Source organism: Ptychodera flava, chromosome 12 (genome assembly GCF_041260155.1).
Source record: "Ptychodera flava strain L36383 chromosome 12, AS_Pfla_20210202, whole genome shotgun sequence".
NCBI lineage: Eukaryota > Metazoa > Hemichordata > Enteropneusta > Ptychoderidae > Ptychodera > Ptychodera flava.
This window is the reverse complement of record NC_091939.1, coordinates 42,155,586-42,299,764: the sequence shown is the minus strand read 5'-3', so window position 1 is coordinate 42,299,764 and position 144,179 is coordinate 42,155,586. Positions and strand designations below refer to the sequence as shown.

The 144,179-nt window shown below is 36.6% G+C and overlaps 7 protein-coding genes and 2 long non-coding RNA genes across 16 annotated transcripts in view; 3 read left to right on the top strand and 6 right to left on the bottom strand.

Moving 5' to 3' along the window:
* The window catches only part of LOC139145932 (ATP-dependent 6-phosphofructokinase, muscle type-like), a 46,694-nt gene extending 19,749 nt beyond the window's left edge, over positions 1-26,945 (bottom strand). For 6 of the 7 annotated variants that reach the window (XM_070717381.1, XM_070717382.1, XM_070717377.1 and 3 more), the window contains exons 1-13: positions 26,673-26,945; positions 17,112-17,185; positions 15,700-15,777; positions 15,025-15,214; positions 8,034-8,089; positions 7,726-7,835; positions 7,060-7,213; positions 6,366-6,461; positions 5,601-5,693; positions 3,488-3,613; positions 2,989-3,053; positions 2,634-2,724; positions 2,052-2,198 (exon numbers count right to left, since the gene is read on the bottom strand). In XM_070717381.1, coding sequence (XP_070573482.1) covers positions 2,052-2,198; positions 2,634-2,724; positions 2,989-3,053; positions 3,488-3,613; positions 5,601-5,693; positions 6,366-6,461; positions 7,060-7,213; positions 7,726-7,835; positions 8,034-8,089; positions 15,025-15,214; positions 15,700-15,777; positions 17,112-17,185; positions 26,673-26,883 — 1,491 coding nt within the window. In that variant the 5' untranslated portion in view covers positions 26,884-26,945. The remainder of the gene's footprint in view (positions 1-2,051; positions 2,199-2,633; positions 2,725-2,988; positions 3,054-3,487; positions 3,614-5,600; positions 5,694-6,365; positions 6,462-7,059; positions 7,214-7,725; positions 7,836-8,033; positions 8,090-15,024; positions 15,215-15,699; positions 15,778-17,111; positions 17,186-26,672) is intronic. The other variant, XM_070717375.1, reaches the window with a different exon arrangement.
* Positions 26,946-37,934: 10,989 nt separating this feature from the next.
* On the bottom strand, positions 37,935-39,528 carry LOC139146382 (retinol dehydrogenase 10-B-like). Its single transcript, XM_070717765.1, has 3 exons — positions 39,297-39,528; positions 38,651-38,776; positions 37,935-38,206 (listed from the first exon to the last, which is right to left on the bottom strand). Exons 1-3 carry the CDS (start codon positions 39,515-39,517, stop codon positions 38,110-38,112), a joined length of 444 nt encoding a protein of 147 aa, XP_070573866.1. The 5' UTR covers positions 39,518-39,528; the 3' UTR covers positions 37,935-38,109.
* Positions 39,529-45,211: 5,683 nt separating this feature from the next.
* LOC139145931 (epidermal retinol dehydrogenase 2-like) lies at positions 45,212-49,443 on the bottom strand. Its single transcript, XM_070717374.1, has 4 exons — positions 48,650-49,443; positions 47,550-47,767; positions 46,603-46,728; positions 45,212-46,045 (listed from the first exon to the last, which is right to left on the bottom strand). Exons 1-4 carry the CDS (start codon positions 48,662-48,664, stop codon positions 45,973-45,975), a joined length of 432 nt encoding a protein of 143 aa, XP_070573475.1. The 5' UTR covers positions 48,665-49,443; the 3' UTR covers positions 45,212-45,972.
* A 266-nt stretch (positions 49,444-49,709) lies between these two features.
* LOC139145929 (large ribosomal subunit protein uL30-like) lies at positions 49,710-54,810 on the top strand. Its single transcript, XM_070717373.1, is given in 7 exon segments — positions 49,710-49,760; positions 50,081-50,183; positions 51,196-51,362; positions 52,510-52,647; positions 53,463-53,548; positions 53,551-53,571; positions 54,512-54,810. Coding segments are annotated over 7 exon segments (762 nt in total). The 5' UTR covers positions 49,710-49,722; the 3' UTR covers positions 54,721-54,810.
* Positions 54,811-58,188: 3,378 nt separating this feature from the next.
* On the top strand, positions 58,189-67,029 carry LOC139145928 (epidermal retinol dehydrogenase 2-like). Its single transcript, XM_070717372.1, has 4 exons — positions 58,189-58,807; positions 64,710-64,954; positions 66,351-66,476; positions 66,915-67,029. Exons 1-4 carry the CDS (start codon positions 58,259-58,261, stop codon positions 67,003-67,005), a joined length of 1,011 nt encoding a protein of 336 aa, XP_070573473.1. The 5' UTR covers positions 58,189-58,258; the 3' UTR covers positions 67,006-67,029.
* A 7,282-nt stretch (positions 67,030-74,311) lies between these two features.
* LOC139145925 (uncharacterized) lies at positions 74,312-83,274 on the bottom strand. The gene is made up of 4 exons (XM_070717371.1): positions 83,070-83,274; positions 81,284-81,419; positions 79,468-79,615; positions 74,312-76,872 (listed from the first exon to the last, which is right to left on the bottom strand). Exons 1-4 carry the CDS (start codon positions 83,210-83,212, stop codon positions 76,805-76,807), a joined length of 495 nt encoding a protein of 164 aa, XP_070573472.1. The 5' UTR covers positions 83,213-83,274; the 3' UTR covers positions 74,312-76,804.
* A 521-nt stretch (positions 83,275-83,795) lies between these two features.
* On the bottom strand, positions 83,796-94,025 carry LOC139145927 (uncharacterized). Its single transcript, XR_011555053.1, has 3 exons — positions 93,988-94,025; positions 84,541-84,747; positions 83,796-83,960 (listed from the first exon to the last, which is right to left on the bottom strand). It is a non-coding gene; the product is annotated as an uncharacterized lncRNA (long non-coding RNA).
* A 5,127-nt stretch (positions 94,026-99,152) lies between these two features.
* Positions 99,153-102,928, top strand: LOC139145923 (uncharacterized). 2 transcript variants are annotated; one of them, XM_070717370.1, is made up of 7 exons: positions 99,153-99,409; positions 99,840-100,080; positions 100,282-100,378; positions 100,823-100,990; positions 101,124-101,267; positions 101,842-102,096; positions 102,795-102,928. In XM_070717370.1, exons 1-4 carry the CDS (start codon positions 99,153-99,155, stop codon positions 100,879-100,881), a joined length of 654 nt encoding a protein of 217 aa, XP_070573471.1. In that variant the 3' UTR covers positions 100,882-100,990; positions 101,124-101,267; positions 101,842-102,096; positions 102,795-102,928. The 2 variants fall into 2 exon arrangements, with proteins under 2 accessions (XP_070573471.1, XP_070573470.1); XM_070717369.1 differs by lacking the exon at positions 100,823-100,990.
* Positions 99,404-107,348, bottom strand: LOC139145924 (uncharacterized). The gene is made up of 5 exons (XR_011555052.1): positions 107,284-107,348; positions 102,772-102,917; positions 101,314-101,379; positions 100,186-100,240; positions 99,404-99,553 (listed from the first exon to the last, which is right to left on the bottom strand). It is a non-coding gene; the product is annotated as an uncharacterized lncRNA (long non-coding RNA).
* Between the last annotated feature and the right edge of the window lie 36,831 nt (positions 107,349-144,179).

Here is a 144,179-nt window from a genome sequence, read left to right as displayed (position 1 = left end):
TGACAAAGGCTGTGAAAGGCTGAAGGTGAGTTGAGTGAATGTCAGTTAGATCTGGTTGTGATGGTTATGTGAGAAATACATTTCTGTAATCCCTAGATCCATGTCAGTATGTGAGTATGGCGTGAAAGGTTTTACAATGGTAGATGGAACCTTTGATGTCACCTTCAAATAGCACATTACAGAGTAATGAAATGATAATATTTATAATAGTTGAATTCACCTTACATGTATGGATAAGAGCCATCTTCATTTAATCATATTTCTTTAAAATCAATTCTGGATATCATTCTCCGAATGGCATTGTAAATTCTCTTGGAATAAATGTTGGTCCTACATTTAATCTTTCAAAGGACTTGTCAGCTTGTGAAGGTATACTTCATACCTTGTTTTGTGTACTATGTATATATAACATCTCAATGAAATGTCAGCTTGAGGCATTTATAGTCATCTACTTTCAACGATCAGTACATATACCGTACCAGCTTTAAATATACCGTACCAGCTTGTAACTAGAAATAATAACAAATTTACTTTTAGAAATCTATCAATTTTAATAATCATTATGGTATTTTTAGTAACACTTCTTTTTACAGCCAGACTCATGCTTCAAAGGAAGCATACAAATAGCTTTGAAACAATGAATACAAAATAAAAATGTCAAAAAGAGACGAGAAATATGACCCGAACATGGCTCTTATTCCTTCAGATAAATTACCTTAGACACCCAATAACTCCTGTTTGATCAGTGAAAACATGCTTACTTTAAGAATAGCGTGCATGAATATCATGGCATGTCATTTACTTCCACTGCAAGTACACTACATTATGTGTACCTGGTATGTGCTTTCATCAAGAAAGTCATTTCAAGAGAATTGGGAATGACTGGCAGCAGCTAGCTTTCACTGATGGATCACTCACATACACACAGAGACACATGGTTGATATCAATGACATTAGTGTAATGAACCACACCAGTATGGCACTCTACCAAAGTGTGATGAACCACACCAGTATGGCACTCTACCATAGTGTAATGAACCACACCAGTATGGCACTCTACCATAGTGTAATGAACCACACCAGTATGGCACTCTACCATAGTGTAATGAACCACACCAGTATGGCACTCTACCATAGTGTAATGAACCACACCAGTATGGCACTCTACCATAGTGTAATGAACCACACCAGTATGGCACTCTACCATAGTGTAATGAACCACACCAGTATGGCACTCTACCATAGTGTAATGAACCACACCAGTATGGCACTCTACCATAGTGTAATGAACCACACCAGTATGGCACTCTACCATAGTGTAATGAACCACACCAGTATGGCACTCTACCATAGTGTAATGAACCACACCAGTATGGCACTCTACCATAGTGTAATGAACCACACCAGTATGGCACTCTACCATAGTGTAATGAACCACACCAGTATGGCACTCTACCATAGTGTAATGAACCACACCAGTATGGCACTCTACCATTTAACAAGATAATGTAATCATGAAACTCCACACCATGAAGAATACTGATGATAGATTATGATAGGGAAATCTCAATATGGACCAGCTTTAAAAACTGAATATCGCATGGACATAAGATTGTTTTGAGTGGATAGGGCATAACCCATTCAAGTCATTTCTGTACAGAGGCCCAGCCTCATCTGTTGAGTGATGACAATCAGGTAAGTAACTGACATAAATTTCAACTGGAATTGGTTATTGATTTTTGTAATGAACTATCTTGATGTCACATGCCCGGTCTTACAAAACTCCTTGGGTCTGTCATGATAATAGGCATGATTCATAATGTGATGTTTCCTGTCCACAAGCAAGCACTGTCACGAATAATTCAACATGAGATTTTTGTACGTAGAAGCATCATGCTGAAATACAACAATGCAATTCCTCTTGACCATTTCCCTCTTGACCATTTCCCCCATACCCAATAACACGACCCTTTACCTTTTTACAATGTATCTCCATTGTACAAAACAAAAAAAACATTTACAAGAAGACATATCAGTGATTGTTGTCTTACATGATCCTCCAGGAGTCCTTCAAAACCATCATAAATACCAAGGACACCATATCCTTTGAAGAGTGAAGCACGTACACATGATCTGACTGCTGCATTCATACCAGCTGCTGGTGCTCCAATATTCATCACTGCCAACTGAAAGCTACTCTGTATTAACAAATACAAATGCCATTAGTCAAAATATTTGCATATGGATGTAATGATGGACATTTTGGGGGGAGGGGGGTTTAATTTCTCACTTTTTTATGACAAATATGATTTCTAGAAAATTTTTGAACCATCTGTGAGAAAGAAAGTAACAGTATATTTAACTATGCAATAAATCATTGTGGCTAAAGAGTAATCAATAATTTTAAAGAGTACAGGACTATCTATTTGGTAATGTATCCTTCTGCTATTTCAAACTGCACAAGACAGAGCTTTAACACTGCACTAACATTGCTGCTGAACAGCTACACACAAGGATGGTATTAAAAAATCATGACGCAAACAATTGTGATGTCGACACTGTCTGGAAAACTGTTGATACAAAGCATCATAAAGCTGCACATAAAATGTGGAAAACGCATGATAGATATATACCTGACAATGTGTACCATCAGCTGAACATATGTTATCAGGTGGTTTACGATGACTCAGTGTTTGGTAGGTGTACAAATTATTCATAAATGACCTGAAATGAAATTGATAGAAATGTGATATATATTCGGTACATGGCCTGTTGTCAAGGGTCACTCATGGTAACTCTATTCAACACTTGCTTTCTTCAGAAACTTTCTTCATTTGTATTTTCTGCCTATCACTCAATGCTACAGCATGTGGTACAAGTTCAACACTATACACCACTATCTCTGTTCTATCTCTGTTACTGCCCTCAGCCTACGAGTACAAACAAAGTAGATTTCGACATTTATTTCTGAGCAAACAGCGACATTACCTTCCTCTAAGTTTTGATGCCAGTTCAAAGTTCTTTTCCTTCAGTGCCTTTGCCACAGCCTGCGTCTGTTATCAAAATAAAATCAGACAATAAGAACTCTTTAGAGTTTAATGAGAATTATGATAGTGATGGTACATGATGTATACATTAATATCAGGGTCTCAATAGCACTGTGATATTTTCCACAGAGTATTAACCATGCACTTCCAAGAGATGAAGAGTACACACTGTAACATTGGCTTGAAAATGAACCATCAACAGTCTGTATATGCAAATACTTCTTATAGACAAATGTATGAACAAAATCAATGTTCAGTGTGGTAACCAAGATTAAGGTGAGAGTCCATCTTTCATAAAAAAGATGTGTATAAATTTTACATTGTTGAGTTAAATCTTTGTTACACTTGATAATGACCATCTTGAAATTGAGAGCTGAGATAACATATCACATATTCCAAATGTCAGTCTTACAATAATGTTCAATGAAAACAAAACTCACCCTTTCAACACACTCCATAAGTGGTACTCTTACAGCTTGGTTTCCATCCAATGACACCACACATGCTTTAGTGTCTTCTTTAGCATCCAGTAATGTAAGGACTGCCTCAGCTCCCATACGTGATGCCTATGAACCGGTACATCACAACATAAAATATGACAAAATTTTAGAATTTTCATGATACAGCAAAAGGGAATTGAACAAACTTGCCACTGTGGATGTCATTGATAAAGTATATATTTTTGTGAATAGTCACGTTAGTTGAGAAATCTAAATGCAAGGTATAGAAACTCCAACCCAATGTTTGAATGATGACATAAAATGTAAGCTTCAATTTACAACATCAGACTCTGGCTAGCATACGGCGATTGGTTCAGCCTATCACAGAGATTGATCTTCATCCAAGCAATCAATCATCCTAAACTTCACTACACTCTGCTGATATTGCCATGTAAACTAGCAGGCAAGTTTGACACACAGAGTACCGTAACAATCCATGAATGACTTTCAAAGATCAGAGCACGCAGTAATGAAAATTTATGAAGTCAAGTGGAGTCATACCATACATGCTCTGACTTCAGTTTTGCTTGATTATGTGTATATAAATCACTTTCCTACAGCCACATATAATGAAAGGAAAAGCGAAGCTACACAAAGTCTAAATCACTAAGTAGAACTGTCTCTCCAATGTACACTGCTGGAAACACAGTAATAAATTTTTCCATTTTTTATTTCAATTTAGAAGAATCCAAATACAAACAAATGTCATTTTATTGTGAATTGACACGATTATGTGCAAAGCAGATAACATTTTTAGTTCCTCAAAATTTCAAATTTAAAAAAAATGTATACTCGGTAATTATTAAATTAACTTTGAACTTATGAAACTTAATCAAATTTAATTGATGGAAACAATTTTAAGCATAAAATTGGAAAATATCTAAACATAGAGATAACTACATGTAAAATGAGAGAACAAACAAACAAACAAACAAACAAACAACAAAATGGAGGAGAGACATGGATATTGATAGACAGACAGAGGTTTGAAGGTACATGTACAGTACTGAAGTACAGATAACATCATACACCAAGCAGAGTTGCTTATAAGTTCCGAAAGACGTCATTCCTTATTTTACTCTTTCGTAATTTACATTCTCAGTTGAGCTGATATCATGGCCTTTGGGTCTAAATGTTGCAGAACGTGGACTCCATTTACACGCATCAAATCATATGTGATATGTATTGTACAAATCTCTGGAATTCACTAGAGTTTAGAAACTGAAGACTGCAAATAAGTACTGTGCTGTTACATTTTCACACTATCCGTCAAGACTTGTATGCAGTGTTAACACACTGATATTTTCCCCTAAAACACTGCTTTTATCTTACAATGAAATGAAATTTGCAGTAAATTAATTTAGATGGCAAAAACGTTTTTCCTTTGAGTTACGATCTTACAGAGTGGGTTTGAGCTATGATCTTACAGAGTAGGCTTGAGCTATGATCTTACAGAGTAGGCTTGAGCTATGATCTTACAGAGTGGGTTTGAGCTATGATCTTACAGAGTGGGTTTGAGCTATGATCTTACAGAGTGGGTTTGAGCTATGATCTTACAGAGTGGGTTTGAGCTATGATCTTACAGAGTGGGTTTGAGCTATGATCTTACAGAGTGGGTTTGAGCTATGATCTTACAGAGTGGGTTGGTGAATTCACAGTGAAATGGATAAATGAAATAAAAGTCCCAACAGAAAAGACATGCTTTCTCCAGGCATTGATTTTCTTGAGATACTGCGTTGTTTTCTTAAATGTATTTTACAGTCAATACGAATTACAATGTGAAGTGAGACGACATCCAATGTGAAATAAGACAAGATACAATGTTTGCAGACACCAATCATCAAGGCATTGGAAGCTATGTTAAATGACTTGCTTGGTAACTGAATGGAATCATATGGATATGAAAAATTCTTCTCTAAAATATGATTTCCAGTCAAAATGTTAATATAAAGGTCAGGGTGTACACTGTGAATAATTCACACTGAAATATTGAATTCATTGTAGTAAGCAATTTACATTCACGATCACAAGAGCATTGATTACTTTCACGTACCAAGATCCGATCAAATGCTGAAGGGCTTCCACCTCTCTGTACATGTCCCAACACTGTGATCCGAGTGTCATGACTGATTCTGGTGACAAGCAGCTGTAGAAGTAGATATTGACATCAATGGTACATATGTAAATTTGGTTTTTTTTCTTCCATGGCAGCAATTTCAATGACATGCCACTTGTTTTAGAATGGTTGTGAAAAATATAAAACAGTCTGATCAGAACAATTTTGTTGAACTTTGCATTTGATACTGATAAAGAAATAAATTACGTATTCTTAAAAAACTCTCAAAATTAGATGAACTAAAACTATACAAAGTACATCATATCTTTCTTCTGTGCAAATGATGTGTAAAATATGGCCAGCTTGTGACCAGCATGGAGGAAAATGTGATGTACACTGTAGGTAGGTTTATTGAACAAATTTGTCAAGACAGAAACATATTGCCAGGCCATCACCAGATGACACTTTTATTTTACTCTGATCCTAAATGTTCTTACATCCAGGGCAGCAAGAACATGTATAATATTTGTACAGCCACACTTGTCCTAGTCAACATCTGTGTTACCATCATCCCTTTGGGCAAAGCTCAACACATTGTTTGTATTGAGCAGAATCAATTTTTACTATGACTTTATCTATTATAACATTGTTACTTGGAAGACTTTGATTGCTCAGATGATTGCGTCCAATATTTTTGTATCTTACAATTCAGCAAATGTGACGGCAAATACCTGTTAAGAAAATGATACTGAGCTTGCTTACCTTTTTCACATATTCCGTTGTAATAGCATTTCCATGTTTGTCAATTGCACCTTCTGCTACAATCACAATATTCAGACGACTCCCAATGGTACGAGTCTACAAAAACACATATATTATTCTAGTCACATTCACTTATACAACCACACATAGGTACAGTCTGCAAATTTTAATTTTAACACAGTACAGTATTAGTTAAGACTGAGAGAAGACTTTCCCGACTGATATTGAGAAATCTGGCTATTTTTTGTGTAGCATGATTCAAAGTCATAGACATTCAGTATAACTTCACATATAACTCCCTGGTTTATCACCATTTTACCAGTCAATATGTATGTCAGTAAAATTAATACAGATAATACAACATTCTATGGTGAGACTTTAACTCTTTGAGTGCTGTAATTTTTTCTCACCAAAATTTCAGCACAACATTTTACAACTTTTTATGAATTTTTTTGTATTTATTTTTGTAATTTTGGACCAAATGGACATCACATTTCATTGGCTACAGTTTTCTACCAAATTCTGACAAAAATCTGAGAAAAATTGACTGGTGTATATTTTATAAGGGCAACGAAAATTGACTCTGGTGCTGAAAACTTTAACATTCTACTTGGAATGCTTTCTAACAAACCATGCAATTTACTAATCAATGTCTGATAAAATTCCTGTTATCTAGGTTTGGTTTATTTCTAACCTGGCTGAGTTTATCACACAGATGGTCTTCCCAACCATCTTCCGGTGGCCATTCCGGGATCAAGATCCAATCAGCACCACAAGCTAATCCAGCAACCAATGCAAGATAGCCACAGTGTCGACCCATCACTTCTAAAACAAAGGTCCTCTGATGACTGTAGACAAATAATACTTCAAAAGTTAAATATAAAGTATAACCTTTACACATGTATTTTTTTTCAGCTGAAATCTAAAGAATTTCTGCAGCACTACCATACCCTAACCTGGTTTCAAGGATTACCATAAATGCTAATGCTGAACAAAGTATACACATTAAGGTAAAAATAGCTGTACACTATTGAAATGCAGCCTAAAGCTTTTACATTTATTTGACAGCTAAGTAGTCATACCAAGAACCAGTAACATAGTAAATGAGTCAGAGAGAATGCTGTGAACACTATGAGATAATAACAAACTCTTTAGGGAAATGCTTGAAGCAGATATTCACACATGAAGTGACTTCAGAATGAGCAAACTTGTCCCATTAATGTCTGAACCAATGTCTGCATTCCAAACACTCTGTACTTGGTCTATACAACTGCACAGAAAGAATTAGCTTACATCAAAGGAAATTGATGGTAGAGACAAGGAAATCGTCCATGAAAAGAGAAATCTGATAAAAGCTCACCTCTGTGCTGTTGTACTGATTGCATCAACAGCTTCAATGATGCGATGTAAAGCAGAATCTGTACCAATTGTCATGTCTGTACCACAGAAATCATTATCAATGGAGCCAACCTATGACACCATGGAAATATATAAAATTAACAACTCATACTGAAGATGCAATCTTTAAACATTAGGCAACTACAGCAATACACTTGAAACTTGAGTCATCTGGAGTATTTGAAGTTTTTGCTCAATTAGTATACTTGCTATTCAAGAATATATATTTTTCCAACAATAAACAAAATTTAAGAGACTACCGGTACTTACCATACCAACGATATTTAAATGGCTATTCTTCCTCATTTCTTGTTCATTTATTTTACCTTGTGATAATGAAAACAAATGGAAAGTGTACCATCGTTACATAATGTAGAAATAAATATGCAAAAGTTTTTATCAGACTGGTAATTTGTGAATAAATATTATACATATTTTGACACAACTATCAGTGATCATAAATCAACTGTAATTAGGGAAGACAAAATATTTTAGAAGAGATATGCCAGTAGAAGAAGGAAGTTACATGTTCATACACTGCATAATTCTCATTACTTCTTCTTTGCTGTTAATACACAGTTACAGAAAAAGTTTAATTATTACTCAAGTTTGGAATGCAATGATTTAATGGCATTTGTATTCAAATAGAAAATTGTGATTTCAGCATAACAAACGGATTAGGGTCAGACACGGTAGTTGATATACAGAAGCAGAATACTGGAAAACTTGCCACAAGTTACAGCTTATGTCTCTTTAAATATGGCTGTGATTGTTGTTATTGCAAATGACATGACCCGCCTACCAGGGTTCATACACTTCAAGTAAATCAAAATTCCAGGACTTTCCAGGAGTTTTTTTGCCATTTTCCAGGAGTATTTGTGGTTGAAAAATGCCATTTTCCAGGAGTGTTTGCACAATAAAGCTTGCAATTTAATAAGAATCATATACTAATTGTTTCTAATGTTTTCCTTGTCCACAAAACTTCAGCCCATAAGACATCATTTTGCTGACAAATGCAGTCAATGACGAGTTGACAGGTTTTGACGGTGATGACATCTTGAATAACATCGCTGACGATTGAGACAGTAAGTGAGGCTACCCACAATTCTCCATGATCTGTACACACGTAGATCACTCACTGAACTGAAGCAAATTTCTTCTGTACACAGAACAATATTTAAAAATTCTGGCAACATAGTTCTGATCATCATAATTTTCTGATTTCTCACTTTGAATAATGAGATGATAAACCCCATTTCCTCGGAGGAGATAGCAATTTTGTAATTTTGTCGACATAGATTTTTGACAGCCATACACAATATTTTCAAGGAAACTGAGAGAATAAGTTGCATCTGTGTTGGCAAAAGAAAGAGTATTGATTTTTTTAATGTTCGTAACAAAGGAAATTTGCATGTCTGACAGGTGGTATGATGAGACCATCTTAGTTGCTGATAACTTTATCTTGACAAGTGTGCAATTTTTAACACCTCCAAACATCGACTTCTCATTCAATTTACTCTTGAATTTTAAACATAATCAATAATTTAGGAACACAATGTCAACAAATAATCCTGAATTTAAATTGTAAGTAAAAATTGTTAAGAAAGTGATAAATTGAAAAAAGCCTTGAGTAAAAAATGTCTGAGTGAACAAATCAAGGGAATTGTGGGTAGCCTCACTTACTGTGCAGTTGCGAGTGTGGTGTCAGGAAAGATAAACTCAGGGAAGGCTTAGAATTAGTCGACGACTTTACATTTGATGAAGATCGGGCAAAGAAATCATTAATTTTTTATTTACTTGCTCCTGTTTTTCTCCTACCAGAGCTCGATGTTTTGCTCCTGTAGCTATAGCATGGCTTTTCATAGCTCCGCGTATGATGCTATGTGTTCCCTGCATTATATTATAAAGCGTCCCACTACAGCCCTGCTGAGGTCCATAGACACGCGGTCCCACTTTGGACCGCACACAAAAAAACTTCTTTTCTAACTACTTTCGGCCGAAATCAACTCGATTCCAATCTATGCCTACCCGAATCACTCAACCGCTCACAGACTGCAAAAAAGAACTGTTCGCATGACGTCAAAAACCATAAGTTTGCTGGTAATGCACGGTGAAGGGCACAAAGGCCGGCAATATCTCGCATGAATGTGCCGAATGGCAAGCCACGGGAACACGGAGCATCATACGTAGTGCTAGGCTTTCCGATACATCGAAAGTCTTTTCACAAAGTTTGCATCTTGCCGCGAATTTATCTTGCGCCCGCTCAAGCCATCCTACGTACTCGGGCTGTTTCAACCAATGATCGCTGAATAAACACTTTGCAGGAGGCATTGCTGTGACTGGTGACCCGAACAAGCTTTAAATTTCAACACGGTCCCTCCACAATCTACTCATGCAAACTTCGATGTCACTGTACGTGCGTGCAAAACCATGGATAATGGAATACACAACATGGTCTCGCCCACGCTAGTACAAGGGTACCCCTTTACGACATTTTAAGAAACACTACTACGCTTTCCAAATTTTGTCTCGGGAGGGCTCCCCACCTGTCGCAAAACATCTTTTCGCATTTTTGCAATTTTGACGCTCGACAATTATACTGTTTGACGTTCACCCTTACGATCAGGCCGTTCTCGACCGTGTGCGATCGTAACTAGCGATTTTCCAGGTAGTCGGCTGAAAATATGGTTTGACCCTAAAAAAAATTGCTACAAAAGGTTTCTCAACGGTTTTTGATAGAGTCAAATGTGCTTAATAACATATTAAAAGTCTACCAAAATCTGACCACCGGAAATGCGTCATTTTCAAGATGGCGTCCAAGATGGCCGCCATATACTTAAAATGGCCATAACTATACCCCCAAAAAATTGCTACAAAGGTTTCTCAATGGATTTTGATAGAGTCAAATGTGCTTAATAACATATTAAAAGTCTACCAAAATCTGACCACCGGAAACGCGTCATTTTCAAGATGGCGTCCAAGATGGCCGCCATATACTTAAAATGGCCATAACTACTTAAATGTTAAACCTAGACTAGTGATGTCTGTGTCTACCACCATGTTTTAGTGGTTTAGGAATCCAACTATCATATCTAGATTATAGGCAAGTGGTCATAAGTCCCATAATTTGCATATTTGTACATGTATTAAAAATAATCACTGTCACATTCTTCGTCCAGAACATGTTGCTCATGTGGATTTTCACAATTTCCGAGGTTAGGTAGTAAAGGGAAAGCAACTCCACACATCGTTCATATTTTGGGTGTTTGCGTTTTGTGTATGAAATTGTGTATAATATAAGTGTATGTCATGTTTGGCTGTTTTAAGTAAAGTGTTGCTTAGCCATGGTGAGACGTACCCGTAATCTACGTGTCTTGATGTTACTCCACACTGGAGCGGAGAGACAAGTGTGACACTGCGATCCGTTGGCACTGTGTTTCGAAAACCGAGTTTTTTTAATCAGTCGCTTAAAATTCATTCTTGATTGGTGAGCCGTGTTGAATGGTTGATTGTTTTTATTTGGTAGTATATATGTTGTTCCACTTACGTTTATTGTTCAAGTAGGGAAGCTAGAATGTCTACTGGTTGGTCTTGATGTGTTTGTGTAGGTTCGTGTGAACCTGAGTTCGAGCTGTTGTCGCTTTTTGAAGTCTGGCACTTATAAGTGTATTGCCTATATTTCTGTTCCTTCTATATGCAATTATTGGTTGATTTTGGAAGTTTTTTAGTGTTTCATCTTTTACTAGTTCACTCCAGTTTTCTGTCAGGGATTGCTTGATTTTTGTCATTTCGATGTACGGGTTATTTGTTGTTATGAAGACTACTGTATTGTTGGTGGCGTTCTTTCTTTCTTTTATTGTTCAAGCTGTCTTTTTCGGCTTTTATGATCTGTTTCGCTGATAATGCGTTCTATTTCATCTTTTCATATTGTCTGTCTTGTAATTTTTCACTAAATTGAATGTGTGACTTTCTCTGTAAAATCGGTTTCGTTGTTGCATGTTCTGATGTATCATAATGTTTCACCTTTGATCAGACCTTTGAATGTTGCTGCCGGATGGCATGAGTTTCTTTGTAAGAACTGGAATGTATCTGTTGGTTTGTGTGTCTCGGTGTTGAGAATGTTCTTTTTGTTGTATCGACGACCTTATAGATAGTCAGGTCTAAATATGTGATTTCTTGAGAGGAGCTTTCATTCGAAAATTTGAAAGTAGGATGCATTTTGTTGATGTTTGATATGAATTCATTGAGTTGGTGTTGTGTTCCGATGAAAATCAGAAATCATCATCCCTGAACCTCAGCCAGGTCGGCATTTGTTGTTTGTGTTTCTGTATTATTCTCATTTCTGTCTCGTGAAATGTAATATCTGCTATTTTCGGAGACGAGAGAGACCCCCATAGAGCACCCCCATATTTGCCAGTAGCATTCATCGTTTAATTCAAATGTGTTGTTTTTTAGATTATTTTTAGCAGAGCTATCATATATTTCGTTGGTGGCTGCTTGATTATGTAATTGTTTGATGATCTTTTCTGATTTCATGCTCTGCCGACTGATTCAACTGCCTACTTGAACACCAAACGTAAGTGGAACAATATACTACCAAATAAAAACAATCAACCATTCAACACGTCTCACCAATCAAGAATGAATTTAAACGACTGATGAAGAAAACTCTGTTTTCGAAATGCAGCGCCAACGGATTGCAGTGTCACACTTGTCTCTCCGCTCCAGTGTGGAGTAACATCAAGACACGTAGATTACGGATACGTCTCACCATGGCTAAGCAACACTTTTCTTAAAACAGCCAAACATGACGTACACTTATATTATACACAATTTCATACACAAAACGCAAACACCCAAAATATGAACGATGTGTGGAGTTGCTTTCCCTTTACTACCTAACCTCGGAAATTGTGAAAATCCACATGAGCAACATGTTCTGGACGAAGAATGTGACAGTGATTATTTTTAATACATGTACAAATATGCAAATTATGGGACTTATGACCACTTGCCTATAATCTAGATATGATAGTTGGATTCCTAAACCACTAAAACATGGTGGTAGACACAGACATCACTAGTCTACGTTTAATATTTAAGTACCGGTAGTTATGGCCATTTTAAGTATATGGCGGCCATCTTGGACGCCATCTTGAAATGACGCATTTCCGGTGGTCAGATTTTGGTAGACTTTTAATATGTTATTAAGCACATTTGACTCTATCAAAAACCGTTGAGAAACCTTTTGTAGCAATTTTTGGGGGTATAGTTATGGCCATTTTAAGTATATGGCGGCCATCTTGGACGCCATCTTGAAAATGACGCATTTCCGGTGGTCAGATTTTGGTAGACTTTTAATATGTTATTAAGCACATTTGACTCTATCAAAAACCGTTGAGAAACCTTTTGTAGCAATTTTTGGGGTATAGTTATGGCCATTTTAAGTATATGGCGGCCATCTTGGACGCCATCTTGAAAATGACGCATTTCCGGTGGTCAGATTTTGGTAGACTTTTAATATGTTATTAAGCACATTTGACTCTATCAAAATCCGTTGAGAAACCTTTTGTAGCAATTTTTTTGGGGTAAGGTCTTTTTTTTTCATAAATGCAGCCGACTAAGGAGTTTTCCAGGAGTAAATTTTGATTTTCCAGGAGTTTCCAGGAGTTTCCAGGAGTGGTTTTAAATTCCAGGACTTTCCAGGACTTTCCAGGAGCGTACGAACCCTGGCCTACTCATAATTTGCTCTGTGTCATACGCACATTATTATACCATATATGTATGCATAGGGAAGCAACATAGAAAGCCAAGATGAAAATAAATTTTTAAATTTGCTGAGAGCTAATGTTGCTTATGTCAAAATGTTGATATCTATATTTGAAATAACAATGCAATACTTTTGTCATGTTATTTGTATCGATCAATGGACAGATATCATTTGATGATGTCTCTAATGTAAATAATTTGTATTGTCATGGTATTCTGAAAACAAAGAGACAGAATTGGTGAGGAGTACCATGCAGCAATGTTGGCAAAATTTACTGAACAACATCACCAGAGCTGACATGACTGATTAAGCTGAGATCAAAATAAAACATGCCTTGAACAGTTTTCCTGAACTACTTTTATCTTTTTGTTTTAAAAATGCAACTAATTTAACACCAATTGGTGAGGCCAAAATGCTATCTTGTGACACTGGACGATGCTAGATTACAACGCTATTTCAAGTAATAAAAATATTTTCAACAAGGAAATATTTATCAAAGACTGAAGTGCAAGCAAATTAATAAAAATTTAAAATGAACAAAAATGGATCATCACTTGGACATTTGAACTTGAAATTTGACGAAATAGTTTGTTTTTATTTGTGACTGTTGAAAATGAAATACTCCAGTGAATTTCATGGGATTTCAATTCCTGCAGCTATCAAAGCAATTGAATACACCTACACAAGGAAGCCATATTGGATTTTTCTGCCTGACGTGTGCATATCTTTATGACATTTGCCAGTTCAAATCATGAATAATTAATGAGTCACATTTGTAATTCATGGATACAGTTCGCTTCATTTTGAAGCATGATATAGCTTAAGGCTAAGAAATTTCATACTGTGATATCAAGTGTTTCATCACACAATTATACTGATATACCACTGCATGAATGTTGGCAGACTACAGATATACAGCAGTTAAACCATAGACCGTGAGCAAGAGGGTCTTATGGAAATGTACAACTACACAGTATTTTACAAAATCTTCACAGTGTCTTTCTGTTCAGCAAACTATAATGTAATTATATTTCCAAAGCAAAATTCCCGAAGAGATTTCACATGGTGAGACATGATTTTGCAATTTTACTGGCAAAGACTTAGATCTGAGTAATAGAGCTGTTAGATCTGTATGTGCATAACAAGCATATTTCAAACAATACTTTCTATGAAAATGTGTCATGTATCCTTTGAAAAAGGTAACCTGCTTTATTTTTTGAAGATAACAGAACTTTGGTAATATTTCTAGTCTGTCCTGGTGTTTAACAACGGTATAAAATGCAATATATTGTATCAAATTTATGACAAGCTGTTGTCAGATAATGCATGGATGATACTTCTAGACTTTGATATCTTAATGAAAGATGAACACTATCAAATCTCTCTACTTTCACAAATCACCTTCCTTCATTTACATACATTGTACCAACACAGCATTAGCATGATACAGATAGACACATACATGATACTGGGTTCAGGTTCAGTACATACCTTCATTTTTCAGTTCTGTAATCAACTGTGACCACTCTTGTTTGAATAAGTTAGCACCAGTTAAACTACCATCACCGCCAATAACCACTAAGTTGCTAATACCACGACGTACAAGATTGAAACAGGCTGTCTTTCTACCTTCCCTTTCACGAAAATCTTTACATCTGGCACTACCGATCACAGTTCCTCCCTACAAACAAACAATATGTTTTATCATTCTCTGAATATACATCAACTCACAGTTCCTCTAGGACTGTGATCAATTGAAGGATTTCAGTCTCTATCGCAGAGACATGTACATGTGTGATAAAAATCATGATATTTTATAAATAACCCGTATGCATGTACTGTACTTAGTAAAATCAAAATTTTTTATCAGTGACAGTTGCATGGCCTGTATTGTGAAAAACAAAATAAATGAAGATATGCAATTATCTTGGAAAAACGACATTGCACCCAAAGTTGTGAAATACCTGCTACAATCAAGCACTGCAGTGACATAGATCAACTCTGTGATGACTTGCTATAATTCATGACATTTGAAATAAAATACATGAAGTAAAAGCATGGTGCTAGTGTACTAAGGAGTACATGATGAAAGAAACTATTGACAATTGTGTTGTCATGGCATTATGTTGCCTTGATAGTTGCCATGGTATTTGAAATGATACTTACAAGTTGTATAATGCCAGATACATCAGCCCATCCCATCTCACAAATGTGGTCACCTCCATCTATCATGCCTTGGTAACCCTGGCAACAAGATAAATTGGATCAAAGTTAGAATTTTATAAATATTTCCATTGCAAATAATCATCAACCTAAGTTTGGTGGATGTGTAAATTTATGAAGCCTACTCTGGAATAAATGTTACATTTTGACTTCTACAGTATTCTATGCAAAAGAGATACTGAAGAAACCATGTTGCATCGTTACAAATACATACATATACCATTGAACATGCACATAGCAATGCATGCAATGAAAGATGTGAGGTAGACATAAAGCATACATTTTGATACTGAAACAATGCTTGAAATAAAACATAATATTTTGATACTGAAACAACACTTCAAATAAAACATAATATTTTGATACTGAAACAATGTTTAAAATAAAGCATCAAATTCTGATACCGAAACATTGCTCATTAATGTAAATTATTGTATAATTTGAATGCTAATCTCCATGTACCTCACATCATTCACTAACTGCAGCAATACACTTTTATATATGCACACTGTATCTAACATGCTCAATTAAAATTCAAGCTTGCCCTTTTCACTTTTTTTCTGCTGAGGTGTTTTGGTTCACAACTATAACAGACTACACTGAGTTTTTTTCACAAAGATGGAAAGGTCAGGAAATAAGAAATTTAACACTCTAGTTGAGAAACCTGAACACAAACCAAATTGTAAAATGTACCGTACTGTAACTGTCCTGCAGGACTACTGGTACTTACAGGTACACTGTAAAGTTCATACAAGACAGTGGTTTCATGTTTCATGTACACTAATATTCCCCAAAAAGAAATTGCGTTTCATTTATTTGGGTTTTAATAGATATGGTACTGCACTGGACCATTAACCTTACAATACATTTCAGACATTAGTGTCACACTTTAGAGCAATCATATTCTGGATACGGTGTTTACATGATGGTGAATTTGTAATCATACTTCTTGCCTTCAAAGCAGGGATAAGAAAATCAAGTGATTTTTAGAGTCTGAAAATGTCTTGTTTTGGCACAGGTAAATTTACTATCTCACTGGCTAGCAGAGTGGTGTATGTACTGTATTGGGTATACATGACTTAATTTAATATCACACTGGTCCTTTGGGTTATCAATTGCTCATCTCCAAATCTTAACCATGAAATAATTGTTTGGATTTTTGTTCAAATCTTATAAAACATTTCAATATAACAAGTACCAGAGTACAGTATTCCCTCTGTGAAACAGAAAAATGCCAGAAACAAGAATCAATATTTTTTCCTTTATAAAATGTTTTATCAGTTGTGAGTACCATACTTCCCTATGAGATGACATGTACACATGATATGTACACTGATTAAAGGTTAATAACATACCTCATGTATGCAGTAGACACGAAAACCAACGTAAATGCCCATTCTGACAACAGCACGTACAGCAGCATTCATACCTACAGAGAAACAACAACATTCTTAAAGATTTAAAATACAATAGCATTCAAATAAATAGATTCTATGGATATGCCAGTTGGTTTTTATAATGCACAGCCATAGAGTTTGAAACAGAGTTCAGCTGCCGGACAGTCACCTCAAAATTTTTGTACATTAGTCCAACTTTGCTATAGAAATGTCAGAAAGTGTTATTACAAGCAAATCATGTGATGTCACTGAAACTGGTACACCAGTACAGAATACCAAATCGACTACAGTTCCAACTTCTCTTCATCTTCTGTTGTTGGCAAGAAACTAATATATGAACCGTTACCATTACAGTACACATTGGATGTTTGAAATTTTTTTAAGTTCTAGCTAGTTCACAATCTCACATAACCACTGACTTTAATTGTTATCTGTCACATTTAATATTCTTTTAAGGACATGGGTATTATTTTTAGGGCTCTTCAAAGAAGAATACATGTATGTAGAATAGAAAAGTAATGGCAGCCATCTTGATTGTTGCAAGCCTATTACTACAGTTGTACTACACTGCAGTTTGAACCTTACATGTTAAATATACCTGCAAGCGTAGATTGCTAATGTACACTCTATGAATTCATGTTGTGTTTCTATAAATCCTCTAACAGTAGAGGGGAAAACATAGCATACAGTAACTTTCAATTTATAATAATAAAATATAATAATTTTATAAAAATTTTAATAAAAATAATTCAGAAAAAAACAGGTAAATATATATTATGAATATCACTTATAGCCATAATAAGCTACATGTAACATACATGATAGTAAAGAAATGAAACAAAACTAAAAGAAATACCATACTGTAGACAGTCATTGTGTTCAGTTTTCATTCCATTTGTTGATAAATTATTTCAAAAATCAAGAAAAAGTTAGTTGAACAGACTGTGTGTTGACACTATCGTATTTATAATGGCAAGACAGAAAAAGACAAAGACATAACAGTGCATCATTCTTTTACAATCAGTATGTCTGGTTGTAATACTCAAAGACATCATCATTTGTACTGTAGGAAATATGTAGTCAGTTGCTAGGAAACTATTACAAATACCCTGGGCATTCACAATGGGTCAGTCTGCATGTTGGAAACAGTCATGTCAACATAAGCAGAAACTGTGCAGTGTTACACAAAAGTGTAATGGTATGTGCTGTTTCTGTTTACTAATGCCAAATTATTTTGGACTGCATTACCCCTGCAATATAGTTTACACTTCTAGATATTACTTTCCCCATAGTATCAAATTTAGATGCTCGGTAAATGCTGTCATATTGTATAAATATTTTTGTGAAATTTGTCCTACTATTGTTCACAGATTTTGGTTGATGAATCAAGAATAACATCGGTATTTAAAAACTCAAGAAAATTCACCTGTAACATTATCCTCCCAATGTAGGGCATCTATATAAAGGTCTTTTCATGGTAAATTTGACAGCCCAAGAAACATCATGTTCACCTGTACATTTTATGAGAAGGGTTGTTAAATTCTTTCTGTGTTATTAATTAAGAAACATGACTCCTCTGTCTTTGTGCTAGGTATTATCACACCGGTAAGGTACAGTAGTACTTTATAATTTACAATTTACCTTCAAGGTCAGACTTCTCTACTGCCTGCTGGTAAGTGATTTAAAACCCAGTCTCTGTGTCAACTATAATGACATCCTGCTGTTAGATAAATTACAGCCCAGAGCGTTTAGAACATTTGTCAAAACTCAGTGCAAGCCACGATGGTCGGACTGCATGTTCTCATGACAGAACATTGGAGAATATGTTGTACTGCAAATTGTCAATTGGTACATGTACATATGCTTTTAAATTTGGCCACAATTTGAGAAAATTTCTATACAGGTAATGAGATACCAGAGAAAGGATTTTCATATGGAACAATCAAATGTGACATTTCCATTTCAATTCCAGGTAGGATACACCGAGCACAGATGACTTTCCCATGCAGTGACCTTTGACCTGGATGCCATTGTAGAATTTCTCATAATTTTCATTGAGTACTTTATAGGTATACATGTACCTTAAAAATACTGAGACACCCATCCAGTGCCCTGTCCTATCACCCTTTTTTGTTTGAGAAAGGGAGAGTACCTTGCAATTTTTGAGAGACAGTACTGTGTAATAGGTCATGCACATTTACGGTACTCTGGAAGATTTAGAAAGGGATTGTAATCAATTTTAATAAAAAATAATTTTTAAATTTTATAAAATTTACTGCACTATTTTGAATAAGCCAGGTATTAGGATTATATCTGAATGTAAGTACAGTACAATTCCTGTCTTGAAAAGCATTATATGTCAGCCATTAACGGTTGATTACATACATGTACAGAAACACTACATCTTGCCTGGAGACCACACATGCAATTACGGCAGGTATAAGTATTTAAAGATGTACACATTACACAAACTCACAAACTGGCAGTCATATCAGGGTCATATACATAAGGCTATAGGTCAGAGAAACTGATGTAGAGGCTAGGTTTAGGTTCCAATGATAAAAGAACCAAGATTACCTGATTGAAATGCTACGTACATGTGCATGTAGGTCATAGGTCAAGAAATGTTGCCAAGGATGGCCAAGGATGCCTTTCAAACATACATATTACTTCTAGTTCAACATTCTAACTTCCCTCTATCTGTATATGTTAACTAATAAATCACAAATTAAAATTCCAAATAATACATAAATGCTGCTTATTTCATCAATTGAGCAGTCTTTCCTCATCATATCTACATTGAAAATTCTTTGCTTTGATAAATTGTTTTCACATGAAATGCAAGATATTACATGTATATTTAATATTCACTTGTTCATCATTGTGTCCATCAATTTAAACTGTCTAAATATATACATATGTATTTGCCAATGCACTATTTACCATCATTTGTTTAACACAAATTACAAGAGGTCAATTTGATGAGATACATGTACAGGTATTGCTAGCAAGGTCATTTCAAGGTTGTCTGTAGATCTGCTAGTCATGGTTGCTATCCAATAAAAGAACCACAATTGAAGATAAAACTCATGGAATGTTTGCTGTGATGATGTATTGTGCTTGACATCATGGAACAAGCGGTAAAATATTTGTTTTGGAGCTCTGATAAAAATATTTCAATACCAATATTATTTATCTACCGCTTTTTTGTATAGTTCAATCTGCCACCAACTTAGCATTTGCTGTCCAGAGCATATCAAATTGTTGATGGTTCACATTTTATGAGTGATTTTACCATGGCCCTGGATTGAAGATTAACCCATTGATGGCCTACACTCAGAGTGGATCTGTCTAGTCACATAAAATTTAATACCTACCGGTACTGTATAGAAGCACTTAGATTCACAGATACATTTACAATCTGTGTCCCTACATGGACAGTTGCCAAATCTCCAACAACACTGATGATAAGACTGATCTCTGCAATTATGGAAGGCACATAGTCAATTGATTTTGTAGGCTAATGAAAGTGCCACCATTTAAATGAATCGAAATGCAACGAACTAAGAAAACCAAATGAACAATGTCCTAGCAACTTATGTAAACATACAAACTCTGTTACTGGTAACTGTTTTGTATGTAAAGGAATATGAGTGAAAATCACATTTCACATTAAATTAAAACACCATCAAAACCAAACATATTCATTTACTAACAATTTACACACGTGTAGAAACCCTCTTATTTGTAATTATTTTATGGATAGTATTACAGAATATCGGACTTCCTTTTTTAGAACACATTTGACCTTTTATAGAAGAAAACAAAAAATGCAACAACTTTACAGGAAATTGTGGTATAATTTTCATTCTGTTCCTTTTTTACTATCATATTTACATTTACCATTTAAATAGGAATGACAACCAAATACCATTTCTCAAATTACTTGCGTTTTGACAATACACATAATCAAGAATACAGCATGCTCTACATAGAACACAGTATATGTTTTTGTTTGTTTCAACTAACCTGACCTGATAGTGACTGGTGATCCTGGTTGGAAGTTTGATTTGTATCACTTTGATATTCTGGGTACAGTGATTTCTCTGCTAATATCGCCTGACTACATGTACAGACATAACCAAATCATGTGATGTTGATGAGATCTCTGAGTATGTACACCTTTATTGAACTAATTCAATAAAGTTGTCATCTGTGAATCACCATTGATTCAGTATATTGGTATCTAGGGATTACAGCTACGTGTACCTGGACCACAGCCCCTTTGTGGAGGGTCCGTGCCTGGACACTAGACTTGCAGTGTCATAAATGTATCAGACTTCCAAGGTACCCTACAGTACTTACAGCAGCTGCTGTACAATATCAATAACCATCAACAATGGATGAAAGATCACATGTCATTTGGACAATGCTGAATCTGTATAGATTTGTAATGGATTTCAACAACCTTTTCAAAAAATATTTCAGAAACACAGTCTATTTTTTTAAGATTCATTATCATAATGAAGTGATATTTGCTATATGATTCAAGGAATGGCCTAAAAACAATCCACAAGCTGGCAATACTTTATGTGATTTACAATCTGTGCAGTATACAGTTAGAAAAGAATAAAGCATTTTTACCATATGCTATCACATTAACAGTGGATTGCAAACTTTTAAAGTTAGACTGTAAGATCTGCTAATACACTACATATGGTACCTACAGTGACAAGAGTATCAAAGTCAGAACAAGTTGTGTTAATGCCTTACACAACTTTTCATAGTGTAACTCACATGTTTATCATTATAAGACACAATACAATGTTTAGCATTTAAACAAAAAACAATCTGCAGTTGCCTCTTATAAAAGCAATGCTTTTACAGCAGTTACAATGATGAATTATACTGATAACTTATACATCCAATCATTATATAATCTGTGATGATTTAGTTATTGGTGATTCATAACAGATAAAATAGGTTGCAGTTTCATGTAATGTTGGTATTTAAAAACCAACTGATGTAACATACTGTACCATTAAAACTTTCCAATCGTTGGGAAAATTGGAAAACCATGCATCCACATGATCAAATTGTCTTTTCATAATTTATACAGATTTGTACAGTATGTATCAATTTACGAAATGGACCTATTATAATGCATGGCTAGGGGAAATATCATTTGTTACTAACCATATCTATGTAAATGATAACCTAAATGCCCTTGACAAGCTAAGGACATGCATATCACTTCATGCATTATGTAACAATAGTCTGACCTTAGTTAACTGATAATATATACCATATGACTATTTCAAGTAACAGTGTTTATACAAAAATCCATGTCTTTGACTCCAAATGTAGCTTTTTTGCTGTTACAACAAAAAATGTTTGTCGACAACAATCAACTTAAATTTGGGCAATTCTCTTCTGTACAGTACATAACAAACATACAAACATCAATATAAAGTGTATGTATCTTTTCAAATTACTGTTTTGATTTTAGAATCTGGTTTTTCACCCACCTTCTCTTTCTACATTAATTGGGAAAATAAATATATGATTTGAGGTCTCTTTATTTTTTAATTTTTAGATTTTTACAAATTAGTGTGGCTGGCAAGAAATTATAAATCATGATTAATTAGTTTCCTTTATAATTTAATTTGTACAAAATAGCTACAAAATTTGATAAGATTGAACTGCTGGTAAATACAGTTCACAATGAATATTCCCTCTACCGGTATAAACCCATCGTTTTTTAAAACTTCAGTGGAATTTCAAAGACAACCTCAACGGCATATTTGATCTATACATGAATGTATCAACAGAATGCAATCATAAACAATATTGTTAAATACATCTATAATTCAACCATAGCTGGGTACAGGTGTAGATATACTAGCTGCTAGAAGCTCTGTTAATGTAAATGTGTCTCCATGACAACCATCTCAATCACTCTCTTTTAACGGTTGGTTAACCACAAATGCACCAGCCATCAAGGGATAGTAAATACAAGATGCTAGTTGCTTGGAAAACTGAAAAATACACTAAACAGTCTGGTAAATATTCTACAGTGTAGTTATACAACTGTCTGGTAATTTGGATTGTAAAGAGTTTGGAAATCATACATTATAACAACTGAATGCTCTTTCAATGAACAAACACCTGATTATACATACATGTACATGTTACATGGTACATCCATAGATCACAAACAGGTGAAATTTGATGTGTGTGTTTTTTGTAATTGGTTAGCTACACTATAAACAGCAATGTAACCGACCTTGTCATGATTTTACTCTAAGCTATATTAAAATGTACATTTCTAATATGTATACATTTTCTTTGCAGCATCACTGATAATGTACAATTTTAGCTACTATCTAACCCAGTGGTATGACTTCGACAGAAATGGTGGGTACAGTATAATAAAGTATTCTACAGACAATATTTGCCTTCCAGGTTCAGTTATTATTAGAGTTTCTGAGGCAAATTTGAATCCTACGTGATAAATAATGTAAAGTGCACTGTACTTATATTTGTAATATTGTTCACAAATCCAGTAGTTCTTGTTTGCTTTTTACAATGCATTGTTACATCATAAAAGTCAAGAAAAATTTGACAACATTTACGAGACAGGGCTTCAGTTTGACACCATTGTACTTAGGTATGCATACCAGTACTTGTAGGGAATGAATATTCATGACCTCTGTATTTAAAATGTCTGACATGTCGTACAAGAAATACGTGCACAGTCCTGGACAACTATGAACTTTTAACCCTGAATGGCTAGACACTCCACTATACACTTTATAGCGGTATACTGGATAACATGAACAGTGTATTTACCTGGCAAAGCATTCACAAAATCAAGCATTAACAAGATACTTGTTAACAATAGATTCATGAATTATTATAAAATTTCAAACCTTTAAGAAAAGAATCTGCTGCTCTACATATTTGTAGCAAAAGATTCCATTTGATCAAAGAATCAATCAAACTTAATCATATATAATCCTATAAATAAGTCTAGTCTGAGAATGTGTAACTTTGTAACAATCAATAACTGTCAGTTCACAATAGTGCAATGATCTTATTGTTGGCCTCTGACAGCAATATATCTAAATTACAGTTTACTATGATCTGATATTTTGCAAATTTCAGAATTTTTAATAATGGCATGGGATTGGAAAATATACATTTTCACAGAAATTATCACTGTTGACGTCAAAGTGTACATGAAATTTATTCGCATACAGTAGATCACATTCATCAGCATGAATATACTAGTTTCTATAATAAATTTGTTTAAATCGATTGACAGAAATATTTTACATTTGTAGCTGTGAAATGTGGACAAAGTACAGTTAATGTGGACTCTGTTTGTGGTGAGATGAAATACTGTCAGATACAGATGTTGTAACAAATCAATATTTAAATTATGATTGTGTCAATGGGTCAAATACACCTTGCCCTTTTACAGTGATAAAAATACATCTTGCCCTTTTACATTGATAAAATAACTGTAAGGTGACATAAGGTGACATGGTACCTTTCAAATCAATCTCAACCATACTTCCTCTGAGATTTATATTGTTAGTGTAATTCTTACATGATGCTTATGTTGTGTATACCCACTGTTGCTAAGTTTTCCGTAGCAACCATTGATGTAGAGTTATTCAGCATTCACTGTTAGAAAGACTGTAGTTATTTATCGCGATATATTGGTTGTGTTCCCATCCTTTTTATTGGAATGTTTTTACACAAGTGATGCTTAACAACATAGCACCAGTGAAAATTGCTGATGGATACTTGGCGCTATATAAATTATTTATCATTTATCGTATCATATAGTTCCTTTGCAGAGAAGTTACACCATCCAGATTTGATCTGATTCTCACAATGGTTCATGACAGACACATTTCATTCTACATACATTCATTTCTTTATTGAACTGCCAGAGGTAATCTGTCCATCTCATTTAAGCACTTTACACACCCACCCTAAATTACAGACCATTATCCTACTAAATGTCAAATTATTCCAATTTAATATAGGTGAAGGTATAGCTATCAGAAGTCCTATAATCACTGAAATTGTAAGAATATAAACTTCCTTATAACTCTGCAAACTGCACCTCAGCCACAATTGTATTTTTTCAAGAAGAGTAATTGTACAATGTCAGTTGGTAAAGTACATATTCAGCAGAACATACCATAACTGCTGCAGTTCAGAATTATAAACAGCAATGATTAAACAAATTTCATTTCTTGAGAAAACAATTTTGCAGCATCATTTCATCTCAATATTTTTCTAGTTTTTTGCTTCATCATCAAAATGTCTTGGTGTCCTGAACAGACACATCATTCAAATGAAATGATAGATCATATCAATTTTATAAAAATCAAGACAAGTATGACTTTAGCAATTTGCTAGACTATGTAGAAGATTTCACAAAAGAATTTGCCTTCTTACAGTTAACTTTGAAGATGGGTAATGTTGCTTTGTCCTTCTTATTACTAGCATTAGTTTTAATATAAAAGATTATCATAGTGCAGACAATAGTGCAGCTCTTAATGTGAACAACTAACCCTGCCTTTGATTAGCATAAACACAATAGTGCCAATACTGTTAGCAATAATAAATAGAGAAATACATGTAGTTATTGTGAGGTAAAGCAGCAACATCACTGAAATCAGTGGATTTCAATAACGTCTAGATCATCTGGGCTAGATTTTTCATTAAAGGTTCACAATGATAAATACTGAATGAATTATTAGCCTGGTTTTAAAATTTTACATGCCAAATTATCTTTCAGCAATGGAAACAGCTGGAGACTTTTTATTGCAGCAACTTTCATAAAGCTACATAATCAATGGCCATGCACACACATACATGAACCATGGAATGTAAATTAACAATTGTGGAATTTTGACTCTGTTCTGTTTTGGTTTACAGAATATATGATCAAATCTCAACCATTATAGACTAATCAGGTACAGTGTAGCACCACGGAGCTAGTTTCTAGCTCCATGGTAGCACATAGCGTGACCGTGGAGGTAGTACACCTCCATGGTATCACATACAACAAGGCAGCGCGTGCGGAGGGCCTGCAGACATTCCTATGAACATGAAATTGACAACGACCGCCCTGTGTCAGGCAAATCACGTTGTTTACATAATGAACATATGATTGTAATGGGGGCCTGAACTGCTGGACAACAGCCAATACTGAGTAGCGATTGACATGGAAACGGCGATTGTTATAAAAGCGTCTGCTATTGCATTTTGATTTCATGGAGACGAATCCAGAACTTGCAGAAGTGAGTTGTCAGTGGTGCACGCGATCGGATCGTGCAACTTCAGCATGGCCGAAGCAGAAGCTACATTAGTACAGTGTTACTGTGTCGGTACATGTCTGCATTGCAATGATCGCCAAAGAGAAAGCTTGGTTTGACCTTGTATGACTTTGAAACCTCATCTCAGACTTGAATTTGGTTAACTTCGTTACTGTACCTTGAGAATCACCACCGCTTGTGAAAACGGCGATGCTCCGACCTGTACTACGAACATCTGCGCAAATTTGCTCGGCCACACTTGGTCGATGAAAACGATGGACAGAATCGCACACATCGTTCGGAAGATTGTCTTGGGATTCACTCCTGGCCATCTTCGATGTACCGGTCTGCTCTCCGTTCAGGCTCCGTTTGACACCGGGACTAGACATGAAATCCCTTTGATAGGCCCACAAAAGCAGAATGCCGACTACAATTATGCAGATCGTCCGTCGTCAAATGACCTGTGCACCTGGGGTAAAGGTGAAGGGTGAAATCTGACTGATGACGTAGTGCGCAAGTGATGTTCGTTTGAATTAGAGCGCCACCGCTTTCTTGCGCTAGGCGCTGTTGTACTATAGTCTTGTCCCTGCACACAGGGTACCCTGCCTGCAGGCCTGTACGAGCACAAGGCACGCAGAGATCTGGTTGTCGTTGTTTGTATTGTTGTTAAAGTTTATTAGTCGTGTTGTTGTTGACCAATAAAATTTAATGAACATGTAAACTGTTGTGTTGTTGTTGGTTCACAGGCAATGTAGATGTCATAAGAAACACCATGGACACTATAATTAAGGTCATTTAACCCGATGCAACTCTGTGCCAACGTACACGAAGAGAATGTATAATAATGTATAATAGGCCTAATGCACCAAAATATCATTCTATAGTAAAAAACTTTTCATTTGTAGCGCCTCCTCTTTAATTTATTGTTTGCCTCTGACAGCAACATACCTTTGGAGTTTACTATGATCTGAATCTTCATAAGCTTATTGTTCAAATTTTGTTAGGTGCCCTATAGCTGAATGTTGCAATATTACAAATTACTAAAGAAACAAGTGGGTAACTTAAAATGAAAAGCAGATGACCTTACATTTGCAGATTAAACCGACATTTATAGCAATATCTAATGATCCAAAATTATTTCCAATCGTGTTTGTTTTACACATACCTATCTAGTGAGTGTTTTTCAATTTGACATTTTTCTAGAATTGTTTTCACGAGGTGCTCCTACTTCAGTTTCTCTCCCCTTACAACTTAAAACATGCCGGAATTAACTATGACAATATTATAAACAAACGATAGAAAAGAAATGCACATTCGTGTACAGAGCATGAGCGATACCACCAAACATAGAGCCTATAACATTTTGAACATCATTTTTTTGATTCTGTATATTGCTTGATTGTACTAAATTATCTTGCTACTACGGATGCCACTGCCTTCGGATTATTATTGTGTTTACAGCTCTCAGGATGAGATCACGAAATAAAGTGCATATGTAAGGCGTTCGGTGAAGGCATGTGTAAGGTAGAAATATCCGAGGGATAATTGTTTCAGAACAGTTTACGCTATCTCGATGCTTTTTTGATGCTGTGTTAAAATTTATTGACCCATCTTGAAGGGTCATTACGATTTAGGGGCGACATAGCTCTGCGTGACAGGGCTGTGTGTTACCGACTATGGGGGAGGCCTATAGCCGGTAACTCACAGCTCTAGTAGGGTAGAACCATTGCGATAGATCAGTGATTTTTCCGCCGAATATGAACATGTTAGCTACGCAAGGTACCAAAAAGCATCTACAGGTCAATCAGATACAATAGCAGATGCGATACAAAAATATCAAACTACTTAAAAATAAGAACAGAGGGTTTGGCCTTTAGGGCCGTTCACTGTATTAATGTTTCAATCATAGAACTGAACTATTTTGACAGAACACAGCAGCATCACAGACATTGACACGTCATTGTTACATTCATTAGTTGTACTTCACATAGCTGTTTTCATAGAAGCAGGCAGTAAAGGGTAAAAATAATAGGTTTCGATGAACATTACAAAGTTGAATAATATTTGTATTGTCTTTTCGATACGACACTTGACAAACAATCACGGTGACCCACCAAATATTTTCCTTTCGCAAAGTGTGGCCTTTTATTATTCATAAAATTTCTATAATAAACTTCTTTATTTCAGTATTGTATGCAACCAGTAAGATTGTCACGGAATAACAAGAAATCGCTCATACATCAATGAACATTTAATAGCCAGGAAAACAAGATTACAATGGAAGAGGAATTACAAGGAAGAGGGTGAACATGCCTTGCAGGTTGCATAAAAGATGTTGTTGGATGTGTTTAAACCTTACATAATTATCTGACAGAATCTGTGACTTGATCCAAGTCCATGGATATATCTAGTTTGTAACGTTATATTGGTCAAACGCTCGTCTCAATGTTACGCAGATGAGATCTAAAATTACTAGAGTCGCGATCGAAGTTTGTTACTATGAATTCAAAGTATAGAGACATGTTCCCCTCGATTATCACGTCATCGATTACCCCCCCCCCCCCCCGATATGTAGCCTATAAGCATCTTGTCTTCTAAATTTATTTAAACCTCTACTTATTATTGCTTATCGACGGGCTTTGTAAAAATAAAACTTCATTACCCACTATTTGATATTCTCAGTCATTCTAAAGACCCCCTTACATTCCATATCATTGGGCGAGAATATCCTACTTGTTTACAGAAGTTTTTTTCTCTTTTAAAATTCATACCATATCCAACGCGATGTTTAACAATTTTACAGTATCCTAAACCCTCCAATGCAATCCCTGATTATCCCCTCATGGCTTGAGTTGTCAGGTTTTTTGTTTTGTTTTGTTTTGTTTTTGTTTTGTTTTTTATTTGGTTTATATTCATATTTCAAAACTCAACGCAGACTTTTATTGTGTCTCTAGTAGAAGGCATGGCAATCGGCAGAAATTTCTGCAAAAACGCCACTGGTGGCGCTATTTCCAAAAATTCCATGAACTTGCCACACTAAAAATTCATCAGTAGTCAAGTTGACATTGACCCTAACACCTGTTAAGAGGATCGTGCCATTGAATGTTTTATACGAATAGGGAAATTTAGCTCGCAACGCTACTGTGGTGGCCATTGGGAAATAAATTAGTGGTCTTGTACCAGATCAATGTTTTGGAACAAGATTGTTCACACAAAATATTTAGTGAAATCTAATTTGGTAGAAGTTGATTTTTAACATTTAATATGATACGTTGCAAAGATGTTCCCTACACTGGTGCCTTCGGTCATCGCATCTTTCCGAAATTATCAAATTAGAAAGCTGAATACAAGAAGACTAAGGAAGCTTGAGCAACAAATGAAATGTAAAAAGCGAACCCCCCTCTAAATCAAATTTATAAAATTTTACCCCCCATTCATCGATCGTAAAATGTGACCCCCCCCCCAAAAAAAAAATGATCATCAGATTTGATTCATTAACCCTTCGCACCTTATGGCCCTGGGCTGAAAAATTAGGCCCTTTAAAAGTGTTTGCAAGAAAAAGAGTTACCCACCCCAATTTTCATACTCAAAAAACAGCGACCCTCCACCAGATGTCACAGTCCGTATCAATAATATCTTAATTGACTTATAATTTCCCATTTGACCTTTGAACTTTCAAAGAATCCTTTTTGAACTTTACAAATAATCACTGGGTGAAATTCCAATATCATATTGGTTTTTCAGATCTGCTCTTTCAAATATAATATTCTCATCACGTACATTTATATCAATTGTCAAACTTTTTTAAAGCACAGATTTTAATAGCTAGTTTTGTATTGTAAAAATATATTCAAAGTTTCCTCACATACCACAATGTATAGAGAATCAACATCTTTGGTGAAATTCCAAAATCAAATTTCTTGCACACACATGAACTTGTAATCGCCCTAGTCTAATCAAGTACACTAATATCCATAATCAAGAGTACATAAATACACAGATTTACCTAGTTTTGTATTGGAAAAAAATATTCATAGTTTCTTCATAGACCAACATGTATAGTGAATCAACATCTCGGTGAAATTCCAAAATCAAATTTCTTGCTCACACATGCACCGGTAACTACCCTAGTCTGATCAAGTACATTAATATCAATAATCAAGAGTCTATAAATACACAGATTTAGCTAGTTCTGTATTTAAAAGAAATTATTCATAGCTTCTTATAGACTACTCATAGATTATATATGGAGGACCAAGCAACATTTCGGTGAAATTCCAAAGTCAAATTTTTTTCCATAACTCCATACAAACCTTCGTAAAATTTGACCCCCCCCCCCTTCCAATCATTGATTGTAAAATTTGACCCTCCCTAAAAAAGGTTTCGTAAAAGTCAACCCCCCTGATTTCCACTGACCCCCCCCCCCGTAAACACGAATGCCCCTAAGTACAGTGACACTGTATATGTTCATTTGCAATGACTCTGTCTTTCTACGAAAAAATTTCATTTTCGTACCCATGAAATTGCCAGATACCGGTAGATACAATTGTCATTCTGATGAAGTGATTTGAAAATATTCAATAACTACAATAGCAGAAACAGTTCTTTCGGGAAATCAGACGAAAACAACTTGGCCAAATGGCGGTACAATCCCGAAGCCGAACAGATCAAATCAAGCATCGTTGACTATGTCTGTTTCTTGTCTCTGCCAATAAACGTATCCATGGCGGTGTACGTGCCACCAAAACGACCAACGATACCTGCTGCCGATGTCGGCATGATTCTGTGTGTGGAAGGTCAAATAAATCGGTCAGATTATTTCATCCAAATCCTATATCAGGTTACAAATGATGAAAAGGACAACATTTCAACGTGATCTTTTCGAGATTGTTAAATATGATTATGCAGTTTTCGAATTCAGAATAAAATCTAAAATATGCAAACAAGAGCGTCACATACCGTTAGGTGATGCAAAAGTATGCATAGTAATCGGACGAGTGCGCTCTCTCTCTCTCTCTCTCTCTCTCTCTCTCTCTCTCTCTCTCTCTCTCTCTCTCTCTCTCTCTCTCCATTTGATAAAAGTTAAACAGTTATTCTAGAGCGATATACTTCTGTGGAGCTATAATTTCAAAATTATGAAGAAATAACGAATTGTAGTAACTTAATCTGGCCAAACAACAGTATGAAGAATCACGATGCAAGAAACAACTTTCCTACACACTAGGCGAAAGTGCTGCTTACATGTGACTTTGGCATCGACATATGTAAATTAGACATTTATTTTATACTTACGCCTTTAGGAATTGAATAATGTGGCCATCACGTGGTAACACTATTACTTCCTGGTTAATCTGTACAGCATGCAACACCTTATCAGCGACATACTGAGGGTGAAGGGGTGAAATGACTTCCCTGGTGTCAAGACAAGAAGAGTTTTTTACCATGGTAAAGGACACCAGAAACAAATTAATATCGAGAAGTACATCATTATTTGTCAGGATGACAAGATGTATGATACTAAATGCCATTTATCACAACATTCTGAATATCACAGAAGTACTCACTGAACAGTATTTTTTTTTGTTTTTAGACAGAACGTTCGATTTTTGTGACAGTATCTATCAATCAATTTACAACAACTTTTTATCTTACATAGAACGAAGAAATTTGGAAAATATCGGCATCTTGTACGTCGAATCGCTTTTTCAAATGTACAACATGTACAACTATGTTTATTTCTTAATAAACACAGGTAACATTTTTCAGATATTGGAGTATGCTGTGGCACTGGGAAAAAACTAAATTGCTACTATGACGTGTCGATACTATTTTCTACATAATCTTAAACAGCAACATAGTTCAGGTATAAATTCATCTCAAACCATCTGTAATCTGTACCTGTACGGACGTGACCTTAAATTGTTTTCACTTTTAGCTTATATACCTTGGTTTAAAGTCGTCAAACATGCCAGTATCAATCCACCATGGTTGAACAAGTGTCATCTTAACACCTTCAATGCCGAGCTTGTCTAACTCAAAGTACAACGATTCCGATTTGGACACCAACTGCTGCGAACCAACCATACCAGGTGTGCCAATGGATCCTGCCAGACTGGCAATAGTCACAATATGACCATGATTGTTGGCAACCATGGACGGAGCAAATGCTTTGACAGTCTGCAAACGAGGGAAAGTTGATGATGCAGGTGTTAAGAAGGGATGACATTGTGCTGTTTGTGTTAGATAAATAAAAATAGGAAAAGTTCGCTAATTAATGAAAATCTAATAACCGGTGATATTAAAAGTTTGATCGCGCTAAAATTATGGGTAATACCCATAGTATTTCGAAAAGTTAAGAACCGAAAATGTTCTAACTTAAAGTTATCCCCTTAATTTTAATATACCCGATTTCTGCAAGTCAGCTATACCGTGGAACGTTAATCTTGTACTTTTCACAGACAAGAATAAAGCATCATGAAAACCCGCTTATACTAAATATAATAAACAGAATTTGCAATGAGACAGGTGTCGATGCATGCAGAAAGCTGACCTATGGTAAGTTTAAACAGAAAACACAACGAAAAAACTTCAGTTTTCCCTCGTCTGCAAATTGAAACTTTGAGCCGGGTAAGCCATCACCAATTCGTAAACGTCATCGCCAGAATCTTTATCCATATTCAAACATCTCCTTGGTATTTTACTCTGAACTGAAACCACTACATGTACTTTTAATCTGTTAGTGTATACGGTTTATGAGAGGGGGAAGCTTACACTCAGAGCTCTGTAATTTACAGCGCACATAATTATTCTCATGTATTTCAATTGTTTTACTTTTCATTGTGAGGGTTTTAGGGTTAGCTTATGCTGCTTTCATTTTAAATTAGCACTCTTTACCTTGACTTTTTAGTCGGAGATTAATTTCCCACTTGCTCGCAAATTTCATTACACTTGAACCAAACGATGTTTCGATTTCCTTTCTTTTTACAAAAGGGTTAATACTATTTTGTGAAAGGTTACTGAGATATGCCGTGACTTTTGTGGAGTTAAATCTTTTTCTTTAGTGGAACATTTCTTTCTTTGAGTATGCAGGAAATTTGTAACAAGGCCTACTCCGATGTCATATTACCGCTTTGATCAACACTGGTAATAGTGCGATCATCAGGACATGTAATCAGATGTTGAGTATGAAATAAGATCTTCTGTCTGTGCAAAAATAGAGCCTGTCTCCAAGTAATTATCTATATGATAAAATCCTATCGTAGTATCCAATATGGCATAAAGTTTATAACTTTTGACATGAATCAAAATTGTTGTTATATCTTTCATAGAGTAACCGTGCTTCCATGCATCCGTCCTTTCATGTATATGATTAGGACTGGCAATGCATGCAAAGCAAGTGACAAGTATTACGCTTGCGTGACGTGATTCCATCAATCATAGACCGTCTCACTTCTACCTTCTATCCATCTATGTACGCCTATACAATGAAGTCAAGTTGATCGTGCATGTCCGCACTGAAATAAATATTTTAGAATGAGGTAAGCTGGTTCGAGCATACGGGACTCAGGCTCCTTAGCTTGTTTGTTTGTTTGTTTGTCTATTACGTATTATTATTTCCATATACAATAGAGAACCCATAAAGAGTTGTATTTGTGTTCGTATTTGTCAATAAAGAACGATGTGCTTTTGTTTCTTTGTTTGTTTGTTTACAAATATACAATGATGCTTTAAAAAGTTTCAAATACAATCCCACATATGAAATAAACCATACCCGGCCTTTGCCATGAGGAGTAAGCACTCATGTGTGTCCACCACTCTCTCGGAATACTCACCATTTCTAAGCGTGAGTATTCAGTACAGTACTTTGATTTTGACCTTTCATATCTCACACCAAGAACTGAGCAAATAGCTATTCAAAGGCTGCAGTATTCAAAGTTCCAAGCTGTTTTGTTAGAATCAAGTAACATATGCAGAATCAACAATACTTGTCTGTAGACGAAATGTGTCTCAAGCCGATAGGGGTAGACCATTTGATATGGGGGGAGAGGGTTGAGGCGCTTAAGAAGATTTGGAGCAGAAAAAGATCCCATGAAATTTCCTTTGAAAAAAATAAGTCACGGATGACAGGAAAAATATAAACGATTGCAAGCAGATATGGATAAAAAAGTAATGCACAATAATGCCCTTTTATCATCAAAGTTTTCATTTATAGCGCCTCATTTTTAATAGCAGCTAATTTAATTGAATTTTTCAGCGGACATTTACACCCAATTATGATTAATATTAGAATTTCCTTACCTTTTCTGTTGTTTAATATATACCTAATTTTTTTTGGCATTTTTCTAGTATTATTTTGACGTTGTAAGGAGAGCATATATATATATATATATATATATATATATATATATATATATATATATATATATATATATATATATATATATATATATATATATACTTGTTTAGTTCAAGATCAGCTGGAGAAGAGTGCTCAATACTAGAGTAGAGCTAAATACTCAACTGAGTTGATCAGGATAATCTAAATTACATTTCCACTAAAATTTGTTTTGTATAGGCGGCAGAGCCGCCTACACTCATCGGGTGGCTGTGTTCGACTAAAACGTTTTGGCTGCTGTTTGCATATGTTGTTAGGCCTATATATATATATATATATATATATATATATATATATATATATATATATATATTATATATATATATATATATATATATATATATATATATATATATATATATATATATATATATATATATATATATATATATATATATATAGGCCTAACAACATATGCAAACAGCAGCCAAAACGTTTTAGTATGTTTAGGATGTTTGTATATTAGAAGTTTGTTTCGTAAAGCATCATACCAGCCACAAATTGCATCATTCAGTCACAGTTTTCGACGTGCCCTTTAGGCATATAACTTTAATATATCAGAGATATATATCAGGGATATCTGGATGTTTGCAAATTATAAGTCTCTTATGCAAAGCATCATACCAGCCACAAATTGAATTCAGTTACAGTTTTCGACGCATCCTTCGGGCGCATAACTTTTATATATCAGAGATATATATCAGAGATATCTTGATGTTTGCAAATTGAAAGTCTGTTTTGCAACTTGAAAGTGTACTAATCATTATGAAATCTGCAGTTCATATGGAAAACATGACAAATCCCTGACTCTTTTCTGTTTTCTCTATGAGAATTCAGTATAAGAAAGCAACATGCACTAATATTTCACTGTAAATTTGATACAGTGACATATTTTAGTAAGAGAAAAATGACAAGATATTTTTCGTCCTCTCTGATGCAGCTATTTTCCTTTTTGTCACAGGTTTTCAGTAATAGTTTTTTTTATTACTAAATTGATAGTTACAGTTATTTTCATTATAATTTAGCTGTGCTTTTATGGTTTAAATGTTAAAGGAAAATGTCTCCTCAGGCACTGCGCACATCAGATTTGGCTGCAACTCATAAAAATATCTCTTTATTGATTCTCAGGAGATGTAATTGGATGGTTGACAAATCTAAACTGGCAAGTCTAAGTCTGATTTACTGCTGTTATCTCTTTGATATCAATGATTGACATCAATTAATGTACAACAGTTTTGGACATCTGGTTATGCATAGAAAGTGTGAAATACATTCACAGCTTATTCAAAATTTTGTATTCAAACTTTAAGATTGAAACTTTGAAATTTCTATCTTACAACTGACATGTCAACAATTTCATTAAAACAGAATGACTGAATGTTTAAAATATGCCAAAAGCTTTGCTTTCAGCAAGAACGTGGAAATTAATATAGGCAAGAAATTTCTTCAACTTGTTGACAAACACTTTCCAAAGGGGTCTAAACTTAACAAAATCTTCAAAAGGAACACCATTAATTTTTGAGTTATAGCTGTATGAAGAATATTGCAAGTATAATCAAATCGCATAATAGGAGGGTAATCACCGAAGATCAGCGTGAGGATCAACCAGCTGATTGTAATTGCCGAGTCAAGTCTGAGTGTCCCTTAAAGGGTAACTGTCAAGTCAAAGGCGTGGTTTACAAGGCCAAAGTATCAACGGAGGACAACACGGAGAAAGTTTAGGGCCTACATCGGCCTCACTGATAACACCTTCAAGACGTGCTTCACAAACCACATGCAATCGTTCCGTAACGAGAAATACAAAAACAGTAAAAGTTGTCAAAGTTTCTATGGAACTTAAAAAGTCAAGACCAAATTTTTAACATTTCGTGGTCAATTATTGACAAAGCATCGAGCTACTCTAACATAAGCAAGCGATGTAATCTTTGTGTGTCAGAAAAGCTGCATATTATCAATGCTGACAAATCCACGCTCTTACACAAACGCTCTGAGTTCGTTTCAAAATGTCGCTACCAAAACAAATATTATTTATCATTTTTAACACCACCTACAAATAGAAAGGTACGTCCCATACATATAAATGAGAGCGTTGCTAAGAATCCTTTCACTTCTGTCTAATGATAGCAGGATGCATGAAACTTAAATAAAGGATATTATTACTTTGTACTTGAAGTAATTTATGTTATTATTTATAACGCTTTGCTTTCCGCATCGAGCATTGAAATTTCCCACGAGGACATCTGTATACATCGATATTATATATGCTTTTATATATAATATAAATATATATATATATATATATATATATATATATATATATATATATATATATATATATTATATAGATGTGTGTCTGTCTGTCTATCTGTCTGTCTGTCTTTCGTTTGTCTGTCTGTCTGTCTGTCTGTGCCTGTGTGTACACACAGACACACAGACACACAGACGCACAGACACACACACACACACACACACACACACACACACACACACACACACACACACACACATATATATATATATATATATATATATATATATATATATATTATATATATATATATATATATATATATATATATATATAATTTCACCTTTTGTGTTACCTTTGTCGCGGGGGATCACTCTGTTCTCGAAAGTTGGAATGGGGGAGTCAGCCATTTTTTGACGTCGGCAAAAAAGTAATCCACTCCAGGCCGAAGAAAATTTAGATCAACGCTACTGTGGTGGTGGGTGGTGGCCTATGGGAAATTAATTTGTGGTCTTGCGCCAGCTCAATGTTTTGGAAAGTGATCGTGCATACAAAATGTTTAGTTAAATCTAATTTTTCGTACAAGTTAATTTCTACAAGTTATTATGATAGATTGCAAAGATGTTCAAGACAATTAAAAATGACACCTTTCAATTATTTGTATCTTTCAGAAGTTATCAAATTAGAAAAGTGTATGTAAAAGTCGAATGAGTGAAGACGAAGTACCGTGATACCGTATATGTCATTTTGCAATGACTGCTGTCATTCTATGAAAATATTTCATTTTCTTACCCATGAAACTGCCAGTTAGTTTAATATACAATTGTCATTTTGATGAAGTGACTTGAAAATATTCAACAACTACAATAGCAAAAACAGTTCTCTCGGGAATCCAGACACAAAATACAAATTAGATATGCATCATTTATCACCATACAGCGGTATAAGCCCGATCAAATCCAGCATCGTTGACTATGTATGTTTCTTGTCTCTGCCAATAAATGTATCCATGGCGGTGTACGTGCCCCCAAAACGACCAACAATACCAGTTGCGGATGTTGGCATGATTCTGTGTGTGAAAGTTCAAACAGATCGGTCAGAACATTTCATCTCAAATGATGTTTGACGATCATTTCAACATGATCCTTTCGAGATGGATAATATGAATTCAGTCTAAAATCTACCATATGCAAAAAGAGTGTCACACAAGGTGGTGATACTAGAGTACACATATGCATAGTTCTCTCTCTCTCTCTCTCTCTCTCTCTCTCTCCTCCTCTCTCTCTCCTCTCTCTCTCTCTCTCAAATACTGATAAAAGTTTAACAGTTATTGTCGTGCGATATACTAATGTGTAGCTAGTTTCACAATAAATAAACAATTGTGGTCACTTAATCTGACCAAACAACAGTATGAAGAATTCTGATGCAAGAAACATTATTCCTACACACGAGGTACATCATGACTACTGTGTAGCCTCGAAAGATGTAAATTAGACATTTATTGTATACTTACGTCTTTAGGAATTGTATAATGTAGCCATCACGTGGTAACGCAATTACTTCCTGGTTAATCTGTACAGCATGCAATACCTTATCAGCGACATATTGAGGGTGCAGAGCAGGGGGTGAGATGCCTTTCCTGGTGTCAAGACATGGAGATTTTGTTAGCGTGGTGACAGGCACCAGAAACAAATAAATTTGGAGTTGTACGTCATTATTTGTCAGGATGACAAGACTATCATCGTAAACGTAAACGTTGTTTTTCCTGTTTGTCTTAGCATCGTGAATATCACAGAACTCACAGTGTTTCATATTGTTTTAAGACATAACGTTCGATTTTTGTGACAGCGTCTATATCAATTTATGACAACATTATCTTACATTGAATAAAAAAATGTAAAATGTTGACAGTCTTTGTAGAATCGCTTTCTCAAAAGCACAGCTTATTTCTTAAAATAAACACAAGTTACAATTTTCAGATATCGGAGTATGCTGTGGCACTGAGAAAAAACTAAATTACTACTATGACGTGTCGACGCTATTTTCTACATACTCTTGAATAGCAACATATAGTTCAGATATAAATTCATCTCAAACCATCTGTCATCTGTACCTATTTCGACGTGACCTTAAATTGTTTTCTTTTCTAGCTTATATACCTTGGTGCAAAGCCGTCAAACATGCCAGTATCAATCCACCATGGTTGAACAAGTGTCATCTTGACACCTTCAATGCCGAGCTTGTCTAACTCAAAGTACAACGATTCATGGAGACCAACTGCTGCGAACTTGCTGGCACAGTATTCAACCATACCGGGTGTGCCAATGGATCCTGCCAGACTGGCAATAGTCACAATATGACCATGATTGTTGGCAACCATGGACGGAGCAAATGCTTTGACAGTCTGCAAACGAGGGAAAGTTGATGATGCAGGTGTTAAGAAGGGATGACATTGTGCTGCTTGTGTTAGATAAATAAAAAAGGGAAAGTTCGCTGATTAATGAAAATCTAATAACTGATGATATTAAAAGTTTGATCGCGCTAAAATTATGGGTAATACCCATAGTCTATTTCGAAAAGTCAAGAACCGAAAATGTTCTAACTTAAAGTTATCCCCTTAATTTTAATATACCCAATTTCTGCAAGTCAGCTATACCGTGGAACGTTAATCTTGTACTTTTCACAGACAAGAACGGAGCATCGTGAAAACCTGCTTATACTAAAAGTGTAACTTCAGAATGAAGTGACTCGCTTGACAGCAAATGTGTTGAAAAAGTCCAAAATTTAACTTATGACAAGACCAAATGTGTGAGCTGTTATGCTGGCATCCTAAAATGATAGTCTTTTGGTTGTAACAGTGACATTGACAATCATGATGCGTAGGAGTACTCAAGTACCAAAACTCAATGGAAGACACAAGTATGGTCTATCACTATGGCAAAACCCATCTTCTCCTTACCAACGACAAAGGGCATCATTCCCGCCATTTAAAACCGCCATGAGACAGGTTGTGTGCCGAAGTATATATGTACTGACAAAGCTGACGAGTCACGTACTCTGTATTAAACTATATGTCAGACATCCATGTCGTTTCAACTGTGCCATATAGTATCAAGTATCATCGTGTAGATCATAAGTCAACAGTTAGCTAGTATATTGCAGTCCAGGACTTTGCCCCTGTCTTCCGCCATGCATTTGATCATGTTCACAGGATTACTTACTATATTTCACTTAATTTATTCAAACGTTGCCTCTCAAGAAACACATGATAACGAACGTCATTAAACCTACCCAAAATATGGCCATGGCGTTCACATTCATGCTCCTTTCGATGAGTTCATCAGGACAATCCAATAAGTTCTTACCAGCCACCACCCCAGCATTATTGACCAATATGGTAACATCACCAACTTCTTGAGTGACTTGTTTAGCAACACGATAAACGTCTTCTTTCTTGGTCACATCTACCACGTAGCTGTGGCTTTACCTCCAAGTTGTTTAATCTGTTCAGCTGTCTCGTCGTTACCTTCTTTGTTAATATCCCAAAGTACCAACGTAGAACCCTGCTTAGCAAAGTTGATTGACATCAGACGACCAATACCACTACCAGCACCTGTAACCAGCACGATTTCTCCGGCAACCGATTTCTTCTTCGGCGGTATGATATATCCGAACATTGCATTAACACAACAGCATACCAATTTGAACCACACGACGAGTATTTCAACAATGATGGCCATCGTTACCCTGAATTTCTTGGCCCTTGCTAAGTAAAGCAAAACGCTAATAGAAAGAGCAATGCACTTTACTTCAAACTGACATAATCAGCATTGCTGCAGCTGGGTATGCGAAATCTCCACCAATCATGTTCCCCAGTCTATAGGTCCAACGTCCGCACGACGAAACCGGGTACCATGGTCTGATGAATGGTGACCTACTTCTAAGGTGATTGTATTATTTCTTCTTCGGAAAATTATCTGGTATAGAATAAAACTAATTTAATCAGCTTAATTTGTTAATTGCTGATCGGTTTCTCTTGATTAGCGCCAATAGTATGATTTCTACGAGTGAGAATGAATCACGACTTTTGAATATGCGTAATGCTCGTATCAACAGAATTTGCTATGAGACAAGTGGCGATGCATGCAGAAACTGACCAATTGTGTTTGCATGGAAACACTACGAAAACGTTAGTTTTCCCTCGTCTTCAAAGTGAAACGTTAATAATAATCATCTCGGGTAAGCTACCACAAATACGTCGTGATACGTCATCGCCAGAATCTTTATCCATATTCAAACATCTCCTTTGCATTTTACTCTGAACTGAAACCACTACATGTACTTTTAATCTGTTAGTGTATACGGTTTATGAGAGAGAGAGAGAGAGAGAGAGAGAGAGAGAGAGAGAGAGAGAGAGAGAGAGAGAGAGAGAGAGAGAGAGAGAGAGAGAGAGAGAGAGGGGGGAGAGGGAGGACGGAGACAGACAGACAGACAGACACAGAACAGAGAGACAGACACAGAGGAGGGGGCTTATACTTTTTAGAGCGAACATGATTAGTTCAGTCATGATCAGCCGTATATTATTACTATTGATTATTCACATGTATTTCATTTGTTTTACCATAGACCCTCGAGAAAAACGGGACAGGCAACTGCTGTTGTTTCTTTGTACGATCTATCTTGGAATATATTAAGCTTATTTATTGATTATTCACATGTATTTCATTTGTTTTACCATAGACCCTCGAGAACACCTACGAGAAAAACGGGATGTTTTTCTCGGGGGTCTTTCATTAAGATGGTTTTCGGATTAACTTATGCTGCTTTCATTTAAGCACTCTTTACCTTGTCTTTTGAGAAGGAGATTATTTCCCACTTGGTCGCAAATTTCATTAGATTTGAATTTTTGCAAACCGATGTTTCTTTTTCCTTTCTTTTACAAAAGGATAAATACTATTTTATATACTATTTCTGAAAGGTTACCACGATGTGCCGTGACTTTTGTGGGGTTAAATCTTTCTTTCTTTAGTTAAAAATTTCTTTCTTTGAGTATGCAGGAAAGTTTGAACTTCTTCGATGTCATAGCGCTTTGACCAACACTGGTAATAGTGCCATCAAGCAGCACAATCAGATTTTATGTATGAAATAAGATGTTTGTCCATTCAAAATAGAGCCTGTCTCAAAGTCATTATCTATAAAACTATATAGGATAAAATCCTATCTAAGTATCCAACATTGCATAAAGTTTGTAATTTTTGACAAAAACTGTAGCATATTTATCGGATGTGTCTGTATCCCAACATGGGCTGACAAATACACATGGGTGCAGTTTGAATTTGAATTATCCCTGGAGTTGGTTTACGGTTGTATAAACAATGACAGAGATTGCATATTTCTCTGCAGTGATTTCAATCGCTGTGACATCGAATGGTCCATTGTTCAAAATGACGCAGTGCTGCCAATATCCTGGAATGAACACCTGTCGGAACGTTGTATTCATATAATGAATGAGTACAGTTTGACCCAGTTCAACGCTCAAAGAACTTGCAACAATCACTTTTTGGATTTAGTGATTTCCTTTGGTGGATCATGTACAATAATTTTAAGAGAGAATGCTGTCGTCTAATCATGACGCTCTTCATTGTAAACTCAAAATTGTTGGTAAGCGCCATACACTAAAATCCGAAAGATCCGTGTACAATTTCAGCAAGGCTAACTTTACATCACTTTTTTCATGCATACCATGGTCAGCTATGCTTGGCATTGAAGACCTTGACCAATGTGTTAGATGTTTTACGACATTTTGTATAGTGCAATAGATGAATGTGTTCCTAAAATAAAGCTCAGAGGGCGCAGATATCCTCTATGGTTTGATGCGGATCTTATTGCTGAAGTCAGATATCCATCGTAGATTTAAAGAGTTTGGAAATCCAGTAGACTATGAAATACTTTCCAAACTGCGCGGTCAGAATTTTAGAAACTCAAAAAAATCAGATATTGCGAGTACATAGGTGAGATTGAATCGTCCGCACGGCACAATCCCAAACGCTTCTGGGGGTTTGTCGCTACTAAATCAAAGTCAAGCTCTATTCCGAAGTTAATGAAACACTCTGATACTGTGTACGACTCGCCAGTTTGAATTGCTGAAGGTTTTAATGCATTTTTAAATCAGTTTTTAGCAAATGTGATGATCCACATTTACCTGATATAATTCCAGTTAAAAATGACGTCCTCAGTAATATTTATGCATGTTATGATGACGTATTGACATTGTTACTTTCTACTGATGTCAACAAAGCATGTGGATTTGATAACATATCAGGTGTTATTCTAAAACAATGTGCAGAGGAACTGGTATTTCCTATGACTTATATTTTTAATAAATCTCTTAGATCTGGATTTTTTCAAACGTTTTTTAAACGTAGTAATGTGGTACCAATTTTTTAAAAAGGGAAACAAGCAGGATCTAAAAAGTTACAGGCCTGTTTCACTTTGACCTTTATTCAGTAAGGTTTTTGAGAAGATAGTTTTTAAAAATTTGTATAGTCACGTCGTAAATGTAATTTCCGATGATCAACATGGTTTGTCCTTGGGAGGAGCGTTGAGACTAATTTTGTCACTTATACAGATTTTATTTCAACTGCATTCAACAATAAATTACAATCTGATTCAATTTATCTTGACTTCAGCAAAGCCTTTGATTCAATATCACATAAATTCATAAACTCTCTTCCTTCGGTTTTACCAGACATTGTATTCAGTGGCTTGAGTCATATTTGTCTGATCGCTCTCTGAGAACTGTTGTTGAGGGAGGTTATTCGAAATGGTTTCCAGTTTTATCCGGTGAACCTCAGGGGTCCATAATTGGCCCCCTGATATATTTATCTTGTACATAAATGAGTTGTCACAATGTGCTTAGTCATCGAATGTTATTGTATATGCTGATGATTGAAAGCTTTATAAAACGATCAAGTCAATTTCTGACTGGGCACTGTTGCAGGATGATTTGGACAGGATTACTTGTTGGTGCTCACCATGGAAACTCAAACTAAATGTTGAGAAATGTTGCTGCATTACTTTTTCGAATAAAATCAAGAAGTTTTCTTTTAATTATTCTATTGATACTGTACCGATTGAATGATGTACATCTGTAAAGGACTTGGGCGTCATGATCATCCTTTGTAGTTCCATGGGCTTGTCTGAGCATATCGATAATGCAGTTAAGCAATGCGTAACCTTGGCTTTTTAAATCGTTATTGTAAAGATTTCAGTGATGTTAATCTTTAAAGACTCTGTACATCGCCCGTGTACGCAGCAGCCTCTAATACTGTTCTGTTATCTGGAATCCCAGGTAGAAGAATCTTGTTGATAAAGCTGAACGTGTTCAAAAGATGTTTACTTTGACAACACTCAAGTACCCAATTATGTAATTATGCACTGGACACGTACTTTAGTTCAAAGTCTAGAAATTTGGGATATTTTGGAACTGAGAGATAATTTTGTTACAAGTTGAGTATGATTTTGTTAGTGACATGAAATGGTGCACTGTATCATCAATTAACTTTGATATCTTATTCAAACAAATATTGAAAAAATGTGTTCACTTGAGATATGAGCTTTCATAGGTGTTTTTTTTCATCAAAATTTGAAAATCCAATTGCAATTGATAGCTGTCTACAAAAAGGTGCACCTCTGTTTAAGTAAATGAAGTATAGGAAAGTACAAAACAACTATCAAGCGAAGTTAATATGTGACCATCAGGTCAAGTTGGTAAAAACCAGTGACACATAACAAGTTACATGTCATGTGTTGCATTTGAACAAAGATTTGAACATCTGAAGGCAATTGAAAACAAAGATACTGTAAACATCATTTTTACAGACTAACATATTATAATAAACTATGTGAAATAGAGGTTTTGATTAACACTGCCTTTTCTGACTCAGCAGATGAGGAAATGATGGGACCGGCAGGATCAGGGTTTGACACAGGATACTTTCTGTGAATAACATATAGGTAGAATAATCGAATGATATAAACATTGTGAATGAATTATGTAAATAACACACATTCATTTCAATAGAAAAACTTGTCACAATTTAATTCGTTTCGTATTGTAAAGTGCAGCGCAGACACATATCTACGGAGGATAATATTATGTGTAATCTACATCAATGTTACATGTATTTTGCTGCTATAACTGAAAAAATAAAAACATGACATTACTAAGATTTTAACAGCTACAAGCCTACATTAACATCCTTGAGATTAAAATCCTTTAAATTATGATGTACTCTGTAGAGAAAGGTATCTACATCTAAAGACACTAAAATTTTCTAAGGTTAAGCTTTAGTTCATTCTATTCTTTTTAGGAACTAAAATCCCTTTTCTCTTTAGCACCATTTTAGTTTAAAACTACAAGATGTCATAGCCTACTTTCTGATAAAATACAATCAATGCTGTTCATTATAGTTTTTTTCCAATGCCAATGTCAGCTAATCAGCTGTTGGTTGATGTGACAATTTATTCTGCATTCCATAGAAAATTTGATATCCACCTCATACTCAGTGTTTCCTCTAACACCTGGCACTGTGAGCTCTTTAAATCACTTGAAGAATTTCTTGGATGTCAGTCCTTCACTTATTCATAACACTAGATGCACTGTCTCAATACTAAGAGCACAAGTAGTACATTATATCGGCTTTCAAATGTACACTGCTTCCTATTGATAAGTAGTTATTTTTCTCTTCAAGGAATTGAATCATACATTATAAAGTACCGGTATAATTTTTGTCTGATTTTCTGGATCAGTGACATTTGTCATGGTAACACTGGTCATGCAGTTCTGGTGACAGGAACAATACCCATGTGGCTTTGCAGCAATGATGAGGCAGCTGGAGGCATCCATCTGTATACACAGAGAGACAAGAAAAATGTAATTTGATGAGTGGGCTCTTTGTAGGATGACTTACTGCTGAAAATGACCTTGTAAACTCTCTCTTGAATTGTGTCCCGACTAAATAAATCAAAATGAGGGAATTCCTGAGATTTTACAAACCAACATTGAAAGATATCGCACACGCAGATTCCAAATTATTTTGTACAAAAACATAAAGAAAATTCTTAAAAATACAAACACAGAGTTTTCATCTTAATCGATTTGTCAATTGTTACTCAAGAACTAGCTGAATAAGGAAACTTAATCATGAGCATTAAAACATTTGATCCTTTAGTTTGAGAGAATGAGACAAAGTGACAGATAATTGTAGGTGATGGACAAATATCCTTATAGCCACTGTCCCTCTATAGGGAATGTGCTATAGCTCTGTAACTTTAAGTAGTAGTAATAACGACATACTTACACCGTGTTTACAAGTAAGACATGTACAGTCTTTGTTGATACAATTCATAAATGAGACATAACTGTTACTGAACATGACTTCTAAAATCACTGATAAAACTTACGATTTGCAAAACAATATCCAATTCATGTAGCTGGGAATAGTAAGATTTTCTTGATTTGTTTGAATAGCATTGATAATCTTATCTGAGACGTATTGTACATCCATTCCTTCAGATAGTTTCACATTCCTGTAAATATGGCAAGAAAATGTACAAATTCTGATGCTACAGTATCAATCTGTCAGTTTCACCATCTTCAATACAAGGAAGCTGTATGTTAAGGTAGTATGTGCCTTGAAAGTGAAAGCTTTAAACTTGTGCTCAAACTTTCCTTCAGGAATCTTTCATCCATTCTCGTTCAAAATCAAGAATAAAAATTTGGGGTCACCAAGCAAATTTAGGTACTAGGGAAACAAATAACCCAAGATTTGCCAATATTAAAATTCAAAATGGCTGCCATCCCTGTGTTAACTCTATGGAGAGAAATAAAATTTTTGAATTTTGGAAAACTAAGCTGATGAAAAGTTCTTACACCAAGAGCTTTAAAATGAACCCCCACAAGTAGTATATCAGAAAATAATTGTAACAGGTTGACCGTCCGAATATCTGTCCCTGATGCATATTCTACCTTAAAGCAATATCAAATATTAGAGACAAACACACAACTTGCATTTTAATATGTAAACAAGTTTTGAGTTCAAACACAAATATGGCCAACACAAATATGCACGTAAGCACTTGAATCTACCAAATTTATCACCAAGGATTGAAATAGTGACATTTTCCAAGAATATGGCTTAATATCAAGAATCTAAAACATCTCTCCAAAGATTGCAAAAATATAGAGTTAATGGGGCTTAATTGGTTGCACTCACAGTCATTTCCACCAACCACACTGTCCACAATTGTGTTGAGATTCTATTCTTTGTAATGTGTACCTGGTTAATAGAATTTCACATCTTTTTCTCTTACATAATTCTTAAATATTTTAAAATGAAAATAAAGTGTACCTTCTGTTCGTATTGGTTGCTCCGAGTTGAACCAGTGTTGAATGAACACCATGTGCATTTTGAATGATCAGCTCACAGCTAACAGCATCATGGATAGACAAGGCCGCTGCATTACTTGTGCAATAATCTACACTACCTTCAACACCAAGTATGCTTCCAATGGTGACAATATGACCATGGTTGTTCAAAATCATTGATGGTAGAAAGGCCTTTAATGTCTACATGACAGAATACAACCATAAAGTATTGCTGTTAATTTTTGGCAACATTTTTTAACAAGTCATGTTTTATACTGTACTGAAAGTTTGAGAACAAAGTTGATTATGGTACATGACATTTTTAACAGACATTTTGTACTTATTCACAAGTTTGAATGTTACCAAATGATTTATAACTTACTTTACCTTAGTGCTCAACACTCAGGGAGTGTGGTAAGACAAAGCTCCAAGTTACACAGAAAAAGGTGTATGTGTTGCTGCTGGGGGAGAAACTAATTTATCAGAAAAATATTTCACAAGAGGTAGATTATTTTTCTAAGTTTATGTATATTTGTGTCAGTGGAACCGTGATTATCATTGTCAATATCAGAACAGAATTTATTTTCTGAGAAATAGTCTGAGGTAGGACTATTTAGTTCAAAAACCTGAAATTTTTTGTTGAAGGGGCACTAAAGCAGTAAATTTTAAAAAGTTTCTCATCTATAATAATTCTATGATTCCCCCATGTTATCAACGGAATAACATTTTCATTTTGAACTTTATTTTCATTTATCTCTGCCAAATAATAGTAAAGTCTGCTATAATATATGGAATTGTAGAATTTGAGATGTGTGAACAACTGTTCCGATTATGTAACAGTGTATACGGTAACTTCCTTATCTTTGTATTTATCATGGACGTCTAGTTTTATGTTTGCTGCGGATCATGTCAGGGAGTGACAGGATCCGCAGCAAACATAAAACTAGTTTGTATTGGGAGTGGCAGGGCTAGATCCGCAGCAATTTTATTATGACCATGAACTCGGGGGAGGGGGCTAATGGCTGATTTCATTTTGCAATAGTGAACAGAGTTTGCTTATACTGCCCCTTCACCTACACTCACCCACACTACAGCCATTGTGTTGACATCTACTGTCCTTCGCAATGCATGATCTGTTGTGTCAAGGAAACTTTGACCACTGGTCAACTCAACATTATTGATCAATATGGAGACGTCGCCAACTTCTTCAGTGACTTGTTTAGCAACGCGATAAACGTCTTCTTTCTTGGTCACATCCACTGCGTAGCTGTGGACTTACCTCCAAGTTGTTTTATCTGTTTCAGCTGTATCATCTTCATCTGTTTTGGTAGCATCCAAAAGAACCACGGTAGACCCAAGCTTAGCAAAATCCAATGACATAAAACGACAAATGTCGCTACTACAACCTGCAATCGCCACCACTTCACCCTCCAGGCACTTCCTCTCAGTACGGCGGTAGAAGATTTTTGACCATGCTGATAGTAAAGTCACTGACATGTGGAAAACCGAGATGATCAGTTCTACGAAGATGTTCATGGTTTTGTCGAACAATTAATTCATCAAAACGATCAGTTGTTCAACTCTTTGAAAAACTTGTGCGAGTTTGTTGGAAAAATTAGGAAATCAGGGAAATGCGTGATACTACGAGTAGTACGGCTACGAAAGAGAAGTGATGTTCGAATCATTTGGTCGTGAGTGTTCCTCAAAGTCAAAAGCTTTGCACAGTCTGTGCGCAGAGTTGATACGATGTCTTCAAAAAGCAGAACTAGAATGGGGAATTTTTTCGACCTTGGACGTCACGTTCCGTCTGCACCCCGGAGAGATTATTTGAGCTCAATATCCCTATCGGTCTAACAGCATACACTGCTGCAGCAGACGTCGTAACCTTTAACCCTGTAAGACCAGCTGATTGTGACAGTTCACCATCGCCCCAAACTATGTCTTACCCATAGTACAGTTGCAAAACTAATAGATGGTAAGGTATATTTGATAAAATGTCTCAGCACCTGCATATTGAACCTTTACAGAGTATTGACATGGTCGAAGCAGGGAGCACTTCTGAATGATTTCATGTCGCGAATGCAATCATTTCATTTATGTGTTGAGTGGTTAGCACAACATATGTGTGAACAAGGTAAGATACTGAAAGTACCCGTATGATCACCCTCTTTTGGCCTAACAAAATGGCGGATAGGTACGTGCCGGAATAACCAGCTGTACAAATCAGATGCCATCCAAGTGTTTCAGAGGGAAACTCTCGGCTGGTAGACATTCTGAATGATAAAAATAAAGCAGATCGTCGTTCGATGATATTATTTTTCTTCCACTTGACAACGTATTTTATTAAATGATGCCTAAACACATGAACCCTTCTCTCCTGTTTGTGTATAGCATAGAGCGTATGGATAAATTCAAATTCGATGATGGCTAGATGATCGTTCCTGTTGTAAGCCGAACGAGAAAGGAAAAGGTTTAACTTAAGTTTTGTCTTTCTCTCAATTCACGCATAAACAGCGAAAAGAAGCTTCCCAAGGTACCGGAGACTATCCTGAAAAAGAGGAAACAGTACGCAGAATTGAAAGCCAGGCGGGCCAAGTCACGTTTGTTACGCAAAAAGGTATATATATTTTTTTTAATTTAGCTAGTTTCATATTGTAATACAACGACACCACCTCCACGTCGAATTGCATGTAGAAGTGCATTACTGTCAAATTTAATTTCCAAATTTCTATGCGTTGTCACTGTGTTTACTGTGTGATCGTCTTGCAAACTTTGGAAAACTTCAGTTCACAGCCAATTTCACTGGACAAACCAGGAGGTACTGGACGAATGGACGTCGTTTATATTGCTAGCGATTGCAATGAGCTTTAAATTTAATGGAGTCTTTGTCACTTTGTGTGAAAGAACAGTTTTTGTTTCATATCACAAATGGAACTGTCAATGGAATTGTCATCAATCCTTTACACTGCATTGTTGTGAACGAAAATATGATTATGACATATCTCAAGGCTCAGAGTAATAAGTTTGTTTTGATGTTAGAAGCCTCTCAACTGCATCAGTCGTGTAAGCTCTGTTGTAAAAATTGTTGACTGTATTCTGTATGCTTTGTTTCATCCAGGATGGCATCAGCAAGGGGGGCTTTCCCCCTTTACCCGAAATTTAAGGGGGATCGGTCGTGGTGGTTTCCACCAGTTCATGTGTTCTGAGTCGTACTTGTATCTCTAAGGTGCTCCTGGCACCATTTCATGGGGAGGGGACCTTGACAAATTACTAAGGGGTGCCAACATGTCATCAGAGGGGGAATACCCCCTCCCCTGTCTGGATGATACACTGAATATGTTTGTATGGCCAACCATCAATGAAAAGTACAACTGATCAGTCTGTTCAATACTATATTTCAGATTTTTCATCATCGAACATTATGTTTTTCATAGAGCAGGCACCCGGCATTCCTGTTCATTTGTAAACTAATTGTGAAATGTATGTCTGCTAAAGAAATAAACACTCTTGTTCTTCTTTTTATAGAAAATGTCAATAATAGATCTGCCCCCTTTCATTTAGTGGCTTGCATGGTTTACAAATAATGTCAGATGTTGGTGGTAAGAACTATCTTCATTCTCTTGTGGCAGGCTTATAAAGACAAGAGAAAGCTAATCTACAAACGTGCTGAAGAATACGTCAAGGAATATAGGAGGAAAGAACGCGACATCATCCGTCTCAAGAGAGTAGCAAGGAAAAATGATAATTACTACGTTGAAGATGAGCCCAAACTAGCTTTTGTTGTCAGAATCAGAGGGTAGGTATATTACAAAAGTACTTAGAAAATTCATCAAATTGCTCCAATATACCTGCATATCAAATAGACTGAACTATCTCAAGGTACCGTTTCACTGTCATGTCAAACTTACACGTACCAAAAGTTTTTGATGACAGACTGAGTTGTGAATTCGAGTTTCACACAGCAGCTTTCAGAATGTTTCGTTTTGGCATATTTATCATAAAATCAAAGCCCTAAATGATACTTACTACTTACTAATCTGTATTTCCCACTCATGAAGGCTTGGGTGAACCTGGATCTGAAGGTATTTCGCTGCTTGGTCTATCTATACTATAGCCGATTGATCCGCAGGTTGGGGAAATACCTTGCACCTCGCTGGCTCAAACCTATATGGCCTTGGCCCTGAATTTCCAGAACAATAGTCATGTACCGTAGAGCCCAAGACTCCCCATCATTATCATCTGAATCATATACTCCGAGTCCAAAAACTATCTCTTCATTCGCGCTCGCCAAGTTTAAATTTGACGCCATTGATTCTGTATGTACAGGAGGCATAGATCGATCTGCACAATGGCCTCACGTGACGTCACAGATGAGGGCGTGATTCAAACAGAGATTTTTTTCTCAAGCCGTGAATTTTTAGCAAGATTGCATTTATTTATCAACAGAAATGAATAAAATGACACCAGCATTTGACACATGACTCCAATAAGAGTTTGTAGTAAAAATATAAAAAATATGTTTTCACAGGTAATAGATGGACTTTAAGAGTTCTGATGCTTACCTATCAGATGTTGCACTAGTGAAGCAAAATTAATAACCATACAAATTAGGGTCGCACCTGTGCATTGCCATTTGTCATGATATGACATAAATTTCATTTGTTATATCATGAGTTGTCTTGTTCCTTCCCAAAATTTGAACTCCAGGTAACTAATTAATGGCAACCTTTATTTATAACCTGTCACAAGTAATATGGTGAATTCTTCCCAGTTCCTAAACATATCATTATATTTAGATGCATTATATCTTTGCCCAGGCCTATTGTAGAAGAATAAAGGACTTGTGTAGTCAGATTTTTAAAAAGTTCTTGAATATAAACGGGTCAGAAGTATGTTGCGTTAAGATTTTAATTAGATTAATCAATTATACTTTTCCTTTACAGTATCAATGGAGTAAGCCCCCGTGTTCGTAAAATCTTGCAGCTTCTTCGCCTCCGTCAGATCTTCAATGGTGTATTCATAAGACTGAACAAAGCCAGTCTCAATATGTTGCGACTTGTTGAGCCATACATTGCATGGGGGTAAGTACAGTGATGTATTTGTATGTTCTTTTACCAAGGTTAGATGTAGGGCTAGACTTATGTACACTGGTTTTGTGTACACTGTATAATTTGCCACAATTACAGTGTGGTATTAAGGAATGCAAGTTGGTATTGCTTTGGATATGGATGCACTAAAACACTCATCCTGTTTCTCCTATCATCTACAATCCTGCCAAGTCAGTAACAAGGATAGTGAGGCTCTTTTGCCTGTCAGATACACAAGAATGCATTGAATTTGCACTTAGCTTGATAATCGTTTTAGCCAAAACATTCACCAAAACATGGTATCTCTGAGTAGCTGGCTATCAACAGATATTACTTAATTTCACTGGCTAAGCAGGATATAGCCTATGAAATGCCATCTTGTTTGAGCGCCCAAAAGTCAATGTTACTTTTCCATACTTTGCAGGATTAAGATAGGTTATGTGTGTGTTAACAGTTTATAGATGCATACAACCTCTATACGTGTATCCAGTGTTTTTAGTAAGGTTTGGGAATATTGGTAAATGATTTTGGAACCCTGGTAACATTTCTGCTGTCCCCTAATCTGATTGCATTGATATACTAAGGGGAACTCTGGTAAAATGACTGGGGAAGCCAGGTAACATTTTCTGGGGTACTGACCTTAACAAAAACACTGGTATCTCATATATATTTTTCAGAGGCATCCTAAATGGGTTACCTGTTAGCTGAATGGTTGACGGTGTTCAGATATGCTTAAATCCCACAACAGCAAAAAGAACATAGACACTTCAGAGATTAATTGATAGTACGTCTATTTTAATAACCCACAGATATCCCAACTTGAAAACTGTACGTGAGTTGATCTACAAACGTGGCTATGGCAAGATTGACAGCAGACGAATTCCACTGACAGATAATTCTTCATTGAAAAGGTCCTTGGTAAGTGATCACAACCAAAACATGCACAGACACAATCATATGAATTACGTTTTCATTTTAAATGATCATACTTCAGTTGAGAAAGTAATGGTATGTATACTGTTACACTAATGAAGTTATTTTTGTATCCATTGTACGTCACCGTGTCCTTTGTACCAGACTTAACCAAAGTGAAAACTTCCACTACGACATTGACCAAAATGTTATGATATGGACAGAACAGAGATTGTGGTTTTGTATTCCTTGTAGCTACAGTACCTGCAGGGATCTAGGAAATTTTGGTAGAAAGTTTGTGCAAAATGTCTTGAATTTTACTTAAACAAAATTTTCACAGCCGGCAAATTTAGCCAACAGCCGGTTGTTTTTGCCGGCTGCCGGATATTTTCTACATCCCTGACATGCTATTCACCTTGCATAGAGGTCTGTGATCAAAAGCACTCTGCTACATCCCCACCCCTGGTTGCTGCAGTTCGGTTTTCAAATGTCAGTAAATTTAAGGCATGTTATGTTTCTCAGAATAATTCGTAAATTATTCCTAATCCCAAAGAAAGCTTTGGATGTATAGCATTTGCGAAAGTGTAAAATTTTTGTTACAAGGTTCGTGTTACCCTTCTGGAGATGATCACAAAGAATGCAAAACAAATATTGTAAGTGATTGCAAAAATCTTGAAATGTTTATAAGGTACTTTATGTTTGTCTTGCTCTAATAACATCTGCAACTTATCTTGGTACATGTAACTATAATGTCCATTTGTATTGCATCAAGGATTATTCACAACTAAGTGAAAGCATTATGTGATAATATTTATTGATTATCCTTGACAAATAATGTTGTGATAGTACGTGTAGTTGTGATATATTGGCATCTATCAAATGCTTCAACTCTCATGCAAGAAAAGTTCATGAAGTTGTAACCGTTGCGTCCTTGTTTTAATTTCAGGTAAATTCAACATCATCTGCATGGAGGATTTGATCCATGAAATCTTCACAGTTGGGCCTAGATTCAAGCAAGCTAACAACTTCCTGTGGCCATTCAAACTCAGTGCTCCCAAAGGCGGACTACGTAAGAAGGGAAACCATTTTGTTGAAGGTGGTGACTTCGGTAACAGAGAAAAGTTCATCAACAGATTGGTCCGTAAAATGAATTAGATAACATCATGCAAATGGAGACTTTACTGACATAAAGTAAAACTGTATCAAAATAAAGCAGTTTGTACCCCTTTAGTGGGGAAAGTAAAATCTGTCTTATTTGCTTTTTTATGTGTGTTAGTAATGTTTTTCCTAGTAATGTGTACTTTGCATTACTTAGGAAGTGTTTTCCCCTGTATGTAGTGTTGTTTATTGTTCAAAATTGATTGCCTTTGTGTAGGTAATGCCTGTTTGTAATGTTCTGGCACATCTTACTAAATAAACAGAACATCTGTAGGCATTCAAACCAAACTTTTACAGCAATGACAAAATAACAGTACAGCATTTTCAATTGTTTTACCCTGTAATGGAAGCTACAGTTTTTTTTCATTCAACAACGCAACATCCACTCGTCATGTGGCATATGTGGTTAAAAAGAGATGAAATTTTACATGTCAATTGTGCAAAATGTTACAAAATTCAAAGAGTAGGCATAAGTTTCATCAACTTGTTAACTGAACTTGCATTTTGAGCACAAGGGTTGCACATGCAGAAATCCTTTTATGAAGGCATATAAAACATTCGTAAGACAATTAGCCACTGGCATTTTGGCAGTTTTGGATCCCCAAAAAGTGCATGTTCAGACAGCACAGCTGTATATTTTATGTGATATCAAAAATTGTGATGACGCATCCGTATAATTAAGGTAGACTGCACTTCTTGGTCAGATACCAGGACTCCTCTTTCTCTCTCTCTCTCTCCCCCCCCCCCCCCCCCCCCCCCCGACCTTATGGAGTACACTTTTGGTCTACTACTTTGGTTCATTTTTCAAGCTCATTGAGTACATAGTTTTAACTGGCTTATCTCGGGGGAGGGGGGAAGACGTCGGTTTTGTGTGAAAGGTTATGAAATTTGCACAATACTTTCGTACTTTTGTGGCAAAGTTCTTTCCATATTTGACTTTTGATGCGCCATGGACTGGTTAAGTTCTTGTGTGGTGTAAAGTTTCCTTGAAAGTTACGGCCAAAGGTGTAGGTCTTTCAATTTTGCGGCATGAACTACCCTAACTTTGAAAAACAAAGGTGAAGGGCGGATTCAAGTGTGAATTCTATTATCTGCAAGGGATATAAATGTCAGACATGTTACGGCCTTCAACGGAAATGCATGGTACCTCTGAAAGGCGTGAAAATTTCGTTTTAATGTGTGACGAGGACACTTCGTGATGTCGACCAGATTTGTAATACATACATTTGCAACAAACAAAGCATTACGTATAATGGGCGAAGAGGGCGTACGATTTCGCCATACTGCCTTGCTTCTGGTGTTGGCATGTTGCAAACTCTATGAGGGTAAACAAGACTGTTTCAGTGGAAAACATATTACTTTAAAACTCATCACAAGTACAAAACTGTGTACTGAAGGGCCCTCATATTTGGAAGAAAAATACAATTGAAATGGTTGACATGCAAACTTCCAGCGGCAATATGCAAACCCCCACTACTATTTTGTACACCCACCCCACGAACTTTCAAAAGTGGTTCATCCCAATCAGTCGCTTGTTAAATGTTCAGCCACAGGGTCCTCGAGCTCCGGTGATGATGGTGATCAAACATTTAAAAATGAAGGAAAATGTATTTGGACTCAGTAAAGTTGTTGTTGTTGTTGTTGTTATTGTTGTTGTTTTTGTAGTTGATAGTATTTCAGAAAAGGACAAATTATGCGCTGCAAATTCAATACAGCCTCACTGTACACTGGAGGTAAGCTGCCTCCATGCTATACACATGCGCTGCAAAATTCAATACAGCGATATTGATGATGATGATGATTAAATATTTAAAAATGGAGAAAAATAAAAATATATTGGACTCTGTAAATTTGTTGCTGTTGATGTTTTTATTATTGTTGTTGTTGTTGTTGATAGTATTTGCAGAAAAGAACAAAGTATGCGCTGCGAAATTCGATACAGCCTTACTATACTATGCGCTGCAAAATTCATTACAGCCTGTGCGTTGCCGCCCAACTATACTATGGCCTATGCGTTGCAAATTCAATACAGCCTAACTATACATGTGCCTTGCCGCCTAACTATACTATGCGTTGCAAATTCAATACAGCCTAACTATACATGTGCGTTGCCGCCTAACTATACTATGCGTTGCAAATTCAATACAGCCTAACATTACCCAAGGGTTGTCACTTCATTGCCACACACTTTTTTTTCAATCGCCAAAAATGCACCTAGCAAGCATCGAAATCGGTAAAATTCGACGTAGGGTCAAAGCACATTGGTCCTTCTCAATCATACTCAAACATGTTTACCTCTTACCGATGAAAAGTCGAGAAATCAGCAGGTTTTTCGGCGCATCTGGTCGTCTCTTACATTCCAGATTTAAAAGACCGCGCGGTACATTAAGTCACATGGGCGCATTTCAAATCGAACCAATAGCAGAGCTGGATGGGCCCAGCGTGAAAACTGGCAGTAACGTAAGTTTCTTACGTCTTTTGAAGACTATGGGTGACACTGTCTGCGTATGAAATTCTGGTAACTTTAACAGTTGCAGTTCACCCATAGGAAGAGAAAGTTCTTTCCAAAGACGTGAGAAACTTACGTTACTGCCGGGTTTCACGTCGGGCCCATTCATTCAGTACGGGCTCAGCTATTGGTTCGATTTGAAATGCGCCCACTTGACTTAATGTACCGCGCGGTCTTTTAAATCTGGAATGTGAGAGACGACAAGATGCGTTGAAAAACCTGCTGATTTCTCGACTTTTCATCGGTAAGAGGTAAAATGTTGAGTATGATTGAGAAGCACCAATGTGCTTTGACCCTACGTCGAATTTTACCGATTTCGATGCTTGCTAGGTGCATTTTTGGCGATTGAAAAAAGTGTGTGGCAATGAAGTGACAACCCTTGGGTAATGTTAGGCTGTATTGAATTTGCAACGCATAGTATAGTTAGGCGGCAACGCACATGTATAGTTAGGCTGTATTGAATTTGCAACGCATAGTATAGTTAGGCGGCAACGCACATGTATAGTTAGGCTGTATTGAATTTTGCAGCGCATAGTATAGTAAGGCTGTATTGAATTTCGCAGCGCATACTTTGTTCTTTTCTGCAAATACTATCAACAACAACAACAACAATAATAAAACAACAACAACAACAACAAATTTACAGAGTCCAATAATTTTTTATTTTTCTCCCTTTTTAAATATTTAATCATCATCATCATCAATATCGCTGTATTGAATTTTGCAGCGCTTGTGTATAGCATGGAGGTAGCTTACCTCCATGTGTACAGTGAGGCTGTATTGAATTTTGCAGCGCATAATTTGTCATTTTCTGCAAATACTATCAACTACAACATCAATAACAACAACAACAACAACAACAACTTTACTGAGTCCAAATATATTTTTATTTTTCTTCATTTTTAAATGTTTAATCACCATCATCATAGCAGCTCGAGGACCCTGTGGTTCAGCCAGACCTGATGATCAGCTGACGAACAGTCGTGCGAACAGTCGTGTTGTCGCTTTGAGTGTTCATTCATTAGTATGTGTACAGCGGATGGATTTAAACTGAAAAACTATCCCAACTCGAGCTCAGTGAGAATACTAAAACATTGTTTGAACATGGGTACTTTCCGTGACTGCTTTAACCTTGCGCTAGAAATACTAGTTGTATGTTGTAAAATAGTCGCATCATGTGCCTGTGCTGGCTTCAGGTGGCTCGTCCCACTGGATCCAAAAATTGTGAGAGGCGAGATAGTTTTAGTGACCGGTGCCGCTGGATGGCTCGGGCGACGACTTGCCCTTGAATTCGCACGACGTGGCGCTGTTTTGGTTCTCTGGGATATTAACGAAGATGGTAACGAAGAAACTGCGTCGGAAATCCGAGAAGTCGGCGCCGAAGCATTTACGTACGTGTGTGACTGCAGCAAAAGAATGGACATTTACAAAGTTGCTACACAGGTTAAGAAAGAAGTGGGCAATATCAGTATATTGATCAATAATGCCGGAACAGTGGCTGGGAAGAAGTTTCTTGAAATGTCAGACGATATGTTAAAAGACAGTATTAATGTCAACATGATGGCACATATTTGGGTAAGTTTGAAGTGTGAATGTGAAATGTGAAGTCAAGTGTCCTCAGCCAACCACTGAACAATGCAGTGGTTGCAGTATCAGGCATCTTGTCAAAGACTTGCATGTGTAGATGGGATCAACTAGACCAGTCATGCAATTGTCTTTGCCAAGTTGGCGGAGACCTTTCTCTGCGTGGCAGGGCTGTACCGAACAGTAACACAGCCCTGCCTCGCAGAGCTAGCGGAGATCCATGGCCATATACACTACTGAACATTTCAGTCTATTTTTTACATCCATGGATCAACTAACAACTTCCTGCTAGATGTTTGAGCTCAGTTGACAGTGAGCAATATCATGATAAAATTTGGGTTGTAGGTTCAATACAATTCCTGCTTGTACCCCGTATTCTCCTTATTTAGCATATACTGTAATACACTCAGATAATCCAGGTCTTCCCAAAAATCTATGGGTGTTGTGTTTTCATCAAAATCAACAATGATATGAATGGTTCAGAAGTAGATGCCTTGGCATAAAATAGATGTACGTACTATAACAAATTTATGCCCTGCCATATGTCATGTCTAATCATGGACATAAAAAAATGAGTTTCACGTCCATGGTCAATCAGGTGGTTTTCTTAAACCACATTATACTTGTTGTCATCAAATTTATGATGAAATTGTTGAATTTGTACTTGTTAGGGTACCTTGTAATTGTTGGTGAAAATATTGGAATCAACAGTTTTTCAGATTACTCTCACAGTTTTTTGGCTGCCAGTGTATAGACTGTATAATGACAATTGTATAGGTCTCGCAGTGACTTTTTGATTGTCATGCATTCTTATCAAAAGTTATGAGTTCTAGCAAATTAATTTGCAGTTAAAAATCCCCATCCACGGTGAAGTCCATTTAAATACCGTAATATCAGTGTTCTCCACGAGGGGTTTTTGACGGGCGGTGCGCCCGGCTTCTTTTTGTCGCCGCCCACCTTTAATCTCGCCCGCCCACCTTTTATCTCGCCCGCCCACCTTTGTTTTCTTCAGCCTAAACTGTTTTCACTGTCAGTTGTCCGAACAATATCTAAAAGCCTATCGTATAAAAATGACAGCAACTGACAACGTCGTGTAATAAAGAGGGGCCGTTCACACATCTGTCGGTTTGTTTTGCGACTGCATGCAATCCTCAATGTACCCAGGCCGTTTAACAGGATCGGCCCCGATCCTTTATTTTTTTCGCCCGATCCTCTTTCATATCCGCCGATACTCTTTAGTATTAAAATGTGGTTGAAGACCTATTGTTTCTCAGCGGCGATTTTGTCACGCTTTTATTTCAGCGAGCTTTTAGTGTGAAACGGCCGTAGTGCCGATGAACATTGGCTAAGACTTCAATTCAAAAAGCTTGTGTTAAGCTGCCGACCGTACCGTACAGACACCGTCCATTTCATACAACGGACACGGTACAAGGCTCGGTGTTGCATTTTTGCCAGCGGGCACTCAGTCAAAGCATCTATACTATAGGCAACTACCCATGTCTCGTACTTGTAAGAATCCGAAGGTCAGGAAAAGTGATTTCGATCAGATGTGGCTAAAATCGTACGATTGGTTGACACAAATATCAGATGCAAAAAAGTATGGTACTTCGCGTGTTCAGGTCGTTGCGTATTCGAGCCGAGTTAGCCATTTTGAGATCCGTGTACGTCCACATGACGTTGAAGCCATGTGTGTCACTTCCTGTCACGCATTCGTAACTTGCATGCGATTCACTCGATTGACTTTGAGAAGCAGTTGCGTTTGATCAAGTTTCAAAATCCGTGACCGTTTTAAATATGAAAGGCACAATGAAATGAAGTAAAAAGAACTGCACGAGCTAAAATCATCATTCGTGTGATCATCCGAAAACAGCAGCTATGTACATACGGTTCTGTACTGTATAGTTCAAAGGTCGCGTGTGATCGAGCTCAAGAGCGCCAGCGCGTGCTCCACACAAACATGCGTTGCAGCTACGCCGCGCAGTTGTCAAAGTTTTGTACGTTTGCCGAACTATGAGTCGATGAAATTTCAAATCTTTCTCTTGGAAATACCTGGTATCATTTTTTTTCGGGCCTCTCTTTATTATGAATAGAGTTTTAAAGTCAACGTATGTTTCTCTGCAGGCATGCTCCGCTGACTCCGCATTGTAACTTAGTGCAAATATTCAGTCCCGTATCAACTTGTCATGGACGCCGCACGTAAAAAAAGACGTTCATGGCTTTACCAATCGGGCTACAGACAAACATATAGTAACAGAGGATCATATGAAAACGTGCCAATATTTGCCACCGATTATTTCGAACACTGATTACTTCTCATGTAGGCCTACTTTTGAATTTTCATGTTGGTATTGTGCAATGTATTTACTAAATTGTGTATTGTTTGTATTAGTTCAATTTTTTTTTCACTTTTGATGTTTTATTATTTATTTAATGTAAATAAAAAGAATTTAAATTTAAAAATAAATTGTACAGCTTGCCATTTATCACTGCTGAATGGAGAAAAATATTAAAAATGTCACAAGTATATCTCATCACTGGAATGCCTTGTGAATAGCCCTGGTGATATGTAAATTATATGCAAATATTATGCAAATAAATATGCTAATTAGCCGCCCGCCTTTAATTTTCATTTGTGGAGAACACTGATACCCATCTCCTACCTATAACATGCGCCTTCACAAAATTATAAAAAAAAAACAGTTTCAAAATAAGAAGACAAAGTTGGTCACTTTCTACATTGTTTAATAATTATATATCTACTAGAAGTTAGAAATTAACCCTTGCATGTAAATGAGCTAGACTGCTCTTTTAAGTTATTAAAGCAATAAACACCCTGCAATGGGTATACTACAAGATTTTGATCAGTTATTTTGTTCATAACATATGTATATGAGAGTTAGCCAGTGCATATATGGAGTGAACTGGTCAAAATGGAGTGGTATACCCTTTGCTTAGGTGATTTATTTTCATATTTCTGTTCACAGTGGAATAAAAACAGAGTCCCTGAATTCAAGGTTTTTAACCCTTTTTCTGCCAGACAGTAATAACTGTATCACTTCCCCATCAGCCAAGTCAGTAAAAAGCGGTATTGAGTCAAAACATGACGTATTTTCACTCACTTGGCTTGGTATGTTATAGCATCTTTTGTCCAAAAAAAAATCAACTTTACCGGTACAGTATTATGTTTTCAACAGCCTTCAAATGTACAGTATTATGTTAAAATACATCATATGGAATACGTTGTGTTTCATTAATTTTAAGCATCCTGACCTGGTGGTGAAATATGGACTTGGCAGGAAAAGGGTTAAATTACAATTACATGAATGTAGCGATACTACTGTAGTTCATTAAACAATCAATGTATACAATTTTGTGCCCAGTGCCTCCACTAATTTGTCACAGTACAGTTACCGTTGGCCTTTTTAAAAGTTTCTTTTAAGGTTTATCATAATGTTTGCCACAATATGCCCCAGGCTTTTCAGGCTATCAGGAGTGTTGGAGCCAGCCAAAGACTCATGAAATATACAGGTAGGGCTGTAGCCCTAGGTAGAGTCACAATCATGAAAGTCTTTGATGAAATTATCCATACAGGATTTTTACGTAACACTCATGATGAGAGAGAAAACTCTTGAAAGCCAAATCTTATCCATCCATCCATTCATTTCTAGATAGGAAATAATATATGCACTATACTGGGTACCTTATAATTAATATTTTCAATTATTTTTGTTTTGCTGGCATACTGAATACTGAATAAGTGCATATTTTACTTTTTGCTGGCAGGCTAGTTTTGTTTTTCTTCTTGCAAAACATCCCCATTAAGCAGCAGTCAAGGCTGGTCGGCATCAAGATACCAAACAATGAATTGAGTTTAAAACATGACAAATCACTTAACAATCTATTCATATTTAACGAGATGCTATGATATTGCTGAGAATATTACACTTATATATGCAGACTTTTCAATCAATGCTGAATTTTTCACACTATGTTTATAAGAATCTACTATTCAGAAGTTTTGGTTTGACCAATTAATATTTGATTTAGTTTATATCAGTAGTTTTTATGTCTGCATATATGTTAGACTGTTTAAAGATTCAGCTTCGTGTGGGTGCTCCACGATTTCTGACCCAATATATTTTTAAAATTGTGGGAATATACAAATCCAAGCAGTATGTCTCTATTTTTAAGCAAAAATATTGCACTAACCTTGTTCAGTGGCATAATGTAAAACAGATCACGCCATATCTGTGGTAAATGGAAAATGTATCACATAGCGACAGGTATAAGGACATTACATTACAGCACTATGGAATAACGTAGGTCACACTCCATTCCAAATATTTACCATAGCTGGTAACTATTTGCAGTGTACAGACTATTCATACGTATGTACATTAATAAGTCAGAATCCAGTATTAAACAATAATAATTCTCATCTGACAGCATCTCTAGTTGAAGTCACTGATGCGTTGACTTTTCAGTTTAATCTAGAACTTATCCGTTTATTTCTAGTTTTCATAGATTCCGTTCATACATCTGCACACCAGTATGCCTGTACTTCAGTTACGTGGAAGTGGCTGACATTATGCAAATTTGCTTCTTATAAAGTGCAATGTAGATATGACCACAAGGTGGCCATTTCCATAATTGGTTGCTATTTTAATTTTTTACCTGTCCACTAGTCATACTATTTTTGGATTGATAATCATAGTGTGCTAGCTACATAATTTTAAAATTCTTTGAAATACAGATGTCTTTTCTATAAAAACAAAATGACTCAACTGTTTGAAACCACAACACAAGTCTTACAAGTAAACAGAAATGACCACCCTAAACAGTGAAGTTATATCAATTTGAAAATTATTTATAAATATTGTTCTACATAAAAATATCAATCAAAATGCACAGAAAGAAGACAAGTTTGAATTATGTTATGTATCAGTACTATCACTGTATTCAGTGACATCTTTGTGCGTGTTTATAGTAACTCAATCCTCATAAAGGCTCTATTTATTTTATAATGACATAAAATGTCCCTCTTCAAAAATTTTAGATTAATCTGCAATTGCAGTCATCTTTCTTGAAATTTCAACGGTACAAAGGTATGTGTCTCTAGGCAACGACTGCTACATGACTTAGGTTGTCATGGGCAACACTTTCTTTCATCAGTGTGATGACTGAATTAGTGTCTCTTGTTGTCTCTTTTGAAAAGATTATCAAGTGTAGATTTGACAGAGTTAATTGAATGGCATAGAAACCTAAATCTGTTAATATCCTGGTATTAACACCACTGTCAGTGTCTGTTTGAAAGCCAGCGTGAGTAGAGCAATTACTGTACCATTGTTTGACAGAGTACTGTATTAATCTCAAGGAAGTCCTTCGTAAAGGATATGGATTTTATTAACAAATACACTGTACATGAGCTTCCTCTGCCTTCAAGTTAAGAAGTGCTCTCAATATATTCATCCGAAGGTCATAAATCCTAACTTCCTTGAGTATACCTGTAGCATACACGTACCCCATGAAACTCAAAAACATTGCAGTACAATACATTATGAGAAATTTATTGGTTTCAGTAGCACCCAGTATAATGACCTGAAAAAATAGTAATTATATTATTTTGTATAGAGATAGTATAAGTGGTTCTGTATTGAATAATGGCCATCGTGTTTTTTTTCATGTAGCAATTTTAATTGCCTGTTAGCTAGCAGAGGATGTATGGATTTTAGGGCATGAAGCCATTCTGTATGTGTAACCAGATTAGATATTGCAACTGTTTTATTCAAGGTATCAATTCATGCTGCTTATAATTTTAATTGTAAGGCATTGTACGTGATATCTTCTGTGAGTGTATAAATAAATCTTACATGTATTTTATGTTGTTTTACAGACAACCAAAGCATTTCTGCCGGCAATGTTAGAGAAGAACCATGGTCATATTGTAAATGTCACGAGTTCAGCTGGATATGTAGCAATCAATGGATTAACAGACTACTGTGCTAGCAAATATGGTGCCGTGGGATTGTCAGAATGTCTTCTATATGAACTGGACACCTTGAAAAAAGATGGTATTCATCTTACAAACATTGTTCCATATTACTTTGAGAATGGCTTGTTTGCCGGATGTAACACAAGGTAAGATACAATCAAGAGTTTTTCAAAAGAAAGGTTTCTAGCAAAATAGTGCCTTTGTTAAGACTTGCAAGCCGGGAAATAATGATGCAGTTATCAAATTATTTTACTGAGGTTGTCTTTGATATGTTAATGCAGAGTAAAAACAGCAATTTTACCTTTATTCAAATCATTTTGTCATGTGCTCCAACTCTGGCATAAAAACACTGACCAAAGTAAAATCACTGCTAAGTGTTATGATTCATTTTCCGAAATGGTAAGAATGAGACAATTTGAAGTTTTTACAGATTTATTATCCCATTCTGCATCAAGCTCTGTATAGATGTAACAAATAGATGCTACATGTATATCAGATATTATATTACCATGCCCTGTCAGTTGCATTTTAATTGGTCGACCTGAACCATGTGACCGACCACAAATATGCAATAATGGTTCGTTTATGTGCCCTTGAACATGAATAATATCGTAAACATCGTAACTTTTCAGCTAAAACGTATATTGTAATAAGTATAAAGATCATGATCAAACACAAAATAAAATGGAACGCTTGTGGGCCAAGTTTAGACACTTTTTTTTTGAAAAAATCTCCAGATTTGCAAAATTTGTATAGCACACTACTCACTGACAAGTTCTGGGGCCCCGTTGTTGTTCGTGTGGGAAATTTTCGTAAATTTTGACGGTTTTCTTGGGTTCGTTGATAATATAATGGAAATAACAGACTTCGCGCTGACCATTAACATTTATTTATGGGCAAGGGCTTGAGGAAAACCAAATTAACGGGCTCGGCAAGCCCGCCCATAAATAAACGTTAATGGTCAGTGCGTCGCCCGTTATTTCTATAGTCATCAGAATGGTATTAGTTGTACTCCAATACAAACTACAAGACCAAAATAGAGGAATAAAGTGTTCCCAAATCTGGTGATTTTCAAGAACACTCAATAAAGCTCCATGTATGTATTATCAAAATGCAGTTATACATGTTTGTTACATCAACCTCAAAAAATTTCAAGACAATCTGGCTAATAATGTTCACTTTTGTCAGCCACTTTTGTTCAAATACCATGATACCAATATTCCATAATCACTGTGCACCCTCCAACTTTTCCAATCTGTTGGAATCAATCAGCTCTATACTACTATATATGATATATGCAAAATTGTCTCGGGTCAGAGAAAAACTCTTGGGTCAGTGGTGCATATTGGTTGAGAAAGCAGCCTGTGTAGTCACCACTGATTTATACCATACACTCTCCAGATATTCCCAACCAAGGAATGATACACTTGCAACTATTAATAGTGGGTACAGATGTAAAATATTGACCATTTGAAATTATTATCTCCGAAGATTGCAACACCATAGTATTTTATTAAAGAATGACATTGTTTTATTTTACAGATTTAGCAGACTGTTTCCACCGCTGTCCAGTGAGAGATTGTTGAAAAGTGTCATGCAAGGCGTTCTAACCAATCAACCTATGGTTTTCATACCATGGCACATCAAACCATTCATCATTGTAAAAACGTATGTATGGTTAAACACTTTTCATTATTTTCTTGTTGCACTCCCAAAATTCTGTTCCTATTCCTTGTGTTGAACTTGTCCATGCAGCTGTCTGTTTGTGTTGATGACTGAATTCAGTAGGAACCAGAATATTCATTTATCAACAAGAAATTATACGCCATTGATTGTTTTGGTAAGACGTGATACAGGATAAAGAAGTGTATGATGTTTTCCAAAACAACAGTTATGAATATATCATCAAAAGTGAAAGCATTCATTCTATTATTAAGACATAGCACCTGGAATACAGTGCAGGATGGAATTGCAAGTACTAAGCTTAGTATTAACATGAATTATTAATTAAAATGGCCGATGAAATCTGCGATAACTTTTGTAAATTTGGTACAAAACCTAATTTAATATTTTCTGATATTTTTTTGTGTTCTCATCATTTTTCAGATTGTTACCTGTGGATGCCTTCATAACTTTGATGAATTTTCTTGGAGTAACTAATTTCATGGAAAACTTTGACGGAAAGAAATCAAGATAAGATAAAACAGATGACATATAATCAGAAATATCATTTTGTTTGCTTTTAAAGAGTGATATCAACTCTACCTCTGAAAGAATGTGATTACACGTGTTCTTCAAGACATCATGGCAAAGTCATTTTTGTACAAATCATACAAAAAAAAGGCTTAAGCCCGTAACTTTATCATCATTTTGTGGTACGCGTTGATAAAGAGAGTAGCTTTAAAAGGTTAGAGAACAAAATTTTACTATGTGTTGTATTTTTCAATTTTTTTTCTGTGTGAATCCAGAAAACTGGATCATTTTTTAATGATTTAGATTTACAAGGAACACAGAAAAATGCTAGCAATCAGCTTTGTTGGTCAACATGTCCACATAGTCTGTACATGTGCTGTAGTTGTCAAGATAGTTAGAAAACTATTTTCCCACATTCTCAGGAATGTCAAATACGAAAGTGGTTTTGCTTTGAGAGAGCAGTTATTTTGTAAGTTAAACACAGAATCATTAACTTCAAGTATTTTGTGCAATATTTGTTTTGATATCATGTTTCAAAGCCTATTTATAAAAAGTCAAAGAACGAAAAAAAAGACAGAGTTACTGACCTTATCCATCATCAGTCACTGTTTGTAAAATGAGTAATCTAGGATTTTGTACTGTTCAATTATATGATTATGAGATTGATAATCACTTACTGTAACAACTACAAGTGTATTTGAAATCCATGTGTGTGCTAGAAACCAGTTCATACCAGTGTTGTAAGAGTAATCTAGTTGGAAAACCACTCAACCTCATTGAGGGCAGACTAGCCTTGACTGTTTGCCCATATGTATCTACGGTAATATACCTCAATTGTGACTAAATACAGCACAACATAAATTTCCATGACTGAATTAATTTCGTCATTGTTTTGAAGATGCATGTATTTCTTTCCTACCATAAAATGATGGTGGTTCAGGTTTTAAGGTAGTATGCACCTCGAAAGTGAAAGACTTAAACTTTTTCTCTAACTTTCCTCAAGGGATCTTTCAATCACTCTTTCAAAATCAAGAATAAAAATAGGGGGTCACAGTGCAAATTTTTGTACTAGAGAAACAAATTACCCAAGATTTACCGATATTAGAAATTCAAAATGGCCGCCGTCCCTGTGTTAACTCTATGGAGAAAAGTAAAAATTTTCGAATTTCGAAAAACTAAGCCGGTGAAAAGTTTTCTTTCACCAAGAGCTTTAAAATGAACCCTCACATGTGGTATATCAGAAAAGAATTGTAAAAGTTTGAGAGTACAAATGTCTGTCCCTGAGGTGCGTTCTACCTTAAAAGTTGTCATGTCGTGACCATAAATAGTGGTGCATTGATGTAAAGAGACTTCCATGGTGATGATAAAGAGTGTAGTCACTGATAGAACTCCATCACTATCCATGAAATTATTGTACAAGCAATGATCTGAGTTCTGTAACTGTGTAGGCATTTGTTATCTATCCACCTAGTGCAGTGTAGTGAAGTGAGCAGTGTATTTACCACTACCGGTATATAGTACTATTAGGGAATTGTCAATTTAGGTCACTCAACTTTTGAAGATTTTTTCACAATTTTAATTTTTAATTTCTAATACAGTTTCTTGTTCTACTCCCAAAAGCATGTTGATATACACAGTATTCAGCTTGTCAACTCAGCCTGTACATGTGAAGACTGTATTGTTATTGTTAACAAATGACTTTTAGTCTGGATCACAATTTAAAGGTAAACAATAATCGCTGTAAACGCCGTCTTGACAAGCTAAATAATGGATGTTTTAACATGCTTGTGAAAACAAGAACTTGCAATTGACATCCAATACAAAACTAGTGAAAAAAACATTGGAAATTACATCTACTGTCCATAGAGGTTTCCTATGTAGATATTAGTAATTTACATACTGTTTTTTTCCACAATGTAACGCAACATCCTTCAAGGTTGCGTTCATTTTCATTTATTGCAATAGTGCACACTCGGTACACAGAAATACTTAGACACACACACTAATACAGACAGACACCAATACACTAGGTACACAGATACTTAGACACACACACACACTTAGACACACACACACCAATACACATGGTACACAGAGAAACTTAGACACACACACACTAATACACACAGACACCAATAGTTCAGTTCAATAGGGATTGAATATCTTGCCATAACTACATACCGTATATATGCATATATATGCTAATAAACAGTCGCCTTGGCTTTGATTCCTAAAATTGATTTTCATTCCCTTTACATATTTCAATGCTATAATTATAAAACCCAACAATCAAGTAAGACTTTTGTGTCTACTTTGAAAATTGACACAGCAGGTGAATTGACATCCATGTCAACATGTATCTCTCAACTTGATTTCCTTCATTGTAACGTGTGTACTGATTTTCCAAGACTTTCCAAGTGAAAGATTTTCTTTGATGTAACTCTGAACAAAGATCATATGACCTGTTCCAGCTAGTGTATTAATTTTGTGACAATTGTTTCATCAGGTAAAATATTCATACATATTTCAAGAGAATTTGTGTCAGATGCTTTAGCTAATGCTGCTTGCCACAAATGGAATGTATTGCCAAGTATTGTATTGAGAATCTTGATAGATGTGTAATCATTAAACTCAGATCATACATTTAGCCACTGATGGTACCTATTGTACTTTGTAATCATTGTCTGGTTTTTACAGGCATACATATAGAATTGTGATTACATCTAAGTCCTTTAAAATGTTTAATGAAGTCGTTTTGATTAATGTGTAACAGTTGCTGTTTTACTAAATGGTATTCCAATGCTACACACAGTTTTGATTCAGATATATATTATAAATGAAGTATATTATACAACAAATATTTCAATGTCAGTTAATTAAAGAAACGATTTAGTATTGTTTGATGGGAAAATTCCGCACACATTTCCAGCTGATATTATTTATTGGAAACACTAATGATAGAAAGACAATTAATATTCTTTGTCTCAACAAAGTAGACCTGTGAAGGCAAAGTTACAAAGTTCAGAGATTTACTTTCAGTAGAGTGCAATCAATTTCACAAAAGAATACTTCAATTCATTATATTACTGTATACTATTGTGAACAAAGAATTAATTCACCGAATGAATTTATGTACTTGGAAGTGTATATTTAGATCTCAATGGATCATGCAAACACCAACTCATTATGTCAGTAATATGATGACACTATATGCTGCTATCTCCATAGCTTGTAAGATTGTAAGACATGAATTGTGTGCATGAGCTTAGGACATCTATGGAAAGACTTTGTTTCATGTAAAACTGGAATACTTTTGAATCATTTGGAAAATAAAAATGAAAAGAAAATGACGTCAAAGAAGCAATTGTTTGACTTTCTGCTGAATGGATTTCAAGAAACTTCAAAATATTGGTTGTACTTTCACAGAGTAATTTTTTTCAAGAAAGCAGTATTATTTGCATGCAGAATAAAATACATGTTTATAGATGCTGCTACTCAGAGTAATTTGCCTCTTCTGTATTTTTGTCATTTTTGAATATTTTATCACAAGTGTACATATCTCTCTCTCTCTCTCTCTCTCTCTCTCTCTCTCTCTCTCTCTCTCTCTCACATACACACACACACACACACACACACACACACACACAATGCCAGTCTGGCTAGACTGTGATGACTTTGTTCAGGGATTCCTTGCCATCTGTAGCTGAAAAGCTGATAGCATGCATGTTCTGGTCTCTTGTTGAAGGTAAGGTCTTCTAGGAACAGAGATAATCTATCTTGATTGAAACCTTAGTGGACATTAAAAGCCCGTCAATAGCTGTTGCCATGGATTCAGCACAGGATTATGTGGATTTCGATTTATGCAGGCAGCGGAACGACAAAAAACAACACTAGGCAATATGCATGCCAGTACTTCATTCCTTTCTGTTTATATCATGTACTTGGCTTTTTCAGATCGTGATAATCTTATCTTGAGCAGAAAAATTGAGTGAATTGTTTACAAAGTTATTAAATATGTAATAAATTTGATAAAAAATAGATAAGTGCTGCTCTGTTATACTGTATTGAAGCAGTGTTCTTCCGGAACAGATGTTTGATGTAAAATATGCAATATTAATTGTTCCAAAATTTTCATTGTTTCATTGAGAAGTAATGACTGACAATGACCTTTCTCTTGACCAATGGTGATCACAACCCTGATGGTCCTTCATTATCATTGTAGTAAACTTCAAAATTTTCAATGGTGCATTGGTAATGCTTTCATAATTTAGAGTTGTGTGGTATTTTTGTCTTTCCTTGCCAAAGATATGTGAAATGCTAGTATTATTGTCTTTTTTAGTTACTATGACAACAGTTTCCATTCTATCAATATGAATGCAATGGCTTTTATTGTCAATTTGGTCACAGGTGTGTCTTGGTTTCTTTCATGTGAAGCCATTCAGTACCTAACCGGTAGGGTGTGAGTGTACTAAAGTGTATGAACAATGCGTACATATTGAAGGCCCCTTACTAACAAACTCTGTGTCAATTTAGGAATGTCATTTTAATCAGCTATTTGATTTAGTAGCATTAATATTCATTTTTTTTTTATTTTACCATTGCAATTTCTTTCGTTGCCAATGCCAAGTCAAGACTATGAGGCTTAATGAAAGGCTCAAAGAGATGTTAATATCTACTTCAGATAATGGTCCTCTCATCATGAGGCTATGTGTTCTTGGACAAAACAGCTAGCTTAGTTTGAAATGGAAGCCCACTGTAAAACATGAAACCACGCAGTTCTTACTTGGACTATCCATTTTTAAAATGTAAATATTTGACAAGATTGCAGAAGTTATGAAACCAACTAAACTAAAATTGTGTGTTTCAAAACTTGGGTCATGTCTGTTCAATTTCTGTCATGTTCTAATTTTGTTCATATGAATTATATTGTGTTTGCAGTGCAGTAATCTGTTTTAATCTTCCTTTACCGGTAAAATTTGTAAAAACAACTCTGTAACAGAATTTATGAAAGTGTACCGGTATGTACATGTACTCGTGTCAGTGTATAATGAGTGGCCATTCCTGATATGACAAAACCATGGATATTTGTCATGCCCTTGCAAATTGAACTCCACAGAGCAGGTTTTATTTAAAAGCGTTGTTCTAAAAGGAGGGTTAGTTTCTGATGGCATATGTTGTGTTTCTATTCTGACTGACTGCTATATCTCATCTTTATAAATGTATGCATTTCATGAATTAAACTACTAATACAACTATTGGTATTACCATCTCAAATGACCTCTGCTTTTGGAATTCATCTGTGTTCAGGGAAATACTATAAATACAGACCAAGTCTGATATTTCAACCTTCAAAAATGAGTTCTGGAAGCATTCACTTTGGCATTTATAATAAGGTAGTATGCACCTTGCAAGTGAAAGACTTCAACTTTATTTAAACTTTCCTCAGTGAAACTTTCACCATTCATTTACCAAATCGACAATAAAAATCTGGGGTCACTGTGCAAAGTTTGGTGCTAGAGAAATAAATTTCCTAACATTTACTGATATTTGATATTCAAAATGGCCACCATCCCTGGGTTAACTAAATGCAGAAAAATAAAATTTTTGAAAAACTGTGATGGTGAAATTTTTTCTTACTCCAAGAGTTTGAAAATTAGCCTATACAAATGCTATACTGGAAAATAATTTAGTGAAAATTTGAATAGAATATCTATCACTGAGGCACATTCTACCTTAATTGAAGTCCATGATTTTCGATTATTATTAATGACTATTGGATGACTGCATTATGTAACCATGACTTCATACTGTCAGACAATTCTTATTTAGGCATTGCTGAGTTGTGCCCCTTTTTAAAATGTCAACTGATGTGTTGGTGCTTTCAATACTAGATAAATGATAGAAAGTGAGAGATTACAGGGAAAGATATAATTTAGGCAAACATGAACTTAGTCTTTGGATTTTCAGCTTGTTCTTTGTTCTATCCTGGTATAAAATAAGAGTAAGATAAGGGGTCTATTCCAGAATGACACAACAAACTGTGTTCAATGATGACAAATTTGTCTTGTTCAATAGGCACCATCAGTTCAAATGAGGAACACTGAATTATGAATGACGTTCAGATGGCAAGACAATTGCAATGACAGTATCTGAAAATTGAAAAGTTGAAATATGAAAGAGATTTTGTTCGTCATCTCAATAGACCCTCTGGGTACAGTGTATTAAATCTCTGTTCTCATTAGGTTTATGTGAAGTCTCATTGTCTACTGTGATTTCACATGAATACAAGCAAAAGTGCAATATCTTGCTAAAAAAAATCAAATAGACATCCTAGAGTTCTGTCATCTAAACCCAAATTATGATGGCCTTAAAAGGAACTAGTCTGGTACATCGTTGGTTTTTTGTGTGCATTAATTCATTTGAAATGTTAAAGTCACATGATCAGCTCTATTGGTGATTGTTTAGACTTGTCAGGTGATTGTCAGGTGATTACTTACAGAATGTTATCCCAGAAAGAAATGAACATACTACATGCTACATGCCATGACAACCTTCGAATACTAGGGAGTCATCAAAGGTCAGGGACAGAGTAGAGGACCCAATGAAACTATTTCACTTAATTAGATTTATGTAAACTTACATTCAATTACACCCACAATCCAATAAAATGGAAAGATTATTAATACCAACTTTTATTCTTTGATGATCTAAGTAATTTCCTTTACTTCCTATGATTTTAATGCACTTCATCGCCTATTAACTGTACCTGCATTTCATAGTGTCAGTCAGCAGAGTAGTTCAACATTTTAATCAATATATTTTGGAGTTGACTTTCATAGAGTTTGAAGTCATTACATCTACAGGCAGAGTTTCTCCTGTAGAAGTAGTGCATGTGTGACAGTATTAACCAATAATAAAAATCTGATACATTAATTTAGTTATCTAGTTTCTCTGTCGTAGGTCCACCTTCAACACTAACAGCACAAGGCTTATATTGAAGCCGTGGTTGTATCAGCAATAAATATTAAAAAACTCGCTGCAAGGATATTAATTCCTAGAGTACAAGTAAGAAACAAGACAAATTTTACTTTCCTGGCACATTAAACAAGGTCTATCTAATCAGTAGATTGAATATACACATCATGGGCTAAATGACATGAATATCAATCATATGATTTTTTTCTCATTTTTTGACAAAATGTTCAACAACAGTGTGTACATCTTTCAAACAAGCATCTAACAAAATTAAAGGAAACAACGCACATACCACTACTATATAATTTAGTATTTTATTTGTCATAAAATCTTGACGTACAAAAATGTTCTCTGTTTAGGTAAGAAAATACAGATATTCTATAAGTAACATGATCATATGATTTCATAGCTTCAAATTTATCACATGAAAGATAAATTGTTATAGGAAACATGTGATTTTAAATTATTTTCTAACAATAAATGCAAAGATCTGGCAAAAATAATTAAAATACACTTTTCTCACATTCTGAAGTGAAAACTTATAAATAATGAAAAATATGTATACAAGATATACACAGTGTATAATTACACTAAACTCAATGACATTTTAAACTACTGTACATATAATGTTGTCAGAATGGAATTATCTAATTGTTATATCTCTATGATCAACACAATTATCATACATTGTACATATTCACTTTGTAACAGAAAAAGTATCAGTGCTAATCATTACCGAACTAATAATTTCAAGATCTTTTTTTCATGTGAATTCCTAGAAATTTTCAAGAATACAACACTGGTGTATCAGTTACATAGCCATTATCTCTGCTGTCTTTCTATGCACCGCTACAAATTCATCATATATTCATTCAACAATTTCTCAACAGAAAATGAAGTTTTTTTACATTATTGGTACACATCTCAGAGCAACATACAAAATGTATTGTACAAAGTTCATTAACTTTATACAGGTTTGACAGAAAAATGTTGGACAATGATTCTCATCACAGGTAGTTACATGAGAAAGATCACATTTAGAAATGAAAGTGACTGACATACACTTCTATCTTCTATGGATACCAAACAAAGGATCAAAACTAGACTAAGCAATGACAATCTGTGCAATGTAAATATTATTATCTGAGAATTCACTTGCACTACATACCAAGGAATCATGAAACTTTACAGACTGAAATGTATTATTACTACGGTAGTTCTTTTTATCACATATAAAGTACAACTTTTGGAGCAAAACATCTGAGCACAAGAAATAGAAGTATAGATGTTAGAACTAGAGGTACAACATGAAATGTTTGATATAATTTGCCTATTTATGAAGTCTATACATTTCCAAGAAAGTTGCATAAGAGTAAACTCCTACTGCTTGATTCAACAATGTAACTGTCAATCATTTTTCAAGATTTCACTTTCCGTCTTATGACCTTGTTGTTCAGTAAATCAATTGAATTCATTGCAGTATACTGACATTGCTGCCACCAAGCACTTGAGCTCTGAAATATGTGAAATGTACAATAACATCTGGCTAACATTGACAAGTTTCACACATTTCAATCAGCTATAATTACCAACTTTAAAAATAGAATTTGCATACTGCTATCCCTTTGTAGATTCAAACATGGTCATTACCTCCCAGCAAGACATCTGAGACCAATTATGCAACTAATTCATAAACAATTTTACAGGACAGATCACACTATGCTACATCACAGTCCCTCCACACACGGGGCTATGTTAACCTCTATCATAATCTATCTACTGGACACCCTTATTGCAGTGCAACTAAAAATGTTCTTTGTAGTAACTAGTTAAATATTCTGCATGGCCAATGTAGGAGGTTCCATAAATAGATACATTGATCTTGCTCTCATGGAGATATATTCACAACGCATTCATTATTTCATTAATGTTTAATATCTGAAAATTCAAACTGCTGAAATCATGCAGCAAAGACAACAATCAAGCTCTGACACAAAAGGTACACAGAATAGAACATTTTAACTGTTTTTTAGAGACTGATGATATCCACTCATAATTTATGAGATGTCATACCACTGAATGACAAAATGCCATTCCATATGTGAGTATACCTCTTGAAAAATAAAATGTTGCAAATAAGACTCTCTCATTGATATGAAGTCTAGTAAGTCAAAAAGCAAACCTTTTCTGAGCAGTGTTGGAAATGAGTAATACTCCTAGAAGATCATGGAAAATCAAATTTGTAAATAAGATTCCAGATTTTAATACATAAGCTTCACAAAGACTCCCGTACCAAGAAAATCATCATGTCTACCTCCAAAATAACTCAACTTCTCATTAACTGCTGAACGCAATACTTGGAAATTTCAAGACTTAAAAGTGACTTTGAGCATGGGCTTTCTACACATCCATGCTTGCTCAATGACAAGATTTAAAGTACATAGAACTTACAATTGTAATGAACATCCACTAGTGGGTGTTGTAGATGATCAAACCTGACAAATGTGAATTCCAATATTTAAGGGGTAAGAAGGAAGAAAGATCTTGATTCAGGTTTAATGCATCAACATCACAATGGGAATAATACTACCGGTATGTATTATGAAACCAATATTCCAACAAGGAGTTTCACATGGAAGGTAGGATGAAAGGGGTCAGCATCAAAACAAGAATGCTTTGAAAATATGATGTCCTTCTTTGAATTGAAGTGCATTAGAATGAGAATTGACTCATTGGATGTGTGTGAATGTAACATGTAATGATGAATTAATATGAGTGGTACCAGTTTCACTTGAAGGCTGTTGGTGAGTCTCTGTAACACGTACCAATTAATATTCATCATCAGAGTTGTAATGATCAGGCTGTCTCCATGGTTGACTGGAAAATGATTTGGAAGCTGAAAGAGATGAAAATATTGTATTACTAGTACTATCTAACTAAAATAATCCAAGAACCTCATCTGATTGGATACTCAGACAGCACAATGGATGGCAATTTTGTAAATTTTTATATTGGGGAAATAATGGCATCTAACAGCCTTGTCACTTGTGGTTTAACTTCCTGAGGAAAATGTGTGACGTCTTGGAAGCTTTTAACCAATTGGTTGACTTATACTCATTTTTCTATTGAATTATTTTCTATTAGCAAATCAGGGAGCTGGTAGCCCTAGCTCAGATTCCTTAAGTTGCTGTAATAATGACAATCTCAGCAAAACAGCCCTAGTTCAGACTCCCTAAGTTGTCAGCAAAATAGCCCTAGTTCAGACTCCTTATAAACCCTTTTCCTGTCATGTCCATATTTCACCACCAGGTCAAGATGCTTAAAATTAATGAAACACAACGTATTCATATGATGTATTTTAACATGATACTGTACATTTGAAGGTTGTTGAAAACATAATACTGTAAAGTTGATTTTTTTTGGACAAAAGATGCTATAACATACCAAGCCATTCCAGCTTTTGGCCATACAAATTTTGACGTGGGCACTATACGGTCAAGGCCCCGAGAACCGTATAGTGCCCACGTCTATGAATATTCAGCGTGAACGAGGGCGATAAAACTACAAAGAATGCTTCGGATAAGGCTGACAGGAACGCAGACAAATTATCCCCACTCTATCCCAAATTCTACACTTGGCTCTTCTAAGTATTTCTCTGCACTCCCACCTGGTCAGTCCACAAGTTGGATTTTCGGTAGTTCAGAACGGCGACACCAAACGATGTTTCCATTGTCCAATGAGTTGAAATGGATACTAGCGAACTATTAAAAGTGCATCTCATGTTGTAAAATAACAAAGTCACCATTTTTGGTTGAAAATGAAAAGAAAAGCGTTGCAACACACGATAATTTCGAGTATTTAAGGCCCACAGTCCCTCAAACAACGGCCATAAGCTTACATGAACGCGCTCACTTATGTCCGTACCCTCTAAGCTGACATTGTACGGTATGCATTACACGTCAGCGACGAGTGCTACGCTTGCGACCGGGGCTTGCGATCATGTCGATCGGTACGACAGTATGACATGTATCAATGGTCCAGTTCAAGTGACTTGAATGACTACAAAACTGATGTTTTCTCCGTTGTTATGGACAAGTATCCGGCATTCACAGGTGCAGAACATTTTAGGCCAATGGGACATAACACTAAAACAAAAACTGACCAACGTTGCCTGTTTGTAAGCGCTAGCGTTCCCGGGGACAAGGATTCACTCCGCCCGTACCCCGGCCTGTACCTCAATCCCAGCTTTGTACTTAGCAGTTTCTATTTATTTGTTTTTATCCTTTATGTAAGCCTAGTGTAAAATCAGTCGTCCAATTTTGATATATTGAAGTATAATTTTGATATGCTGACTTATTCACAGACAAACAGAAAAAATGCTTACATGCCGGCTAGCCCGTGTAACGCCGGGAACACACGGAGGTTGTACGCAACTCACGGCTAACATTGCCGGCCAACTTCAAGAATCATGTCTCAATTTTCTCCATTCTCCTCCAATGAACCCGAGTACAATTTTACTGACAGTATTACACTATTGCCAACTAGTCATGTTATGAGGGACTGTGTATACACAAAAGTTTTCGATTTCATAAACCAGAATTCAGATCTCTCCCTTCAAGTGATGAAGTTTCTCTTAAATTCAACCAACAAGACTCAAATTATGATGATCGTTCTTTCTCATATGTCGCTGTAGCAGTAGCCATAGCTCTCGTCCGTGAACTCTTTTTCCGTCACACAACTCAGAGTTTTCCCGTTGCAATCCAAATTCGACCGGGAAAACAAGAGCTTCGACCGCACAGCTGAATGCTGCTGCTTTCTTGTGGAATAGACTTTCTAGTCATATTCGTTCAGCATTAAGTACTGAAGTTTTAATATCTTGACTAAAGACCTTCTTTGAGAAAGCATATAGTCACGCGACACTGTGTAAACCGCCAGTGAAAAGTTTCTTTATGCTTTGTCTAATAGAAAACTTAGGTGATTGTGCTCAGCTCACGTCTGAATAGGACTCGATAAACAAAATGTTACACTTGATGGGGGTGTTCGTGATAAGTGGAACGGCGTTTCTGTCCTATCACTGGCCATGCTTGGGTTAGGCGCCAAATTTAAAATTCATTGTTATCAGTCAGTACATATTGACACACACACCCACTAACTCATTAAGCTGGCAAAAGCTCTTGCAGAAATTTGTATGGCAAAAAGCTGTCATGGCCAAGTGGGTGAAAATACGTCATGTTTTGGCTCAATACCGCTTTTTACTGACTTGGATGATGGGGAAGTGATACAGTTATTACTGTCTGGCAGAAAAAGAGTTAAAGTTGCTGTAAATAATGAGAATCTCGCAATCATTTGTAATCTTCCAAGTCATTGCACATGGCCGAACTTCCTGGTCATTTAACTTCATCACAGCAATCAATAGGGTTGAATAATTCCATCAAGTTTCAGGAATGATGAAATTTGAACATAGAGTGCACGTACAAGGTATGTTACTTACACGGCACGTCTCTTTCACTTCTCACGGCACTACTTCTAACCGGCGCTGGTGGTTTTTGTACTGGTTCTGGTCTTATACTTCCATCATATCCAGTCATCATTGAGTCACCTTCCTTCTGTTGTGCCCAATCTGGTCTCTGATTAATGTTCTGTAAAAATTCAAATATTAATGAATGGTTACACACTAACATTCACTAGATCTTGTTCAATCTTTTATCAAAACTGACATATCTAGGATTGCATAAATCAAGCATGGCCTTAGTCAAGAGTAAAACAGCACTAACAAAGAAAACTGTGTTGGATTGATATCAAATATAAGCAATCAAGCTAAAATGATTTGGTATTTCTTACAGAGAAGAAACAGAATACAGTGTTTTGGCAAATGTAATTCTTTCTACAACAAAGATAACTGAGGAAGCATCAGTTTCTCTGTACTAAGTACTTGCTGACTACTCTCACTGTATCATGTAAACCATCATTGTCTATTCCACAGATCTGGGTATGAGGCTGTGCAATATTGCTATCATGTGACTCATTGACATTTTAACAATAATCTGCAATCTGTCAAAAGCAGGATGAGGAGGCCTTCACTCATTATCAAAAATGTTACACGGAAAGTTGTAAAGGACAACAGCTACTCTACTTGTAATTTGAAAATGTCAAGTTTCTTGATACTGTGACATGAGATACTGTATTTTGTGTCAAGTAGCTGGTATCATAACAGTGTCATGATAAAAGAGGTCATCTGAATGGAAGTTAATGACACTATGTCATATGTACAATCATGTAAATTGAACTGAACATTTCGTAGTATGCTTTGAACTTGGCAAAATGGGTTAAAATGTATTATAAGGCAAAGGAATGTTTTCAGTGACCGTTTTTTCAACAGCAGATTAATATTCTAAGTGGATGTAAAGACTTTAACATTACGTTTGCTGGATTTGTAACACCTCTTAACATTGGATCATCTGGATCAAAGACAAACTTTGCTGGATACATCACCATTTCTACACTTGTCTATGTGCCCTTGTATCACATCAAATGCACTGGGGTCATTATCAACATTACTATCTTCAATTTACTTTCATGTGATCAAATAAATGGTAGACTTTACAAAATAACTTTGGCACACTTGTTTGGTAGTGGAAACAATGTTCAAACTGCAAGAAACTTCAACTGACTATAAACTGTTCAGCACACACAACAAATATTGTTTTACTGCTACATCTGATTTGTCAGATCAAATATTGTACAATGAATTCAAATTGACTGATCCTAATGTCAGTCTTGTTTGTGCGAAGAACACAATTCATTCAAAGTCAAATCAATCAAATAACCTGTTTTAGTCATCTTCTACAGAAACAATGAATCTTTGACTATCACAGGACATTTCAGTAAGTTTTGGAAGAGTGCACTATAAATCCAGTTGATACAACAAAAGGTCACATGTATGCAAAGTTCCAGCAAATGCTGATACAAACTATCCTATCACAAACATACATGTACAGAGTATACAGCTATGCAATCGGTGACAGTTGTGAATGACATTTTTGCAGCAAAGAAGCATCACATTTTGTTTGTTGTTAACAGTCAAGTGATGTTCAGTCACATGTGACCTTGTAGCCAAACCAGCAATCAATGTGGAATTTTCAAGCAAATAAAAGTGTTTTTGCATATTCCAATTATACTTAAATACCCACCAGCATGTGGATGAAAAATAATAATTTATCAAAGGCAATTTAATTTGAAGAAAACAAATTCAGTGGCAAACATTTTCTGACAACACTGTTCCAATAAAGTTTCATTTTGTCACTTACAGAAGCTGACTTGGCTCTCTTCAATTTATAATTGATCAATGTTGATGATAATTTCTTGCTATGTGAAGGATCACCCATATCCACTGACATGCCACTTTCACCTCGGCTTTGCATCAACTTATGCATTCGTCTTGCCCTGGATAATCAAACATGCAAAAACATTACTTTAATTTTAAGAAAATGAATATACAGAGTCTATTTGATGGTAACTTAGGTTGCAAGAACTCTAAGGGATACTAACTCCAAAACCACTATTAGTATGATACAGTAAGACTTTTAAAACTGATACACAGATATTACACAAGCTATTATAAATGGTATCACATTGAGAATGCTACATTACACTACATTATCAATGTTATAAGGACATCACTATGTCCTTTAAGAGATTATTATGATACAAGATTTGCTGATTTATGGCAGACACTTGCATTTGTTCCAAATATTGATATGCCTCACTTTTCCATAACAAAGTTTATGTATTTGTGTACATCTGTGTAAACCTACATACAGAATGACGACAATGAGAAACTTGCTACACACTAGGAGATGGGACATTGTTAAAATTTACTAGGAGATGGAACATTGTTAAATTTACAGAGATTGTTGATCTTTTGAGTGCTATAGTATCATATGAACACTACAGTATGTACAGTTAAAGTAGTAGAATATAACCAGCAATAATCTGGCTAACTTAGTAACTAACATTGCCGGGATAAGAGGCAAAAGTCTAAGAATAAGGTGGAACCTTACGGTAGTATAAACAATGGAAGATACGACACGATAATTGCATATCAGAAACTACTAAAATGAAATGCAAGATTATAAATCATATGAATAATCACACATTCTTTCATATGTTCAATACTCCAAAGGGCCGGTCAAGAAACATGACAATTGCCAATTTTGGTGATAATTTACCACTTGTAGCCAGGCCATGTTTGTGCCTTATCTGCCATTTTAGTTTGAACACCTTTTTTGTGGTCATGGTATAGTCACTTTCCACATTAATAATTTCATCATATGAGTTTTTCAAGACCCTGCCTGGCAAAGAATTATCATATGATGACCCTGGCAAGCTGTGTCCATGATACCGTCTGTAGTGATTATTAGATTTGCAGTTCATGCACACTGTAAAGTTTGACCGACACCATGATATGGGGCAAGCATGGATTATCACATTCCCTCCTCAATACCGCCATAAAGTCTAGGCCTTGTCTATTGCTACTTTTCCCAGCAATGCAACAAGTGCCTGTGCTTACTGCTGAATACTTGGTAAAGTTTCACACTGACACACACAGTTGTAGACCAAGGCAGTCAGACTGTATTTATAACATGCACTGAATACAGGTACAGTCTCTCTACTACCAGCTCAACAAAGTGTAAAATGTATTTAAAAGTCTTGTTGATTCTAATTTGTGTCAAATATCACAACACAATCCACTATTTAGGGTTTTTTTTGGTCATTTTGGCCCAATTCTACACTAGTACTGTAAAATGTCTTGGATGTTATTTGAATTATGATCCACATCAATGAATGAAGTAAGGATTCTTGAAAAGCCACCGTGAAGGAAGTTGTTGATGTGATGGAAAACAATGGTGAAAGACAACAAGTTAATACACAATCCAGGTGTGAGTAAATCAAGTCCAGCAAATAGTTGAGCAGAAAAATGTAAGTATCCAAAATAGGGGAAAGATTTTGTGGCTGTAGGAGATAACTTGGCATATTTCTGTATCATAGTCTAATGATGTTATCTGCATATATTAGTAAATCATAAATTCTTACCTTGCTCTAATTATCTCATCATCTTCATTATCAAGATAATTGTTTCTAACAGTATCCTTGACAACTGGATCTGATGCCCTCCAGGGCGGTTGTTCAAACGGTTGGCTGGATTTTGTTTTACTTCTTGGAGGTTTCTTGGACATTTTATCAAAGTCAACTTTCCTATCCTTAGCATCAGTATGACCATTGTCAATGCAGCACCTGATGAACCGATTTGGTTTCTTCTGGAAAACAAAAATATCAGGTCAAAGGTGAAGTAATCTCTACTTCAGTGACAGATGACATGAGAATAATCTGAGCTTTCATCCTTGCTCAGAAGGCAGCTTAGAGATCAGTAAGGAAATCTGATCTCTGTTGAAATTCTACACTGTTACCTTTCTCAAGGTAGGACTAATTAAAGATTATTCTTTTGCAATTTGAAATGAACTGACAAAGCTACAAGGGTGTTTGGTTTGCGATTAAAGAATAACACATTCTGAAGTCTTGACTTCAATTTACTGTGAAAACAGTACTTGAAATAATTCAAGTGAATTTTTTCAAAATTGGAAGAATAACTCAATGAGTATCAATGGTGGAGAGTTCACAATAAATAGGACACATTAACCAGTTTTACTGCGACTGTTAAAATCTAAGGTTTACCTCATAGCTGGGAACATCTACAAGTTCATCACCATGGAAACCAGAATGCTTAACTAATATGTATTGATGCTAGAATGAGTTGTTTACCTTGGGTCCAAGCAGGTTAATTTCCCGTACATTCTCTAAATACAATCTTTTCCATATTCCTGTTTCATAAGGACTGGGGCTGAAGGTCAAGAACCATCCAAGTCGTAAACACTTTGGCATCCATACTTGATCTAAATCGGCTAAGTACTTCCAATACCAACTCACCTATCACATACAGTTATTACAAAATATATTAGCTTATCATACAACATTTTCATTGAAAAAACTTAAGATGATACAGTCAGTGTTCTCTTTCAATGATCATATGGACAAACAAGAATTACTACCATACATCTCCAGCTACTGGAAACATATTTATGTAGCTTTTTCATATTACATTTTAATGTTTTCAAACAAAATTGTTTTAATGAATACAATGTTATCAGTGGTATACCGGTACTGTTATTGGTAGTACAGTATTATAGTTGATGTATGACTAGACTACAAATATTCAACTCTCAGCTGAAGTGTTCAGTATATTTCCGTGTGTGTGACTGCATGAGAGAGAGAGAGATAGCGAAGGCAAAAGAGAGAGTATGCATGACATTGTACGTGTTTGTTTCTTGGCTGCCTTGTGGTGTACCATACCTACAACATAAATCTAAATGAAATATCTGATCAAGGTGTCACAAAACTGATTCTCTGGATTCTGGGAACACTACAGTAAAGAAAACACACTGATAAATCAGTACATGAACACAGAGCAAGTGCTTTTGATCAGACATAACTATCACAATAAACTTACCTGTGCACATCTGCATAAACTTCTAGGATCCAGAAATGACAATATATAAACAGCAATGCATCGTGGTAGTATCTGGGCAAAATCATGTTTCTGTATGGGTAACTTGTGACCAGTAACTTTAAGGCCAAACTCTAGCTGGCCTTTGTTACATTTGTATATGATATCTTGCAATACTCGTTTTCTTTGACTGTCGGTCCATTTGTCAAACTGTTGACAGAAAGAGGAAAGAGTAATTATTACCAAGTGTTCAAACACTTATGGAAATTAAGAACAACAGATGACAACATATTGGTGAATCAGTATTAGGCTTGAAGGAACACAATATCAGAGTACAGCTGTCTTCACTACAATACTTCATCCTTTTACAAAAATAATGCTGATGAGCCCTTTCAGTATCAACATTTTGTACTCCATCCTTTGCTGCAGCATAGAGGGTCTTGAGTAGGGCGCATAAGATGAATGAGATAACTGTTCCCTCACAAATTAAATGTGCTACAATGCCGTTACTAGTGCTTTTTTATCTTGCAGAGTTGCAATATCTCTAAAGAGGAAATATGGAAATAATTGGGCACTATTATTATGTTAGAGTCTCATGCCTTTTTCAGACACTCAAATTTTTACACCAGTAACACTTTCTCTGGTCAGCTGTTTGTGATGACTTATTATGTTTTTATGATAAGTAATCATTTCATTTTTCCCAATTTACTCCTCTTTGTAGCAGGCTCCATAGACAATTATGAGACAAACCATAGAAATAAACACCACTTGGGAAAAGGAGGATTAGTGTTCACACTGACTATTTTCAACATCAAATATCAATAAATTTTAGGTAACTAGTTTCAGTAATCAAAAATGTTGCGCAGTGACCCTGTCTTTCATTTGTGATATTGAAAGAGGAAGGTTGAAAGTTTGCTGTGGGAAAATTTAAAACTTGCTTTGAGGCATGTACATGGAATTTAGCTTAAAATATTATTTGGTTTTGTAATGGTGCTATACATGTACTGGTTTTATACATGTACTGGTTTTATACATGTACGGCATGAAGTGGAAATAATCATATTCACAATCTAAAATGTTACAAACAGAATTAAAGCAAAGGTTGACATTGATGAACTTTACAGTTTCTAAGTTGACAGGACAGGTTTAACCTTTAGGGAAGTGTCTGAGTATTTGACAACTGGTATGCAACTACATGTATCAGCAACATTCTATACATCAGGAACTTCACATCTCTGCTGTCTCTTGAAGACACAAGATCAACAAGTATTGCTAGTCATAACCCATAATATTATTGACGACATATTGCATATGACTGGAATCAAATATGCACTACAGTTTCATAATTCATGCGTATGAAAGCATGTATTGATTTAATTTGTCAGAGTATGGGACAAAGGCAGAAAGACATGGAGATGCTAGACTATAAACCTACTGGCAAAGCTGTTAGGTAAACACAAACAGGTGTTGCAATATCATATTTTCTGTACATTATTCCAGCAATAATCTTTTGGTTCCAAGATCAATATTCACTAAATGCTACCGATATGATCACAACTACTGGTAAAGTCCACTTTTCAAGTCTGGAGTTGAGGTACAACAAACCTTGACCAATTTCTCTAAAACTTCATGCAACTATAAAGTCGTACAATTTTAAGTAAAATTTGATGACCTGCAAAGCCAATATGGTCGACCAGATGGCTTTTTCATTTGATGACAGCCAGTATTTAAATATCCACCAATCACAGCAAAAAGTTCACGATGTCCTTGCATTGATAGAGTGACTAATATAAAACAAGAACATCTGTCATGTTCAAACGATATTAAAGGGACAAAATCGCTATTTTACAATTTTTGTGTTATCAAGAAAACATGGCATACTTGCATATAGTCAATCAGTGTACTAAATGATGACGGTACGTAACTGCAAAAGTGTCAAAAATTACCCTTTTGCTGAACGAAAACACATGATTTCCTTTGTGACCTCAGACAAAATGGATTTTTCCTATTCAGACTTGCTTTCCCATGACAAATAAGCTGCTATCCTTATCTATATGAAAGGCACAGCCAATTAGGATTTCATTACCATACAAAAGCCTGCATGAGGTCTCAAATCTATGAAACACTTACAGTGTATGTTCAACCATGCATGGTGAGAATTGTGCATGGGGAACTTGATTTTTTGTTACAGACCCTAAAATATTTCACTAAATGTTCAATCTTGTCTGGCTACAAGCAGAGGTTGTGCACAGTTGACCAGTATTTCTGCATGTTTCAACAAGTCAAACAACGCAAACTATTTTCATATTTAACAAAATTCCACAAGTTGCTGCGATGAGCTACTGTCTCTCCTCAAATACAATGCAGGTTTGCCAATCAAGGCAAACATCTGAAGTTTACTATGTGTAATCAAGCCAATATAATGCAATTTGGGCAGCAAATGCACAACCATCCCTCTCTGCTTTGTGGGACAGGTTTTGATGACACTCCTGATGAAAACCAGAGAATTGGTGCATGTTGCTTTGATGTTAGTTCACTACATCTTTGTCATTTTTCCTGCTGTTAAAAGTCTAGCGTTTTCTGGCAGCAAACTTACCATCATATGGTATACAAGTTACTAAGATGAGAATTTAAATTCCACATTATGTATGATGATGATGTTTCACAGTGTTGCTGCTTGACATTGGTAGATAATCAGAGTCAGGTACTAGTATGTAATAGTTGACTTTCAACTGTGCCAGTGATGTGTACATGAAGTTTTTCACACTCAACAAAGATCATTTTAGATGCACCAAAGATTCAAAGATGCAAAAGGAACTGATAACATAACCATCCACATAATTTTTATACATACTTTATTTCATTAAATTACTGATGGGCAAATTGGTACTTGCCAACACTGGTGTTCTGAATAAAAAACTATAAAAATTACAAGTCAACAGATTCAATACGAACAAGCATACAAAGACAAAATTTATCTGATTTCTGTTGGCAGTAGTAAATATCATGCACACATGACAAACATACAATCATGATAAGCACTATTTAAAATGTTAGAAAATTTCTTTGCTTGACGATAGCACTACTTTTGATAAAAATAATTTTTATGATACTTTTGTATGTTGACTCTAACACAAGGTTTTAATCTACAAGGTTTCTACATACATGTACCATATTTCCATACAGAGGACCTCCCTGTAAGTTTACTACAGGTTACGTTGTGTGAGTACATTAATGTTAAATTGTGATGGATGCTGCCATTAAAATGATGCATTTTGCATTCAAATGCAAAACATAACACTTCTAATGTTCACATTATTGTAGTAACTTTGTCACTAAATCACAAATTTAAAATAATGAAGCTGGGTCTGTGATGACCAAAAAGCATAGCTACATGTAGAATAGCAATAGTAATGACTGAAGTTATTGAAAAAGTCTTACAGGTTGTTATAGAAAAGTAACAGTTATGGAAAAGTCACATGAGTATCAAAACGTCACTTGTTGCCACCTCTGGCAGATAAAGCCATCAACTGTATCACAGAAAAAAATCTAATTGTTATATACACCGTCCAAGTACAAAAACCAAGGTGCATAATAAATGATCCCTCCAGAATATATATAGAAGTTATGGACTTTGGCTCCAAATCAGGCACTGCCTGTGAACTGTGCTGCTATAGTACCGTATACTTGAATGATATATAAATGTACAAACAAGTTTCTTCAATCAGTACAGATCATTGTGATGGTCCATGCACCAGAGTCCATGTAGTGATGTCTATTTTCGGAAGATAGGAAGATTTACCATCATGATAAATATGTGCTGCATTTAATCAAGCCCTATTTTGAAATGTCATACAATTAATGATTAGCCATGTTGCTTAAGTAAAAAATACATGTAGTATGAATAACGATATCAGAAATACATGTGTTTGTGCTGTTCATAATGTTCTTTACTGTTCGTGTTGGGTTTTTTATGAAAGATAAGGTATTCTTTTTAACATGAACATTTACAGAAATGCTATTTAACTACATGCTATAATATCAAGCAAGGTTACAAATTTCAGGGACTTTGAAATTTGCCCTCAGAAGCTGGAGTTACAGTACAAAGACTAGGAGGAACTGTTAATGATTGATACTAGTAGTTCCATTAGAAGTCAACAACCTCACTGAACACCAGAGGGAGACATTTAGAAGCATTTCTAAAATTTGTATTGATAACATAGCAAAGCCTGCCATGAGCCAGTTTTCAACTGTTTTGCAAATTTATATCAATTGTTTTAATGGTGCAGACATCATGCTTAAAATAACACTGAAGTCAAGTGTCAAAGATGTTGGTTTGCAACATCTGCAGGAAACAGTCACTATGTTCATAATGTCATATTCCTTTAGTGTAGGAAAACTCTGACACAATCATTACCACTATCTGCCACTACCACTTTGTAAGGCATTGTATCACTCACAGCCAGGGCTACTGGGTACTTTAATTTGTCTGATGTACTATCCACACGACAGATGAATCTACCATCACTGCCAAACTTCTGGACTCTGTGTCTGTCACTCACAAACACATATCCCGATGAACTAGCTGCCACTCCCATGGGAAAGTTGAGTTTGCCATCCTCTTCACCAGCAGTACCAAAGCATTTCAGATATTGACCGTCTGCAGAAAATATCTGGATTTTGTTATTTCCGAAGTCAGCTACATATACTGTGCCTCTCTTTCCAACAGCTATGCACTGAGGGCCGTTGAATTGGCCATGACCTTTACCCTTTGACCCAAACGACTTCATGTATTTACCATCCTTATCGTACATTCTGACACAGTTGCCATCCCAATCTGTAACATAGAACGTGCCATTTACAGGGCTAACAGCAATACTGTGAGGGATATTTCAATTCCTTCTCTCCAAAGCATTTGATAACAGCACCATTTTCATCACTGATGACCACCTGTCGATTTCTGTCATCTAAGGTGTAGTAAGTATCATTGCTTGATACTGCCACGTCACATGGAGTAATGCTTTGAGTTGTGCCCTTGAACTTGATAGTCTTCTTGAGCTTTCCATCACTACTAGTTATGACAACTCGATTGTTTCCCTTGTCAGCGGTGACAACATTACCATGTTTGTTGATGGTAACATTAGATGGATTTTCAAACTGTCCGTCTTCTTTCCCCCTATTTCCAATGGTTTTCACCAAGCCTCTAATGACCTGAAAAACAGCTGGAGTGCCTGCTATTGTTTCATCTCCTACTGTTACACTTACTTGATATCTCCCATCCATTTCTCCGCACACGGTTGCAACAATTGTGCCATTTTTCTTATCCATGACTGTGATGTCTTCCAAAGATCCATCTGGTTTTCTGACCTTGACTTTGACGATTTGGTGTGGCACTATCTGCCTTCCAGAGGTATCTCTCGTCGTGATCACAAGGTCAACTGCATTACCTTTCTCAAGTTGCTTTGGAATGTTTTCAACAGTGCACTGTGATGCACACACACTAGACAGCTTCATTAGCTTTCCTAACCCGACAGAATCTTTTGATTCAGCATATGGTTGAAATGTCACAGTTCCCTGCTGTACGTGTGGCTGTGTTTCAATATTGACCAGTTCCTTTATTCGCCCTATGGCTTGATCCTTGGTTGAGATAATCTGTACATTACTGCCATGTTGAATCAAGGTTTCTAAGTAGCTGCATGTACTTTTAATATTACCATGTTTTAATTCCAAATCATCTAAGACAACGGCTGAACTCTTCAACTGACTGTCATATTCTCTTTTCAAGCCATCCACAATTTTTTTCTCTTCCTGTCTTATCTTATTCACCAATCCTTCTGCTTTCAAATTCACCTTCTTAACCTCTGCCTGGTACCTTTGCTGAAGCTCATTGTCTACTTTTTTGGAAAACGCCTTGTTTTTCTCAGCTTCTGTCTCTTTCACTTTCAGTTTCTGAACCATTGCTTTCAGTTCACCACGGCATTGGTCTGCTACTTGCTGTAGGTATCTATGGCTGTGACTAGGCACACGGTGGTCAACTATGGTACAGTCTGAGCAGATGGCTACCTGACAGGTGTCACAGTAAAACTGCAATTCATTCTTGGAATGGACGCTGCATCTTTCTGTTGGCTGTACTGACATTGGCAGGGTTGTCTTGGCACCTTCATATTCTTCAATCAACAGAATCCGATGTGATTTTGTCGCTGGTATTCTTCTGTGTACTTTGACACAGTTATCACAGCAGTACTGTGGACAATCCACACATCTGTGCCTGGCCGTTATCTCTTCACATCCTTCACATATGGTTGGAGCTTTCATTGAACCTGCTTTACGTCTTTCACACAAAGCCAATAAATCATTCATAAAGAAGTTACTTTTCAGATCTGCCACTCCTCCATCAGGAAGTTGATACTGCTTATTGCATACTGGACACCTAAGAAATCCTTTTTTTCCACCAAGTTGGTCAGACATTGCTCACAGAATGTGTGCATACATTCAAGAACTTTTGGACTGTTATACTGCTCAAGACATATGCTACAACTCAGGAAATCCTCACTGATTTCATCCAGAATGGCGGTCTCATCTGAAGCCGCCATGTTGCTACGTACCTATATGCATATACAGCAATCAATATCCACGTCCCTAGGTAGGACCCCCTAGCACTTCATTAACAAGCTACAGAACATAAATATCTTCCTATGTGAGCACAGTATGTGCACAGTGACTTTGCGCTGAGTGACATAAAACCACAAAGTTAAACAGACTTGCCAGAGATCTGTGTATGTCCTCAACTGACCTAGTTCAAAGAATTGTGGGTAAACAGAATAATTATTTGCATAGTTCTTCATACTTGTTGTCAGCTGGAACACACCACTGCATATTGGAGAACACATACACCTACATGTACTTGTACATGCCATGCTTCAAACAACAAACATTGAGTGAAGAAAAAAATCACTACCATATTAACAAAGTCTTTAGTTGTAGCCACAGTCCCTCCACAAAGGAGGGACTGTGTTGTAGCGTATATAAGTCATAAATAAACATGCATGTCAAAAAAACTATTTGCAGTTCAATAAAAGCACCAAAGAGACAGTGCAGTCATTGAAGGTGCTTCATTTTGGACCAGTATTAATACACAAGGCAACAGATCACAAAATGTCTTCTGTCAACCAATGCATGTGATTTCTGAATGTTGTCACGCTAAAACACAGAACAATTCCATGAAAATTTGGTTTTTTTTAAACGAACAGTTCTTTTCTCACAACAATAAATCACACAGCAATTAAGATAAACTACTGTACAGTCCTTTAAACAAACAACTATTCTCTAGGATTTGTACCACCATGAGATTCTACATGACAGAATTTAACGGAAAATTGTCACCACTTTATGATTTAAATTTCTTATTCTAATTCTTCTACATTGCAGTTGCACTATTCCTTTAAAATAAGCCAAAGTTTTAATATATTTAGGAAAGTATCTGGGAATGTTCTTATATTGAAATGCAATTATCTACCAATATATGGCTATGATAAGTGGACTTTGTATTTTCTTAGCAGGGTAGTGTACACCATGGGGTACTACTCGATGGTCTACTCTATATGTCTACTATGTTTTGCCCAGTCAAAGTGTGCAAATACACTCAGTAAACATTAGATTATAAAGCTGTACATTTTTCAACTTTTTGTGCAGATATCGATTACTCCCTACATGCATATAATAATGAGCCACCGATAATGCAAATTCAGGAGTAAAATAAACAGAAAATCAGGCTTTCAAAGTTTTCTTTACTTGGTATTCATAAGCTAACAGTAACTGGTAAATGCAAATCTGTGATACCATGGAGGTTTATCTGTATATTGCCTGTTCTTAGTATCTTCTGAGTAGCAGCCTTGAAGCATCTAACCACACAGGCATGGAATACATGCATCACGTACACACTGTGCAGATTTTTTGTGTACAACAAATTACCACGATCTATATTTGATGGTTTCCAAGTCTCTGTTGGTGTATTTGGGTGCAAACCAATCACCATGTAATTATGTTGTCTTTTATTTCAATTTATACTTGTGTTATTACAAGAAAATTTCATATATATTTTAAATATAATCTAAAAGCTTGTTCAGTCCCTCAGACAAGGCTTTCAACATACGTACAACTCTTGGAATGAACTTCTAAGCAATATATCGTGAAAATCCTTCTAGTTACTTTACTGGTATGTTGGTCTAGTGTGGTTACATTAATGAACATGTATTGTGTCTTGAGGTGTGTATTTGTATGGCATTCAGAATGGTGCCTTCCTCATTGTACACAACCACTGTCACTGCTGTTTTCTTGGTCTACAGATGAAATACCTAACACCTAACAATACCTAACAACGTTACAAAATTCACTCACAATCATTCATATTGATAATCATTTGCACTGATAATCAGAGACAATGAAAATTTTCATTACAAGCTCTTCTGACACCAATCACCTTAAACAGTCACACTGTGTCTGTATTGTCACTGATATCACTACAATCAACACAATATCAACTTTCACCTGCCCTATAATTATGGGCTCAGTCAAAGTATTATATCACTGTCAATGCTGATGATACTGATCTAGCTCTTTCATTAAATAATTCTGTTTGGCAGTCTAAAAAACATCTTGAAACTTCAAACATACCTCCTTATGAATTTAATCATCTCTTTATTCTAATTGATTACAAGCATTATGTAATGAATAGGGCAAATGTTAATGAAACTCTTCACTGAGTTCCTGTATGCAGAGAAAGGGTTGTTTGATTTCAAGAAGCAATATGTTGGCAAATTGTTAAATTGAATTATGGGTTGTCTCAACCACCTTGTACTGTAGAAACAGAAGCTGTACATGTACCATACTAATTGGGTTAAAGTAGAGGAAATCAGTTTACTTGTATCAGAGATGCACATTAACAGGTTTAAATTTACAAAATTTCACCTCAATTTTCAGCTCTATGTATTGGGAACAACAAAAAACTTGAACTCTCTCTCTTGAGGAAAAGACTTAAGGGGAAGAGGAAAGAAAAGTATATTTGACATAATTTAGGCATGAGAAGAGAATACACATTGAGTAAGTCAACAGTACAGACACATGAAATGCTAACTGCAAGCATATGCTATTACAGACCCTAACAGCGGGATCTAATATGGACATTTGTGCGTTTGGCTTCTTTCCAAAATACATGTAACATCAAAGAAATACCGGTAGACGTTTTCTCGTCACACAAATGATGACTTTGTTCTTCTGTCAATGTTACCAAAGCACAGTATCAAAATGATAGTTTTCAAGAATTTTCTACTTTCAGGAGGAAAGACAACTTACAATAAAGAATTCAGAAACCATATAGCTTTGGTAAATTGGTATGAAAACCTACATTGTGATTTTATGGGACTCCAATATCATCAATCTAAATGTACTTACCCATTTTCCAACAAGGGCTCTTCTTTCTTCAAAAACCTACATGGAACAGAACATTGATTGTTAATTTCTTACATCAAATTCAATTCAATGAAATTGGCTATGACTGCATGCAGATTGACCTTAATCCTTATCAGTTAAATTCAGTTAAACACCAGTGAGGCCTGACAGGATCCATAAAATTGCACTTGAACAAAAATTTGAATATTTAAAGGCCAATGAATACCTATATAATTTGATTTTACTAACCAAACCTACTTTAACATACAAGGCCAAATAGGTGAAAATGCCTGTAGATTTGGCTCAATACTGCCTTTTACAGACTCCCCACATTGGTAAGTGATGTTGTCTGGCAGGATTTGGGTTAACTTTTAAGCCAGGACCTCAGTTGCAGGATTAGGGTTAACTTTTAAGCCAGGACTTCAGTTATTGTCCTCATCCTCAGTATGCCTAACTACACTTGCCAACACTGAGGGCGCTAATGGCTGCCTTCATCATTCATGTCCATGTACTTTGATTATGCTTACAGAACAAAAGATGGTCTCCTTGCCAGTGAATGTGTGTTGATAGTGTACTTTGTTAGCATACATTCTGGGACATCACAGTTAACGGGGTATACCAGAAATAGTATCATCAATCTGTTTGTATTTTATATCTGAATATAAATACTTCTTAATGGGAAGTTACAGGACCGTGGGCCCCGGGGGGGGTAACTCCCATAGATGGCTATACGGGGAGGGTCCGCGCGAAAGGGGTCGTTTTTTTGCACTGTTTGGTATCAGAAAGGGTATACTTTTCACGAGGTGTTGGTATGAGAAAGGGTCCGGTTTTAAACACAAACTGACATTTGTTAAAAAATCATGCTGTCAACACTGGAAACCAATGTATCTACATCCAGATCTACCATCAATATTTCCGATCTGTCGGTTTGACTGTTGGTACCCCTGGTACGCAAGGCGAGTGAGTCGTATCTGTATACGTATGGTATGTATGGTATCAGATAGCTGTGGAAACGCAGCTATCTGTTGGCGGGGTAGCATGGGTTGCTATGCGGGTCAAAGGTCAACCCCGCCACTCACATAGCAACTCACGCTACCCCGCCAAGAGATAGCTGCGTTTCCACAACTAGGTATCACAAAGGGTAGGTTTTTTTGCTCAAAACTGGTATCACGACAGTTTGGGTTTCCATGTTCGTGCGGAGCCCCCCCCCCCCCCCCGTACTATTAGCCATGGAGTTACCCCCCCCCCCCCCCCCCCCCCCGGGCGGTGGGCGCCACATAGAGGGATTACTGATGACGCAGCCATTTGCATTCACTGGGTGGGAGTTTTCGAATTCTCATAGCATAGCTTTGACCGTATGAGAAATTTGAATAATAATGATCGACACTTCTGTGTTAGCGCTGGGTTTGGAAAGCTGTTAGCCACTGTGGCGAATAGTTTCAAATTTTATTAGCCACAGACAAATTTTATTAGCCACACACTTTTACGAAAACAAAGCTTTCTATAATGCTATAATCTCCAATGTCGGTTGCGTGCACAAGAATAAACTATTAACACATCAACCTTGTATCCAATTGTCTTCATTTTAACAGTGGAAATTGCTTGATTCTGGACCCCGATGTAGCCCTGCGTACGATGCTGTGTGTTTCGCTACAGCTAATCGCCCCGCTCACCACAAAGCAAGTGAGCGGGGCGATTAGCTGTAGCGGAACACACAGCATTGTACGCAGGGCTAGACCCCGATGCAAATCGACAGCAGCACGCAACGTTGAGACCACGATTAAAATGAACTGCAACACGGAAGGTTGGGACCGCGATGCAAATCAACAGCATGACAGCAACACTGAACGTTCGGACTGCGATTAAAATAGAAGTTTGGTTACACGTAATTACGTTCCATCAGTAGGCCTACACGTAGCGTCTTTGTCACGTCATACAAGACGTCGCGTAAATGTGGCACAGACGTTTGGAACGTCATCAAACGACACTTCCACATGTAGTCTAATTACGTGTAGTAATTTTTAGATTTTCTTGGTGATTTGCGGGAATTTAGACAGGAAATCTCGTTAAGTACTAGTATGAGTATCATTGTAAATTAGCAAACATCTTTGATATCAGAAAATTCCGTAGAGTTCACCTGCACAAAGACGTACGTGCTATGATTTCCTGACATAAATGAAATGTTGTCCAATTCAACTTTTTACCTGAAGCTGTCACAAAAATTTCCTAAACCTCATAAATAACTGTATTACAGAAAATCGGTAAATTTAATGCGAGGATACAACGAGCTTGAATAGTCCTCGCGTAGAGAAATTAATTGTTTCTTAAAACTTAGACGAAATTTCGTATGTTTCTGAAAAAAACAATACGGCAAAATCAACCAAAAAAAATCACAACTGAGCATGGATACGCGTACGCCACTGTGTGCCTTCAGACGTACACGTAATTAGATTATAACCTCTCTAATGAACAACAACACGGAACGTCGAGACCGCGTGCAAATCGACAACAACACGGAATGCGTCGCTGGGATAGCGATTTTAATGAACATCAATAGGGGGCCATGAGGACCGCGATGCAAATCGACCACCATTAAAATAGGACCTCGATTAAAATGCGCAACAAGGAACGTCTAGACCACGATGCAAATAAATTTCAACACCAAACTTTGTGACCATGATTAAAATGCGTGTGTCTGCTGTAGCAAAAGTTTCAATTCTCACGAGTATGCTTTGCTTGCTGTACACTAGACAAAATGACGTCAAATTTGTCGCGAGACTAGGGCTCGATTGCGTCTGCCTGCATTTTCAATTCTCGCGATAGTCATTTATGTGCATGCTGTCACAGTTACGAGTGGAGTGATACGTACCGGCCGCCGCGTACTATGCATAGAATAAGGGGAAGTTGGGAAACGGAATGGCCGTTTTACGCACCCCTCGCCGAGTTTGGAGGCCGATTTCCCTCACAATAAGCCTCAATTATATACTAAACCAGCATCGATGGCCTCCAATACATCTTAGAATTCATACCTTCCAGCCTCTTTGCGTCAAAAACGACCTTCTGTCCGTTTTTGGGTGCGATTTCCGACGGAACCCGTGTTTTTTGGCGTGAACGAACACTTTCATTCTACAGCTGTGGGCGGGGTCAGACCTGCCGCGTTGTGATTGGCTAGCTACTTCGAATTGACCCCTGATGACCTCTATTGGTTTGATCGCTCGTTACATTTGAGACATTAAAATTAGGCTATGGAAAGGGATTGCTGATTGGCAGATTCGAGAAGACCGTTACACTTTCACTCAAAAGCAACAACGGGGTCAATCCGATACAACTACTGTCTTTGCAAGCCCATTATCAAAGAATATCAAGGATAAATCGATGAGATGGCGGAAGAGCAGTATTTTTTGACATGGTAATGTATTTGATTCTAGTAGCATTATTCCTAAACAATGTACAGTTAGTATTTGGAGAAGGGCCTCTCTCTCTCTCTCTCTCTCTCTCTCTCTCTCTCTCTCTCTCTCTCTCTCTCTCTACACACTCTCTCTCTCTCTCTCTCTCTCTCTCTCTCTCTCTCTCTCTCTCTCTATACACACAGGGAAAATGCACAGAAAAATATATAGATACACACAGGGAAAACGGTGAAAAAAAACATTTATTAATGCACAGCTGTGTCAAATTTTTAAATTGAAAATTCACAAAGAAAACTAATTTGGTTTTGTTTAGATGTGCTTTTGTGGATTGATATTTTAATGCCAACTATTGAAACCCAGCCAGCAAATTATTATAAGTTGCACTCTTTGTCCATATGGTTCAGGACAAACAATCCATGTTTACTGAAAAAAAGTAAACAAACAAGAAGCATTTGAAAAAGGTTCAAACAGGGTGTAATTAATTTTATTAATTCATAGTTCACATTACTTAACCCAGACCACTAAAAGGAGAATTTCTACAATCATCTTGCATGGTTTAGTATGATGAATTTCACGACTAATATTCCTTTGGTCCCAAATGTTTGCTTTATCATTCTCATATTGGAAAGCATCAACAAATGAAACAAAAGAATTATCAGAACCTCATCTTGTCAATGTGCTGTCAGAAGGTATTCTACCTTCATTTTGTGTAAAATCAGCAAACAATCAACAGTTGAAAGAACCATCAGGGATCACAAGGTCATCAAGAGGAACAGGAAATATTTACATATAAAGGGCAGACAGGGGGCAGACAATGCTGAAATCACAATTCAGTGCACTTAACATCCTTTATTAGCTGGTATGTAAACTTGTATACCAATGAAGTTGCATCATAATATAAAGTTACTGCTAAAAAGTACAAACAATCCAAAATAGAAGTCTTATTAAAGTGTCTGCATTTGGAAATAATTTCTTCATTGCCCAGCCATAGTTTATCACTGTGTCTTCAGGGCTGAAAAGTACAAGGATACAAAGAACACATCAGAATAGTAAATTGTCAATTACACACATCATGTGACTATTTATCACTTATAAAGGCGTATTTGCAAAATTCATGACATGTTGTCTATATACTTTTTCAGGGTGCAGTCTTCATATGAAATGTGTGAAGACTGGGGTGATCTAATCACAGCTACAAACCTCAAACAAGCTTACAAGAATACCACTGGAAAAGATATCTCCATTAATATGCTAGGTAGACTGTTGCCTGTAGCTTTCAAGCAATCCAGATTGTCAAAAAAAAGGGTTGAGGGAAAAGTAATTGCAGTATACAGAGGGCTCAAAAAAAATCTGAACATCAAAATGTCTGTACCTTGAGTTTCAATGAAATAAAAAAATGCATTCCAACATGTTATCATGAAAGAGGATAACTGAATCAACAATGACCATAGTACACTTTACTGGAGATATCTGTAATGGTCATCGAGTTGCAAAAGAAGTGAACATCACTGATAGTGGACACACATCTCTCAAAGTTTCCGGTAAAAACATTGATCTAACTGAACTTGGAATTCCATCATGTGAAATATTTACCCCTGCATCAATCAACTCAGTTCTATCACTGATAAGCAAGTTACGTGTTTGCCGTGGTTTTGAATGCAGTAAACTCAATGAGAAATGTGAAAGATGGGGAAGGGAAGACAAAGATGAAGAAGAGGCAAGACAGAGTTCTTCCGCAAGGGTGTTCTGTCATTTACTAAAATGGCCTACTCATGTAAGAACTGTGTCAAGGCAAAGGCGACACACTGCATGGAGAAAAAAATGCTGACAAATACAGAGGATAACACATCTTTTGAACTTGACAATGACGACGATCAAGACCTGTGTAGGATCTGGCAACAACTCAAAGAAAAACTTGACAATGTTTCTGGAATCAATGACAATTTCAGAATACTGTTGGAGTCACAGAAAGAAAATCTTGACAAAAGAGATCCAAGGATGAGAAAATGGCATCCTAGGTAATATATAAGATGTATTTTGAGCTGGACTGTAAGTCATAGAGCTACATACAGAAGCTTTACCCAGTATATGCTTGAAGCTCCATTATATGGCTTTTTTACCTCTGTCAAATATATTCTGTTTACAGGTTTCATGATTTCACTCTGAAGAAAAGTTGCAATGCATTGTTAAAGAAAATAAGATAAAATTAGACCTTAATGTGATATTTTCTTTTATTTTAACAATAACTTTGAGAAATATATCATGAACGATCATGGCAGGCTTTGCACTGAACAGTAGTATGCAAAAAATATAATTGAGATTATTACAGCATGAAGGCAACTTAACCTTAAACTTTCAAACGGAAATGACCCCTGTGCCTTCCTTCCCCCGAGTTATTTTGACTGACAAATGAACAAAAGTGATAGGCATGTTTTTCATTTCTTGCAGAGTAATTCAACTTTGTCTATCTCTTTGGGCTAGAAGCCCACAGACATATAATGACTTGAGGGAAAGTGGGTTCCTGACTCTACCATCTGGAAGACTGCTTCGTTATTATAAGCAAAGTGTTAAACAACAACCTGGATTCAACAGTGATATCATGCACTGGATGCACCAAGAGGCAACAAAATGTGGAAAGGATGATGGTTGTTGGACCGGTGGTATTATCTTTGATGAGATGGCAATTCAGGTAAATTGTCACACAAAATTTTACATAATGTAAACAGAAATGGCTCTTAAAAATGAAATGCATAAATTTGCATTTGCACTATTAAACCTATAAACTTATACATACCATATTTGCGGGACATTTGTCACTGGTCTGGATTATCACGGTGAATACTGATAATCTGCAGTAGAATAAAAAAACACTTACTTGTAATATTTACAGGAGGATTTGCATATAAGTTCAACTGGTGGAAGGTGGAAACTTGTAGGCTTTGTGGACATGGGGAAGGATAATGAAGTGTTTGATTATCTGCTGAAAGGTAAAGTTTTCACTCTATTACATTATTAATGCTCAGGGTTCAGTGGGATTTTCAACATACTTTGTGCTGAATGTACTCGGACAAATAGGAGAACTTCATAAAAATAAAAAATGTTGGCTCATGCTGTCATGTTGGCTCCAAATCTGTCCTTTGTGTGACTTTCACAGACATTTGCAAAATATTACTTTGAATTGAAATGTGTGCAATACAAGATTCAAGAATGTATTAGGGATTTGACACTGTAAAATTTTACTCTCAATTAATATGGAAATGTTTGCAAAGGAATAAAGGTTTCGTTGGTTTTTATCTTCTAAGCAGTTTATAAGTCACATAAACATTGTCTGTAACAACATAGAATTTCAGTAGAACAGATTGAAAATGATTACAAATTTGTACTGTAAGTGAAATACATTTTACATCACTGATAGTGTCTTTCTGTTTAAGGGAGGAGAGAACCACAGCTGGCAACCCATGTTCTTCAGCTCGTTTATCTCGCTGATTAATGGATTCAAATTTCCTATTTGTCACTATCCTACTAAGGAAGCAACATGTCCAGAGATAACTAACATATTTTGGAAAGCTGTATCAGTGTTGTCTGACTGGGGATTTCAGGTATAGTTGAAGAATAGTTTGTCAAATATTAGGCCACCATATTACTTTCTTCTTGATATTTTAATCTGTAAAAATGACAATCCCCCAATACATATGAAATTAACCAACTGTTTATAACATTGAATATTATTAGGTCCACTATACCTGTATGGATGGAGCAAGTCACAATCGATCATTCATAAATGTGCACTTTGATGGAAGCCCTAGAGACGAGGCCTTCACAATGGCAAATCTGTATAATCCCTCACAGAAGATTGTTTTCTTAATGGATCCATCAGTAAGTATTCATTTGTATGGGACATGTATGTGAAATTATTTCTTACCTGGTTGTTCAGCCTTGTTACAGTGTTTAAGTGAGTACGATGAATGGCACTTAATGCCAATGCTAGCTGGAAGTTAAAAATATTTAAATACGCTTAAAATGTGCTTTTTCTGAAAAAAAATGATAACTACTTCAGTATTCTACTGATGCCACACACTTATTTATCCAACGTTTATCAATGCACAAGTATAGTAAGTTTTGTATTTGAAAAAATCATGTACAGTTTTGTCAGAGACTCCAGTGTACACTGGATCATATTTTTGGGGAAATTCCAAAATCAAATTTCTTGCACATATTAATTTTGTATAAGAAGATATAGTAAATAACACAGTACGACCAAAATAATATGTGTGCACAGACAAGAATTAGAAGTAGCATCCCATGTTCTCTCTCTTTCTCTCTCCCCATGTTAGTGTGTGTTTGTGTGTGTATATATATATATATATATATATATATATATATATATATATATATATTTTACACTGGTGTTCGCATGAATTCCATGTTTTCTTGATTGGTTTCTCAACAGCATATCTTTAAGAAGATACGGAACAACTTACTCAAAAGTGGAAAAGCGAAGTTTCATGTGAGGCAACTGCAGCATCAGGGAAACCACATAAGTTGGGATCATTGGATCAAAGCCTATAGATGGGATTGTGACAGAAATAGTGTCCGGGTTCACAGGAAACTGACTGATGAACATATTTACCCAAATCAAAGGCAAAAGATGAGGAACAAATTAGCAGAGGAAGTTCTTAATGAGGACATGTTGAATTTGATGAAGGTAAATAGGGCTGGGGGCTGTTTCTAGATACTTCCAAATTTACAATATTGCAGGTATGACTAAATGATGATGTTCGATTTAAATTTTCAAGCTGAATACAGCATTGCATTATCCTTTTAACTGTGGAAATGTGAATTACCATAATTTAATGTACTTGTTTTCAATCACGTTGTATTACTGAAATTGTTCTACTTTACAACAAGTCTTTGTTGCTAGCATCCCTTTTGAGCTAATTTACCTAAATATTTAAATTTACTAATTTAAGATATCCCGCTAAGTTTCCCCCATATTTACTATGGTCAAGATGTATTTTTAGTTAAAGGGACAAAGTCTTCCATTTTTCATGAGTTTTGTTTGATGAAAGATACTACTTGTTTGACATGTTGAAAGGTACTGAATAAATGGGTGACCATTCATATATTTAATCCCTGTTATTGACACATACATGAAACCATTGTGAAAACAAATTAATGGTCATGACCATTAATTCATTTTTGTGATGGTTTCATTTAATTTGTTTAAAAGCGGGGTCAAATATATGCATGGTCACCCATTCATTCAGTACCTTTCACCATGTCAATCAATATCTTGCATCAAACACAACTCATGAAAATGGCCGACTTTGTCCCTTAAATTGCTGTTTTACAGTATTTCTGTAGTGATTACTTTGATTACCTTTGATCTTCATGGTATTTCAGGACTACAAAGAAAGTGTTGCAAGCACAGAGGTTGACTCAACCATAGAATTACTGGAAAACACAAGCAGGCTCATCAAGAACTTCAGGGATTCAAGACCAATCATGAATTTGGAAGATGAACGTCTGAAAGTGAATCGAGAAGTGTTAGACTGGTTTGTGAACTGGGAAAAGGAAATACGAGAAGTGGTCAGCATGTCGAAAAAAGGAAAAACAGGCAGCACTCTTGAGTTTCCAAACACATGATGATATAGCTTCACTCTTGATGGGCTTTCAGCAATTGTGCTGTCATAAATTTCAGCAGAAAGTTAAATCAATTGTTCCATCACGTGTGAACAGTGATATCGTGGAAAATATATTTTGCCAACAAAGAGCAAAATTTAATGGGGCCAACACAAATCCTACATATTTGCAATATTGTAATACAATGAACAGTGTCATTCTGGGACAGAGCACAAATTCAAGAATGTCGAATGTTGGCAAAAATTGTTCTGCTCCATTCGCACTGTCGCTTGCATGTCCTCTGAAACAGAAAGTTATTCGTATGTAGGGAAATACAATAAAAACTATGAATGTACACTGCAAAATAAGAAGTGAACTATTATATGAGCTTCACCAACACAAACATTTCTTACCATTGTAAAATTCTTATTTAAAATTGACAATCAGGGCATAACCATGTTGACTCTTCAACCGCTCTCCACTGTGCTGCACTGATGAGTCCTGCACACTCACGATGATACCAACCATCACAACTATCACAACACACCCACTGTTCTTGGCCTTCAGACACTGTACAACATCCCATGCACAATTCTGTATCCTCTGACTCATCTTCTGTTGCCTTGCCTTTTCTTTTCTTTGAATATGGTTTCGATTTTGAAGAAGATTCTTTTCTGGCTATTGCCTTTCCCACAGTGGACTGTGTTTCTTTTGACTCACCAGAGCTGGATCTCTTCTTTGACTTTGAAGACGCTTTCCTGGCTATTGCCTTTCCATACTGCACTGTGTTTCTTGTGAATTACTAGAGCTGGATCTTTTCTTTGATTTTGGTGGTGAAACAGATGCTTGGTGCTGTGTTGCTGATTGGAGTGTCATGGAGTCTGTAGTGGATGTAGTTTGCTGTCCTATAGTTTGTATGACTGGGTTTGAAGCAGAAGAAGTACCCTGCTGGAAAATGCCTGGGTTTGGCATTTCATCGGTAGCCAAAATTACACCAACAAGCTTTCGACCTAGTTCTTCTTTGGTTATTCTTCCTGTATAGCGCTCATTATATGCTTGGCATAATACATGCAAGTCACTCTTTGTGAAAGATGTGCTGTCAAAGTATGTTGGATTTGTTGAGACAGCTGCCTTTAGAAGATAATGTGATGTACACTTGCCAGGAGTTTTGTCATTTGTGATGTCATTCACATTGACAATGATCTGCTTTTTCTGTTCCTTTTCCATCACTGACTTCCTGTGTGCCATCTTCTTCTTTCTTCCAAGTGTCTGCAGTAGGTCTTTTCTTGTTTGATTATTTGTGACTCGTATGTACTTGGACACTATGGTAGTGTACAGATCACAAATAACATCAGCTCCATCGACCAGATCTTCTATGGTTCTCACCACTACTTCAGTTTCATCTGTTTCATTTACCATTTGTGACTTTGGACAGTTTTGTAACAGTTTAACCCAGTGGTGAAATAGTGTTGTGTTATTCAGTACTTTGTCTTCTATATCTGCCAAAAGGTGAGTGTCTTCTTTCCTTTGTGTACACTTTCTTCACGTACTCGACACTCTTCAACTTTCATGAAGAAATTGAATGCCTCATCAGACATGTTGGTCAGGGCACCTCTGATGTTTTGTCTTCTGGCTGTTTCATGTAAGGTCTCTTTGTGAGCCGAAGACTTCAAGAGATCAGCGTGTACCCCCTCAAGTGTATCCAACATTTCAATGCTATATCTATGTCGTTTAACAGCAGCTGTTTTCTTCTTGTTATACATGTGTGTTCTTATTTGCTTGGTGTACTTGTGTCTGGTCTTTGCAATGCACATTCCACCGATGTATCTCAGATTACCTTTGGCTTCAACAGATAAGTTGAAATGTGGAACTAGTTGTTCTGTGGATGTTGTGCCGCTTGTGGAAGAATGTTTATCTTGCATTTCTTCCAATACTAGTCTACTGATTTCCTTTGCAATTTTCATTGCAATGCTGTATTCTCTAGGACTTGGTTTACGTTGATATAGTGTTTTACAGGTGGAGAGATACATATCACTTCTGTAGTATTTGATAAGGTTTGCGTTGTATTGGGTTAATTTCTTCACTGTAGTTGGTATCTCAGTGATGGTGTTTTTTCTGATTTCCAGTGACTTTTTAAACAATGTGGTGAAAAAATTGTCATACCTCAATTTATCACTTTGTAACCGTGTAATGATTTCATTTTCTTCTTCTTGTTGTGTTGTTATCGGTGTTTGAAATGTAATACTGGACAAGATTGCAGTTGATTCACTGGGTGTTGTTGCTGGTAAGATCATTTCTTCAACATCTATCAGCTCTTGCATGTCAAACTCTTCATGCTCACTGTCTTCTAGCTCTACAGCTGGTTCACTCTGTATTTGCTGTTCAGGAATAGCTTCACCCAGAGTCAGCGTGTCGGCAGTGTCATCAGCAGGATGGCTGTGTCTACCAGGAACATGCTGACGACAACAAGAGATGTCATTTCTACTTTCTATGTTTCCAGCATTTAATTTATCGTAAAATTGTTGGACTGTGAGTGATGAAGGAACACATTTACCGATGCTGAACCCAGTTACACATGTACCACTAACACTTGTTGCTCTGCCCACTGCAACAGCAAGCTGACCTGGTCTGTACATTTTCTCAGCATGAATGTGTACATAATCGAGTGACATTCCTTGAGACTTGTGCACTGTGATACCGAAGGCAAGTCTAAGGGGAAGTTGTTTTCGCTCTGCCAATACCTGATTAGTAATAGGATCATACTTAGTGAAACTGGTTCTGCTGAATGTATATATCTTGTTTATTTTGGCAAAGTAGACAGTTACTGTGATTTCCTCAAGCTTGACAACCTCACGATAGTCCATCACAAACACTGCTGAAATGTTTCTTGTTAGTAGAACTGGAGCCCCAACCTTCAAATACAGTTTCTCTTGGACTGGAAACCTTTCTAAAACATGTTTGCTGCCTGTATCTTGTGAAATGTATAATTTGTGTTCACCTTCCATCTGTAGTAGTTTTTGTGCATTGAAATATTCAGCTTCAAAATTAGTGGCGAATAAATGTGTGATATCTTTGTCTGGAACAGTTGCCAATGGTCTCTGCAAGTTATTGAGGAACTGTACTGTCTGATTTGTAACATCTCCATCAGTTAATTCAGTCACTGCCTTTGCTAATGCTGCATCATGTTGACGAACCACTTTCTGGAGAATTATAGAGTGACAGAAGATCATTGGCCACTTGTCACTTGAAAAACAGAAGTGCCCATGATCGCCACTAAAAACATCTGGCACTGGTGGAAGTTGGCGAAAATCCCCGACAGCAATAACTTGTAGACCACCAAAGACACATTCATTTCCTCTCACCATTCCACAAATATATTCAAGAGATTCAAATACCTTCTTGCTCATCATGGACACTTCATCAATTATGAGACACTCACACTCTTTTATGCGTTGCTTGCAGTCTGCATATTTTTCATCTGTCAGAATATATTCCACCAATTCTTCTCTTCCACGCCGTCCGTCTCCTATGCCACTCCAACTGTGAACTGTCATGCCATCTTCATAATGGGTACTGCTCAAACCAGTCGTCCCAGTAACGCTAACCTTTCTGCCCACTTTCCTCATCGATTGCAAAATCCTTTGCACAACATATGTTTTGCCTGTCCCAGCTCGTCCACTCAGAAAGAAACTGTGGCCAGACATGGCCATGTCCACAGCGTTTTCCTGGTCCGTATACATGTCGTTCGTGCGAAGTAAAATACTGTTATGATCAACACTGACAAAGACATGCTGCTAAAGATACTCGTTTGTGTACACTTAGTTTAGTATTAAATGCGGCGTCTTTTGACGGAGGGAAGGAGAGAGAGCCGGCAAATTACCAGCTGATCAAATGTACACAGATTAAAGAATTAAAGCATTGTTTTTTATGATACCGACGAAGTTCAATGTTTTCATAGACTGCAATGTGAGAAAATGAGCAGGAAGATACTTACATAGGTGCGATAACATCAATCATTTATCGCTAGCGGCCGACAATGTGGAGCCATGTTATGTGAATTTGCCTTGGAATTATAAACACAATTATTACAATTATTACAACTTGGAAAAGCGTAGCCAGTTTGCCAGTGTAAACCATGTGGTATTGTAACATGGGCAACGTACCATCACGCTCTTATTCTTATTTTGCACGATTGGCATTAGATACTTACCTGAATGATAAAACAATAATAAAATTCCGTTATAATTATGTTAATAAGGCAACAACTCACCTTCGAGAACCATGTAAGGCCGAGAAAAGTTGCGCCAGTACCAGCGAGGTAGTAACAGCGACCATTGAGCGATCAAAACAACAGAGTCATGATGAGACATGGGTAAATGCGCAAGCTCAGTACCGAGGGTAGCTAGCCAATCACAGCGCGGCAGGTCTGACCCCGCCCACAGCTGTAGAATGAAAGTGTTCCTTCACGCCAAAAAACACGGGTTCCGTCGGAAATCGGACCCAAAAACGGACAGAAGGTCGTTTTTGACGCAAAGAGGCTGGAAGGTATGAATTGTAAGATGTATTGGAGGCCATCGATGCTGGTTTAGTATATAGTTGAGGCTTATTGTGAGGGAAATCGGCCTCCAAACTCGGCGAGGGGTGCGTAAAACGGCCATTCCGTTTCCCAACTTCCAATTATTATATGCATAGTACGCGCGGCCGGTACGTATCACTCCACTCGTAACTGTGATCGTGTCGGCTACATGGACGATCTGCCATTTAATCTTCACTGGAAAATATGGTTCTATAACAGCAGCCCATATCTTGGACTGTCTTGGACTTAGTTTGTCCATGGATGTAGGAAGCATGGTTTGTCCAATTTGTCAATCCGACACTGTTATGTCGGTCTAGAGCAGAGCAACGTACGCGAAACGTCGCCTCACGATCGTTGCCTGTCAATTTCTATCTGTGGTCAAGAGAGTGTCGCTGGGTGTCGCGATATGTCGCCGTTTCAATTTACAATGAGTGAATCTGTCGAGTATCGCCTCAGTCGTTTATTTTAAGTCATGAAGAATCGCTTTTACGTGTAACTGAAGTTGATTTTGGTTTCATACCCGAGGCCATAATAGTACATGTCACAGTGGAAAGCGAAATAGCGCACGAAAACCCGGTCATTTTTTATGGTGAGCAAAAGGACTGCAGCAGATTTACCTTGATTTACCTGATTGCCATGATTCATAAATCATGGCCAGACAGGGAAGGAAGCCTCTTGGCTTATATAATCCCTCAATGTCCATGGTAACTGTCAAGTCTTATTTTGAAGTCCAGTACTGTTTCAGCTTTAATAATATATGCTGGTAATTTGTTCCATGCAGAGACAATCCGCTGAGTGAAGAAGTATTTCCTGCAGTCCAGTCTAACTCTTGATTTGGCAAGTTTAAGTGTGTGTCCTCTTGTCCTGTGATGCTGACTAAATGTGAATAAATTGTATGGTGAAACTCTGTCAATTCCTTTGATAATCCTGAAAACTTGAATCAGGTCTCCTCTCATTCTTCTTTCCTCCAAAGTTGTCAATTTCAATTCTTTCAGCCTCTCTTCATAGCTAAGATGGCAAAGTTCCGGTATTAATTTGTTGCTCGTCTCTGTACCTTTTCAACTAATGTGATATCCTTAATATAATGTGGGTTCCAAAACTGTACTGCATATTCAATGTGGGGTCTAACCAGTGACTTGTATAACCGTATAATATTGAATTTTGTTTTGTACTTTATATTCCTTTTGATAAAACCAAGAGCTCTGTTCGCCTTCTTTACTGCTTCTGCACAATGTTTACTTGTCTTCATGGAATTATGGATTAGTACACCAAGTCCTTTTCTTCCTCAACTGGAGTAAGATCACATGTGAAAACCACAAAAACAAGTGCGACTTTCCCGCATTCCTTGAACTTCTCAACTACAGAATTTTTTAGAGCATCGAGAGTTGGTCGTCTCATCTCCGAAAGCAAGCAAGCAGCAAGTGACGTCTTGTACTATAGGCACAAAAATCGGCACTAAAATGAACTGGGCAACCATTTCACACTTGGTACGTGCATAAATTACGGGCTGTGAGACCGGAAGTCGAGCGCTTGCGAGAGAGCGAGCGCGCGTCGTCGGCAGAACGCAGACCTGTAAACCATTCGGCTGTATGATTTTTTTAAACTTTTCTCGTCTTGTAACCAAGACTCTAACCGTTACCAAACAGTGTACAGTTAATATAATTATAAGCTAGATACGTATTTGACAAACAGATTATGCCCTGAATTATCTTTCTAGTGTTTATCGTGTAAATAGTATCCACCGCTTATGCTGACCAGCCTCACGTTTCTACGCACAATTTTCATCATTTTTAGGCGAACTAATGTTTAGGACTTGTCAGAAATTCTCTAACCTGATGCCCAATATTTAACCTAGACCCAGATCGAATAATTTTTTTTGAAACGCACAAAAATCCGACTTTTTTGGCGATTTTGTGTGAAAAATGGGACGTTTACACAAATCGTCGATTTTCTCAGTTCCGATTTTTGCTATGTATGCGCACCTTCAAATGAGTGTAAGTCGGCGACGCGTGGGCGGATTTCCCCGATTCTTCGCATGCTAACACTTCATGAATAGACCTGAAAAACCGTGTCTTAGATTTTTGATAAACCCCCCTGAAGTGACGATAACTTGACAAACGTGAACAAAAGCCGATAATTTATGCGAAAATCCGACAGTTCACACTTCGAAGGCTCACTGTGCAGAAACAAAAGCGAATTTCAAAAATCCAAAACACGGTTTTTCCCCCTGTATATCCAGCTGTCTAGTGCCGTTAACAGATCACTTAGGGGTGCTGCCAATTCTTACTTATACTCTTTTAAGTGAAAAATTCAAAATCACATGTTTTTGACTTAAACAAACATACCAATGCATGTTTTGACAACTAAACAAATTTTTTACCTTCTTCAAATATAGACCTATTAGAAAATGTACCACATGTTGGTGTGAGACCCTGTTTTCTATGTGAAACTTTTGATTGAAAATGTGTCAACCAAACTGAGTCACTACCTTAAACAATGTTTGTAAAGTTACATGTATATTAAAATTACTCTGATTTATAGACTTTATTTTTGCAGACATAACTACTATATCTGTTTTTAGCTACTATAGACTATAGTCTATAGAAGCTATTGGGATGGGTATCCGTCCGGCGTCCGTCGTCAGTCTGTATGTATGTATGTATGTATGTCCGTTTGTGAGGCGTCCGTCCACTAAAATATCTTGAGAACCGCAGTACTTACTGATTTGATATTTGTTGTGTAGATGAAAAATATGATTTTGAGAAACTAATTTTTTTAATTTTTTGATATTGTTGAAAATAGGCAAATTAATGCCAAAAAAGGTGTTTTTGGTAAAAAATCTTCTTCTTCATAACCGCTGGTCAGACAGCTTTGTTATTTGGTTTACAGGTCCCTAGGGATAACCCAACTTAGATTTGTTCAAATTGTGATGAAATATGCAAATGTGTATTTTTAAGGAATTTTTTTGTCATTTTTGGTCAAAATTTGACTTACATTGTATGTAATTGTTGTACTGTATAAACCCTATCAATTCACCCAGAAAAAAATAATTAATACGATTTTAAATAATTGAATTAATTAGGAAATCATCAAAGCCAAAATAATTTTAGTGTGGAATTATCAGAAAGTTCAACTTTTTTGACAGTTCATAGTGAAATGCTTACCATCTTGGAGGATTAAAACATGTAAAGGCAACTTTCCTGAATCCCAACTTTGATATATTCTGAACCACCATTTCTGTTATCTAAAGAAATTGCTCATAATAGTTTGTCATGATAGGGTGGTCAAATAAATAGAGATAGAGGAAGTTCTAATTTCCATTTATGGTTGACTTAGTAAGGATAAAATAAGATTACTTTTTGAGGAAAAAATAGAGTGGTCAATTAAAAGAGTGGTCAAAGTGATAGGGTTTTTATGGTAAAGCTGGGCTGTAAGATTCCTCGTGCTATTTATAGTAATTATACAATCTGTGTAAACAGTGCAATGAAAGTGTAACATGATTCCTTATAATGCTTTTGATGACCTTGAACTTCTTAAGTTTCAAACATTTGTCTCTTCAGTGTGCTTTCTCTGAGTACGTACAGTCTCAACTTATTCAACAGAACTTACTTACAATGTTAATTTGAAAGTTAAAATGTGCTTGGTTAATAGGATGAAAATACTGATAAAAAGATAACCAGCCAAAGATTCTTTATAACCTGACAGATATGCTGTTTTTTTATGACGTAAATCTTGATTTAAGCAAGTCTTGTTTACTTTAATTAGAATGTAATTAACTCTCGTTTATTTGCTATTATTGACTAATATAGTCTGATGAAATAAGCAAATCTGTATTTTTACGGAATTTTTTCCATTTTTGGTCAGGCCATCCTGAAATGAGCAATCAAAGATATCCACCTTCTTCATCAATACATGTGTCACAAAAGGTTATTCTCTACATAACACAGCAGAGCTCTGTCAACTGTTGAGTCGCTTGTTTTTTCAAAACCGCTGGTCAGACAGCTTTAATATTTGGTTTACAGGTCCCTAGGATGACCTTAGTGAGATAATTTCATACAGTCAGGATTTACTTAATTTTGTATCCATGTCTATAGTAGCTTCAGGGACTTGGCCCTATGTTTTTCACATACAGTTACTGTGATTTATAGCTTTATATTTTCTAGATATAATATCTTACCAATCTATCTGTGTTTTTCACATACATGTACAGCCTTCAAATGTAACTCTTCTCTGTGATAGTGTAGACTAAAGTCACAGAGAGGGTGTCCCCCAGTCTCCTTGTCAGAGCCAGGCAAATGCTGGCAAGACATCAGCCACACTTTTTGCCTCATGTCACTCAATCTACTCACTTGGTCACAAAGTGTCAAACGAGGAAGTGAGAAGCTTAGGTATGACTTAATTTGTTGCTGTGGTTCCATGTACTTAGACTCTATATATTTCTTTGAAATATCAAATACTTTTTAAAACTGTTTTTTAAACATTGTTACTGTTATTTAAGTAGAAGGCTTGATGCATGTTGACCTTCATTCATGTTCAGTTTTATCATATTATATCAGACAGTCTCCAATAGCTGCGAATTTTATTATTTTCACGGTTTCTTCAAACCAAAGTTGGTTCAAGTAAATGTGCTAACTGAATGACATGTATAGAGGTGTGACTGCTAGCTGATTTGAACCATACCTACGCTTTTTAATAGGTTAAATAATAAATGGATGATGTACTCATAAAATGGCACCCCACAGAAAAGTAATAAAAATGCAGCATTTCCTGCACATTCAAAAAACTAGCTAGCCTGATGCCATTTACTTGAATGCACGACACATGATGGCCAACATTTTGTTGTTGTAACGTTTATTTTCTCTGTCACATGAAAGTTTTTGAAAATAGCGGGAAATCTAAAATGATGTTATAAAATAATGTTTGAATTAATACATACCACTTTCGACACTTATGGCAGTGTTGTACACTTTTCAGTCTGTAATGGGTCTTTTTAATAATGCAAAGAAATCTCTTGGAAAATGAGGGATATTTTGAGATCAGTTTATTACACATTTGGGTTCATGAATTTCCAGATAAGTATTTATTTTCTTTCTCATTTCATTACTTCTTTGAAGAACAGTGTTTGCAGCAAAGAAAGAAATCATTAGCACAGACAGTGTAACTTTCAACATCATTCTACAGTTAGAGTTGTGTTATAGTTCAGGTGGAATTACATATGTAATAATATATTTGTTTTCATGCTTCATGGAACTCCAACTTTGTGATGGGGGTCATGGTCATATTGTAACAGCATGGTTGTTGAACTGATTTTTCGAATGTGCAATGTAGATCTTGGTTTTGAACACCCCTTTTTTGCTAGATGAGTAGTTAGACAAATTTGATGGTGTGGAATTGTTGTATAACTTTAATCATGGAAGGTGTACAAAGAGATTGTTTACAGCAATGCCTGCATTCAATGCAACACCATGCTGCCGAATAATACATCTCTTTTTGGTCCCCTTTCACGTTATAGGAAGACATTTCCTGGAGAATATGTACCGTTATTTCAAAAACTTCACATTTTGGAATGTCATGTTTTAGATAGGGTTAAGCAATTTAATAGAGGGTTGGGTTTCTTTTCAGAGCAGGGCATTGCATCTTTGCACCATTCTTTCAATGAATCGTTCAGGAATTATCAATGTAGTTCCCAGACACTTCGCACCAAAACCACTTCGCACCATACCATCTCGTCCCATACCATTTCGCACCAAACCACTTCGCACCAAAACAACCTCGTACCGAAACCTCTTCGCCCCAAAATCACGTCGCCAAAACCATTGCGCCCCAAAAACAATGCCACTTCACTCTCCAATTTATCGCTAACCGTTAAAAGCTGAAAATAACCGACCACTGCCAGTGAAGTTTTAATCACCTTTCTATCATCCCAGGACTGAAATCTTGAAATTGTACACATTTCGAGAAAATGACATCGCATCGTGCAATACCGCGCACGGCACCTGAAATGTACCATTTAGTAGTTTGCGTGTTTCTTTTTTTTCTAATATACCGTATGGTTTCATGGAAGAATAAATGGTTCGTGGTAGCCAGTTGTAGGTAAAACAACGTTATGATACATCGTGGCATCGATGTTTTAGCCTGTTTTAGGAGGAGTTTACGGAACTATAACTTTAGTGAAGTGGTTTTAGTACGAGGTGGTACTTGGGGCGAAGTGGCGTTGGACGAGGTAGTACTTGGGACGAGGTTGGTTTTGGTTCGAAATGGTTTTGGGACGAAGTTGTGTGGGGCGAACTGGTTTGGTGCGAAGTGTCTGGACCCCTCAATGTGCACCAGGTGATGACCTCAAAAGTTGTTGCCATGGTGAAAGACTACCATATAAAATTTCATCCTGGGAATGGAAAACCGGTAATACTTCAGAGGGGTCCCTATGTAAAGATTAAGCTTACAGAGGAGTAGGGGGTTGGGAAATAATTTTTTTGAATTTTACGAAAAGATCACAGTATAATTGGGTTGGGAGCTGTAACTATTTGACACTGTCAATATTCTCATAGCATATGTTCGTGAGTTATGCGCCAGTCAATGTAACCCCCCCCCCCCACCTCGGGGTTTAGTGGGGGATTTGGAAATTAGTCCTGTGAAATCTGCCAAATGCCCTACCCCCTGGGGCAAGACAACCTGGAAAATCACAGTTTCATGGCACACACGGTCTAATCCCCCACATTTTTCCCCTATCGCCCGAGGTGGGGGGGGGGGGGGTTTACATTGACTGGCGCATTATTACATAAGGTGACATATACTTACTCACCTTAGCCTGCCTGTTTGGTTGGTTGCACTGACACAGTAACAGCAAATACAACTGTGTGTTTGCGGCCTTATAACGCCGGAAAACACAGCATCGTACTAAAGCAGGGCTAGCCCAGTGTCATGCTACATGTGTACTGCACGGCCATCTTTGCTCTGCGACTTGGCATGACAGCACACTTATCACCGATGGAAACCCAGTCAGTCAAGTTCTGCTATCCCGGACTATACCATTATATTTTGGGGGCGGCCGAAAGCACCACTGCAGTCTGCAGATTGGCACTAAAAGCGCTGTCAACTGCGGCGAAGCCTGTGAGTATGACTTGGAGGGCGGAGTACGAGCGTTTGCAATTCATTCTGGCAAACCGGCCTAACATCCATGCTGTATGAAGATGATCTGATCACAGCACGTTCCCTATATTCGGTGAATCATGCTGAGCTCAGTGCATGACACGCTCGCACTGCATCATGCAGGCAGGCTGCGCAGCGCGCAGCAACTTAATTTTTTTGTCATTTTTCAGTGTTCCCTCAAACCGTGACGCAAAAGACAGAATTAAACAGCGAAAAAAATACTCCCTTGTACTTTTAATAGTTTACTGAATCTGTTTAGTCCTACTAGTATTGCTGTGATCATCCATCGTCGTAAACTACACGCACCTCTTTACGGCAACAGCTTAGCGGTAATAGCGCTACCCGTGATCATCTGGATATACTGTATGGTTCAAGGTGATCCAGTAGTTACGTGGGGCAACGACCCTGCCTTAAACTTGAAAAAGGGACGTTGCGATTGACGGGTACGCTCTGCTCTCCGGACTTTTTCGCACGACAGTGATTTGAACGTTGCTTCAGAGGTTAGAAAACTATGGAACTGCATGCTGACGTACATATGGAATTGCATGCCGACGTACATATTGGCGTGTTTTTTTTGTTTGTTTGTTTTCAAACAGGCAGTTTAAAAGTGAAAAAGAGAGAAGTGTCTATGAGAACTTTGTGAGAGGCGACAACACGAGATAATACCGCGTACGCGTAAGTAGACGTCGCCGTACCACATCTGATTGAGTTTCTGACTGGCGTGTGGCCAAGGCGTTCACCCTACGATCTAGGGGCCAACCACTTGCGCGACTATCTGCTCATGTTCAGTCCTTCATTTACGTTACGTTTTGATACTTGTAGGCATACTTGTAGTCCCACAGACTTGGACCAAGCACAGTCACTCTTGAGCTATTCAGCTCTTGGACTATTCGCCCCACAGACGAGTGTACGTACATATTAAAGCTTTCTCGCTTGTTTGTACACACGTCTTTGGGGAGAATAGTCCCAGAGCTGAATAGATCACGATTGACTGTGGACCAAGTCTACTTCCACAGTTTACTGCTGGCTTTTACCATACACAGTAGTTGAGAAACATTTTTTTGACAAATAATGGCAAAAATTGCCCCCAAATAAATAAAATTGCACATTTCATGATTATTTCAATACATCATAAACAAGATAAACCATAGGAACCTTGTACAGCAAATATCAAAGCTATCAGACAAGTTTTTGAGAAACAACAATTTTTGACAAAAAATGACAAGAATGAATCCGCTCTGCGCCTATACGCGCGTAGCCAGCAAGTAGGCCTAACAGCCTTGAACTTTCACTCGGGATTGAATACATACCGGACACAATTAAAAACAGGCATTTTTTCGCCTTTAAAATGATCGTAGCCGAAATGTAATTGGCAATTCAATTTTGCACACGAAAGAAATTACTTCTCTCGAGTTTAATTTTTCGTCCGCTGCCGAGCGAAAATGCGTTGAGGTAATGCAAAACGTAACCAAATTGTTTTCCTACTATCATAAATATGCAATTTCATGTTTTGATTCAGATGAAAAATGAGACTTTTCGACGTAATATATTTTAATGTAATGCTGTAATGATTTTTTTCACTAAAAAATTAATCAATTCTATGTTGATGATGAAGTAAGGTGGACTCTTGCACCTAACCAACAGTCTGCTTTTTTCAAAGAGTATTTCTCATCAAAGATGACAGGGAATACTATATATTTTCAAAGAGCATAGAATCTTAAGTTTAATTAGGTAGAAATAGTTTTATCGACGGATGAAGGAAATATATTTTTGGGTAAAAAACCTCAATTTTAATATTAATGATAAAAATTAACTTAAAATACTGTGATACGACTTTTGAAATTTAATACGGACCTGTGCGGGCCATTGCTTTCGCCACACGATTCATGCAACAAAATAAACTTCCCTATGATATGATGCATATCCTCAAAAAAACAAAAATTATTATTGTAACACAAACAATTTGACAGTAACGTTGGGATCATATTTTACCATCACACATCCGAAACGAAGCAAAAACCAATGCAACACAAACTTTTGGATAGCAAGGTGGGAGCCCCCTTCCTGCATGTTTATGCGACAGTCTGCTAAAGTCTACTCTGTTTTGATGTGTATATATATTCCCACAGACGTGGGGCAAGTCACTTCAAATCTAAAATTGCTGTTTTTGTAATATTTCGTAGTATTACTTGCTGTAAGCATATGTTTGGTTTTGGAGCAAGAAGCAACGTGGTTAAGAAACCGGGCTCTTAATTTGGTACAGTACTCTGGAGTGCACATTTCGGGCCACAAAGCAGACAAGCTGTACTTTTGAATATTAGGTGTGTGTGTGTGTGTGTGGTGGGGGGGGGGGGGGTGTTATCTTTAATTTTGCAAAAATCTCAAAGTGTCATGTTGGTTCAAAATCGTGCCATAGTCAGAAACAGGGAATACGTCTACAGTTATCCTTGTCTGTGATTTAAAGTACACGAGATCCAAGGAATCATGTTAAAACTGCGTTACAGATGCATGTGTATACTCTTCCGATAGTGCCTCGGGAAGGGAGGGGGCTAGAACACAGTTACGAGTGCAGTGATACATAGCGGCCGCCGCGTAGTATGCAGAACCCTTTATTCTATGCATACTACGCGGCGACCGCTATGTATCACTACACTCGTAACCGTGGGCTTGAACACCTCCGCTCCCCAATCATGATCGAAGCAAGAACACACATGCTTAAACCTCATATTCGGGAGCTATTTTATTCAGCAGGGTATAGCGCAGCTTTTTGTGATAGTAACGGGAAACACGACATTTATAGTAATGTGAAATCGGGAGACAACATACTCCCAGATTCTTTCACTTTTTTCGTGAACTTAAATTAAGCTGTCTTATGTGGGGGACCTCTGTTCCTAAAATCAATGTTTTTATCAAGTATCGCAGTTAAGACTAAAGTACACAATCAACTATCGTGAAGTGGGCCTGAGAATATCGCGTTGACCTATAAACGATAGCTGCAATAATTATAGCCGACGGGCCGTGCACCGGGCTTTTCTGGTGGAGTGTTTGCTGTGCACCGCCGGCCAGCGCTGCACAGCATGTAGTCCGGGGTCAATTGTCATTTCATGTGTTTTGAGTGAAGATTTTTGCCAACCTAGCTCATCGATTACTTAATGGCCAAGATTTTCAAAAAACATTGTTGGCAGTTTTTCTGACAACTCTGAAGGTCATTTCAAGGTCATTTCTTAAAATCAACATAATCAGCTATTCTTAGCTATAAAGGGATTTTTATGCCCAGTTTGCAACAAAATTATTTTTTGGAAACATGCATTTTGTTATTGATTATTCCTTACAATCATTAAAATTTGGGTTGTTGAAAAAAACGGCTATTGCATTAAGAATATATAGAACTACTTTACCAAAGGTCAATTAAAGGTCAGTATGAAATTTCTTTCGAATTTTTCCATATTTCAAATATCACATTGATTTTCCATATCTTAAACATCACATTGATTATCTTGTCTACAATTTCAGATTCATAAAACTTATATACAACAGTCTCAGGAAATCAGATGTCTAAGGGACTGGTCAGATTCTTTGACCTTGGGGGCAGTGGATTCAGGGGGTCCCCTGTTTTTGACTTTGGTGATAAGGGGGGGTTACCATGTTACTGAAATGCCAAATAGGGGGGGTCGACACGGACTCATACTTGCCTAAAATGCATCTTGCCGGCAACAAAGTTCATCATGGAGTTGCATTTTCGGAGTGCGCTTCGGGCGCGTAACTTTCATAATAATAAGACATATTTTTGAGAGCTCCCCCCCCCCCCACATGCGTGAAACTTGTATGTATCAGATATATATATCAGAGATATCTTTATGTTTAAGATTTCGGCGCGCCCTTTGGGCGCGTTATTTTACATATATCAGAGGTATCTGGATGTTTAATATTTTTCGGCGCGCCCTTAGGGTACAGTATTTTAATGTATCAGATATATGTCAGAAATATCTTGATGTCTGTAAATTGAAAGTAAGTTTTGCAAAGTGTATATGCACTAAAATTTCACAAATTTCACGATCACATTTTGTCTTATAACAGTTCTGAAGATCTGGTTATGCATAAAAAGAGTGGAATACATTCACTGCTCATCAAAATACTGTATTAAAACTTTAGAATTTACACTTTTTCGCAAGACATTTTCAACGTTTCGGTCCAACATCTTTTGTGATATTTAATACCAATGGCCCTAGTACCCTTTGGATCTATTGCACCACTGAGTCTGACTTTTAACAAGTTGATTTCCTTGGTTTACTGCTCTTTGTGGTTTTCCCCAGTATTGAGTGAAGAAACCTCATGGAGAGGACCCGAAGAAAAACTATAGTGTTGACAGACAAAAAACATGCTTTTGTCGTATGTACTAGCTGATGGTCTAGTGAAAGCAACTTTATGTTCAGATGAAACAACACATTCCATAGTAGAGGAGATTAAAAGTTGCTTTACCTAATAATACAGAGTTATCACCTTGCTCTAATGCTATTTCATAGCGCAATTTTGCTCACTGGAGTAGACCTTTATGGCAAGTATTTGCATAGCATTCCCTATGCCAGCTAGCACAGCAATCTCGAAGGGAAAAAGAATCATCATCCCTGAGTCTTGAATTTATTTCTGGAAAGACACCATCACCAAATACACCTCTCCGGTGAACGAACTCCGCACTGTGTCATATGCAGTGGGATTTGACACAAGCTCACCACTTGCTTCCTGACGTATCAGGCATAAAGAGAACGTTCTGAAACAGACTTTAAGTCTGTTTCAGAGCGATATGTTTTTCTATACTGAAAATTTTGACGAAGTATTTTGCATGCAATGTCAGTTATGTGAAATATTTATATGTGAAATTCAACCACTAAATGTTTACAATTCCGTGACATTACAATATCGAGTAAATAGCCTTTGGACAACGGTTTCTGAGAAACTACTAACACTGTCTTTGACTTCTCTTGTCATCTTTAACCCTAAATAACCTATGGACTAAACCTGTGTCTCAATAAAGAATCAACCTATTGTTAATGTATAATTTTTCGTACGCTATATCAATGTTCTACCCATTTTTATTATGATTAGTATTATTATTATTATTATATTAATTATTTTATTTCTTAAAAGCACACGCATCTCAGTGCTCTTTACAAGACTAAAAATGTATTTTAAAAAATAAGCATAAAAAAAAATGTCTGGCAAATAAAAACAAAGTTACACTTTGTAATATTCCTTAAAAAGGTATGTCTTAACACTACGCTTAAAAGAATCAATAGTACAGTTTATGTCAGCATTAAAAGGGAGACCATTCCATAAAATAGGTGCTGCGACTGAAAAGGCACGGTAGCCGTTGTTTTTAGTTGTCTTGTTTGTGTCGCGCCTCAGTAAAACTACTTTGTCCGATGAACGAAGGGTGCGATTGGAAACACGGGCGTCTATTAGTGGACGGAGATAGTCTGGGCATTTTCCGGAAATAATTTTGAAAGTCATGGAATGAGCTTAAACTTAATTCTTTGCTCTATTGGTAACCAATGAAGCTTGTATAGGACAGGTGTTATATGATCGGATTTCCTAGTACCGGTAACAAGCCTAGCTGCAGCATTCTGTACGGATTGTAATTTTTGTAGTTGGTAGCGACTGATTCCATATAGCAAGCTGCATTCTCGCAGGGCAGAGCAATAATTCCGCTCCGCTGACCTACGCAAAAATCAAGGCCTTTTCGGCGTTGGGGTGATGAGACTCGCCGAAGAGGGCGTGGTGTACGACGATGAGCAAGCTGTTGCAGTAGTCTAAACGCGATGTTACAAACGCGTGAACTATTTCTCAGTTGTCGGAGTATCTATCAGGGAGTGAATTTTCCCTATTCTATGTAAGGCAAAATACGCTGATTTACATATGTTGTTTATTTGACTCGTCATGAAACCGTCCGAGTCGACGCGACACCAAGATTTTTGTATCGTACAAGATGGAAGTATTTCTAACTCTCCAATTTTGAAACTATCGAGGCAATCTGTATCTTTCTTGAAACGTGATGAAAAGTGAATACTTCTGTTTTATTTTATCATCATTCAATACCAGCGTGTGTTTGATTTAATCCATCCACGTAAATCCTCAACACATTGTTCTATATCTAATATAGCATCATCAGGGGTGTTACATACTGCGTATATTCCGGAATCATCCGCATATAAGGTGTAATCTAAATCATGAGATGAAATGATATCGTCGAGCGGTGCTGTATATAGTGTAAATAGTATTGGTCCTAATACAGAACCCTGTGGAACACCGAAACGCAGAATTGCCTCGCATGATGTAGTGCTTTCAATGGCAACGCGTTGCAAACGATTTGACAAATATGAATGGAACCATTTAAGAGCCGTACCTGTGACACCAAATCGCCGTTCTAGTCTGAGAAGCAAAATACGATGATCTAGAGTGTCAAATGCTGCTGGAGTGGGTGTCTTGGTTAGTACAACATTGTGTGTACTGAGTTGATTTTCAAAAGACACAGGTAATAGCCAATGTTTCTCAGTCAAGAGGCTTAGTTTTGATAAACGACTTCTAAATGTTGCCTATGTTTAGCAACAAGTCTCTAATCCCTGCTATTATTGCTAAGGAAACATTCAAATCGTTTTACATGACTGGGAGAGAAATGCGAGGAAAGGGATGACTACTCTTACTACAAGCAAATAGTACACCTTAGTCTGCTAGCTGCACAGTAATCCAGTCTACACTAGTTAAATTCTGCGCAGAGGTCTGGATTTCACAACCTTGCAGAGTACTGCGGACGGCTTAAGCTGAATGCACAGAAATTGATAAAATAACGTCTATGATGTAGTTATCAAGCGCAGTGCATGTCAGAAACCAATCCGTGTCATTATTAACACAGTGCATGGGAATGATGGACAACTGCAACACAGGCAAATCCTTGTAATTGCATATAAATCCATATAAAACGGTAAAAAAAGATCCAATAATGCCTCAAACAAGGTTTTTTAAATCTATCATGAGCTGTTTAGTTCCCCTACACCACTGAAGGTAGTTTGGTCAACGATTATAGCCAATTTGTATGCACTACAATGCTTAATCAATGGAATACGCCGAGTAACGAATGACCTTGAATTTGACCTTGACAAAGTGGAAAGAAAAAATGCCAACAATGTTTTTTGGACTGTCCAGGTATTAAGGAACAAAATGATATATGTTGACAAGAGTCTTCACGAAATGCACACGGAAGCCAAAATCACGACAAGTGACCCCGGACTAATGAGAGACAGACAGCACGACAGAAAAGGCAGATCGTCCATGTAGCCGACATGGACACGAAGTGTGTGTTACCGGCTACCAAAAACTATTAAAAATAGTAAAGAATGAGCTACCAAATCACCGTCAGTTTTAAGTTGCAGGAAGAATAAGTCTGTGCCTTTGTAAAAAATGCTATAAAAATAGTAGAAAGTGAAAAACCAGCTGAAAGTTAGTTGATGAGACCTTAACCGCATATCATTTGCATCTCATTTTCGGCTACATAGACTGTGTGCCACAGAAAAAGCCGGCGCATTGCCTGTATGTAGCTGTGGGTCCATGGCTGTTGTGTTTTCGGATGGATCTCTGCCTTTCACGGGCTGATTTTGACCTTTACGTTTGGTTAAAAGCGTAAAAGTCAAAACCAGCCCATAAAAGGGAGAAATCGATCCCGTCCGAAAACATCACAGCCATGGACTCACACTGACAGCTAGGCCCGTAGGCTTCAATTATTGCAGCAAGCCTACCAATTGATTGGCAGAAACGCTATTACTATAAAGTCTTGTTATTGTATGCGAACCCAATCTAATGCTTCACATGCTTTCATTACATTGCATACTAGTAAACGTGTCGCAACGATTACGCTGCAAACTGTCAGCAACCATCAATTGATAAAAGTCTCCAATAATTTCTCTCCGACCGTGGAAAATAGCCTCAAAGAAAACTGCAACCCTACAACAGAAAGTATGAACAATACCAAAATTATTGACGACCACGTAATTATAACCTTATATTTCAATCAAGTGAACACAATACGAACGCCTCCCTTGAAGGGTAGAGTAGAACAAAATTAGACATGCACCCTAGCGTCCCGAGTGAAAGAACAAACTTCAACTTGAAGTGGGACAGCATCGTAACAAATAAGCTGCAGGTACAAATCTATCATACATTCCACGCAATTTCTCTACTAAGATAAATTTGAGGGGACTAATGGAAAGTCTGGCAATCTTTCAAACTACATTGCTGTACAGGATCGTGGTATACAGTCTCTCCACTCTGGAGAGATTACACTGACACGCAGATTACAGCCGTGTCTCGCCTTTAAATCAAGTCTATACACAAAACAGCGAAACATTAATATTCAAAAATGTACTCAAAATAACTGAAACGCAATCAACCAGGTGTGAACGATGTATGGGGTTGATTTCCCTTTATTGCAAAACTATATCAGTGTGTTCCGACATAAAAATAATTGTTTTTTCAGCGACAACTGTCTCCCTACTAGGAATCAGTTAGGGGAGAACCATTTGATTTTTGTGGGGGGGGTATGGAGGAAATGGGTATGGAGCAAATTTTTTTTTCCTTTCACAGTGACAGCAATTTTTTTTTCTACTGTCAGAGCTAGATCAATTTTTTTTTTTCAAATGGAGTAGCAATGCTAATTTTTTTTTCTTTGTCATCAAGTTTGTGATGCGTTGTATAAGGGAGCCGTCATTATTTACGGCCTGAAACTCAGAAATTTTAAGTGACACCCCCCCCCCCCCGTCAACCATGATGAATTTTAGCAACTCCCCTCTCTAACTCTGAAATTTTGACTGATCCCCCCACTTAGAAAAGTTAAATACAAATACATGTATTTGTAACATTTACAAAATACAGCAACAGTAAAGACCTTTGAAATCCTGATGTACTCTGCTAGACTATCATCAGTTATCTCATGATGGTTCAAAAAAGGTGAACCCATCAAAATGAAATTGTAAGTCACAATAAAATAAAGATATAAAAGCTCATGCAGTATCTAACCATATAGTATATTGTTTAATTTGGATGGGTATTATGACAAGGTTTTCACTAGGATATCTGACCGGGCAGAATTTGAAAGTACAGGGGAAGAACACGCGAGAGGCTTAGGGGGGAAAGTGTCACAGGGGCTTTCCCTATCTTGCATGGAAATTTTTAAGATATTGATGTGTGCAATGGTGCAGTCTGGTGCAATCTGAGAGGTGTTTTTTTAATTTTTTTACTAAGTGAAACTGTTAGAACACCCCAAGGGGGAGAGCACGAGAGGGGGTTTCCCCCTCTCGTATTGGAAATTTTGGGAAATTGATGTGTTTAATGGTGCAATTTGAGAGGAGTTTCAGGTTATTTTGCACTCGGTAAAACTGTTTGAAAACGACATTGAACACTGCAATATTTTTTACATTTTATGCATGATCAGTGTTTGTGTCACAATATTCAACAACCAAAAAAATGACAATACAATTTGTGAAAAACAGTTCTGTTTGCCAGAGACTGAAGATAAATAAATATACAGGAACGGAAAATCTGTGACCTTCTTGTGTCTATTTCTCCAGCTGCACGCTTCTAATGAAAAGCATGAATATGGTATGTTTAACTGTCAAAATGGTCATTGAACTGAGGTAAATGAAAACATGTTTCTGTGATAATAAAGGATGAATTCACAACAGTTCAGTTTTGTCCTAGATCCTGTGAAAATTTTGAGAAATGGATGTGTGCAATGGTGCAATCTGAGATGTGTTTCAATTTACTTCGCAAAAAAAAAATTGAGTAACCCCGCCCCCCCCCCCACCTTCTTTCTCTCCACATTTTGAGTAACGCCCCCTGAAGTTTTCAATTTTTTTAGTGACCCCCTCCCTTGTATTTCATTATATTTGTTGTTCCTCAATTTTTCATTGTCAACTTGTACATCTTCCTAATATATTTATATTGAGAGAATAATATATTGATTTTAACACTAGTTTATTGACTCCTGTCTTGTGTTTTAAAATTTTCACAATTTACAGAAGTCAAAAAGTCCCCTTTAGATAGTGCCTATGCCATTGAGATATTGCAACAGAAATCCTGAAATATGATTTCTTGGGTCAGTAAAGGGAAGGAAAACATTGAGTGCACTGAGGTGTAAAGTAGACCTATGTAGTGCATGCTTATATCATAAGTGCTTGGAAAAAAACATAAGAATTGCTTGTGTTAAAAACATTTGCGCCGCCTATGGCGGCGCGCCGGCAAAGAATTACATGAGAATAGGGTTTCCAAATTTTGCTAATTTCTGGTGCATTGTGACAATTTTTTTTTCACTTCTGTCTGTTATGACAATTTTTTTTTCTCAGGCCATGACAGGATCAATTTTTTTTTTCTTCTATCTCACCTGGCGACAATTTTTTTTTCTCAAAATCCTCCATACCCCCCCAGAAATCAAATGGTGTACCCCTTAAACAGGCAGACGCATTAAACTTTAAAGCTTAGTGGCACTAATCGAGTTTTTTGTTACGTTTTGTTTTGTTTAATATAGAAAATATAGACCCTCAAAAACAACAATCTCACAGTGATATTTTACCGATATCGTATTGTTTAATAGCGGGCGGGAAACTGTACTGCCGTAATCTTTTTTTACGGGCGTCGCCCAGCAACATGTCGATTCATTGGCAATAGTGCCGGGGCGCGGGCATGCGGCTGAGATGAGGTTTTCGCAGCTAGATAGTCTCGTCAACACACCGCGCCGTACACGAAATTTCCAGATTATGAGCGGACAGTTGCGAAAACAGTCGGCTTACGTATGAAGACATAACAGCTACTTGTTGGCTGCAATAATTTTTGTAAATCCATGCTGCGATTCGGCTCTTCGTCTACGCGGCCGAAAGACGTATTTTGCGTGTGTATAGGCACGTCTGAGATCTATCAGTAGTTGCAGAGCGAAATTGTAGCCGGCAAGACCAGTGTACCCGTGGGCGTGAACAGTGGCAGAATAGTACGCTCGTGCATGAATGTATACTGGCGTGTGGCACGTCGCGTGCCAATGGTGAAAAGTTAACATGGAATGATCCACCTCATACACAATATGCCCACAGCGATCGCGTAAATACCCCTTGTTCATTGAGTTACTGTGGTCACACCATCCTTCGAAATCCGGGCATTAACCTTCCTCGTAGCACATACCACTGCTCCCCAGGGAAGGCAGTGCCTGGAACTTGTGTCATGACGCAGAATCATGAGAACCGCTGGCCACACTACGTCTTCCACATTATACTTCCGCCCATATAGATCAAATGTAAATCCTGATTTTTGCCCTTAAAATGGTACAAATCGTACGCAGCTTCGGCGGATGATCAAGAATGGATTTATTTTTGCATTATACTTCTGCAGTCGCCAAGCAACTCAGGTTTACAAAGGAAAATTGATCATTTTATAGTTCCAACTAATAGGCGGATTGATTTAGGCTCAAGTTGAAGTGACTCCAGATAGCTAAAAATAACCGCTCAAAGTTTATCAGACGATAACAATTAAACAGCAGATGACTTTGTGGCGGGACGGTGGAAGCGTGCAATTTCAATTCAAGTTGCTGCTAGAACGATCATTCTGCCCTTGCAACGCAGACTTTCAGGCTAGGATGACCCAAGGACAATTCCTGTGACACCGCGCCTAAAATTTGAAGAAAACTCGCTTGGTAAGCATCGACTGTACTCCTGTTGTCCGACTCGGACTGCCTTGAGATGTGTCCAATCTACATAGACATGCTGAAGTTCCTGTGACTAAGCGATGTGCCATTTTATATCGTGTGCCAGAAGACTCTAGTGACACTGTGTGAAACTCCGATTCATGCTTGTGTATACCTTACTTAAAGTCATACCCAGGGCTTCACAAAACAACCGAGTGTTACTTCGTCTGAACTGTTCTCGGCGACAGCTGCAGCTCAGTTTTTAAAATTTTATCCATGTCGACGACCTCGGATCGCTGTACTCTGGGCACCGTACTCCTCACGGGATCCGACCCAGTCGGATCAGTACGTTATCCGTAGGTCTTGCTTTTAATAAATTAAGGGATGACTAATGATCACAGGCGCTCCGTAGCTGGGTAGTCTGCTAAGGAGATCAACATTCTGATCGATCTATTGATCCCGTAGTCGATATGCCCGCCACTGTAACCTAAATATTAAACTTATGTTGCAGAGGCGGGCATATCATCGTCCGCTCGCACGGCTCGTTAGCCAGACAGGAGTCTTCCACTAATTTCGGGAAGCACCCAGCTGCCCGAACAGCAGGCCTTGGCAAGCGAAGATGCTGGCATATCGACTACTGGATCAATAGATCGATCAGAAAAGTTGATATCCGCCTGTGCTAATGATTTAGTATTTCAACTCCTTTGCATTCAACAATCGATGAAATTTAGCGCAAACAGTTATTTGGTAATGACACGGCGTCTCTATCACCAGTCTGGCGACGGCACAGCTGACTTCTTTTGTCCGTCTCCGCGTGAACGGCAAACAAAACCATTCGCACTTTACCTGATAGGGATACCGGGGGGGGGGGGGGGGATCATTGTAAGGGACCGTCTCAGCATGAGACCTCCATGGTCTCAGATTGTCGCATAAGTTCAAAAAGCGAAATTCATTCGTTAACGGGCGCGGGCGGGGTTCGGGGCCCGGGGTTGACCTCCATTCAAGTAGTGAACTTCACTTTTGTCACTTTTTTTTGCGATTAGGGGTGGCCCATTCAATTTCTGAGGGGGGGGGGAGCAGGAGGAAATGAGTATGGCGACAATTTTCTTTTTGAACCTACCATGGTAGAATTTTATTCCAGAGGTTGCTTCAAAGCAAATTTTTTTTTGACTAGTGGAGTCAAAGCAAATTTTGTTTTTCAAAATACAAAGTCAGTCTTTAATTTTTGGTAAACAATAGAATTCATTACCATAAAAATTGTATTTGTTGTTATGCAAATTGGCCGCCACTCTACCAGAAAATCCTGGGGAGAACTCTGAAGCAGGTATACCTGTTTTTGATCTCATATTGAGATAATTGTTTGTTTATAGCATATTTGAATTTTGGTATGCTAGTTGTTTGTCGTTGTAAAGGCCAGTTTGTTGTTTCTTGCATGTTCTTGCAATATTTTGTGTTAACAGTTCACGTACTGAGTTGACTTTCATGTGTATCACTCGAGTTGCATTTGTTATATTTTATCACGCCTGTTTTATGTTTTGCTTACTTTTGAGCGGATATCTTGCAATGTCCATTTTTCATTAATTTTTTGGTCATTTAGTTTTGTTTGAAAAACAATCTCTGCAGTCACTTTCCTGGTTGCTTTGGAATTTCTTCAGAAGTAGATAGGGATGTTCTCTTTCAGTTTTGTTTAAATCATGGCAAAACTAGTCATTTTGGTCAAAGTAAAAAAAATCAGAATCTGCTCATGCTTTTTCTTTGAAATCTGGTTTAATCTGAGTATTATTAAGAATTTTAAAAATTATAGTAAAGTTATCAGTATCATACACTTTTGGCAATTTTTATCATTTTATTTATTTTATTCTTAGACACTTTTAATTTGAAAACAAGTTTAAAGTTAACATCTTACAGGTAGACATCAGTGGACTGTTAGAAGTGTTTCACAGAGATTTACATGCTTTGTTCATTTTTTCCTAATTTAAAAGTAGTTAACCATTTTCAGATGAAAAATAGTAAAATTGTTTGAGTATAACACAGTTGTTCAATTATTCTTTGATGCTTTTTACGAACAATTTATTTGAATACTGTAAAATATATTGTTTATTTTGATCCTATCAGGAAGTTAACAAATCTTATCCTTTACATTTTCAGTCATTGTTTAAAATACACCACCAAGGCAATGTCAACAAATGCTACTGAAGACTTCAGTTAAAGCAATTACACTCCAAATGAATATCACCAATCATACATCAGTGTTCGCGGTGACTTTTTTCTCCTCGCGTACGGCATACGCATTAGTCTGCTAAAATTGCGTAATGGCTGGATTTGAGTGCGTAATTTCACTTCCGCACTCGATTGATGAAAAAACTGACTGCAAAATACAGTGTGCTGTTGAATAAACCTACACTACATATTTGGATTGTATGATGTATCATTATTTTAATGAAAACAGTTTAACGAACACCTTGAACAATATTGAAACGTAACATCGAAGGGTATACATGCGACCGTCTAAACACATCGGGCAACCCAAAAGTTAGAGTTATGGCAGCTTATCCAGACACTTCTGCAGTGTTCAAAATTTATCGGGATTCCGACGAGCTCTACCGATGAATCATTTTTTCACGGATCGTAGAGCTAAGTTGAAAGAAAACAGACTTGTCTGCTTCGACGCCATGCTGTATGTGTTCTTGATCAAAATTTGGGAACAGCGAGACGCGATGATCGTGCGTGCACTGTTGGCATTTATATAATTTGTCGCAACATTTCCGTCAGTCACTCACTTTGTGTTATAAGTTTCAGAAACTATCGCTCGCTGAAAATTAGCAACGTAATTCATAGGCACAGCTGACATGATAACGTGCCTAACGTGATAACGTGTGAACTATGATGCCGATTTTTCAGACAACGCCCAGAGAATCTGAAACTTTCCACACAAAATGAGTGATTGACAGAAATGTGTTACAACAAATTTCGTCTGGTTGTCGCCAAAGCTCAGTCATGGGGAGTGCTTTCGGTGTTATCCTTTGCATATAGAAAACGCAAAACAATGAAAAAAATGCGTAGAGAGTCAATTTCAATGCGTAAATACGCACTATTTTTGCGTAAACGCAAACTCTGATACATAGTTACTGAGATATGAATGGCAGATCAATATTCTTTTCTTCATCATGAAATAACTGATCAGATGGCATACAACATGACATTGGCTTTCACCAGGTGAGAAATGAGGCATGAGTGTACAATACTTTAAAGATATCAGTGCAGTTTCATCCAACAGATCAGGGCACACTCAACTTGCAACCTCAACTGGTGTATAGAATATCATCTAAAATTTGCAGCCTGTAAAATGAAAGAAACAATGGTAACAGTCATGCATGGTGTTGATGCCAACATGTGAACTTAAACAGTATCGGTTGTTTATTGTGTACACTACAGCTACAGCCTGCTTGTTGAACTATGAAAGCAAGACTATCCCGTGAATATTTTCTTATGACGGCCTTCAGAGAGAAGCTGGACAGGTCAATCAAGAACTTCCTTGCACACTCAACATTCATATGATGTCCAAACTATCATTATCATATACCTACATTCACGTGCCTGTGTAAAGCTATGGGAGAAAGCGCCCTCAGATCCGTGCATTTTTTTACAAATGTGCCCAAATATGGGCAATCGCGTGCATTTCTGAACTACCTCGATTCTGGTTACTACGCGCGTTGCTATCCGCAAACGTTCCATTCGTACACAAAGCCAGCGCGAGATTAGGAAAACGTCTGCTCGCTCAGATCGTAGTTGCGCGTGGCGACAGTGGAGCCGCGCCGGTGACATCGGCTTTTATTTCTAAATTCTAGTGAAATCCTGTGTATACTAAGTGCGTGCCTGTTCATTATAAATTGCAAGAAACTGACATCACGCTTTTGTCCTTCTTACACCTCGATTTCAACCTGGATCTCTGTTGATCACGTAATAGTACGGATGTTGCATTGCGCGTTCTAGAATTCTGCAGGTAAACAAATGACGTCATTGTGTATGTCAATCCGCGACGGAAAGCGGCCATCGTATTTATGAAAAACTGACACAAATGGCGATGAATTTCTGATATCGCACACATTTTTATCTCCTAAACAATGTTGAATATTATGTAAACTACATATTTATCATTCCATAAGGTATATGATAAAACCTTTATGGCCCTGATACGGCTTTTGCGGCCCTTGGTCGTACGGCGTACGGGCCCTCGCACGCTCGGGCCCTTCCGCCGTACGACCTCGGGCCGGAAAAGCCGTATCAGGGCCCGTAAAGATTAATTGTGAGGGGTACATTTAGCTGTGATTACCAACTGTAAGGCCAACTCTTCTTCTGTTACACTGAATGAATTTAGTTTGACATTTTGTGAAGTATTTGGCATTTGAGAAGGCCTTGGTATACATAGTTTCTGTTTTCAACCCACAATGGGTCAAGCTAACTTTGCACGCCGTAATGTACGAGGGGAAGCTGGGTATATTATGGAGTGTAAAGTTTGCCTTTTTCCACTATCGAGGGAGGTACATTGGAGGGAGTCGATTTAGCTTAAATATACCTTACAAAGAACAAAACAAGCCTTACCCCTGAATGCATACTAGATATTATAATAACCTGAATACATCTGCCATTATGAAGTCACCAAATTTTGATAAGAAGCTGCATACTTCACTGGATGCTTTTGATACTTCTCTCACATTTGAAAATGCCCCTTCGACCAAAATTTTCATTGAATCAGATTTTGTTTGAAGAAGTTTAACTTCAAACAGGATCATCACCATGTACCATATAAGTGTCTTTCTTATATTTATTTTATGCACAATTGCCAATAGATCCTTGATTTCAATCACACCAATCTGTGAAATTAAAAATTTAATGTAAATATTTATATATAGCAACCAGTATTTGATAAAATGGGGCAACAAGATGATTTTTGCTAGGCAGTCACTCTATATGCCAGTCCACCCTAAACACTTGCTTACTCTACATATTTTTGACAATTTCCAGTAATCAAGACTCAGTTTGAATTACATATACTATAAAGTGTTCAACAGAATTCTCGAAATTTACCAGTATTTGGTGACAAGGCAAATGCACAGTACAGCTAACATCCCAAGTTGCATCAGAATCTATCCACTCTAATATTCAAAAGTGGGCAAATGAGAATGCATGACGAATGACAGAGAAAGAATTCTTATAGTTAGAAGGTCTCTTGTACTCTTGATCCAACATATGTAACCATTGATAATAATTTTTTGCGGATTTAATGGTTTACCAAGGCTGGAAGGCATTGCCATAAATGTCAACATTCAGCCTAAATTGGCCAGACAGCTGAACCTTGTATTTATCAATATCAGTTGGTACTCTGCATGATCCTCTGGAGACTCGTTTTTTAATCCAAGACTTCAGTTCCTGAAAAAAGTTCATTTATGAGCTTTCTAATGTTCTGTAATTTTGACATGCAATCATGGTCAATTATATATTCAGTATTTTTCTTGTAATTTACAATTGGAGCAGCTGCATAACCAGAAAGGTTAGATTCTGCACATGTCTATATATGTTATAGTCATGTCCCAAATATGATTTATGTTGTGACAATGACCAAAAACAAATTCCCGAAAAACATTACAGTTCCTTTGCAAAGTAAGACATCCCTAGGCTTCTAGAACTCATTTAAGGCGAGGTCTCTAAGAAGAGACTGAAAATTTATCTGGTGTTTTCAAAGTGGCCAAGATCTCCTTAATCAGTCTCAAATTCTGCTGCATTAATGACAGCACAGGGGGTATGGTTATCTTTTCACTGAGGGTTTGGGTCTCGCCACACTTCTTTACTCTATATCTTATCAACCTTATGGCACACACCAATAGCAAAAGCTGAAACTTTGGGAGACCCCTTTTAAAAATGTATCTCCTTCTTCTCCAATAACAATTTATAAACTTTATGTCTCATTCATCAGGAAGGCTTCCATGTGTTGAGATACTTAGTAAAAGAGGATACTCAAAATAACTCTCCTGCTCATATCTCATTTATAATGGTATGGTGCCAAAAACAAACAAATTAGCAACAGTTAACTAAAGATAACTTAAGCATTTACTTAGTGTTGAAAAGTAGTATTCCTCTATTTCTACAAGAATACAACCCTGGTTCCTTTTGTGGAAGTACAGAAGTACATTAGATGGGATGCGTTCCCTGCTTAGAGCTACTTATGGTAGAATGCAATATGAAACCTTTTATTATCGTTTTCTGTTAGTTCAAATTGTAAGAGACAACTGATGTGCTTTTAGTGACTTGTGTGAAGATGCTGAATTTCCTGAAACAAGACACACTTGCAGATAACTTTGTTGGGGCATCCTCTTTTCTGACGACTGCAGCAGCTGCAGTATGTGATTATCTTGCAAGTTTCCAGGTAACTTCAGTTCTCTGTAACAAACTGTAATACCGAAGAGATGAGCAATCAACAGAGATATACAATTACCGATCATAACAATCCGTGTTACCCAGTAGATGAACCACAAAAGGCACAATCCTGTTTTGAGCTGAAGCCTGTTAGGCCATTCCCTCTATTGCTCTTTCCTCTTTGATGAATTTAGTGTAGTGACTCCAACGTTTCTTGTTGGAAAGGAATTACCTCACCCTGTTTTGCATATCTGACAGACTGAAGGTGTGGACATTCAAAGGCAAGGTTTCCCCTTTGATATGCAGCTTCTTGTACTCCCTTACAATTGGAACTCTCATACACCACACCCTGCGTTTTTTCCAGCTATACTTTCTTGATGTGAAGTGGGTGACTGACAATCAAACTTTGAGCAACAGCGTAGATACTCTGCACAGCATAAACAATAACAGCATTATGGTGATGCCGAGATGAAAGTATGTCATTAATGTCTTTTGTATAATATCTTACATGGACTGGTAGAAATCTCCTACACAGGCGCTTGTCACACACAGAGCACTTCCTTTTCTCTGGTATGATTTCACTGTCAAAATTGAAAAAAAAAAAATATTTAAATGGTAAATAATAGCATTTATTTATCATTATTGATACATGTATTAAAGAAAAAAATAGTGTCAAGGACACAGTCTCGCAACATTACATAAGAATTCATAATTTTTGACCAAAAATTGCTCATATAAAACAACATTTTTTAGCTACTATAGACTATAGTCTATAGAAGCTATTGGGATGGGTATCCGTCCGGCGTCCGTCGTCAGTCTGTATGTATGTATGTATGTATGTATGTATGTATGTCCGTTTGTGAGGCGTCCGTCCACTCAAATATCTTGAGAACCGCAGTACTTACTGATTTGATATTTGTTGTGTAGATGAAAAATATGATTTTGAGAAACTATTTTTTTTTAATTTTTTGATATTGTTGAAAATAGGCAAATTAATGCCAAAAAAGGTGTTTTTGGTAAAAAATCTTCTTCTTCATAACCGCTGGTCAGACAGCTTTGTTATTTGGTATACAGGTCCCTAGGGATAACCCAACTTAAATTTGTTCAAGATGTGATGAAATATGCAAATGTGTATTTTTAAGGAATTTTTTTGTCATTTTTGGTCAAAATTTGACTTACATTGTATGTAATTCTTGTACTGTATAAACCCTATCAATTCACCCAGAAAAAATAATTAATATGTTTTTAAATAATTGAATTAATTAGGAAATCATCAAAGCCAAAATAATTTTAGTGTAGAATTATCAGAAAGTTCAACTTTTTTTGACAGTTCATAGTGAAATGCTTACCATCTTGGAGGATTAAAACATTAAAAGGCAACTTTCCTGAATCCCAACTTTGACATATTCTGAACTGTCATTTATTGTGCCCTGTATGTTATCTAAAAGAAATTGCTCAAAATAGTCAAAAGAGATAGAGATAGAGAAAGTTCTAATTTCCATTTATGGTTGACTTGGTAAGGATAAAATAAAATTACTTTTTGAGGAACAAATAGAGTGGTCAATTAAAAGAGTGGTCAAAGTGATAGGGTTTTTATGGTAAAGCTGGGCTGTAAGATTCCTCATGTGCTATTTATAGCAATTATGCAATCTGTGTAAACAGTGCAATGAAAGTTAAGTGATTCCGTATAATGCTTTTGATGACCTTGAACTTCTTAAGTTTCAAACATTTGTCTCTTCTGTGTGCTTTCTCTGAGTATGTACAGTCTCAACTTATTCAACAGAACTCACTTACAATGTTAATCAAAGATATCCACCTTCTTCATCAATACATGTGTCACAAAAGGTTATTCTCTACATAACACAGCAGAGCTCTGTCAACTGTTGAGTTGCTTGTTCTTTCAAAACAGCTGGTCAGACAGCTTTAATATTTGGTTTACAAGTCCCTAGGATGATTTAAGTGAGTAATTTCATACAGTCAGGAAATATTTAATTTTGTATCCATGTCTATAGTAGCTTCAGGGACTTTGGCCCTATGTTTACAACTTATGACAACTTGATGTAATATAAAATTAATATAAAATATAAAGAAATGTATATCATAAACATAATTTAATATAACTATAACCTTTGAAAAAAAAATTATACAATAGACTAAATGGGTTCAGAGAAAAACCAATACAATACTATACAATACTGATTAAAACAATTTGAAATATTGTTGAATTAATTTGGAAGCTGTTATATGTAATGAATCTTCCTAATTAGTGTGCTATGTCCTTAAATGCAGCATCAATTTTGATAGTCTATATTGGCCTTCCCCATACTCTGTCTAGCCGTGACATCATTGATGAAATTATAGTATGCAAAAACTGCTCATTTTACTGTCTGGTTTTCAGCTTTTGCTTTGCTGCCTGAACTTTGACATCTCTTACATCGGTGGAACATACATACACAACTGGATGGTTTGTGCTTCTCTGTGATCTGATACATCATGTACAGAAGGGTTAGCTACAATGACTTGCTTCAGGTTGTCGACAAGCTGTAGCATTGTATACTGTTTGCCCTTGTGTGATTGCAGGAAGAGTTCCTTGGCTTCCTTTGATTTAAGCACGTGTATGAAAATGAAGCTGTGGAATTAACATTATCCGTTGCTTCTTTGCTCTGAGATTCTCTATGTCCACAGTGGTCCAAACTGAGTCCACTCTGTGTTGCAGAGTTCAACTTTCCTACAAATACTTTGTTCTCTGCACTTTCTTGTTAGTCCCCACGGACACCGTCCGGGGGGACTTATAGGTTTGGTCATGTCCGTGCGTGCGTCCGTGCGTGCGTGTGTGCGTCCGTGCGTCCGTCCGTTCACGCAGATATCTCAGAGACGCCTGGAGCGATTTCGTTCAAACTTGTACAAGGATAGTACCCTACCTCATACAGATGCACATCGATTTGTTTCACAATGCGATCAAATTTGGCCGTGTTAGAGGACTTTTTAGTTTTCACCTCCATAGACTCCCATGTATAAGGCAGTCCATAGACTCCCATGTATAAGGCAGTCCATAGACTCCCATGTATAAGGCAGTCCATAGACTCCCATGTATAAGTAGGTATACCACACGAACATGCTACGGCTTCTGAAAACGCTCAGTGTGTAAACGTGTGGGAATTTTCGAAGCATTTTTTCTCGTTTAATTTGGCAAATTATCAGCAAATACCTCAATACTTCAAGTTACCCCTTTCTTCTCAATCGTTTCATGGAGTGTCAAAGTCATACGAACGAAAATGAGTGAAAAATTTCGATGCAAAAATCGTGCATCGGCGAGAGCGGCGGCCATGTTTTCAACGCGCTATTTTTAGACCACTGAGCCTGTGTATACACAGCGTACTATCGCATTTGAGCCCAAGCGTATAGAGACTGAAAGTATTCATAGATAGATAGCCCATGATTCGACCTTTATTTTCATGTTTTTCGTTTGAATTTTGGCCAAATAGTCGCTTTTTTAGCGAGTTTTGAATTTTTTTAAAGCCTCTAAAAACATTAAAATGACTTTTAATTAACAAACGAAATAAAAAAATAAGAAATTTAATTAATTATCTACAAAATAAAAATATTTTTGACAAGCTGAATCATGCAGCTCAAAAGCGAACAATCATCATTTTGGAGGAGTGTGAGCGATTTTCGCGGGGATTCCCCAGATCTGCCATTCATAGCTGCGGCGCTCGAAAACGCAGTCAGTTTCTGTGAAACGGGATGAAATTTTCTCTCAGCTAGGCGTTTCTAGTTACTCTTTAGAAACGTTACTTATTTATCAGTTGTTGTTTTACCGTTTCATGACATTTTTTTTTTATTCAATCACTTGTTGACCTGAAAAACAACGATGTTTAGTACTCTTTTTCCACAGACTTTAGTGAGTAGCTGCCGGTACGGCTGTCAAAATACAATCGTTTTCAAAGAACATTTGAGTGAACTTTGTAAATGAACATTCTGAACCATAGTGTAATGTTATGCTTGGAATTTTGTTGCTTTTGAGATTAATTCGTAATATTTTTATAATGATTGTTTAAGTTATAGTTATTTTTTGTGTTCCTTTCCATTATCAAACATCGACAAGAATGAAACTACATGTAGCCCCAATCACTTAAATGAGAATTATGTGTTACTTTCTGGTTTTTAATAGGTAAAGAAAAAAATAAGTTGATTTCTTTTGATCCTTTCTACATATTGGTATTTTTCCTGGTTGAAAGTTACTAATATCCTCGATCCTTAGTCTCTACAATCTTAGGAAAAAATGAAACGATTGATTTAATAAAAGACTTTATTGTGACACAGTTCAGTCATTTTCATTACTCTGAAGTTTAAAATTCAGTGTGCTATACTCCTATCTTGGCAGTGCTGAACTCTTCTGTTGTAGTATCTGCAATTGAAGATTACTTCACAACAGTTTCAAATTCCATTTACTTTCAATTTGATTTTTTCCAACAACCAAAAAATATTGTGGATCATGGTAAGATTAAAACCTCACATATTCTAATGGTACAGTAATATCAAATTATATAATTGAGGCGTTAATAAAAAAACAAAAAATGCATGTTTAGGAAATTATGAAAATGTAAATCAGAGCTGTTGAAGATCATTTAATTTTCAGGGTGTTGCAAAATCATTTGTGTATATAAGTATGTCCAGTGGCAGTTCTGAGATGAGCTGTCTTGGCATACAAAAGGAATTTGTTGATAACTGATAATTTAATTAAAAGAATGGTTGCCATGGCAACATTTGGTGTAGGTTATTTTTGCGAAAGTAGATATTCCTTCATCAAAATTTTGATATGAACTTCATAAACATTTCAAACTTTAAATTTTCATAGCCAGTGATTAACTAACCATGCCATGGCATGCAGGTTCTCAGCATATCTACATATGTATACGCCACCAGCACTCATTCAAAGGAAGAAATTTGCATAAATGGGTTTTTCTGTCACATTTTTTCATCATTTAGAGTAGTTTTGTTGCTGAATGTTCATTGGTACTCATAACAAAGGGTTTTCTACAGATAAAAACCCAGAAAAGATGGTCTGACACTATGAAATATTCGCTCAGACTTTGCGTATACATTTGTACATGGTAACTTTTCATATTTTATCACCCAATGTGAATGTCATTTTTTGTACAAAAGTGACATTTTGGTCAAAATTACAATGATCTGGGAAGTAGTTTACCATATATCTATTTGAAACTTGTTGAAAAATTGTTTTTCTTTGCTGATAGGCTTTGTTTGTACTTTTTAAATGTCAATGTTCTTGACTAGATTTTGACAAACATGGCTAATTTTCATATTTTACCCTATTTTTGGTTGTCCGGCAAGCACATTTTGCAGTTAAGTCAAACTTCATTCTACATTTCTGACTATCTAATTACATTTCCTGCATGAACTTTCCTTTTTTTTAATTACACTACAGTAGTAGTGCATATAGATTAACAATGCTTTGTAAGTTCACCAATAATTTTGCATCAGAATGACTGTAAATCTGCCAAAATTTGTATTTTTCAGTCATTTTTGTAATTTTTCCGCGATGCAGAATCAGACAAACTGTCATATTTGGATGCGTTTACGTCAAAGAGTAAATTTCCTTTGGTCAAAGATTTAATTATTTTGTAAAAAGAAGTTACTTTTAAATACTTTTAGCAACATATTTGTTACAGAGTCATGTATTTCAGGGAAAACAAGCCTATTAAAATCTATAATTTCAGCAATTTTAACTTTTTTTCAATACTATGACCTTCGGCCGCGAGGTTTTACATACACAAAAATCTTCATAACTTTTGAATGACTGAACCGATTTTGACCAGATAAAAAGCATTTTTCATCATTTTCCAAGCACTCTTTGGAAATTGCATTAAAAAAGCAATTTAGTGATTTTAAAATTTTCACTTGGAATACCTAGTATAAGGCAGTCCATAGACTCCCATGTATAAGGCAGTCCATAGACTCCATGTATAAGGAAGTCCATAGACTCCCATGTATAAGGCAGTCCATAGACTCCCATGTATAAGGCAGTCCATAGACTCCCATGTATAAGGCCAAGAAAAATAAAAATTTAGTTTCTCATCGTATTCATATTGCAAAAAGGATGCAGTTACAGTTTTTAGTCCCCAAAGATAAAGTCAAGGGGGCTTTTAGATTGGGTCATGTCCGTCCATGAGTCCATCCATGAGTCCATCCGTTCAAGCAGATATTCAGACACTTTGACAAAATGTCACGTGACCTTGGTGACCTTTGACCTCAAATATACATATTTGTCCATAATTCAGTAACCACAAGTCCTAAACCTTTCATATATGGTATGATGGACACCCTATGACACCACATATTGTACCTCATTAATTATGTGCATATCTAATTTTGAGTGAGCCAATAGAGCTAGAGGTCTGATTTTTTGTATATATGGATAACTTAGCAATAAAATTTTTTTGACAAAATGTCCAGGACCTCGGTGACCTTTGACCTCAAATATACATATTTGTGCATAACTCAGTAACCACAAGTGCTACACCCTTCATATTTGGTATGATGGGACACCTTATGACGCCACATATTGTACCTCATTAATTATGTGCATATCTAATTTTGAGCAAGCAATAGAGCTAGAGGTCTGATTTTTGGTATATAGGGATAACTTAGCACTACAATTTTTTTGACAAAATGTCACGTGACCTCGGTGACCTTTGACCTCAAATATACATATTTGTCCATAACTCAGGAACCACAAGTGGTACACCCTTCATATATGGTATGACGGGACACCTTATGACGCCACATATTGTACCTCATCAATTATGCGCATGTCTAATTTTGAGCGAGCCAATAGAGCTAGAGGTCTGATTGTTGGTATATAGGGATAACTTGGCAATACAATTTTTTTGACAAAATGTCATGTGACCTCGGTGACCTTTGACCTTAAATATACATATTTGTCCATAACTCAGGAACCACAAGTGGTACACCCTTCATATATGGTATGATGGGAGACCTTATGATGCTTCATACTGTAATAATAATAATAATAATATTTATTTCTTATAGAGCGCATTACATTATAAAAATCTCAATGCGCTTTACACAACACTAAAAAAGAGCTGAGGTAAATTATAAATAAAATTACGAGAAAACACCAATAAAATGCAAAGAGGTAAAATTTTAAAAAGTGTCTAGGAATAAAATGATCTAAAAAGATAAGTTTTTAACTGACTTCTAAAATTGTTAAAAGAATTAGCAAGCCTTATCTCAAATGGTAAAGCATTCCACAAATGGGGAGCACATACAGAAAAGGCTCTATTGCCATAAAAAGCCGTGTTGCAAACAGGCTGATGCAAAAAGATCGCACCACTAGACTGGGACCTAAGTGTACGACCAGTATGACGTACTGTTAGCATTTCTTCTAGATAGTCGGGGGCTTGGCCTGTTAGAATTTTGTAGGTGAAACAAAGAATTTTAAAATCAATTCGTTTCTGGACTGGAAGCCAATGTAAATTTTGTAGTACTGGTGTTATGTGGTCCCTTTTCTTCTTTCTGCTAACAAGCCGGGCGGCTGAATTTGAATAGCCTGGAGTTTACGTATTTCATTAATTATGCATATATCTAATCTGAGCAAACCCATAGAGCTGGATGTCTGTCATACATATGCACATAGATTTGTTCTGTGATACGATCCAATAAGGCCGCCATGTAGCCATTTTATTACGTTTCTTTCATGTCCTGAACTACAGCTCAGACATGTATCAAGCAAATTTATTCAAAAGTATTTTTATCACAGACCTAATGAAGAGGACTCTATCCTCTCTGAGGACCTGTAATCAAAGTACCCATTAACAAGTGGGGACTGTGTCATCAATGATGACTTGTTCTTCTTGCTTTTGCCTGAGTACAGCCAGTTTTCTTTCTTTTAATTTTTTCATGCGGTTTTGGTATTTCTGCTTGTACGCAGATGCATTGTAGCTAGCTTCTGTCATCAATTTTTCTTTTCCTCTGGCTCCTCGCTATCAAGCGACTTTCTCGTCTTATTATTCACCACATTATCAGGGTCTCGCAATTGATGCAGCAGGCTTGGTTCTCACTAGCAAGTCCAGGATGGCAAAGTCATGCTTTCCTGCAACATTTGTGGTAGGTACGCCAGATACAGCAGACTTCTCATCATTACTTAGATACGTAGCTGGACTTTGCACTGTCGCTCAAGGATGAGCAACAAGGCATGCATTACCATCTCTATGGCCTGAACGATAATGGAATCAAAGTCTGGATTTTGGTGTCTTCCATCGACTAGTGATAGTACAGCCTCTTCAGAGAACATTGTCTCACCCTGGAGAACTGGAGTAGCATCATTTGCCCATCTCTCTAGTGTCATCTTCATCTGGAGAAAGTGCATATACATATCAAGGATTCCACTGGCTGCTGCAACAATTCTCCAGTATGGCCCTGTGACTATCTTGTCAAGAAAGCCAAGAGCACGGATTTCACCTGGAAACACATCATTTTTCAGATCCTCATCTACAGCTTTGAGTAATTGGTTTGGGTTTGGCCATTTGGAGATAAAATGAAGAATATCCCCAGAATAGTAGTATACAGCAGCAGCATCATGGTAGAGGATGTTAAACTGGTTGCCTTTGTATGGTTTTAACCAAAGGTTTTCATTCACTCCATTTAGATATGCTAGGAAATGTGATGCCACTCCAGCTTCCTCACATCCTCTTGGATGAAATGCTTTCATAGCAGTGTGTACCAATCTAAGCTGCTCCGGACTTTGTAGTATCTATGGCATTTGTTGGTTTGTAATTGTCCAGAGCAATTTCTTTTTCAAACATTTGTAAACTTCGATCATCGGATTCAGAAGCGAAATTTGGCAAAACATACAACTTCCAAAAAAAGTTTAACATTTTTCACAACTCAGTTTTTGTGCTATCTAACAGAGTGCCTGATTAACTTTATCGAGGCATAGAGATTCATTCTTGTTCAACCTTGTCTCATGTAAAGTAATATCTCTCACTTGGTGTTGGGAAGTACAGTATATCCTTTACGTTGTAATAGAGTCCCCTCTCTTTAACTTCTTTAACTACCGCTGTACATCATGCTGGACTTGTCCAAGGTCACTGATTTGTTGTATGTCTGTGTTCTTTGAATGAAGCAAGTACTTCTTATTGTCAAAGACCTTTAGTAATTGCATGCATGAAAGTGTATAGGAAATTCCAGTTGTTAAGATAATATGATGGTACCATTGATGCTAACACATTGGGCCATCGTAGTCAGCAATGATGTACTTGGTAAGTACAAGGTGTGTACCGTCTTTTGTTGTGCGTTCCATATATAGTAGTTGGTCCTGCAATGATTTTGGCAAGTACTGTAACCTATGGGATATGACAAATGTTGACAACCCCCTCCCATATTTGCTGACACAGATGTGTTCAAGGTTTGTAACAGGGTCTGCAGCTGACTACACAGAAAAACTGTTGTTAAGCTGTGTACATGTATGTATTGACTTGTAAATGTTCATACACTGAAAAATGGAGTTGTGCATTGTGAAAACAATACTAATACGATCTATGAAGAAGCAGTAAGGAATCACAGCTAAACATTTAAAGTCAAGAGACGTACAGCAGCTGTAACTGTTTTACAGTATTTTTGTTGTTTGTGTCAGCTAAAGTTTCTTGTTGATCTTTCTAGAACATGTTGGAACAAGTTTTCAGCTTTTCAATTCTATCGTTGACTGTTGAATTTGAAGAGAAAGGAGGTATTACTTCTGATACATTTTTCAATTCTTTCATTCTGTGTATAGAGCAGAGTATGTACCTCTACTCAAAGCATGTTTTAAAATACCCAGTAATCATCTTCAATATCAATATGAGGAAGGATCTAAATTTTATTAGGGAGAGGGTACGGGTCCAAAAAATGTTAGGTCCTCTGGATGAACAACATCGTCTTATCACTTTCATCATTTTTTGGCCTTATATCTGATTTCACTTTTGATTAGGATGTTAAAGATTTCATTACCTGTAAAACGATATAGTATTTTGTTTGATTAAATGCTTTTCTTGAACAGCCTACTGACTTTGTCACTGACTGAAGACCTACTTGTTGAAAGCTTTTGCAGATGATATTTTGAAGCACTGATAACCAAAGAGTTCTTTGCATAGAAGACTAGATCCAATATGTCATAAAACAAACATCATAAAAAACTTCTTTTGGCATGGTCCCAATCAACGTATCCAATAAGTGGGGAGTCCATATATAAGGAGCTGCATACTTCTCTCCTGGGACAGCGTAAGTGACAAATGTCACTCCAGATTTCACATACTATACAGTCCATGTCATCAAAGAACATATGCGTGGCTGCTAGTGAGAGCCCTGCAGAGTCGTTTGACAAATTAAACATACAGTGGCCGGGGTTTTCTAATTTTCTGTTTTCTGACTAGTTATGAAAGGCTGTCCTCCTAACCAGGTGCTGCCATATTTGCCAAAAGATGCACACTTTTGTACCCTGAAATCGGTACTGGCCATACAGGATATACAAATTTTGCCTGAGCAAGAGGGAAAATTATGTATGGGTGTTCTTTTTGGGAGTTGGTTTCTCTTCATTAGGCTTGTTACAAGCTCTTTCAGTGCAGTGAAATCATCTAGCAGGCCTGCATTAAAAAAAGGAACGGATAGATGCTTTACATTCATATTTGCTGTATTAACAGTAAATATATTAATGATGTACTAATGAAAGAATGGAATTTGTCTCTTCCAACAGCAGTACATATAAATTGTAGGAACACCACTTATAATATCGACATTTCCATAAAATGTGCATATTTTTCTGTCAAAAGACATTAATATTAGTGATTGAATAACTGTGTATTTGTAAACAAACCGTTACTTGCATCTATTCTTGGAATATAACACCTTCGACTCCGCTAATCATCAATATCTGGCTTGTGAGACATGCCAGCCATCTCTACTTGATTGTTGGAATTTAGATAAGGTTCTCTAAATAGAAGATTTAGTGCCTCACCATTGCAAGCTACTAGTGTCTTGCCTTGTATTCTTTGATGGCTTCTTGCATGATATTATCATTAAACCCTTAACATAAGATGTAGAAATGTAATTTTCAAAATATGCATGTTCACAACAACATCTATTTACGTTATTGGTCACCTTGAAAATTTCCTGCTTTACAGTATACATTTATTTAAATAAAAATGCAAACACTGCCTGGACTCACCATCCCTTCTGGTTGTTTAAGCATGGGTATAGCAGTTTGTCAGAAGGCCATATCACTAGTGTTACAGGT

What these genes read in the sequence shown, in the direction of transcription:
- LOC139146382 (XM_070717765.1), bottom strand. Translation starts at nt 39,517, where the DNA reads ATGGTTGCCAACAATCATGGTCATATTGTGACTATTGCCAGTCTGGCA. An exon ending in TTTGACGGCTTTGCACCAAG is followed by an intron (nt 38,777 to 39,296) that starts GTATATAAGCTA and finishes TCTTGACACCAG; the next exon opens with GAAAGGCATCTCACCCCCTG. An exon ending in ATTATACAATTCCTAAAGAC is followed by an intron (nt 38,207 to 38,650) that starts GTAAGTATACAA and finishes TTTCACACACAG; the next exon opens with AATCATGCCAACATCCGCAA.
- LOC139145931 (XM_070717374.1), bottom strand. An exon ending in GCAACCAATACGAACAGAAG is followed by an intron (nt 46,729 to 47,549) that starts GTACACTTTATT and finishes CCATATTTACAG; the next exon opens with GAATGTGAAACTATCTGAAG. An exon ending in TGGATATTGTTTTGCAAATC is followed by an intron (nt 46,046 to 46,602) that starts GTAAGTTTTATC and finishes CTGTGTATACAG; the next exon opens with ATGGATGCCTCCAGCTGCCT.
- LOC139145928 (XM_070717372.1), top strand. Translation starts at nt 58,259, where the DNA reads ATGTGTACAGCGGATGGATTTAAACTGAAAAACTATCCCAACTCGAGC. An exon ending in TTTGCCGGATGTAACACAAG is followed by an intron (nt 64,955 to 66,350) that starts GTAAGATACAAT and finishes TTTATTTTACAG; the next exon opens with ATTTAGCAGACTGTTTCCAC. An exon ending in CCATTCATCATTGTAAAAAC is followed by an intron (nt 66,477 to 66,914) that starts GTATGTATGGTT and finishes ATCATTTTTCAG; the next exon opens with ATTGTTACCTGTGGATGCCT.
- LOC139145925 (XM_070717371.1), bottom strand. Translation starts at nt 83,212, where the DNA reads ATGTCCAAGAAACCTCCAAGAAGTAAAACAAAATCCAGCCAACCGTTT. An exon ending in GATGAGATAATTAGAGCAAG is followed by an intron (nt 81,420 to 83,069) that starts GTAAGAATTTAT and finishes TTGATTATCCAG; the next exon opens with GGCAAGACGAATGCATAAGT. An exon ending in AGAGAGCCAAGTCAGCTTCT is followed by an intron (nt 79,616 to 81,283) that starts GTAAGTGACAAA and finishes GAATTTTTACAG; the next exon opens with AACATTAATCAGAGACCAGA.
- LOC139145923 (XM_070717369.1), top strand. Translation starts at nt 99,153, where the DNA reads ATGGCCTACTCATGTAAGAACTGTGTCAAGGCAAAGGCGACACACTGC. An exon ending in TTGATGAGATGGCAATTCAG is followed by an intron (nt 100,081 to 100,281) that starts GTAAATTGTCAC and finishes TAATATTTACAG; the next exon opens with GAGGATTTGCATATAAGTTC. An exon ending in GTTTGATTATCTGCTGAAAG is followed by an intron (nt 100,379 to 101,123) that starts GTAAAGTTTTCA and finishes GAATATTATTAG; the next exon opens with GTCCACTATACCTGTATGGA.